At 41.1% G+C, this 117,517-nt stretch overlaps 10 protein-coding genes across 16 annotated transcripts; 6 read left to right on the top strand and 4 right to left on the bottom strand.

The window, feature by feature from the left end:
* Positions 1 to 291: 291 nt before the first annotated feature.
* neff2 (neuronal intermediate filament family member 2) lies at positions 292 to 3,994 on the bottom strand. The gene is made up of 3 exons (XM_027023547.3): positions 2,865 to 3,994; positions 1,759 to 1,883; positions 292 to 1,548 (listed from the first exon to the last, which is right to left on the bottom strand). The coding sequence occupies exons 1-3, from the start codon at positions 3,828 to 3,830 to the stop codon at positions 1,488 to 1,490; spliced, it is 1,152 nt and encodes a 383-aa protein (XP_026879348.2). The 5' UTR covers positions 3,831 to 3,994; the 3' UTR covers positions 292 to 1,487.
* Positions 3,995 to 6,439: 2,445 nt separating this feature from the next.
* si:dkey-33c12.4 (uncharacterized) lies at positions 6,440 to 18,285 on the bottom strand. Its single transcript, XM_035531434.2, has 18 exons — positions 18,111 to 18,285; positions 17,630 to 17,673; positions 13,662 to 13,731; positions 12,090 to 12,268; positions 11,919 to 12,002; positions 11,735 to 11,803; positions 11,413 to 11,553; positions 11,136 to 11,291; positions 10,585 to 10,654; positions 10,417 to 10,507; positions 9,767 to 9,908; positions 9,550 to 9,654; positions 9,148 to 9,238; positions 8,899 to 9,049; positions 8,724 to 8,798; positions 8,250 to 8,352; positions 7,410 to 7,513; positions 6,440 to 7,286 (listed from the first exon to the last, which is right to left on the bottom strand). Exons 1-18 carry the CDS (start codon positions 18,142 to 18,144, stop codon positions 7,172 to 7,174), a joined length of 1,824 nt encoding a protein of 607 aa, XP_035387327.1. The 5' UTR covers positions 18,145 to 18,285; the 3' UTR covers positions 6,440 to 7,171.
* Positions 17,584 to 30,957, top strand: alms1 (ALMS1 centrosome and basal body associated protein). Of its 3 annotated transcripts, none has more exons than XM_081724426.1 (18): positions 17,584 to 17,706; positions 19,956 to 20,127; positions 20,225 to 20,339; positions 20,438 to 22,484; positions 22,606 to 22,765; positions 23,843 to 24,826; positions 24,919 to 25,037; positions 25,481 to 26,423; positions 26,550 to 26,669; positions 27,271 to 27,396; positions 27,493 to 28,406; positions 28,676 to 28,796; positions 29,070 to 29,288; positions 29,384 to 29,640; positions 29,813 to 29,972; positions 30,103 to 30,166; positions 30,492 to 30,591; positions 30,698 to 30,957. In XM_081724426.1, the coding sequence occupies exons 2-18, from the start codon at positions 20,055 to 20,057 to the stop codon at positions 30,740 to 30,742; spliced, it is 6,567 nt and encodes a 2,188-aa protein (XP_081580552.1). In that variant the 5' UTR covers positions 17,584 to 17,706; positions 19,956 to 20,054; the 3' UTR covers positions 30,743 to 30,957. The 3 variants fall into 3 exon arrangements, with proteins under 3 accessions (XP_081580552.1, XP_026879311.3, XP_081580551.1); XM_027023510.3 differs by lacking the exon at positions 17,584 to 17,706 and adding an exon at positions 18,483 to 19,195; XM_081724425.1 differs by lacking the exons at positions 17,584 to 17,706; positions 30,492 to 30,591; positions 30,698 to 30,957 and adding exons at positions 18,483 to 19,195; positions 30,277 to 30,485.
* Positions 30,958 to 31,736: 779 nt separating this feature from the next.
* zgc:123321 (Protein YIPF5-like) lies at positions 31,737 to 34,401 on the top strand. The gene is made up of 6 exons (XM_027023543.2): positions 31,737 to 31,824; positions 31,958 to 32,066; positions 32,253 to 32,389; positions 32,536 to 32,681; positions 32,800 to 32,981; positions 33,285 to 34,401. Exons 2-6 carry the CDS (start codon positions 31,960 to 31,962, stop codon positions 33,445 to 33,447), a joined length of 735 nt encoding a protein of 244 aa, XP_026879344.2. The 5' UTR covers positions 31,737 to 31,824; positions 31,958 to 31,959; the 3' UTR covers positions 33,448 to 34,401.
* Positions 34,402 to 34,822: 421 nt separating this feature from the next.
* Positions 34,823 to 38,055, bottom strand: grxcr1b (glutaredoxin and cysteine rich domain containing 1 b). Its single transcript, XM_027023545.3, has 2 exons — positions 37,225 to 38,055; positions 34,823 to 36,316 (listed from the first exon to the last, which is right to left on the bottom strand). Exons 1-2 carry the CDS (start codon positions 37,627 to 37,629, stop codon positions 36,242 to 36,244), a joined length of 480 nt encoding a protein of 159 aa, XP_026879346.1. The 5' UTR covers positions 37,630 to 38,055; the 3' UTR covers positions 34,823 to 36,241.
* An 82-nt stretch (positions 38,056 to 38,137) lies between these two features.
* On the top strand, positions 38,138 to 40,359 carry pomk (protein O-mannose kinase). The gene is made up of 4 exons (XM_027023522.3): positions 38,138 to 38,314; positions 38,601 to 38,681; positions 38,825 to 39,111; positions 39,236 to 40,359. The coding sequence occupies exons 3-4, from the start codon at positions 38,839 to 38,841 to the stop codon at positions 40,001 to 40,003; spliced, it is 1,041 nt and encodes a 346-aa protein (XP_026879323.2). The 5' UTR covers positions 38,138 to 38,314; positions 38,601 to 38,681; positions 38,825 to 38,838; the 3' UTR covers positions 40,004 to 40,359.
* A 1,192-nt stretch (positions 40,360 to 41,551) lies between these two features.
* Positions 41,552 to 46,553, top strand: wdr32 (WD repeat domain 32). 2 transcript variants are annotated; one of them, XM_027023529.3, is made up of 7 exons: positions 41,552 to 42,176; positions 42,338 to 42,451; positions 42,948 to 43,145; positions 43,237 to 43,439; positions 44,379 to 44,453; positions 44,622 to 44,767; positions 44,909 to 46,553. In XM_027023529.3, the coding sequence occupies exons 1-7, from the start codon at positions 41,767 to 41,769 to the stop codon at positions 45,278 to 45,280; spliced, it is 1,518 nt and encodes a 505-aa protein (XP_026879330.1). In that variant the 5' UTR covers positions 41,552 to 41,766; the 3' UTR covers positions 45,281 to 46,553. The 2 variants fall into 2 exon arrangements, with proteins under 2 accessions (XP_026879330.1, XP_026879331.2); XM_027023530.3 differs by having other exon boundaries at positions 41,793 to 41,925.
* Positions 46,554 to 47,314: 761 nt separating this feature from the next.
* On the bottom strand, positions 47,315 to 54,302 carry cpxm1a (carboxypeptidase X (M14 family), member 1a). 2 transcript variants are annotated; one of them, XM_027023527.3, is made up of 11 exons: positions 54,168 to 54,302; positions 53,917 to 54,001; positions 53,631 to 53,781; positions 53,313 to 53,401; positions 53,095 to 53,218; positions 52,206 to 52,402; positions 51,785 to 51,964; positions 48,809 to 49,103; positions 48,540 to 48,679; positions 48,363 to 48,465; positions 47,315 to 48,225 (listed from the first exon to the last, which is right to left on the bottom strand). In XM_027023527.3, the coding sequence occupies exons 2-11, from the start codon at positions 53,935 to 53,937 to the stop codon at positions 47,915 to 47,917; spliced, it is 1,611 nt and encodes a 536-aa protein (XP_026879328.2). In that variant the 5' UTR covers positions 53,938 to 54,001; positions 54,168 to 54,302; the 3' UTR covers positions 47,315 to 47,914. The 2 variants fall into 2 exon arrangements, with proteins under 2 accessions (XP_026879328.2, XP_081580443.1); XM_081724317.1 differs by having other exon boundaries at positions 53,917 to 54,288.
* Positions 54,303 to 56,466: 2,164 nt separating this feature from the next.
* slf2 (SMC5/6 complex localization factor 2) lies at positions 56,467 to 70,423 on the top strand. Of its 3 annotated transcripts, none has more exons than XM_035531845.2 (21): positions 56,479 to 56,621; positions 58,025 to 58,115; positions 58,538 to 58,956; positions 59,268 to 59,498; positions 60,167 to 60,200; positions 60,454 to 61,286; positions 61,708 to 61,787; positions 61,892 to 61,996; positions 62,087 to 62,254; positions 62,470 to 62,572; positions 62,789 to 62,876; positions 62,960 to 63,101; positions 63,217 to 63,304; positions 63,505 to 63,681; positions 64,413 to 64,507; positions 64,597 to 64,684; positions 66,912 to 67,031; positions 67,218 to 67,295; positions 67,949 to 68,035; positions 68,130 to 68,198; positions 68,736 to 70,423. In XM_035531845.2, the coding sequence occupies exons 2-21, from the start codon at positions 58,079 to 58,081 to the stop codon at positions 69,231 to 69,233; spliced, it is 3,540 nt and encodes a 1,179-aa protein (XP_035387738.1). In that variant the 5' UTR covers positions 56,479 to 56,621; positions 58,025 to 58,078; the 3' UTR covers positions 69,234 to 70,423. The 3 variants fall into 3 exon arrangements, with proteins under 3 accessions (XP_035387739.1, XP_035387738.1, XP_035387737.1); XM_035531844.2 differs by having other exon boundaries at positions 60,451 to 61,286; XM_035531846.2 differs by lacking the exon at positions 58,025 to 58,115 and having other exon boundaries at positions 56,467 to 56,621; positions 60,451 to 61,286.
* Positions 70,424 to 71,637: 1,214 nt separating this feature from the next.
* On the top strand, positions 71,638 to 93,836 carry sema4ga (sema domain, immunoglobulin domain (Ig), transmembrane domain (TM) and short cytoplasmic domain, (semaphorin) 4Ga). The gene is made up of 15 exons (XM_035531865.2): positions 71,638 to 71,738; positions 76,509 to 76,822; positions 83,282 to 83,427; positions 83,692 to 83,754; positions 83,840 to 83,938; positions 84,067 to 84,160; positions 84,270 to 84,383; positions 84,673 to 84,827; positions 87,836 to 88,011; positions 89,740 to 89,887; positions 90,570 to 90,792; positions 90,944 to 91,059; positions 91,204 to 91,358; positions 91,503 to 91,564; positions 92,054 to 93,836. Exons 2-15 carry the CDS (start codon positions 76,690 to 76,692, stop codon positions 92,932 to 92,934), a joined length of 2,565 nt encoding a protein of 854 aa, XP_035387758.1. The 5' UTR covers positions 71,638 to 71,738; positions 76,509 to 76,689; the 3' UTR covers positions 92,935 to 93,836.
* Positions 93,837 to 117,517: the final 23,681 nt, after the last annotated feature.

The raw sequence follows: 117,517 nt of genomic DNA, 5'->3' as shown, positions 1-117,517 counted from the left end.
ACTGATTTGCAATACTTAGTACATAGAATAAAGAATAAACTTAAATAACATAAAACAAAATAGATATTCTAAATTATAAATGTAATTAATACACAAGTGTTATATATATATATATATATATATATATATATATATATATATATATATATATATATATATATATATATACACACATATATATATATATATATATATATATATATATATATATATATATATATATATATATATATATATATATATAATTTTAACAAATATATAGCACATAATCACAGGCAAACTACACACGTGGAGTTTTTAAAATAGTTTTATTCAGTCGGTATTTTTTTTATAGGTGCAGAGGTACAGCATTGGGCTTCTCTGCTTGGTTTTATCCCACTAGTCATTATATCCATTTCATTTGAATGGGTAGAGAACAGAAGCAGATGAGAGCACACAGATATTCACAACTGTGGCGTTTTGTCAGAAGATCTTAGCCCTTCCCTGATTCTTCTTGCCAGTGATTCTATACTTGCAATATTTCTCTTGATCAGGCAAACAATTTTACCTTAACATGACATTTTTACTTTAATTTCTTTATATCTTTAATTTCACATACTCACATGAAATGAATTACATTTCAAGAGTTCTATGAAAGCTCACAATATTAGAATGTAGGAAATTAAAGAGGAATATAAATGATATGCATTTGAAATGCTCCAGCTCTCAATGGAAATTAAGTAACAGGTGACTCGTTTACTTGCTACAAATACAGGGCCAGGTGTGCAGAACATCATCCTGTTGGCAGATTCCAGGTCAAAAGTTAGCATAAGTACACCTCAGTGTAATTCAAGGGCTTCAAACATGATGGGTTTAGAACAGAATCCACCTTTACAAACAGTTGGCTAAGAGTTTGCACAGAAGGGGCTCGATCAGTCATGATTGGCACTTGTAATAAAACTGAGGAGTGAGAACTTGCCAACAGGATATTGACATCTGGCTGGGCAAGTGCTGTTCTTAGTTATCTCTCCATGGCGGCCATCTTACTTCATTTAGAGTGTGAAGAAGAAGGGGGACGATCGTGGTGTACCTCTTGTATAACACAAGGGCTCGTCTGTCTTTATAGCATTATGCAGTTAGGGTGAGCATTAAGGGTATGGTTAGATGTCAGAACGTCAGGTTTTGAAGTTAGGGGTTAAGAATAATTTTAGGACGTAAAGGGATTAGGAAAAGGGGGATTGTGTTAGGTTCAATAGGATTAGGTTCAATTTAGGGTGAGCTTGTGCTGAGGAATTATGTGTAATCTTTAGGGTTAGTTAAGGAAAAAAGATATGAGAAGGATAACCTATATAGACCAGTTGCTGTCAGGAACATGAGGGTTCATTTCAAGGGACAGGGATTAGATCTTAAAGGGTCTTGTATGGCAGGGTTGATGGTATAAAGAAATGATCAAGTGCGAGGGTGAGGGGTTAATGCGGGTTATAAGGGTTAAAGGTTAAGGATAGGGTTTAGGCCAAAGCCTGCAAGGAACAATAGGTCAGCCGAAACTCCTCTCCCTCCAACAGTTTCCTGTTGAAACAAACATGAATATCATCATGCAACCAAAACCAGAAAGAGGATATAACTTTAGGAGGCTAAAAGAGCAAGTATGCCATTCAGCACTGCATTTTTTGTATGTCCAATTTCACAGTTTTGAAACATACCACAAATAAAACAACCATGGTTGGTTTATTTGTGGTATTAGGTGCATTGTAGAGGCTGAGGCTGTGAGAAGGTTACTTGTAAGCTGCTATCTCGATGTCCAGAGCCATCTTCACGTTCAGGAGGTCCTGATATTCCTTCAAGTAACGTGTCATCTCCTCTTTGGCTTCAGTAATTTCTCTTTCCAGATCACCAATCCTCCCCTACAACAAAAAAGGTTCACCAAAAGCAGTTATTACAAAAACTGAATGATGAAAAGTGCCACTCAGTGATGATCTCAAACATAATATAACACAAATATGTCTGGATAAGTATTCATATAAGCACACTCATGGCATCCATCATAAAACGACCAAATAATAAACGAAACTAAACACAAACAGTGACCAACCCTATATCTGGTGTAATATGTACAGTGAATATACAAAACTGACAGAAAAGGCTAAACACAGAATGATACAAAGATATAAAGCTATAAACATAGGCAAATGTACAAAAACTAAACTCAGAATCAAAAGACTAGCAATATTAAATATTAAATATTTAAATATTAAAGTACGAAATAATGTGTAAAAACATCTGGTCATGCAGCAGCATTGTTAGAATGACTCGGGATTCTACCCCAGAATTTAGTTTACTGTAGCTGTATCATTTCTGCCACTATATCAGCACAATTCAAATGGAATACTGTACCACTGTGTATACGACAGTGAGCAGTAGAGTGTATTACAATATAAATCATGTCATACTACCTTTCAGATGTAGGGCATAACAGCATATATTGTTACATTACAGATTATTACATTGTGGTGTAGCCACTCAGAGATTAAGAAATAGAAAACAGCAGTACTTTGGTTACACATTTTCACAGAATTAAGGAACTTGGGTTATTACATATTTATCCCATTTATAACTATGTACTACATAGTTCCCATTAATATGTAGCCTGCAGAAGCATTGCAGTATTTCCTATACTGCACTGTTATTTTCTTGTGCAGGTGCATGGAATAGCAATCACTTCATCATGCACTTCCATTCCCTGCGCTCCCAGAATGTTGTATGTCACTGAGATGCCATGGTCATAGTACTGACTGGCTAACATCATGCTGAAACAGTAACAGTATGGTTGTGTTTCATTTAGCGTCTTCGGAATTATTTTATCCAGCATATGGTTTGTGTAATACCTGATACTTGGCAACCTCCTTGCTCTGTGTCTCCTCAAGCTCTGCCAGCTGTGCATTCAGAGAGTTGATAACATTTCTCAGCGTCTCCACCTTGGCAGAACAAGACTGTAGCAGGCGCCGGTACTCTGCTGTCTCCTCCCGCACCAAGCGCACGGCCTCCTCCTGTTTGCCAGTTATCTGTGCCACGCTGGCCACCTTGCCGTGGTACCAGGCCTCAGCCACCTGCATGTTGCGCTTGGCCAGGGTCTCATACTGGGCACGGATCTCACCAAGGGCGGCCGATAGGTCCGGCCGGTCCACGTCCAGCTTCACGCTGAGGCTAGCCACCTTCAGCTGTGCCCGCAGCCGCTCCTGCTCCTCTGCAAATACCCTCTTGAGGAAATCCAGCTCCTGCGCCAGTGAGGCAGCGCTCGCCTCAGCATCAGAGCTCCATAGTGCTGCCCTGCCCGCCTCCTCTCTCAGGTGCCTCAGCTCCTCCTCTGCCTCCTTGCGCCGCTGGGCCTCCTGCTGCCAGCGGCCCAACAACTGCACCTGTGCCTCACGCAGCTCGCTCCTCCGGGCCTCCATGCGTGCCTTCTCCTGGGCCTCCTGGTGCAACTGCTCATGGAGGTCACGTGCCTCCTGCTGGTAGAGCTGCTGCAGGCGAGACGGCTGACTCCACCTGCACCGCAGAGCCTCCAACTGCAGCATCAACACCCGGTTCTGCTGTTCCAGGTGCCGCACCTTCTCGATGTAGGAGGCAAAGCGGTTGTTCAGCCCCACCAGCTGCTCCCGCTCCTGGGCCCTGAGACCCAGCAGCTCCCCACACGCCACAACCAGGTTGTTCTCCCCCCAGCAGCCCATGGACTCCGACTTCAGCAACCGCCGCGATGAGGAGAGGGGGGTGTGGGAGAGACGGTGGGCACTGGAGTGGTCGTCCCAGCGCCAAAACAGAGAGGGGGAGGATATGAAAGGATTGTAGCTCATGATGCAGGATTTTTTTTTTTTTTTTTTTTGCTTTTTTGGTTGGTTTTTAAATTATGTTAATGTAGTGGGTTTTTTTTATTAAGAAGATTTTCTTCTAAGTCCCCCTTGTTCTGCACGCCATCGGTGGAGATGAACCAGCACTGCACCAGTTCAGAAATACTGCAGCGCAGCATGCTTTATAGTGGACACACAAACAGGATTTCACACTCTCTCTCTCACACACACACAGCCCCTTCTCATTCTCAGCCAATAAGGTGAACAGCAGTGCAGTAAAGCTGGAGGTTGGTCTTGTGTTTCTTTCTTTATCAGAAAAGCATTTGAGGAAGAAGGGCAGGATATGGCCATAGATGGACATAGAAAGACAAAGAACACTAAAAATAAAATATGCAATATACATTATGTGATGAGTATGTGATGAGTCAGTCTGAAAAGAACAAACACGGGTGGAAGATGCGATGGGGGGCATGAAGGTGATCAGTTTGTGGAACTGTGAGAAAGAGAGAAAAAGAAGGTGCTCAAACCACCAAAATTATATATTTTCCATAATATTCAATTCAGATAATTATTTAAAACAGAATTGTATATGGCATGTGTTGTACAGAAACCTACTTACAGGAAACAGAAAGGGGCCATTCAGAGCTCAGAGTAGACAACACTGTGTTACGAGAAAATTGTTAGTTCAACTCCGCCAGTCATGTTCTGTTTTAATTTAACACATTTGTACAAATCTTACACTATACAAAACATGCTATAAAGTATTTTTAAATGAGTTGCCCACCACCTACTAAATGTTTAATTAAAGTATTTAGTGACATTATTTATGTAGTAAGCAATACAGATAAAGTACTCTACCACCACACCAATATGAAAATCTGGCACCTATGAATATCATCACAGCACAAGTAGCCAAATAAGATTACACAGCTCATAGAGGACACTTAACCATCCATTAATCTACTGCTACTCAGGAGAGGAATTGATTCTGGTGAAAGCTTTTTGTTTAAAATCATTCTCAGCCTGTACTGAATGTAATCTGATTCCACCTTTATATAATATTCACTCAAATGCCCATTCATTATAAACACAACCTCGTACCTACACTCACCTGGCAGTTTATTGTAAAACACATTCCTTGTGCATACATTCACTGGCTATTATTTTATTTTTATCTTATAGAACTGACTGACCTATGTTCAACATGGAACTACAGACTTTAGTAATCTGCTGACATGCTCAGTTTGGGCAGGGAACAATTCTCAACACAGCGTTAAATCTGGCAGGGTAGTAGCATGGTTGTCGGCGTTAAGCTAATGGATGTTTATTAGTCGCATCAGTGTTGCGGGTTTTTTACACAACAGTGCACTGTTGGGTTGTTCCACAACCCCCAAAATAAGCCGCCATTAGTAGGCCTGTGATCAGAAACTGACCACTGATGAAGGCAAGAGGATGGCTTGCACTTGTGTATGGAACTGGTGGCTTACAGATTCTAAGGTGTTTCTAAGATTTGTTAAGTGTTCCATTGTACTAGAGTACTGCGTTGTTGGAAAATGGCTTATCATTCTGTATATCAGTACACCTGAGACAACTCAAAAGAGATATGTAAAAGATGTAAGCTTTTTAGATTACAACAGGGTGTCTCCAAAACAGGCAGAGCTACACTGGACAGTTAAGAGTTCAAATTCACCTATAAATACACGTTGTAGCAGTATGTGCACTTTAACGCTGAATCAATGCCAGAATTCAACATTCAACTGGACAACGGTGAGTCAACGTTGATTCAACGTTTCTTTGCTATCTGTGCGATCTCGTGCGAGCAATTGGTTGTCGGTTCCGAGACTGTCATGCATATTATTTTTTTTCACCTCTCGGCTTTCGCGCTGACGTGAAATACATTTCAAATTGCACCGAAATGTTGTATAAATACCAAGCATACTAGCTAGCTAGGCTGTGGCTAGTATTTTAAAAAGGTATTCTAGACCAATAGCTAATGAATACATCATATAGTGAGCTTCAGATCATATTAAGCCGCTTTTAGCTGTTCCATTATACAAGCCTTTTTCTTGTTAGCTATCGTTATTTTGCAGACCAGCGTAAATGTAACATTTGGTTTTCATGTACTGTTGCACGTTCGCAAGCTCATAAATGAGACAAAATATTTTTCCTAAAGAGCACCTGAGATTTGACCTGTGCTCACAGTGACTCGAGTCTTGACTCGGACTTGCACCCCAGGGACTCGACGTAACAGTAATACGCACCTCCATGTTAGAACTGTTCCATCTATACCATTTCCATCCTAGCTATTAGAAACTACAATCAAGTCTAATCCATCAGATCCACATACTTTCAACAGACCACAAGCTCCATGCAATGAACAAAGCTGGGGCAAAATACATGTAAACCAAGTATAAGCATTGGCATTTTCCTTGTGCTTTGGCATTACGATATATTACAGTACAATAAACAATACAATTGCAGTGCAATATATTACAAAAATTACAATAGAATATGAACAAGACATTAGGTGTTTTGTGTAACCATAGGTCAATATTCTAACAGGTGTGTATGGTACACAGGTCATTAAATCTGAGGGAAAAACCACACACACAACCAATAGTTAATATGTTTATTAGACTTTCTAAAAAACATTTGTCCATAATGAGACTGTTGTTCCTCACCCTACAAAAACATTATTATTATTATTATTATTATTATTATTATTATTATTATAAATCTGTAAATAAATTAGCATAATAGACATGTTTGTGCTGGGATAAAAACAGTTGCAACAGAACCTAATTTGGACCAAGTCAAAATGCAATTTAAAAACATCTCTTTATAGAAAGACAACCAACAACACAAAACTTGTTAAAAAACAAAAACAAAAACAACACCCCCCCCACAAACATTTGCAGTGAGCCTGCCTTTAATGCAGCTTTTAAATGTAAAGGACAAACAGACCAAATAAGTTTGAGTTTTGAATTCTGCCATTATGCCGCACTTTTCTCAATGCAATTAGTTTACAGTGAACCTGAAATTAAGAACATTCAGCTCTAACCACAGACAACGCATCTGATTAATTTTCAAATATAGTGATTGTAAGTACAGTAAGCTTGTAAGATTATAAATAATTGCAGAGTTACAGAAAAAATATACTAAAAGACTTCTGAATATCCCAGCAACTAGTCATCCCCGCCTCTTAGTTTTATGTATGACATTGGTTTTGTATTCACTCATTAATTTTTTTTGCTCTGTGCGAGTTGGAGATTATAATTAATTTTTTTTTTGTACTGTGAAATATGAATTAACATCCATCTCTCAGCAAGCACTTGGAAGACCTACTATCATTTAGCCTTTGGTTGGTCAATGCCCTTGTGTTCTGGTACATGTCTGTAGGAGCAACGATTATTCTTAATACAGCCTGCTGTCCTCCAGAATTGGCACTCCTCAGGCAGTTTACTGCACAACAAAGTACATTTTTAAAGATATTTTACATTTTAATAGCACATTCATTCAACAAAGCCTACTTACACAAGATTCACTGAATTCTAGACCATGCACAACTGATCACAATATACTCACCTAACCTTCCCTGTATTAGTTGATGCAGTTGTAGATACTCCAAGATGTGGGTGGATTCTGTCAGGGTAACGCACCACAAGACAAGTCCCTGCAAAAGTGTAACCCTACAATCCACAAGCATATGTACAGTCACTTGAAGCACACAGAAATATACCCTGTACACTCACATCATGATCCTCTGCACCATACTAGGGACAAGCATCTGTCAGTAGTTGAAATCTTGTCAATATAAAATGACCTGCAGGATGCAGAGTTTAACAAGATACACTCACAGTACATATGGTTAAGCATCATTATTGTGGGGGAGATGTGCTCTTCACTTGCAACAAAATGATATCTTTTGGATCAAAAGTATAAAACAATCAAAACATTTAATGAAATATCACTAATTGGAATATCAATGCATGAAACAAAATTAAAATTGCTTAAAATATAGCTTTAAATTTTTCTTTACTATTCTAACTTTTTTCTCTGCATAAAATTTCCTCCTGATCAATAAAGTTCTATTTGTAAAATGCTTACTGCATATATGTGTACTATAAACAGCTATATGTATATGTAAACTGTATTCTGTTTCCATTCTATTTCTCTTGCACTTATACTTTTTTCCCCACCAAGGAATTCTCATTATTGCTTAAACAGAACGTTTTTCATTGAGTAGTATTGTATAAAAAATTAATAAATAATTTTAAAAAGCTAAGGCTTTTAAAGACATTTTGTAAACCCATTATGTCTGCACCATAAAACTTTCCTCATCGCCATGTCTGCCAGATGTCATATATTATATAGTAGTGCTTCATAATCAAATATGATCAAGCAAACACACAACTACACACTTACATGCATGTCTCGGATTGCTTTAGCAGAGTCTTCTTTGTTTGTGTAGTTGACAAAAGCACAGTGTTTTTCTGACAGTACTTTTACATGGCAGACTGGTCCAATTCTGTGTTTAATTACAAAATGCACACACACTCAAATATTTTAAACATCATTTGACAGACTATCTTACAGAATCATAAGGATGTTTCACATACATCTTTTACCATTCTCAGACTCTTTTATAATGTTTTGTAGATTATTCAGATAGTTAAGTGCACTAAAATAACTGCACTTTTAGAGGGACCACAAAAGCAGAAACAGACCTCTCTTTTATGTGAATTTAGAAAATACAAATTGTATAGACTGATGATTTATCAGGTTCAGAATTTAAAACCACTTCATCTTTTAAAACATTTGTAATGCCAAGTTATTATCAATCAATAAAACTAGTTGCTTAAGAAAGCACAGAAACAAAGACTGAGAAAGCTAACGCACCTTCTAAAGAGCTCAGTGATCATTGAATTTGTTATGCCAGGTACTAGATTCCCAACCCAGATGGGAAACAACCCTCTAGTAGGAGAACACAGACATATGCATCTTAGAGCCCATGTACATACAGAAAGGATAATTTTATACATGCATGAACATATTAGATTGAGCAAATTCTTACGAAGATGATGGCGTGACCACAGAGCTGGATCTAGGCTGGTTCTGAGGGACTGCTCTGAGTGGGACTTTATGAGATTGAGGATTTTTCTCTAGCTTTACCCATTCCTCTTCATCATGCTCTTCACAGTGCATAGGGGCAGCTGCTATACTACCTATAGAAAAAGACAGGACATAAAAAGTGAAGGCACGGCTGAAGTATGAGCCAGGCTGATTCAGGAAGACCTCTGAGTGTAAGCAGGCGTTGCTTTACCCTCCATCCCTGAGAGTGCTTCTAAAGCTTTTTCTACAGTTCCATGTATGATCAAAGCATTTGAACTCTGCTCTCGAGAGAAGCCCATGTCCTGTAGATAACACAGAATAACAAGCATTTTAAAGACATGCAAAACAGTGATCCTGGGAATGTGTATGTGTGTATGTGTGTGTATGTGTGTGTGTATATATATATATATATATATATATATATATAATTTTAAAAAGAGACATTCAATAGGCCTGCACAGAGGTGTGGACCATCTGTGTACCACGGAAGCACCTTTTTAAAAATCTTGATGTTTTTTTAGATGTATATGCACTTTATTTAAGTTAGATGTCTTCTATAATGTGAAGACCCATCATACTGTGCACTACCTAATTACAAAAAACACAGTCTTACCATTAACCACATTATTTGTGCCAACATCAGTTCCTGAGCTGCCTCTGTACAAGAGCTGTTCAACTTTAAAATTTCCTTATAGGTCAGACAAGCCTCATTATACCTCTAAGAGAGGAAAAGAGAAACATTTGTGATGTCTGCAGAAAAATCAAAATGTATGTTTTTATGTACAAATTTTCTTCAGTGACAGAGGTTACAACTGGCACATTAACAGTACCTTAAGTCCAACCAATGCTTTGCCTTTCCTAAAGAGTCCTTTAATAAATGTAGAGTTCAACTGAACAGCAACAACAGCATCTGTTAAAGCCTTCTCATACTGTTGCATCCTCTCATAACAGAAGGAGCGATTCCCAAAAAACCTGTCAAGAACACACCCCAAAGCACAGTTTATGTGAACTAGTTTGTGGAGATGACACTGAACAGCTCTTTCGTCATAAACTGTCCCTAACAGATAATGTAAAAAATGTAAGTGTAAGGCATATAATGTATATTGTATACAGTATAGATTGGTTGTACTGTGCTGCACTCAATAATGTTAAAACTGCTGCAGATTAGCATATAATAAAGTGCATTTTTTTGTAGTCTTCCTTTTGCTGTAGTGAGTGACCTTCTACTTTGCACATCTGATCATCGCGTTCATCTCCATGAGTGTAGGTCAGGATAAACAAAGACACTTTAGGTCATGTGGTTCAAAATGTACCAGGCAAAAGACGAGAGCATTAAAATGTGTGTTTCAGCATGCCCCTGTGATGCCTAAGGTACATGGAAGACACCTGAGCCTTTACTGTAATAAACTTTTGCGATAACCAAAAGCTCAGGGCCACAGCGACTCAAGACCCAATGGAATAGAATCCAAAAAACACTTACTTATGCTCTTTAGGATTGTGTTTTATAGCCTCAGTAAAATACTTCACAGCCATATTAAAATTTCCACTGTCAGCATATGCATTACCCATCACTGCAAGAAAAAAGATGATTACCAGTAATTATTGCACATCTAGCCCCTAATCCAGAACATTAAGGTGAAATACACACCTGCCAGCTCCATGCTCTTTGTTACAAAATCATTTCCTGCCTCCTCAGACCCCTCCTCCTCCACCTCCTTCTGTGGTTTGAGAAATAATACAGACACTAATTCAGTTTTCCTAGTCTTTTAACGAGGACGATATCTATTATCAATTCCAGCAAGGAATTTTAATATGTTGTTTTACAAATTTTAAGCATTTCACCAAATTACAATTCATATAAAGGATGTTTTCCACTGAAAAAGAAAAGAAGGTAAGACTCCTGCAATGTTTGGCCTGATCTGATGAAATCAGGTGACAATTCATTCACTACAAAAACTAGGAGGGAAGCCTCTGACCACTTGAAAAGTCCAAAATAAGTCCAAAACAGTTGCCCTGACAACAGCACATATTGACCTTTATCGGCCACATTCAGACTAAGATTAGTCTCATATTTTTAATAGGACCTCCAATGATGAATCACCAATGGAATTACATATACTCCAAGACTATGCCTAAATCAGTGTCCAGGAATCCAGGCCTACATGGTCATTGTACACCTCCCTGGTTTATTTTGCAGACCTTATTATGAGGCTGCACTGCACTTTTCTGTTGTCCTGTTTGTTGTTTGGCGTTCTCAGCTTTTTTGTCCTTCCTCTCAAATGTGGGTTTCTGCTTGAGTTTGCGTTTGGCAATGGCAGCTGCATTTGTCACAAAGCAACTGTTTAGATCCAGCTCCTGAAACACACATGTTGCATTGTTCTCATCATAAGCTTCACAAGTATATACAAAACAGAAAAAGCAAATAAACAAAAATGGATTTACACCTAATGATTCAATACTTAGAACAAAAGCAAACCTCTCGTTCATCAGCTACATTCTCTTGATCATCTTCATCTTCATCATTGCTGTCGCTGCTCACAACTGTACTGTTATTTGACTTAATCTCATTTTCACACTCTCTTTCTGCAGGTTTAGATTTCACAGGAGTAGGATTAACCTATTAAAAAAACATGAGACAAACATCTAAAAGCTATATTTTGTAATGGCTCCCACAGTTGCAGTATTAACTCATTGTCATGCTTTTAAAACCAAATACCTTGTAGTGCTTAAATAAAACGGGTGTTAAATAGAAGTTGTGTTGTTTATTAGATTGTTATGGACCATACACATTAAGTTACCTGTTTGTTTCCAGTTTTATCTGCATTTTCCTTTTCTAACTTCTCCCTCTGACGTCTCTCCCGTTGCCTCTGAGTGCCAAAACAAAAAAACAAAAAAACAAAACCCAACAACAAAAAACCACTTCAGTTCTGGAATTCAGGGGTTCATTGTATATGCAGTGTCATGTATAAAACTTGACACTACCATCTTCTTCTGTTTTTTCTTCTCTGATTTTTTCTTCAGTTTTTCCTCTTCATCTATCAGTTCTTTAGCATTTTTGGCAGCCTCCTAAAAGTATGCAAAACATTTAATATGTAACTGCCTTTTAAGGGCTACACAGTTATGATAAGGGAATTGCACCAATGCCAAACTAACCTCTGGTGTTATGCGTTTGGTTGTTTTAAAGCAAGGCAGTCCAGGCAGCGGTTTTGGAAACCCACTATTCAGGAAGTGTGGAGCAAAACCACAGTATCTATTGTTTTGTCTTGGATATTCGTCATCATCATCAGACCAATCCACATATTCTACGAATTCAGTTGGGTAGTTATCTAGACCTAAAACACAAACATTTAATTTTGAAGAATGAAAACCTTCAGACCAATATGCAATAAAATGCTATCCTTGGTTTAGAAATAAAAATCTCCTACTCAGTGTGAATTTTCACCCTTCTGGATAACAGTTGCAAAACTTATGACAGGAGCATATTGCCAATTACAGGTTGTAAAATGTAAAAGTGATTGCAACCCTTCAAACTGCCCTGTGCTCCTACTTCTAAAGTTTTACACTTTTGCTACCCTCTACCAAAAAAGCACAAATTAAAGCCAATATACTAATATCTGTCCAATGTAGGGGTCTATCCTCCATCCTCCAAGGTACAATACAGGTACTCATGATCATTATAACAAACACTTGAGGTTATAAAAAGTGTGTTTACAGGGAAAATATGCCTAACATTGCATTAGACATATTAATAAGATAAAACATAAAAGGAGTATAGAGATTCTGTGTTCTTTCAGAATTATTTGCGTACAGGGCAGAGGCCTCTGTAGAGGCCTATGCAGGCTTCAGCAAAGGATCCTGGGAAGGCTTTTGTGGACCTCGGGGTAAGATATATCACCTCTCCACCATGCTTAGGACTGTATAGAAAAACAATCTTCTTTAAGACAAGGTTAAGAGAAGTCTTTTCTTGGAATGCGGTGGTAACGTGTTCCAACTGGTGTGGGTGTTGAATATCAGTTTGCATATGTTGACTAATGTATGGTTTGGATGTAATGGTGGCGAATGCAAACACTAGTATGTAAAAAAGGTGGGGTGAATACATGATCACTTTTGACAAATGTATAAAAATGTGGGTTCTTTGTTTGATTGTTAGACATTCCCCAGAGGGTGCCTCAATAATGTTTGTTACTGTTAACCTGCAATAAAGGACAGGACCAGCTATTCTCTTTAACTAATTATGAAGTCTACGTCTTCATTTTATATTTGAATGTTTAACCTTAAGACTAGCTGACGGGGATTTAGGAACGACACACTCCCTACCAGTAACCCTGCAATGACCATGCAGCCAGTTTCCACAAGCAAGTGCATTTCAAAACCGGTGCCAGAATACAATCACTTTGTTTTTCACATATTCACCTAGAAATGTTCTGCAATATTGGAGTGGTATAACCCATTAGAAGCACAACATCTTAACTGCTAGTATCTGAGAGTCCCATTGCCTTTCTAAACATCAACACCTCTAGAGATATAAATAACCCCACACCCATTCAATACTCCAGAATTTTCATATCAGTAAACCTGTTCAAGACACATATCAGAACAACTCTACAAATATGTACAAAGATAAGATTCAGAACTCTCTTTTAGTATATGACGACATCAATGGGTTAAAATGCATGAAAATTACAAATTGTGGTAATAAAAGAGAAAAAGAAAGGAAAATCTTACTGCTCAGGGCATCCAATAGCCCTAGATTGCATCCTGTCATTCGCCCACTGATGAAGTCAACCATTGCATCCTATAAAAGAGTGCATTATTAAAGACAAAACTTACATGAAGATTACATTAGTGGGCTAAATCTGACGTACAAATCAGGTTAACATTAAGAAAACAAAACAGTATCAGTGAGGAAAAAGCATTGTATAATTATATATTACAACAAAAACTTAATTTGATTTTAATTACCATAAATTTGGGAGTTGTAAGGTAATAGAGTGTTTACAGGAAAAAAAATTAACAACATAAAACAAAGGATCATAGAGAATCTGTATCCTTATAAAATGATCTGTGTACAAAGCAGAAGCCTCTGTAGAGGTCTCTGCAAAGGATTCTGGGAAAGCCTCTGCAGACCATTGTAAGGCACATTACCTCTCCACCAGGTACAGAATAGTAAAGAAATACAACCCTATCTTGCAGATGTATGATGAAGTCATTTTTTACAAAAGAGAAGTCTTCTCTTGGAATGTAAGCTCCAACTGGTGTAGGTATTGAATATCAGTATGAGTCGGATATAATGGTGGAGATTTGAAACACTAGTATGTAAAAGAAGGTGGGGCTATTACATTATTACTCCTGAAAACTGTATAAAAATGTGTTTTTTTTGTGTGTGTGATTGTCAGACAATAATGCTTGTTAACACGATCTGCAATAAAGAATGGGACCAGCTATTTTCTTCAACTAATTGAGACAATAAACTGTTTTGGGGTAAGCCAAATATTATTCTATATTTTCATAAGGCAGTCTGTGATCTTATTATAGTGGGCTTTGAGGGTCACTGTAACAGGTACAGAGTGGTGCAAGACTGTGTTTGAAAGCATGGAGATTTATAAATGTTTCTGTGGGTATCTTAAGGTCATGGTATAGAGAGCTTCAAGCCCACTGAGCAGGAGCAAAACAGATTATTCTGGTTTGACCTAGCAACGGATACCAGGTTGTACAAGAAATATTGTTATCAATAGTAGAAGGCCATATGAGATCATACTTTAAAAAAAAGAAGAGAGAATGCCCTAGTTTGGATTTAATGGTACCAAACTCTAACTGGCATAAGTATTGAATATCGTTCTGCATAATGGTAATAACGCATGATTTGGACATAATGGTGGAAACTTCAAAGGTCAATATGTAAAAAGATGCGCAAATTATGTAATCGCTTGTAATCATCAACTTGCAATAAACAACTGGATCTACTGTTCTCTTTAACTAATTCTTGAGTCTGCATCTTTGACATCTGAAATTATAACTTTGAAATCAGCTAACTGGGGATATACGTACAACATAATTCTCAAGTCTACATTTTTAATCTTGAATGAAATAGAAATTATTAAAACAGCATATAGACAAATTTATGAACGACAGTTGTCGTGGAAAAACAATACTCAAAACTGGTTTCCTGTAAACAAACAAGTGAGCCAAGGCAAATACGTTCACTGAGTAGTCATTCTGTATGGCCACTTCATACGAATACACAGTGAATGCCCTAAGCACCAAGTATCTTCGAGGTTACAACCAGAATTCAACTACTTATACATAACCGTGTTACCATAAACTATATAACTGGTTAATAAGTGAGTACAATAATTGGATTAATATGTCTTCTTAGCTTTCTTTGTTAATTCAGATATCATCATCTTTCATATGGGTATGAGCATAAAAGTAGGTACAATGATAGGGCTGTACCCCAATACAAACTTAAACATGTCTTGGGACTTTCTGGTATGTATATTTATACTTATATTGAATGAGTTCTATCTAGATGATCCAGATAAATTCTAACCCTAACCCTTCTAGGTTCACATGTAGCATTCTTCATAAAACCCCTCTCTTTGCCCTCACAAACCAATCATAAATCCGTCCACCACCAGTCCTTTTTTGTTCTTCCTTTTATTTATTGATTTATTTAGCTATTTATTTATTTATTTATTTAAAACTGTCTCCTAATGCAATAACCCCCTTCATCATATGTACTGAACAAAGGCATGTGATCAAAGTAGAGAGATTGAGGTAATAAAATGATATTGTAAGCAGAAAATTAAGGATGGTCTGGAATAAACCAGTTTCATGCAGGAAAGGCCTCTGTAGGCTTCAGCGTAAATCCTCAGTAGGCCTCTTTGACTGGCCTCTAGGGGCTTGGGTTGAGGGGGGAGCCTGGGTTCAAGGACGGGACATCCTGGCCAAGTACCGGAAGAAACAATATGGACATCACCGGAAGAACCAATATGGGCATAGAATATGGAACCGGATTGCCTTTTTAAAAATAGAAGTAGTTCAGGTTGAACATAATGGTACCAAGAACTGGTTGGAAAAGGATTGTCTATCAATTTGCATACACTGAATAATGTATGGTTTGGACACAATAGTGGAACCTGGACAAGTATTATGAAAAAATAAAAATGGTTATGTAAGTGTCCTTGAAGAAAATGTATAAAAAGTGTGCCCACCTGAGACTGTTAGACATTCTCCAGACAATGCCTCATTTGTAACATTAAGCTCAGAATTAAGACAGGACCAGCTATGCTCTTAAATTAATTCCAGAGTCTGCATCTTTATTTCTGTTTAGTGTGTATTGAGTAAACAGTCTTGAACTTAGGAAGATCTAGGAACAAGATACAGAATGAGTACTCCAAATGTTTCTAACAAACATTATAAACCAATGTATTACACCCATTTGTTAACTAAAGGGGGGGGGGGGGGGGGGGGGATTTCATACTTCATATTTCAATATATATAATGGAGTTGCTAAATTCCCCAGTTTGCCATCTTAAAAGTTAGAAAAACTAAAAAAAAAAAGAGATGCAGGCACAATAATTAGCTGGAGAGAAAAGCAGGTCATGTTCTTTATTTCAAGTTAAAGATCACATGCATTAGAGGCACCCTCTGGACAATGTCTGAGTCACACAAAGGCACTCCAATTTTTATGGTTTTTAGGTGCATTCCAATCTTTGAAGTTAACAGCATTATGTCCAAAATTTTCATTATGTCAACTGAAGTTTGACACTATTATATTCCAATGAAAGCTATACCCTTTTTGCCCTACTACAATTGATAAAGATTGTTTCCTGTACCACCTGGCACCTGATACAGGAATAAACCAGAATAAATCGCTTTACTCCTGCTCAATGGCCTTGAAGCTCTCTGCACTGTGCCCTCATATACCCACAGATGCATTATTAAAGATTCCATTTAAATGGATAAATCTTTATGCCTTCAAATACTCTTCTGTATCACTCTGCACCTGGTTCCCTATAGAGACCTTCAAAGACCACTACACTTGGGTCACAGGTCACTTTATGAGAATACAGGCTAATATTTAACTCAGTACTTTAACTCTCTTGCTTAAAAACATTTTATTACCTCAATAGGATAGTAAATAAATTAATATGAGCACATTTCCCACAGAGTCCATTTTGAAACCCCATAGCATGAAGCATATTATAATATTTCAGAGATGCTTACTATTTGGGTATGACATGCACTGAGCACTTTCCCCAAAGCGCTCAGTGCATGTCATACCCAAACAGTAAGCACCTCTGAAATTACAGTCAAACTTGACCTTATACTGTTATTTGGTAAGACTGTTATGCAAGATAGACTGACTCATTCTTAAACATGTATTGGGGCTTTCCTATGTATATTTACCTCAATCAAGATTTTTCCTTTCAGGGCTTACATGTAGTTTTTTTCCGTAGTAAACAAGCTCTTCTCTACTCATGACCTGGTCATGAAGCCATATACAACTATCCCCCATAGACATAAAATAAGTATTTAGATAATTTCTAACACACACACACACCTTATATGTATTTTGTTTAACTAAATTGCTAAATATTTCGTGTGTAAATGAGTATGATATTAACAGATGTTTCCCTCGCACAGAATAGACAACGTGATCAAATCTGCTTTAATCAAGGCATACTTACGTGTTTCTGGATGAGTCGTTGGTTTTCACGCATACGGAAGTAATCTGAGGACAAACAGGAAATATTTTTTCAAACATGTAAGAAACCCTATAGTTAACAAAAATAAGTTTTTGTGTCGTTGATGTCTAACGTTAGCCTTCAAAACTTGATAACGTTATTAGTTAGCTGGCGTCTAGCTAGACGTTTAGCTTCACATATCGCTAACCCTATCTTTAGTTAGCTAGCTAGCTATCAAATGTAGCTAGCCTATTGATCACGCGTAAATCGCAAGGGAAAGGAAAAACCTAGTTCCGATTATCATGACAGTTTAATACTGCATTTAGATTTATACCGCGGCCAGTCTTGAAATAATTCCAAAATTCTAGCTAGCTAGCGTTAACCTAATTAACTACGTATTTAGTACGCTAATAGCTAGCTAACCTAGCTAAAGTTTGGAAAAACTCATATAACGTAATCTGTCGACGAAAACACAGATACGTACCCGGTTCGAATACATGTCTTTTAGACATTCTCATTAATATTTTTTATGTGTGTATATATATAATATATATTAGTATTAGCTAGCTAGAGTCTAACTCAATCCTTCCTAACGTTTACATTATCTGAGTCCAGCGCACGTTTCCTCTTCATATTTGAACAGAAAACCGTACGCATGCGCCTTCATCTAAAAGACGCTGTACATATTTTCACTGCATCGAAACCAAGATACACAATCCACGCGATCATTTTCCCGTTATCGTGTTACTACCCAGTACTCTTCTGGACTGCTCGGGAAACACACCACTATTTCTTTACATTTCTTACTGACTCAACACCTCTGCACACATCATGCTCTTCAAGCCAAGGCATGTTAAAAACAGGCTCACAATTGAACCCAGGTTTTTGCCTTGTTCCCTTTAATATAACAGCATTTTCCTGGCATATACGTATTTATATATTTTAATATTTAATTTCAACATGATGCCAGCTAAGTCGTGTGTTCAAACATTAGTTTATGAGGATAGAAAAGTCAACATAAATACGCAATAATAGTTAACGGTTACTAGACTAATCGCCAGTTTAAATATATTAACTAGTTTTCAGCCATTGTTAGTTTTAACAAGACCGCTTTATAAATCACACCAAACTGTATTCTCGCACTGTCCACAAACAAATCCTTTGATTATTTATTTATTTTGACTTGTACTACTGTGAAGGTATTGCCCTCGTCATTCTTTCTACGTTTGAATTTACCGCGTGAAGTCGCGGGAAAATATGCAGCTATCTGACTGGACAAACAGACTTATTTTTGTTCCGCTATTCCCTCGACACCCAGATCCATTATGAGACGGTAAACTTTAATATAACCTTATGTAGATCGTTGTATTAAATATTTCAGTATCACGGATTCTACACCGATCTCCGTGAAACCGGGACTTTTTCTCCAGCAACATTTGCGCAAGCGTGGAAAAATATTATTCTCATAGAAACCATGACTAGCTAGTAGCTAGTGCTGCTAGCTAGCTAGCAAGAGAAATAACAATGGAGCTCCCAGTGCAAGGTGAAGATGCAGCCAGTGTTAACCGAGTGAGTGCGTCTTAATACAATACAATACAATACGTCATTATTTATTGAGTAGTTTAGAGAAGTTGTGTTGCCCTGACACCTGGATAACTAGCTAACTAACCAGCAACAGATGGTTATTTAAATAACTAGAATGGATATCTAGCGTTATGTAACCTAGCAGCAAGTGCGACCCCAAGATGAGAACTTAGCTACGATAGCTAGTAAACAAGTGTTTGCTAGATAATATAGATAGTAAAAACGTGTCAGAGAGCTGTTATTGGCCAGTGTTTACTAGCTGATTTTGCAACTAAATTCGTTTTTGGAAAATGTTACTTGCTAGCGTTAGCTAGCTACATAAGCGGCAGAAGCGATGATGGTGTATTGCAAATTAATCAGTCCGGTCCTAAAGGTTAATTGATTAGCCAGATAGGTTAGCTATGGTAACTAGCAGGCTCTATAACTGTAAAGTTAAACTACTTTTCATTAGTATGGGCATTGGATTAAAAATGGTAAAATCTCTGTAACGTTTTACAGCAGTTTTTAAATCAGCCTAAGTCATAGTTAGCCATTTCCTTTGTATACTCAGATCAAATTGACTAGTCACTGTTGTTCATGGTGAGCGTTCTGATTAATCACCAGCAAGCATGAACTGTATAACGGATCACTATGGTCTATATAGCTAGCTACCTAGGTATGCTAGCTATTGTTGATCAGCTACATACCAGCCTGTCTTTAATGATGGAAGATGGATTTTTTTTTTTTTGGATGTTTTTGGTTGTAGGTGGTGGAGTCATGGGACCAGCTACCTGAGCAGTCTTCTAGTTACTTTCTAGGGTCACTGGGACACCTGCCAACCTTGTCTGAGGCTGCTTGTCCACATATGGGGGCACATAGCCCTGAAAGACACTCAAGCACTCAGCTGGTAGCTGATGGATTTGAATCTTTACAGCTAGGTAAACACATATCTAACCATTATCAATAACAAAAATTACATTATCATCAAAAGCTTCTAAATAATTATTTTGAGGTATTTGTTCTTCATCTTGGCAGAGTTTCAGGACAGCCGTTTATCACCGACACTGACGCTGTTTCCCCAGGGGAAGCCCTTCATATTTTCTGAGTCCTCTCTCCTTCATCAGACAGATTCAGAATTTGTTCCCCTGAGGTACTATAGTCAGTGGAATAACTAAAATTCATATATAGTTTTTGTTCTTTTGAGTATATTAGAATATAATGTATACTTTTTGTTGTGTTTGTGCTAAGGGGGTCTCCTGATCTGTCCATCGCTTCTGAGAGGTGTCCTCAATTGTCACACATGCATGTAGATGGAGAGTCTGGCTTACCAAACACATCCCATGAACAGGCCTCGCTATCCCAGCATCCTTTAGGAGAGACTGCTGTCATTTCAAAGGATTATGATAGCTGCTGCTCACTTTCACAGCACAGCCTGTCACCTGAAAGCCATTACCAGGTAGCACAGGTTCATGATGAACCGGGGAGTGGACTGGAAAACAAGAGTGAGAGGCAGATGGAGCGAGAGGAGCACATGGATGCTGATTTGGATAGAGGAGAGACTGCTGTGTGCACTTTAAGTGGTGGTGCTCCTGCTTGCTCCTTGCTGGAGCTTGCTGGAGAAAAGGATGTTGGTATAGCCGGCAGTACTACAGTCTCTTCTGCCTCTGAAACTGCTCTTAGTCAGACTGGAGCTGTATTAAACCAACTAATTTCCCCCCAATGTCAGTCTGAAAATTATGTCCTTACCAATAAACAAGCTTCTAACAATGCCTGGGTGGAAGAACAGCAGTCCAGACCGGCTGGGAGTAGAGTGCAGCCACAAGGTCAGTCGTCTCAGATAAACACTGTAGGGAGAGTTACCATGTCATCTTCCCCTCATACATCTGTCATGTCAAACATTACTGTACACTCCTCAAGCATGCATCCAGATCACATTTTTGACCCTACTCAAAGAGTGCTCCAGTCTTACAGCCACAGTGATGGTACTGTCTCTACAATGGGCAATAGAAACCAAACTGGGAAAACAGACATTCCAAATGCACTGTGCGATACTCCAGCCAGTGGAGGTGTTGTGTGTGCAGCAGGGCTTCAGAGACCACGGTGGAGCCCTGGTAGTCAGACAGCAGCAGATGGCTCCTTTTTAACTTCTCAACCTGTATCTCAGTCCACACCTGCGGTGTTCACTGCAAGATCAACACCAGCCCTGACCCCACTCTCTCCTGTATATTCCTATCAGGACACTATGGCTAGTGCAGCCATGTCAGCACTTAGTTCAAACGGTAGCGCCAAACCGAGCCAGATGCTAGTACTGAACCTGAGCACCACAGACCGTAAAACTCTTCCTGGAGGTTCCTTGGACGCATTGCAGGCCCACACAAAGTCTCACATCCTCCCCTTTAATCGTGAGGTGCCATGTGACCAAGAAGCCCCTTCCACTGAACTAGATGAACCCTCCTCTTCCTGTGAGCGAATACCTCCTTATCCACACACCTTAGACACTCTCCCACCAGCCTCTGACGGGGAGCTTAAAAATCAGATGTCTATGCAGTCTGTAGGAAGAGTGTGTTCTCTTCCCAGCCTCAGCTACGTTCAGAAAGTTGATGCTTGGAAGGCTGGTCATGATCATTATGATCATGTGGCCTCGCAGGGGTTTGACGGTATACGTCCTCAGAAGAAAGTGCAGAACGCTGTGTCTGAAGCACAAAGCTGTATTTTGGCACAACAAAGTGCCCAGTATCAGAGTGAGACAGTGTCAGCATCCAACATCAGTACTGAGGACTCTCAGACAGGTGTCGGCTCATCTAGGTGTGGAGATGTGGTGGAGGCAGGAGGAGGTGCGGGACCTGCTTCAGCTTCTCCACTTGTCTTCTCCCACTCTTCTCTGAGCACAGTTGTCACTTCCATCCAGCAGGATGGAGCTCAGCACAATCTACCATTTCAGCTGGCACACTCCAACGACATCTCTCCAGGTTTGGGCTCAGCTGGGGCAGAACTGGCACGGCTCACAGGCGGAGCAAGTGAACTGAGCCTGTCTTACGGGTCGGCAGCAGGCCCTGTAAAGCCCTCTCCTTTTTTCGGTCCAGATACATTCAGCAACTTGTCCCCAAACCCTAACATGAGCAGCACACTTTCTAGCTCTCGGGGCAGTTACCATTGTGAGCAGAATTTGGGGGCGTCAGTGGATGCAGCTTCTTCTGTCATCAGTCTAGAAGTGGACAACTATGCCCCCTATTGGACTTCCAGACCTAGCTCCCCACCACAAGCATTTGAGCTGAACATCGACGACAGGATTCCTGTAAGTTTAAAAACCGAGATTGCAAAGCCTTGACCTTTAACTTTTTTTAAAGGATGTATTTGACTTTAAAAAAATTTAGATTTTATGAGTTTCAATTTGATGACAGTTTATTATTCTGTAGCTATACCTTCATAACTTGGGGATTGATCAGTCTCCTTCAACAATCCTAAATCCATTTGCTCTTCGTGGACCCATCAGAGAACCTGAGTTTTCTCCTACTGATTTGTGTACAATCAAAGGCTCAGTAGGAACATCCACCAAGAGCGCACAACCATCTGAAGGTAAACAATCCATTATGACGTGTCCTTACATAGCTATAAGTTGCCTTTAATCAAAATGTTTTTTCTTAGGAGACCCATGAGTTTAGTGATTTAGTTCAATTTTGTGGGCTGTGAGCTGCTCTGTCCTAAGTGTAATTTTTTATCCTGGTGTAGGGGTCAATGTTGGTTTTTTTGTTTGTTTGTTTTTTCCCAGGGCTGCTGATGATTATTAGTAATCAAGGACTCCCAATAATCCATATTTGGGCCTGATGTTCAGTTACCATAAATTTCATATTTGTATTGTGAATATTTACAACAAAGCAATTCTTACTCATGTCTCACCTTAAATGAACACAATGTTTAATATTAGAACATAAAGAAGTGCTTTGAGCTGTATACAATATAAAGATTGTAAAAATTGTAAATTAAAAACTTTTTAAATTAATCTTTGAATAGATAATACTAAATAACTTGAAATGGAAAAGTCCAGTAAAATGAGAAATGGAACAAATTCCAATCTCCAGTATCTTTTCAATAGTCCCACTTGAGCAACACTCACACATGCAAAAACAAGTAGTTAGATGTGTTGAATGTATTAGACTGATTGCTTCTTGAACATGTGCTGCATGATTCAATGGAAATGGGCTGTTTAGCCTAAGGCAAGTGGTTAAATCTTTGGATGCAGCATGTTAGTAGCCGTGTGTACTTTTAACGAAGAAAAATCAAAATGAAAATGATGAGACATTTTGTATAAATGAGTTATTAAATGTAAAACATTCAGTTATGGTTTTACAAATAATTATTTTACAAACAACTCATTCAGGTGTAATTAAATAATTCCCAGCACTGTGGTAAGTGGTGTCCTCTCCCTTTTTTTCAAATGTTTTTTGTTGTCAAAATGTATTATCATGTGCAGCCATTATTTAACATCATAGGCAGGAAAATGTAGTCTTGAATACATGGTGACTGCCTTTGTGCTTTAGTTGTATGACTTTGTAAAATACAGTGTGGGCAGTGTGTTTATGGTTAAAGTATTTTCTCATGTGTTCTGATGTCTTTTTCTATAATTACTTCTTGTTCTGCTGCTGTTCTATACAGGTGACAGTCCTCAGAAGGAGACTTTCTCTAGTTCTAGTATGCTCTCTACAGATTCCAGTGGTTCTTTAACACAGAGGCTTGCGGTTCAGAAACCAGACCGACCTGCTAGTCAGGGGAGTGTCAGGATGGTTCGTTCTCAGGCACACACTCCACCTGAACATCAAACTCCAACATGTCCATTCAGTGTTTCTCATGAATCTGACACACCCCAGCGGGAAGGCAGTTATGGCCAGCTAAGCTCAGTGAGTGTACTGCCTCATGAGGCCTTGTTGGAAGTCAAAGAAAGCAACTCATCTTTGGTAGGTTCTAGGACCCTACAGGAGATTAGGCATTTGCTTAGGCATGCAGGGAACCTGGTGTCTGGTCACTCTTCACTGGCTTCCTCACCTGGATCACACAGTTTCTCAGAGAGTGATGCCTCCTTCCTGTCACTTAGGCAGAATACACAGTTGTTCTATGATGACTCCTCTTTGTCAGTTGGTGGAAAGGTCTCCTTGCTGCTGGCTCGCTCTTCCTCAGACTCTGCTTTGAAGGAAAGCTCCTCATCCTCCTTTGGACTTCTTCAGCTGTCCAGTCAGACTGATCATATAACCACAGAGCCTTCCATGCCCTCTCAGAACACACAGGAAAATCATAAGTCACGTGACCTTCGTGTGGCCCCAAGAAGGGCAGAGCCTGAGGGCTGCAGTGCGGCAGACCCAGACAAGATGGGCCCATTGACCCTGACACTCGTGCAGGGGAATTCCCCTGCAGCATCAGAGGATCACCTGCATAGTCAGGAGAGTGCACAGAGTTCTGGGGTTAACTCACCTGAGAATAGCCCCACCCACAGCCCAACAGAGGTGGAGCTTGGTGTTTTGAGTGATGGCAGCAGTGAAGGTTCAATGGCTGCCAAGGTGGCTAAGCTTCTACAGAGTGAGTCACCGGTGTCTGTGATTACCAGCCGGCCAAGTACCTCTGACCCAGAGGAAAGCCGTGCTAGAGGTAACACTTTTGATCATTACAATGAGCAATACACAGCCAAGCCATTCTGTGAAAAAAATGAATGAAATTAGTAAATAACAATTTTTTTACAGAGTGGATCTTCATGAAGGCGTCTGGTCAAAAGTGTGAAGCCATAAAGCTTAATGCAGAAGATAGAAAGAGAATTGATGAGATCAAAAGAGAACTTCTGCTCTACACTAAGCACACCAAGGTACAATATGATCTTCAGACAAGGAAAAAACCAATGATAGAAGAAAAAAGTATTTTTCTTCAACTGAGAAGAAATTCCGGAAGTAGTTTGTTTCTTTAGCATTTGCATAAATAGGTAATCAGAGAGATTTTTTTTTTCCTCTTGGATGCTGGCAGACTGCTTTGTGGACAGTCCTGATAGTCAAAGGTAAAACTGTGTATGCAATGATTGTGTGTCAGAGTGATATTCTCTTGTACAGAAGAGCAGTTAACTGCAGTGTTCCTACCTCTTTGTCTGCATTCCCACTGACGTCCTTCTGTCTGAAACAAACTTACACAATCCTCTCTCTCTCTCTCTCTCTCTCTCTCTCTCTCTCTCTCTCTCTCTCTCTCTCTCTCTCTCTCTCTCTCTCTCTCTCTCTCTCTCTCTCTCTCTCTCTCTCTCTCTCTCTCTCTCTCTCTCAGTGGAGCTCAGACTCTGAAGGCAGTTCCCAGTCCAGCGTTCTCCCTCAGCCTGTGGTGGGCTCTGCAGCAATGCGCAGTGTGGAGACACAACTCTCTGAGCAGCTATGGAGAGCTAATCGGATCCCGCTGGACTCCACTGTTGAGCCACCCATAGCCTTGCAGGACGGCCTGGAAGCCAGGGTCCGTCAGATCGCCCTCAGGGAGGGCATCACTGGCCCCGCGCCACACACTTCCATCACTATAGCAACTATTCGACAAACACCCTCCCCCCAACATGAAACCCATTGTCTGCATGTGCACGATGACCTCGCAGGCACTGTCTCAGAGCAGGAGCGCAGCTGCAGCCCCACGCACACAGCCCTGAGATCAGCTGCCAATGAGGGTAGAGAGCAGGGCCTTGTTGGTAACGGAGGAACAGAGATGGAAAGGAAGGGGATAATGGTTGAGGACAAGAAGAGGAATAGTGAAGACAAACATCATGAGACTAAGAGGACTGATCCATCAGCAATTCAAGAGGTGGCTCTTAAAGATGTCCCCAGCAGGCAAGAGATGCCACCAAGTTTGGTGTTCAGTTCAGTTCCTTCTGATCCACCTCACATTTCCCACATCCACCTGACCATTTCACCTAAACCACAGCAAAGCACCAGCCAAAGACCTCAGTTACATGCTGTGGATGCATGCAATGAGCTGCAGACTGACACACGCATAAATCAGACAGACAGAATGTGCAGTCAGGACACCTTGAGAAGCTCTGGAACCTGTGCAGAAGAGTATGCCTCAGTGCCTAGTGAGATCAGCTCAAATAAAGGATCAAATACAGGCCAGGGCACGACCACAGGAACTGTTAGCAGCTATTCCCAGATCAGCTCCAGATACCGACAGACCTTTACTCCCCACACAAGACTGGCTGGGCCAGAGAGACTTCTGTCTGTTCACGCAGCACGTAAGCAGCAACATTTTAAGAACTCACATCATTGCTGTAGTTCTTTTCTATCTGTTTCTGTATTTCCTGTCAGTTGCTCAGGTGAATTTTTGTAGTAATGCCCTGCTTTTTGTGTACTTCCTGTAGCAGTTCCAACCCTGTTACCATATAAACCTCAAGGAAGTTCGGAGCTTTTCTACATGCCACAGACCGACGCAGAGCTCTCTCATTTTCGCTCTGATACCAGCATTGAGAGTTCCCACCCAGGTACAACAAAGAGCAATACCTCCTCATTGTTTAAACAGAATATTCTGAGGAACTTTGAGTTTGTGTTCTGGTTGCCAAGTCAGAGAGTTGGCTTTTTGGGCTGGTGTTCAAAGCACATCTTTGCCACTTAGAAGTCAAAGGTTTGAAGCCAGGCACAGACCATTGTTGTAACCTACCACAATGGCCAGGCTTGTGCTGTGTGCATTCCATGTACAAACCAGCTACGTGTGCTTTTTAAAATGTTTAATTTTAGTACTGCAGAGTGACACTTCAATTTTTACAACTAATGCTCCGGTAATTGTGGTAGTATTCTATGCTTTGGATAGCATGAGGAAAATAGTACACAAATCCTTACTTATTCGGTTTTGTCTTTTGTTCTTTGTTCTCTTGCATTCTCTGGCTTTCATTCTCACTCACACACTCTTTGACCCCTCCCCTTGCACTCCTGCATTATTCATAGTTGCATTTGTCTGAGAAAGATGAACCCAAGAATACATTACAGTCTAAACCGTATGGGGATGTACTGTCACTGGCATGTGTTGTTTTGGGCTCTGCTTTCCGTTTAGTGTTGCTCTCTCCTCCTAACTGTTTTTTTCTATAGGGTCCGATGACGCTGTGCCTCCTCGCTTCACCGCCGAGGTACTTGGCTCAAGAGAGATCGAGGACAGGAACATTACACCAAAGCATAAAGAAGGAATTTACAGCAAGAGGGTCAAAATGAAAAGAGGTGAGAAGGTGGTCTGTTTGTGGAATTATACATTTGAGTTAGCATGTATCTTTAATGAAATGAATGAACGGATTTTAACCCCCCTCTCTTGGACAGAATCCACTAGCCCTGGAAGAGGCCTTTGTATCTCTAAGACTTCAGCTTGTAATGAAAGCAACACTGTTACTGTTCATACTACCTCTGTTGGTTTTGACATGAACCAAGGGGCCATGGTTTGTGCAGAGGAGGAAGAGTTTGTTCCCTTGCACATGGAGGCTGACTACAGCACAGATGACCTTCACCACCGTAGCCTTATGGGACAAATGCAGAACTTGGCAGCAGATACACTCCCTATGTCTGTCAGGGAGGAGGAGCAGGGAGTGAAGACTCAAGACTGTGTAGTGGAGATTGGCAGCTCTCTTGACCAGTTGTGGCATCGTTTCAGTTTGCGGTCGAGCCTGCAGGAGGATTGGCCTGCTAATAAGGGAGAAGTGTCGCTACTGGAGAGACTGGAGCGCTTGTCCCGCCTCCTGCACAGCTCCTCCCCATTACGCATGACGGTCAAAGAGGCTTGTGGCCAGGAGGAGAGAAGCAAGAGCAGTAGGAGGGTACAGGAGCTGAGGCAGACAAAAGGACAAGAGGCTACCAGGAGAGGGGAAGAGGAAGAGAGAAGTAAAGGGAGAGTACTTCCAAAAACGTCATGTGAGGATGAGCCTTCCAGGACCAATCACACAATAGAGGAGGACGGGCAAGAGAATGCTTATCGGTGTCCTGCAGAGAGAGACGAGTCTACCAGTGTGTCTGCGGAGACAACCAGCAGCCAATCCACCATCAACACACAGCGTTTGCTCAGAGCTTTCGGACCGCACAGGGTTAGCAGTGGAGCATCAGAGGTCACTAGAGGTCAGACCAGTAGCAGCCTGCTCAGACTTTACAACACCATCAATAAGCAGAAACGAGAGCTCGGCTCTGGCATCTCGGAACATCCCCTCTCTGCCGCCACAGAGATCATCAGCACAGATGATTCCACGGTAAAGCAGCATACTAGAAATGTACATGTCAGGCCAGAAAGTTTCTTGAAAGTCCAAGCTATTTTGGCAACTGAGACCTGTCTTTCCTGTGGTATTAGTTTTTCACTACAACTTCATTTAGAGACCTGTTAGGAATGTAGTGCTTTTGTGGAAGGAATGTCTGATTTAAATATTGTATGATTAAGTTGCCTCCAAACATGACAGTTTTCTTCTTTGCTCTAGGCCGCTGTTGTGTACGTGTTCAATTGTGTGCTTGTCATTTCCCTCAGGCCTCATCTGGTCCTTTATCATCTTCAAAAACTCGTATACTCCACTCTCAAAGAGGCACCACACGCAGCTTTAGTGCCAAGAGGTCAAAGGTCAAACTGGTCAGCAAAGGAATACAAGCAGGTCAGTTAAAGAATTTCTCCTAAAGGAATATTGCAGTGTTTCTCAAGACTTGGGATGAGAGGGCTGAGATGAGACAGGCATAAGATGGATACAATAGAATGTTTTACCAAAGCTGTTATGTGGTTTTATTACATTTTTAAACACTGGACACACACAGTTGCAATCAGTCCCATTTACTTAAATGTTTCCTCAGCAAAGTTCTGGCACTTGATGTGTTATTTAATATAAAAAGCTTTTTCTTTGTATTAAGGAGCTGTACTTTCTGTTTCTCAGGCGACCTGGAAATTGTGGTAAATGGCACCCGCAGACACACACGGGATGTGGGCACTACCTTCCCCTCCCCAGGCAGTGGCAGAGAGACCAGGGTTCCTCTTCCAGAGCAGCAGGCCAGTATCCCTGGACCCGCAGTATCTAACACCGTCCCAATTCAGCCACACACCATGCTGAAGAGAGAGGGCCACAACAAGAGCAACCAGATCCGCTATCCAAACGGTTAGTTTGTGCAGGTGAGTTAAATATTGGATTCCTGCATCATGGTTCTCACTCCTGCTGACACCCTACTGCTGTTTTTCCTCTGTGTTTGTCAGGGGTCTCGTGGTTTGTATCTGCTAGCGAGCTGAAGCGGGCATCGCAGAAGGAGAATGAGCCCCAGGCCAAGGTTTTGTGGCCTGCAGGCCCTGCCTGGTTCGAGCCCTACAGCAGGACCCATCCCTGGAAAGATCCACTGAGGGACCCACTCAGAGAGAGGCACATTCAAGTGGAGCAAGAGAAGCCCCCTGAGCCCAAAGCCCTTGCAGAAACCAACAGTAGCAAGCCTTCTGCCCTGGTCCCTCTCTCTCTGCAGGTGGGCGCAGGTTTGCTTATATGTGAATATGTACATTGGCTTGTGGTGTTTTTTCTGGTGGTTCATGAGTGGATGTACCATATTCTACAGCATGTGTTTTGTGGCAAATGTTATGTGGCAAAAGTCTTTTAATTTTTTCTTGCCACGTAATAAAAGTAGCCTTTATGTGCAGGAAGCACTGGAGTTGCATCGGCCGGAGTTTGTTTCCCGTTCTCGAGAGCGGATGAAGAGGTTGTGCCTAGTGGTGGAGGAGAGGAAGATGCAGGCTGTCTTCAACCAAGAGAGAGATGAGCTCTTCAATCACCCTGCTCCCACCCAGCTCCCCACAGCAGGTTGGTGTGGACTCCTTCCCTTAACAGAGGGGATCTCGCACATCACTCTGCCATTTGTCACATGTTCACCTGGTTAATGCTTTTCTGCATGTGAGTAATCATCTCAGGAGATTCTTGCTTCCCTCTTCAGTTCCAGCTACTCTTCCCAGTAAGCGAGTCATTCCAGTGAGGGAGATGGTGCAGAGATCCAAGCGGTAAGCTCAGAATTGTTACTACTCCTTTAGCTTTGGTTATTTTCCACACTGTGTGAACATGATGCATTGTTTACTGTACCTGCTGTCCTGTGGCTTATCCTTGTGCTCAGTGGGGTAGAGGAGAAGGCACACACTTGGAGAAAAGATAGAATCAGGAGGTAGGTGTGGGGGGGGATACAGACACAGAGAGAGAAGTGTTCTGAGGGAAACGTGTCTATGTGGTGTGCATTCTGTTAGGTCAGATATAGTTAACTGGAGTAAAAGTGGACAAAGAAAGAAGGGGGAAAATGAGGGCAAACTCTTATCTGAGTATGTTACCCTTCAGGATTTATGCCCAACTCCCAGAAGTTCGAAAGAGGAGAGAGGAAGAGAGCAGGAAAGCAGAATATCGCACATACCGCCTCAATGCCCAGCTCTTTAACAAGGTGTTTATTTATTTTTTAAATACACACACTCACAATACTTATACATTTCACACATTTTTGTGATGTTACTCATAAAGCTCATGCTTTATTATGTTTTCTCCTACAGAAAGTTACCAACCATGTGCTGGGAAGAAGAGCACCTTGGCAGTAACCTCAGAATATATCAACCTGTGTCTTAAATGGCAAAGTTGCTTTTAATCTCTACAGCCTTATTATGATATAATGAATTAATTTGATCAATGTGAGCACTGATACCACTCTGGAGATGTGATGTTACATGTAAGGACAAAATTAATTTATAATAGTTTTACAATAGTTTTTTTTTCTTGTAATGTTTGTTTCTTTTAAATAAAACAATCTTTGGCAGCTGTTGGGTTTTGTTGTTTTTTGTCCCTATCAAAAGAAGTGGTAAGTTTGTTGATTTGATTGTGCATTATACAGTGTGCAGTGTATCTTGGGATTTTTGAAAGAGTATTCCACATTTAAATCTAGAGTCTTGCCATATCCCTGATATACCTAAATATTGATTACTCTTCTCAGGCATTTGTCTGCACTCGGTAGCTCTCTCAGGCAAATATTAAAAGTTACAGGAAGTCCCCTGGGTAACATTTTGTCTCTTTACCTCTAGTGTTTGCTATTGAGAGAATCTGCTAGAAATTATTGTCTGATAATTTTATTAATATAAATGTAAAGGAACACTCAAGTATTGAAAACATGAACATTTTATTTAGCAATCGGAGCAATATAAAATGGTTTATTTTGGAGTAATATGTGGTGCCAAAAACTGACCTTGCATAGACTACCTTAGGACATAATTCCAGGGCATAATTTTTACATTTTGGTCCCAAGCATTGGAAGAGAAGCCCCCTAAACTACTCTGAATGATGACTATAATATTCTTTGATGTTAAACTGCAGTATTCCTTTAATTACTCTACTGAAGTTGTCATGAGGCTAAGGGAGTTGTAGGAGCTGATGGTATGTACCAGACTCTTACGTTCTGCTCAAACAATATTTGAGAATAATTATAAGAAACCACACTTGTACATAATTCCTGGCATCAACCACTTCTCTTGCAGCTGCCCATGTTCTCTGTGTAAATATAGTTTACTATAAATAACACCCCCCCTCCCCCCAGACCTGTTCCACACAGCTAACAGTTAGCCAGTGACCAGGCAGACTCGCCACAGTACTTCATTTTTTACACCGGGCCTATTCCACTGGATTTGTTAAGGTATTCAAACCTTTTATATATTTACTGTAGACTATATATGGTCAGGTGTGTTATGTAGCAAAGTACAGGAGACTCGGTGATTTAAGTGCTATTTTTCATGCTCTTACCATTTTTACTCTCATGTTGCTTTTAGGAATGGCAGACTTACAGCAAGTGGATCAAGATTTCTACCAGTCTAACTATTACATTGATAATCAAGAGGCCTATGACCCAGCATATATCAGCCCAAATTACCAAGATGTGTAAGAATGTTTCTATTATTGATGGCATTCACTACCCTGAACATGCACAGGAACACAAATTGATATGCCTATATAATTTACTGTATGTTTGCAAAAAAGATCAATTCCATGTTAAGATTCTTCTGAGTATTTAATACATGCGAAGTAGCTGTGTTTTTGTGCAGTTGTTTAACATGTAATTGGCAGAGATGGTGTAGCTCCCCTAGCGGATGCCTATGCACCCTCAGTGGATCCACCTTACACTGGGCAGGTGTTCCAGCCCGCCACACCACCTGTGCTGGAAGACCATGACTCCTATGAGGAGGAGCCCCCACTGTTCGCGGGTACACAGCACAGATGATAATAGTGAAAACCAAAGAGTAACAACTCAGAGATCTATGGGAGAGTGAGGTAGTCACTAGCTGTTTATAACTACTGAGCAACTGAATCCATGAAAGGGAGACACTGCTCTGTGTGTGTATCTCATCAGAGCTGGGTATTAACTTTGATCACATATGGCAGAAGACTCTGACGGTGCTGAACCCACTGAAGCCAGCAGATGGCAGCATCATGAATGAGACAGACTTCACTGGTCCTGTGCTTTTCTGCCTTGCTTTAGGAGCCACTCTTTTAATGGTATAAACTAAACTTAATGCCATCCAGAGATTGATTAATTTTGCCACATGATGCATTAACTTTATCCATGCATTTCTAATATGTGCTTTTAAAAATAGGTTTGCTTATCTCTTTGCAGGCAGGGAAGGCCCACTTTGGATATGTGTATGGTATCAGTGCAGTGGGCTGTGTGGGAATGTGCACTTTACTGAATCTAATGAGTGCATCCACTGTATCCTATGGATGCGTGGCCAGTGTTTTAGGATACTGCCTGCTGCCCATGGTGGCGCTCTCTGCCTTTGCTATTGTTTACTCCCTACAGTGAGTATCTACATTCAGGGTTGGAAAGTAAATTTCCGGTGTCCAAAGTAATAGCATCAGAAGATATATTTATGTTCTTATATCAGAATTTTTTTTTTCTGTTTCTCAATTGCTAGCAGCATTTCAGTATTTGGGATTATTTAGACATTAGATATTTAGTGTAGTTCTGGATTTTCTGAATGGAATACATAGAATTTATGGTAAAGCATCTGTACTCAAGCAAAAGAAATCAACCACATTAAGTATTTTTCCAGATTCTTGGCAGGTATCTTACGAAGTGTTTTTTCTGCTTTGTGTGCACAGAGGACTGCTGGGTATGTTGCTGGCCTTGTTTGTGATTGGCTGGTGCAGCCTCTCAGCCTCTAAGATATTCATCTGTACTCTTGATATGGGAGGACAGCAGCTGCTGGTGGCCTACCCCTGCGCTCTGCTCTATGGTGTCTTTGCACTGCTCACTGTCTTCTGACTACTCCTGAGTGCAACTATTCAGTTAAACAGCCTAATTATTATTGCAGCCCAATTCTAGTCCATTTCTAGAGCTAAATTACATTACAACTTCCATCTGATATGATTAGAGAACATTTAAACGTAGACAATATGAAGCTCTACTCAATGAAACTTATTCAGAAATTATCTTCAAAGGAGTGAATAAAAAGTAGTACTGCTTCCACCACCCAGTATACCAATGCTAGCCATATCATTCTTATGACAAGACTCGCAACACATCCTTACTGGGATGCTAAGCATATTCATATTAAAGCAAAGTAAAATTGTTTTCAAATAAGCCTAAATGTCTAAATATATGATTCAAGTATGTTATTTAAGTAACCTGTATTTCTAAATTTTAGCTGTGCTATTACCACGTTTCAGGAGCATTCTTTCCTATTGCTAAAAGGCATTAGTAAGTAGTGTCTTCTTTTACCAAGGTTTTAATGTCTAGCACTCAGCTCACTGCTACCATGTGCACTACTATCCACAGGACTGTTTTTGCCTGTAATATTTTTATAACCTGTAATAACTTTCAGATTTGGCTACTGTAACATTTTGTACTTTTTTTTGTAAAGAGCATGTATGATTATATAATAGATAGACTAATGTTTATGTATTTCCTGTTCTGATTGTTTGCTTACTGGGGAACCTTTGGCAAGTATCAATTTCATTGTCTAAGCTTAGATTGTTACATGCAGCAAATAAACTTAAAAGCTTGAAGAGTACCGTTCAACCACAAAGACCCCAAACTGCCAATGTACATTTTAATTCTAAATCAGAATTGTATAGTAAGAAAATATGTAACATTTTGTTAGAACCTCTTCCATGTGTTTGTACTTGCTTTATGGTATGTACAACTGCACTGGCACAATAAAAATTGAGTATAAATATGGAGAAAATTCTCAATAACAATTAAAAACCTTATCCTTAACATATGCCTTGCTACAATTTGACTGTGGAGATCCACATTTCATTGGACATCACAGCTTGATTTCTTAAGTTTGTCATTCCATACGATGTCCCATCGGTTCAAGTTGTATCTGAATTCACACCCTACTTACTGTTTATTTTCTATTTAAAGTGTCAGCCATTTTATAGTGCTGTCCAAATTCTCAATATAATTCCCCTATATACTTAATTACATTGTTCCGCATAGTGCACTGGGAATGTAGTGAACAACTGATGTTCACTACTTACGCAAAGGTACCATAATGAGCAGCAGTTTCCTAAAGCAGGTGTTAGTGCTGTATTTAGTAGGACTGTAAGCATAACAGACATGTTGACAGATTCTATTTCAGGTGAGCCACAGAATGTTAATCTTAATGCAAACCAGAATAAATTAAGCTTGTGCTCAAGAAATAAGCATTATAGTACTTTACACACTAGTTTTTATTGATAAAATAGGAATATGGGTGTAGCTATAGAGCTGGGTATTATTAGTCACAACATAAAGCTGTAAAACTGCCTTACTTCCGTGTGTTGTGATTGTACCGCTAGGGTACACGTTGTTGATGTTACAGATAGTATACACGACAAAAGGTTACAATGATATGTTTCTGGTGCAAGCTAGTGTCCGAATTCTGTCTGCTGTTTCCCTTATGGGTACCTTATATACTGTTCTATATAAAACTGTGGTGATTAGTGAAAGACTAAATGAATAGACCATTTGAGACACAGCTTGAAACACGTATCAAGGATAATTAAAGTAAACAGGATGCACCTGACCACAATTTGGTGCTTATTTTATTTTTGAAACTCCCCAAAAAAGTTTTCTCTTCATCATTATGGATATAAGTGACAATTATATCCATTCAACATCAAATCCTCAACACAGTAATGTGTGCAATAAGTAAAAGGCTCTAAATACTTTCTGAATCCACTGTACTTGAATCTCTCATTCCTTCACCTTACCTCTGTGCGACTTGGGCACTGTCACCTGGGACCTCCTAAACATAACCTGATTATATGTGAGATAACCAACTCCTTATTCTATTATATATCTCTCTCACTTTAGCTCTCCCTCACTCTCTGGAAATAAACACTGAATAATGCAGAGGAAAATGAGCTGTATGACCTTCTGTTATTATTCATTATTTAACTTGCACAGCTGGAGAATGTGGACACCAATATACATTTGCATCACTCCTTGTGAATTTATTACAAACGTTTTTGTGCTCTCACAAAATAAATATGATAAAGTTTATATTTTGACAATAGTCTATAGTTTTTTAGATACTTTAGACATGTATGTCTCCTGTCTATAAAAAGTAACAAGACAGAAATTCTATTAAAGAACATGGAAATGTAACAAAAAAAATACAGTTTTCATGTTACTAAAGATACAACAAGATTTAGAACAAAATAAACATTAATATGCAAAGCTGAACAGAGGGTTGCTTTCAAACATTGTAGTCATTCTTGTTATTTAATCAAAACATTGCAATGCAAAAGAAACATTTTTAATACAACGGGCATATTTACAATTTAAATCCATAAACAAATAATCAGTATGTGTATGTAATTTAAAAATATAACTCAGCTGCAGTGAGCCCTGATGATTCTGCAGCTGTTGGCTGCACGGTTTAATATGCAGCTGAAGAACAACTGAACATTTTAGAGATGGAACAACACCAGGAACTCAGTGTTTATGCTCTGACATAAGCTTCCACTGGTCCTAGTTCATACCAACTGACCAAATGAATCCTTGGGCTTGGCTTATATTGAGGCCACTTACCCTTTTGTCCTCATGTGACCCTATATTCTGCTACACACTACTTTAAGCTACTGAAGTTTCCTTTGCAGATGGAAGCTCGTGGTCTCTTTTGCCTGTTTCCATGCAGAGAACCCTTATGAGACAAAAGGTAAAATAAACATTATATGTAAAATGTTATTTACTATTGTAAATGAACACAGTGCCAATACAAGGGTACAATGGATGTTAATGTGCACTGTACCAATTAACCCTTCACTGCTACTGCTTATTTACTACTGAATTGTCAGTTGTTTATTTGTACTCTACTGCAAATAAATCCAATCCAGCCCTCCAAGTAATACGTGTTCTTTTGTTTCAGTTCTTCCCTTTAGAAGGAAATCAGCAGAACCCCTGATTATGACACTGTGAGAAAGCAGGGAAAGAAGCATTGTTCAGACTGGCTGGCAGTCTTCAAGAAATGGATTGGGTGTCTCTAATTTATAAAAAGCTCATTTATCTCACAGTTATGCCAAGTTGAAGTAATATGGAGCCATGGACATGACATGTTAGGATGCACCTTGTCTTTTCACATTCTCCCTTCAAGTGGTTAGCTTCTGATCACAAGACATCTGCTGGTTAGATCACTCTTAACCCAACACTGACAGATGGAAAAACTCCTACTAGTGCAACATCCACTATCAAGCCACTACCATGTTGATGTCAAAGCTGGTGAAAGTCCACTGCACAAATAACATCCAGTCAGAATCTGACACGATAAACATAGTAGAGGTTGGCCGACAGAATCTATGCACAAGGTAATTGTTTCAAGTAAAAGTGAGTGTACAGTGTTTTTAATATTTTAATCCCAATGTTGTGTCAAAGTAATGTTCATTAAACCTTATGATAGCATAGCCAAGGTGTATGTATATATTCATGGATTTGGTGAGGTTTTGAATCACTGACTCAAACTAAAGCTAAGTACATCATTTTGTTCATTGTCATGAACTAAACCAGTCACAAATTTTTTGTCACAAGTCCTACTTCTATTTTTCATGTACTCACCCCATACAGCACGGACAGATTGTTGAAGAGCACCTGTCCCGCGCTCACTTTATCCCTTACGCCGCGAACACTGCCATTCTTACTGAAAATATTCACACGTTTGCTGCTGAAGAGTTGCTGCTTCGCGGTGCTTGCATACATAAGCAAGTCATCTTGCTCGCTCCCGCAGTCGTCCGGCTCTGTTCCTGTAAGGCCACTCAGGTGGCTGTTGGCCTCACTGATGACAGGCGAGGTGGCGCGTTCGGGCTCTGAGCTGCTGGCGGTGTCCGAATCCGCCGAGTCTTCAGACGCTTGCACTCTGAACACCTCCCTCAGCACGCGGCCGCTGCTCGCGGATGCCACGCGGAATCGCACTCTCCTCTCCGATCCGCCCTCCTCGCTTCTCAGTGTCTCTCGCTCCATCATAAAATTGGGAGCGGCTACATGATTCGACTATTTACATGTGAATTATAAACATGAAAGGCCGCTTCTAAATAATAGCCAGCACCATCGCGTCAAAGCTCTGCCCCGATGCTAAGATAACAGCGTGTAACAGGGTGTCGCATTGACACCGTATGTGTTAATATTGAATGAAGCAGATCCATGGAAACAGGGGAAACAAGTCTTTGTGAAGCCATTGCCCTCAACAGATAATTAAAAAAAAAAAATCACTCTAAAGGTAATTTTTAAAAACACATTCTATAGATATTTTGAGTGTCGACAGTAAAGACAGTTTTTTTTAAATAATGTGTATTAGGTATTGTTAAAAAAACTACTATTACCCTTAGATAACGTTAGGAGAGGATGTTGAATCCTTCGATTATAAATGGAGCTTTGCGAATAATATCATCAATGAGATATTACTATACCTACGTGACGCTAGATGGCAGTAATTCTCAGGTCATATTCAAATTCGTAGCTAATTAAATTTCGTAGAAAAAGACAAACCGGAACAATAACACTAAAGTAGCCGCAAGCACAAAAGTTGAGCAATTACAGCATCCATTAGTTACATGTCATACTACTTCAGCATCATCTTTGTCATACTTCATGCTGAAAAAGATTGACATGGGATACTTGGTCATGAATGCAATGTAGCTAGCATAGTACGGTAAGCATGTCTGATAAAATATTGCTTCATGTGATGTTTAGCAGATTACACTCAAAATTCGTTTATTCAAGATCACTGGTTTAAACGTTTTCTAGATAGCCTGGGTAGCTTTGGGGTTTGACGGCACGTTTAGCAAGTAGGTCCGGGTATAACTTCGCAATGATGCGTGTTCGTTTTGATAAAGCACAAAACGCAGGGGCTTTAATTACGGAAGTTTTGCTGTTTTGATTACTTGTCAAAATGTTGCTGTGATGACCTAAATCTTTCTTGATCTTTTTGCGTGCAGTGGTGTTCGTGTTCAGAAAATACCGGTCCTCCCCATGATTGTTTCAACGGCCTGGATTTGCCAGTTAACTGAAGCCAGCAGGTAGAATTGATTAGTGAAATCAACTGGATAATACAAAATCATAGCAGAGGTTTTGCTTTTTGAACTTGAACCTATATGCCTCTATTTTTGGGTGTCCATGCCTGTGGAGGGAATTTATGTAAGGTTTCTTTTCTGACACACAGGTTAAGATGCCATTATGGGTCATAGTGGTGGAAGTAGGGTGAAGTGCGGAGTGCCTGCAGTAGTTCTGTGTCTGGCAGCCCTGCTCTGTGCAAACTTGCTTCTCTATGTCTATCTGGATGCTCTATACCCAGACACCTCTGTTCCCTCAACACATATGAACTGCAGGCAGCGACCAGGCTACTTTATGGTGGGCACTATGAGCACCTGCACTCGCTGGCTCCGGTGTCCTGAAATTCGTGCCAGTGTTCGGCGCCTTAGGTTGATTGGACAGGGAGCTGTGAAGCAGGTAGATTCTGTGTAAATAACCGTAGTTTAGTTACAACTTGCATAGCTTGCTGGAAGGGGTGATATTTCAATATTGTATGATAAATATTGTATGCAGATAATAAGCCTCATTTTTTGTATTCCAGGTTTATCTGTCAGAGTGGCAGGGACAAAAAGTTGCTCTGTCTGTTTTAACATCAGGGGAGTATCAAGCAGATTTCCAACATGGAATATCCATGCTGCGTTCTCTTCAGAGTGTCCGTGTCGTATCCCTAGTGGGGGTGTGTGAAGAAGATGGAGTATTTGTAACTGAGTATCACCCACTGGGGTCAGCACTCACCCTTGATGCCACTCTTGCTCAGGACCGTTACCGTGCTCAGGACTCCTGGCAAACGCGACTGCGCTTGGCACTGGACTATGTTGCCTTCCTAGTGTTCTTGCACAACAGCCCGGTGGGTACCCGCGTCATGTGCGATTCTAACGACCTGCACAAGACGCTCAGTCAGTTCCTACTGACCTCTGAACTGCGGCTCTTGGCAAATGACCTGGATGCACTGCCACAGGTGGAGCACGGGCTTCAGGGTGTGAAATGTGGACATCATCAGCTGACAGGAGAATTCATTGCACCAGAGCAGCTGTGGCCTTATGGAAACGAAGTGCCTTTCTCAGATGACCTTATGCCTAGCTACGATGAAAAGTCAGACATCTGGAAGATTCCAGATGTGACACATTTTCTGTTAGGCCATGTCTCAGGGAGTGATGTTATCCACTTTCACCTCTTTCAGATCCACGCACAGTGTAAGAAGCAGGATCCCAAGCAGCGACCATCGGCACATGAGGTCTTGATTGTGTATCGCAGTGTTTATGACAACATGAAGGAAGGTCATGCAGAGACCATCAAAGACATGCTGTAAAACTTTAGCTTGTGACATTTTATGATTCATTTTTTTAAACTTTAGGTGAATCATGGGGAATCCAGAAGAGGCACTCCAGGGCCAGTTGAGATAATCTGGTGATGTAGGTTCATTATCTAAGTTTGTTGCTCCTCTCCATATAGTAGAAGTTGTTAAAAATAATGGGCAATAACAGATCCTGAAGTGTTTTGGAGTTTTCTCTACATTTGATGCATTGCTGGACCATTGATAATTGTTTTAGAACAAATGGATGCATTTAATAAAGATGTAAATCTGTACTTTTGGTCAGTGACATGTTGCTGTTTTTATCTGAGAAGAATTGTATAATACATTATTAAATAGCAATAGTTCTTTGATGGTCTAGTTCACCGTTTTCCATCTCAGTTCCTTATTTGGTCAACATTTTTGCTCTATCCCAGCCCAACTGAACAAAGACTCACTGTTCTAGATTTCTGGATCATGTTTTGTTAGTTAGGATTAGGAAATAACATGGATTGTCTGGAGGTCTGTTATATTTAACACTATTACTTATGATTGAGTTTCTCTAATAACACATGCTCACCAAACTGGCCATCCATACAGTTAGAATCAATATTACATGAAAGGTTAAAACTTTCATTTAATCTTCTTAAATGATATGTGCTAGCCTGCAGAGTTGAGGTGTGAAAATTACACCTTGACTATAGACGTAAGGGAGACGTTTTAACAATGTGTTTTGATCATTTGAATATTTTCATGATTTCAGGAAAAGGGTCTTATTGTTTATAAAGCAATATACAGTAAATGCACTGTCACAAGCAGTTACCCACCAACTTGGAAACATACCTTTTATTTTCTTGAAAATCCAGAGCATTCTGGTCCTCAGGATGCATTCAGCTGAAAATGTTCAATCTTAAAGGATAAATTAACTACCTTGCTGCACAGTTTGCCAGTAGCTTCACAGAGGCATTGCTATCGTATATTAATATCACTATTACTCTCTTGTTACAGAGCACAGCTGTTGGATAATTGTGCATGTCCACTTCAAATTTTGGGTGTAACAAGTCACAGGCAATGTGAAATATTTGGTACTCTTTAAGTAAATCAACAGAAAGTAACGTTTTAACTCCATCATGTTCAGAAAACAGACCAGGTTTACTAAATCCCTGTAAATGGCCTGAATGGAGCTGCCCTCTGGAGGCAAGAAAAAAGTCAATAAGTATATAGCTAATTTTAGAGATTTTGTATATGCGTGTTTATATTCCCTTTGCAAATTGTGGAATCAAAAGTACTAGCTAGCTAGCTACCATTGTAACGCTGGTAGAATCAGAGATTCAGTATTCATGGAGGTTATACAAGGCCTACTTTAAACATCATGAACAAAAATCTTTTTACAAATCCCCAAGTCGTGCTACGTACTTATTATATGCAGCAATGACGATGCACTTTTCTAACGGGGTAACTTTCTCCTGACTCTTTCAAAGGGACTTCTAAACGTGCGCGCCTGCCTATAACGTCCGAGTTGCACCTTTAACAATCTCGGGCTGCAAAAGGAACCGGAAACACGCAATTTGTTGTATACGCATATTCGCATTGGTGTGGCGTTTGCATGATGGGGTTTATGCTACGTTTGAAGCTTTAGCTCGACTGTTTGGCCCGTCCCGGGTTCAGGTCCAGTGCTATCCGCACTATTGCCGTAGGGCGGACAGTGAAGCGGAGTTGCCTCAGGCTTCGAGTCTGCCCGTTCTTTTGTTCAAAACGGAGCCGCCAACTGCAACACCACAATGAGCTCGGGACAACCGAGCGACAACAACGACCCTGAGGAATCTCGAGCCAGTGGCGTCCGGGAGTTGGATGATTTGTTCCAAGAGGAAGAAAGCGATGATGAGGGTTGCTCGAGGCCGTCCTCTCCGGAGACCAGGCGTGAGAATTCCCGAACCCAGGTTAGCTCGAGGCCTGAGTCCGCGGGAGACGGCGCGTCGAGCTCGGTCTTAAGGGGCTCGAGTGTATGTGATTCCCTCTTCTCTTGGTTATGGAACCGGACTGTCCGCAGAGGGCCGTTCGTAGATCCAGCACGGGATAACTTTCGTACTATGACTCGTCTTTATTCGTCCATGAGCCCCGCCGCAGACTCGGTAAACCTTAGTACACAAACCCACGGTGCCGTGTTTAATCTGGAGTACTCTCCGGACGGGTAAGACAGCCCTCCCGTCATCTATGGACAGCCGCTCTCTCTCTCTCTCTTTCTCTCTCTCTCTCTCTCTCTCTCTCTCCTCCCCCCCCCGCCCCCAATCCCCGTAATCCCTGTAAATCTACGATGTCTAACCTACGAGAACGCATGTATGTGTCTTTTAGGTCGGTGCTGACTGTAGCCTGTGAGCAGACAGAGGTGCTGCTGTTTGATCCCGTTTCATCTAGACACATCAAAACATTAGTGGAAGCGCATGAGGATTGTGTGAACAACATCAGGTAAATACGTCCACACGAACATCGGTATAGTTTTTGCTAACGGGCAGCAGATTTAAGGAAAAGTGTTCACCCGCAGTAGTAGTTGTGCACCAGACACGTCCCGCAGTCCAAGGTGCTGTCTTTTATAAAACACTTCTGTCACTCAGGGATTCTCAACGTCAGATACAGGAGTTGTGAAGAACATAAACACAAACGTTACACTATTGAATCTTGTAAAATCGAAAGCAATTCTGTTACATGACAAATGCACATAAAACCTTTATTTGTCATGGTGAAGAAGGGCATTAGTCACTGAAACATGTCATTTATTTACCGTGGTTTTCTATATCCAAATGTGTTGCATGCTACTGCACTACTGAAAATGAAGGGGAAGGGTCATCCATTATTATTTTGAAATTACACAGTGCCCTCGTCACCTTTCAGGAATTTGATAACTGCTGGAGTATTGGTGTCTTGTGTGAGGTCTAATTAGCTGACCCTGTGACTGTGCTGGTAGGTTTCTAGATAACCGGTTGTTTGCCACCTGCTCTGATGACACCACTATCGCACTGTGGGATTTGAGAAAACTGAACTCGAAGGTGTGCTCACTGCATGGACACGCTAGCTGGGTGAAAAATATTGAATATGACACACACACTCGCCTGCTTGTTACATCTGGCTTCGATGGAAACGTCATCACCTGGGATACTAACAGGTTTGCTAAATGTGATATTACACTCATGCGCAATTGTATGCAGTTTGTGTGCTGCGCTCTAACTGGATTGTTTGTGCGTGTGCATGTATAGGTTCACGGAGGACGGTTGTCCCCATAAGAAGTTCTTTCACACACGGTATTTGATGCGAATGCGTCTCACTCCAGACTGCAGCAAGATGCTCATCTCCACCTCCTCCGGTTACCTGCTCATTTTACATGACCTCGATCTCACTCAGAGCCTAGAGGTCGGCAGCTACCGCATCCTGCGGGCCAGACGGCCCCCCCTTAGCACAGGTATTCATAAGCAAAGTACACACATAATGAACAATTTACATGGGCTGTTTTTGCAAAAGGAAAGCTCTGGAAGGAGGAGTGGGGCTACTGGTAGGTGTGCACTATCGCACTACACAGTCATTGTAGTGAAGCAAGCAGTGGCACGCAGTGCAAGAAGCTGCCCCCCCCCCCCCCCAAATAATTAACTCTCAATCTTAAAGTATTTGGATTGTAAATACAGTGCAGGGGTCCTCAAAATGAAGTACAGATAAAAATGCAGCTGACAAATATAACATGTACGTGTTTTACTAAGAATGCTGTAACAGCTTCTCCAGAATGTCATGAAGGGCCAGGCTGCTTTAGGCTAGTCCCAGTAAATCATAAATGTCGTTAGTCAGACTTTGTCATTTTCCTGATATACTTGCATTATATAACCCTTCAAAATATCACCAGAAGGGGCATGTAAACACCTACACAGCAGCAAGTGTGCAGCCATAATAATGAGCCATTTTGATTAGTACCACTCTTGCATAGTAATGCATCTTAAAATAACCAAGAATATGTAAAGTAGCCTATATAAGTAGGTTGAGGTATTTATTTTGCTTTATTTATTAAATATGTTTATTATTATTTTCTGTCCACTTTTTGGTTACCCTTTCTCTGAAGGGTAAACTGGGCCTGACCACACACAACTGGTATCAAGGAATTGTAGCATATTTAAAAAAGTAATTGGGTTTAAGTAACTCGCATGTTGTATTTGGACTTCTAGAATCTGCAAGACTATGCTGAAGAAGCATACTGGCATTTGTGTGTGTGTGTTTAATGCAGATAAATATTTGACAATGTAGGCATAGCAAGCTGGTTGTGTTGGTTGTAACCATTCCATTGTTCCATTGTTGGTGTAGTGATAATTAGGTTTTTGCATAAATAAATGAAAGACGATGGCTTTATCTCTTACAGAAGGTTCCTCAACAGGATCCAGGACAGCAGGTTCTCGCCATGGCAATGATAGCAAAGCCCATCCACATAGAGAGGGTGAGTTACATTTTTATGTTTGTGCTGATGCATATGACTGTTTTCTGTCAAATACTTATTTCAAATGTGTTGTTGTCATGGTTTTGTTTTGGTTGCGATGAGGGTATTTTTGTTTGTTTGTTTGTTTTTGTTTTTGTTTTTAAAGCTACATGTTCTGTGTTTTCTAAGGTTTGTCTCCCAGGAACAGCCTGGAAGTTCTGACCCCAGAGATCCCAGGTGAGAGGGACCGGGGCAACTGCATCACGTCCCTACAGCTGCACCCCAAAGGCTGGGCCACGTTGCTACGCTGCTCCAGCAACATGGATGACCAGGAGGTCAGTGGCTGCACCTTCTGAGGCCTCTTCAGAGTCAGGACAAGCTGCACGCACCCCTGTGCAGGAACACCCTGCCCCTAATTTGATGAATGCTGCAGGTGTTTATTTCACTAGCTTCTCTGTCTCCCCCTCTCTCCACAGTGGACGTGCGTGTACGAGTTCCAGGAGGGAGCACCGCCCAGGCCGCCTGTCTCCCCGCGCTGCTCATTGCGTCTCACGCACTACATCGAGGAGGCCAACGTGGGCCGCGGCTACATAAAGGAGCTGTGTTTCAGCCCAGATGGGCGACTGATCTGTTCGCCATACGGCTATGGCGTGCGCCTGCTGGCCTTTGACGAGCGCTGCGGTGAGCTGGCGGACTGCATGCCGGCACGCACAGCTCTCCTGCGCGAGGTGCGCTCTGTCTTTTCCCACAGCGACGTGGTGCTCACATCCAAGTTCTCCCCCACCCACTGTCAGCTGGCGTCGGGGTGCCTCAGCGGACGTGTAGCACTCTACCAACCCCACTTTTAGCACTGACACACGCCCTCACACATCCTCTCATGCGCACTCTGACACATGCATGCACACAAACAAATCATGTCTTCTGTCTGACTGTGGGGGAAGAAACAAAGAGCCCTTAAAGGGCATGCTCATTTTCTGTTCACAGTTCACAATATCGAGGTGTGAATGTGGGCTTTGTGTAAATGAGTTGGCTTGTTTTTAGAGAAGTTCATTTTGTTTGTTCTTTAGATTGTGTAATTACTATGACTTAGGAACGTATGCAGTAATGAATGAAATAGACCCTTCTCCTATGGGGAGCTGCTTGTAGTGTGGCAAATCCAGGTGACTTTTGGGATGGCAGAATTAGGTTTTGTAGTCTTCATGCCCTTGCTGAGAATATGACCTCACTCTGAGCCTGTCCCAGAGCCTGGCCTGCATGTCCCATGCTCCTCCCCAAGTCCTGCAGCGGTGTAGATACTGCTGGCCGCTTTAGCCAATCAGTTCCCTTTGTTACCATGTAATGTAGCATGGAACATAAGCAGTACAAGCTGTTAAAGCTGTAATGGATGGAGCTTTCTGCATTTTGCCAAATGTTTTTTAGCAGCACTGTATTCATACTTTAGCTCTAATAAGAGCTACTCTGTGTGTTTCTTACTAACTGTCTTTGTTTGAAAGGCAGCTTGCCTCCTGTGACACTAATGAAGTTATGTTTTTATGGGTTCTGATTTGTAGATGGTCAAAGCAGTAAGGTGAGTGTGTGAGTGAGAGTGATTGGTTCAAAGTATGTCTGTCTGTGTAAGTAGATAAGCTAATTGCTGAAAATGATTCTTGGTTAAATGAGTGTTGGTGAGGACAGTGGGCATCACACATACACCAAAACCCCAAGAATGGACATGGACAATCAACATTGTTGCCTAAACCAGAAATTCAGTTTTTCATATTATCTCAAAAATATGTATGCACGCCCAGTGAAGAAGCATAGCCACCAGGCTCTAAGTACTACAGACAGAGATGTCTGTAGTAACATGTCATGATGTGACTTTTAGGTGAGTGTTTCCTACTGCAGGGTATTTGTTTTTATAGCCTTCAAGAAGAATGAATCTGAGGATATTCAGAGTAATACTAGCATTGTTCAAACCCCTCTAACATTTATTGAATAGCTGAAACATCTGGGTGTGTGGGGTCATTCTGGAGGCGAGACATTCCTCTGTTCAGCTCTGCTTCACTTACAAAATGGTTTATGTTAGTACTAAAAAACTACTAAAGATGCAGCGGTACAAAACAATAAAGATTTTTTTCAGGATTTGGATGGAAGATGTGTTTCTCTGATAATGGGATATCAGACAGTAACCTAATAAGAATTGATGGTTTTATGTTGAACATAACCAAATTATATTCCCATCTATCTGATTAATAATAATGAGGTCAAAACATCTGTTGATTCTAAGGTTGTCAGCAGAACATCTGGAGCTAGGGCACAGCTGGAACATTTTTAAGTGCAGTGGCATAGGTTTCATTTCAACTTTGTGGAGACACCACCCCACATAACATGAGTAGTGTGAGCAGGAATTATTCCAGGACACCCCCCCCCCCAAAAAAAAAAAAATTCCTGTTAAAAACTATTCCTGTTAAGTCTGAGGCTAGTACACACAGCTTTATCTCTTTTACTAATTCTCTGATACTCAAAAGAACAAGTATCTAGTATTCTGCTCAGAACCAATTGTTATTTGCAAATGTTTATTATTCTGAATCAATGAAATATAACTAACATTCTCATCGCACTTAAAAAGTACATCTGTCGTTTAGGTCCTTCTTTGTTTGAGAAGTCTCTTTGTACATCTTAAGGATTTCAAAGATGAAATAACTCCATTTATCCATTCACTTTACAACTGTTTCGCACTTCTAGTACTGGAGTACTTATGCACAGTAGTTTTTTCTGGCTCCACACAGAACTGAATTGCCTCATCAGCTATAAACAGACTTTAAATATCCAGGTGCTTTACAAAGGTCTTTTTAGGTGGCACTTTTAGGCTTACCGCAGTAGGTGGATTTTGTTTTTGTAAGTGATTATTTTCATCAACTTATTTGATTTTGCAATATGATTTATTTCAGATCTAACTATTACAGGCATTAGAGTTTTCTATTCAAATACATAAAGGTGATGGATATAGTAAATCACGACAACGTGTCAGATGAATTTTCTTGGAGTAAATAATATGTTTTGCTATAAGTTGATGCAGAAATGTGTGTAGAAAGCCAGTTACACTCTCAGAGGTTTACTAGTGAATGAGACATTTGCAATATCAGTAAAAACATTCAGTGTTTAAAAGCTGGTCATGCGTAGACCGTATGTGCAGAGCAGGGATGGGCAAACTTAATTGTGACACCAAGACACTTTATAACTCATTTTAAAAATCTGCCTAGCAGAACTCTTTTACCCAGGTAATTTTTAAAGCATGTTGACCCTAGGGGCTACGGTCAGCTACACCAGGGAGCAGTGGTAAGAAATGAGAGTATCTACAGTCCAGTGAGTTGTGCAGTGTGTGTATGGTAAGAATAAGCCAACACTTCTTGGTCACACTCGATCGCATCCATGTGTCTGTCCATTCTGTCCGTGTGAGCAGTGGCTGGCTTCTCTCAACGCTCTGAACACCCCACTACCTGTTACTTCGTCCTGGCCTTGGCATGACGTTGCTGCTCCTCTCTACGGCGGTTTAGAATCTTGGTGCTCACCCGTAGTTTGCGCATGCGCAAGGCACGTATCCGGAGCATCTCATCCCGGGGCATCTTACTGCCCCTGGCCAGGATCTGCTTGATGCGCTCACGTGGGGTTTTGGTGAGGCTGAAGTTGCAGATGGTGGGCTGCGCTTCTGAGCCCACCGAGCAGCGGCGGACAAGGGGCAAATAGCCCTCCGCCCACACAATCACCTTATACTCACCTGGGTTCAGCAGGCGCCAGTAATCGCCATCAGCAGCTGCACAGGCCAAGGGAACAAGTGGGGAAATATGAGTGCTTTTCAGCCCAAGAACCTACTTGCATAATACTTATACCCCAGAATATAGCTTATACAATGCATGGAATTTGTCATATGGGCATATCCAGTGTACATACCCGATCTAATGTCATGATCCAGACCTGCTACTTTAATGATTCCATTAGCAATGCCTTCTTTAGTGTCTTTGTCCCTGATCACACCTTTTATTCCTCTGTGGACCTGTGAGAGGCAGAGGTTGCAGTGGGGTCACAGCATCATGCAAAGGTCAGAGACCAAATGCACAGGGCACTGACCTGCTCCATGTAAAGGATCAGAGACTCCTTGTTATTCTCCCATTCAGTAGGAAGCTCGCTGGCATGAGGGAACTTATCACATGACAACTCTACTGTCACTTCAAAACAATTAGTGTGCAGATAACTGAAGTCATTCATACCTACAGCCATAGAAATATGAAATCATTGCGAGACAAATGCCACAATTACAATACAACTAAATGAATATGCTAGAACAAACTATAAACAATATGAATAATTGCTGGTTTATTTGCAGTGTGTGTTCTCACTTCCTGGTACAGTGTGCCAGTCAGCTCCATTAATAATGTTTTTGTGTTGCTGGAAGTCTTCATAATGGCAGATTCTGCGATCAGGGTTTGCCATTACCAGATTGGCGGAAGCATAGACAGCTGCCAACCATCGAAAGAAGTCATTATCTTCAGTGGGTGTGTCCTGACGTGGGATCCAGTCACGTGTGCAGTCGAAGGGGTATGTAACCACCAACTCCCCTCCATGTAGGTTTGCACTCAGGACAAATGGAATGTCCTGCATCCAGCTTATTACTGCTCGTGTCTCTGAAGCAACCTTAAAACACACACACACAACTTTTAATTCTTTTAATTCTAATAAACATTTAAATAGTTCCATAAAGACAAAGAAAGATGAAACTAAGAAATGTAGGGTTTCAGTAATGTGTAAATAAACAGGAGATACTAAACCATGAACATTTGGCTGATCTTAAATCAAATTTGTCTAATATTAGAGTTCAATTCAGTGCTTTCCCAATAAACACAGCATGCCTCACTGAACCAAAACTATGCTTTAAAAACTTTTACTCTCATATCATAGAGCAAGTAAATGATTTTGAGTGTGCATGTGAGTAAGCAAGCACACTGTGTATTACTTTGCTTGCAGTGTTATTTTTTTTGTGGGGGCCCTGGATCAGGGAGATTCCGCTGACAGGAAATGCTCACATTCTTTAAAGATATGCCTGCCCCTGATTCTCCAGTAGGACTGTAGGATATGGACAAAAAAAATCATAACCTGTAATTTATGATAAATACCTCAGTAACAATCTGAATATGCCTAAATAACTTTACATTTGATATTTTAAGTAATGATTAAATATAGCATAATTACTTTATATCAAATGGATTTGGAAGTGCAGTTGCTTTACAAAAAATTAAGCACAGTGACAGAACATGCACTTAAATTTACAATAACTTTGCTCAATTGAATAAAATTATACATATATATACATACACACACACACACATATATATATATATATATATATATATATATATATATATATATATATATATATATATATATGTGTGTATATATATATATATAAAATATACAGTAACAACATCGGAATGTCATTTGGACTGGATAAGTGTGGTTGGATGGTTACAAGGAGAGGAAAGGTAGTCAGAACTGAGGAAATTTGTACTACCAGAAGGCAACATCTTGGGGACAAGTACAATTACCATGGAATCCCACAGACAAATGGGAACCATGAGGAAGCCACAAGGAAAGCAGCCACAACCAAATATTTACAAAGAGGTAAGTCCTGAGAAGTCATCTGAATGGGAAGAACAGCATGCAGGCTATCAACACCAGTCATCAGACACCCCACTGGCATAATAAGCTGGCCAAAGGAGGAGATAGAAACCAAAACAAGGAAACTCCTCACAGAAGATTTCATCTGAAATCCAGTACTCCTAGACTATACACTAAGAGAAAGGGGGTGGGGTGCAAGGATTAGTGAGCATCAGTGCCACTATCAAGGATTAAAGTTTTGGAAGTTCAGAGGTGAATGTGAGACATGCCCCAAAGGTGGTGGATAATGACCATAGCTATGACTTCCAGATCCAGACTGATGAAATAGTAATGGCTAACCAACCAGACAAAGTAGTGATTGACAAAGAGCATAAGAGGTCCATAGTGATAGTTGTAGCAATCACAAGTGATAGCAACATCAGGACCAAGGAAAACAAAAAAAGCTTGAAAAATACCAAGGGCTGAGAGAAGAGCTAGAAAAGATATGGAAGTGAAGGCAACCATGGTTCCTATGATAACTACAGTCTGTGACCCCCAAACTGGGAGAATGGCTCCAGTAGATCCCAGGAAAAAACATTAGAGATCTCCATCTAGAAGACTGCAGTCCTGGAAACAGCTACGATTCTACACGTTATCTCAAGCTCCCAGGCCTCTGGTAGAGGACCCAAGCTTGAAATAAAAAGAGACTGCCTTGAGCAGGGTGAGTGGGAAATTTATATAAATAAATAAATATAAATATAATTTAGAGTAGCTGTGTTGTAAGTAGCTGAAAGGGCTAGCCAGTGATGGTTGATAAGGAGAACACAGGCTGGTTGGAGTAATGCCCCATAAAGGCAGAGTGACTAAGGTTTTCATGTCATGGTGTAAAGTGGTAGATCCAGATGGAACCAGTGGCATGGAGCAGGCACTGATGGTGCCAGCTTTAGTCAGTAGGGAGGCCAGGATGGATTTATGTTGGAGAATGCTTGTAGGTAAAATCTATGTGGAACTGGTGGCACTGAGCATGCAGTAAAGGTTCCGGTGGAGCTGGGTACAGCCTTATTCATTGGTAAGGCCATCATCATTATCCTCAGTAGAACAGAGGTACAGAATACCACTGCTGACTGCCACAGCATAAACAGGTGTGGGCTAGGATACTGCCAGGCAGCCCAACCCAGACAGTAGCAACTACGGGTTAAGGGCCTTGAGTCCAACAGTTGCAACTCGGCAGCAGCAGCGCTCAAACCAGCAACCACCCAATCGCAAGCCAAGCACCCTAACCACTGAGCCACCACTGCTGTGGGGCTGTGTTTGCTTGTGACATAATGCTTAAGGGGTGTGGGTGTGTTTACTAGTGGCAGTGAGGTAGTGCTGGGATGCCAGACCTCACTGTTGAGCCTCCTGGAGTTGTCGTGGGCTTAATTCAGTGAAACACTGATAAAGGTAGGTACCTCCCTGATTACCCCTGGGCAGCGCTTGTGATGATGTGGTTGGCTGGTGTGAAGAGCATAAGCAGGGCACTGTGTGAAGCTCTAATGGTGTTCTAATTGCACAGTATATTCAACATCTTATCCTGTGTATATGTACACTTACTTTTATTTTCCACATTGAAAAGCCATCTGGTCCCTTAAATTTGAATTATTCTTCTTAGAGATTACTATTACTATCAGGTATCAAATGCATTATGTTACCAAGAAATGGCACGAGTGTGTCCTACGTACAGTAGCATTAGTAGTGGTGTAGTACTCCGGCATAGGGATATAGTGGTTGCTGACACTCTTCTTGTTTGTCGCCAGCTCCTGAGCATCCCACATGATGTTGTTGAGGTCGGGGAAGTTATGGTTCAAGTCAATGCCTTCAAAGCTGTAGCGACCTAGACTCCAGCCAGAAAGCTCAGAACCCTAAGACACACCCACCCACCATTATCATAAACCATCATTTTTTAGAGAGTATAAGACCTTTGTCTCATTTTCACAGATACATACTGAACTTAGAGGACTTTACAAAAATATGTTGGCCTGTTTGGTGCACAGCAGTTCCAAATCTGTAACAGTTTGAACCCTTCAATAAGTATTTCATTTCAGCATCTTTTAAAACTTTCAGTTTCATTATGTAAGTCTCGATATTTTCATTTGATTTTACCTTCTCATATGCTACTTCATATCCGTCAGGGTTCATGGATGGTAAGAGGTGAATGCGCGTGTCCTTCACCAGCTGCATTATTCGCTGATTGTCTCGCTTGTACTCATGGCAGATGTACTGCATGAGGTTAAGCATTAGTTCCCGACCAAGAGCCTCGTTGCCATGCATCCCAGCAACGTAACGAAACTCTGGCTCACCTATGCAAGGGAAACATAGCAGAACTCTGGCACACCCGTGCACAAGAAACATAACAGAATTCTGGCCACCAGATGGATGGCTCTGAAAATGTTTCAAACTTTTATTTGTGCTGTTCATATTTTTGCCTTTCATAGAAAGCATAAAAAGCTTCTCTTGTTTGTAAACAAAACTTAAAAGTTTTTTCCCTCTCTTTTGGGCTAATCTGATACTCTGGCTGTGGTGGTAATAAAAAACAGATGATGACAAAAACACTATGCATGAGGCATGATTGAAATCTTTTGAATCAAAGAATATATATCTTTCATAATATCTGTATCAAATGAGTGTCCACAGGAGGACCCAGGACTGGGCCTCTCTAACAGAAACACCATAAAATTGGTCTCTGGATACCAGGGGAAGCATGTGTAGTTTGTTTAGAGTTTGCATAGTTGCCACCTGGGCCCAGTGCAATGCAGCATCTCAGAATCAATTTGGACCAAACCACACAGCACAGCAAGAAGCACACTGCATGCACAACTAATGTACTTCTCCAAAATGTCCTATATATATATGCTTACCACCCAATTTATGAGAAACATTCATTTATTTATTTGAAACTTCTTGAGGTGTACAGTTATAAACTACAGCCCATCTATTTCCTATATATATAAAAATGACCAAAACTGAGCAAATCTCTGTAGAACTCACTTACCCAGTTCATGTTTTCCTGGGTTATCTGAAATCTCCATGACATAGAGTTTAAGTCCAGTGTAACTCTTTCCAATAGTGTAGATACGTGTAATGTCAGGGCACTCATCGTTCACAGCCTTAAGTAACTACACAGGGAACAACAGATCTCATTTCATCTGTGTTCACATTTTCAAGGCTCAATTACATCAGATCAGTAAGACTTAATTAAAGCTCTCTCACCTTTCTCATCTCATTGTAATTATGGTGTCTGAAATCTAATTTGTCTGTAGAACCCCTCTCTGACTTCCAATTGTATTCATGGTCAGGACCTAAGTGTGTTTGTGCACACACACACACACACACACACACACACACACACACACACACACATATATATATATATATATATATATATATACATATATATATATATATATATATATATATATATATATATATATATATATATATATATATATCATTAAAAAATGTTATCATTAAATACTTCTTTGATGATTCATCTGTGACTAACATTTCTGGAGTAGTACAATGTTGTACCTGATAGGGGGCAGCCCAGGATTTCGGCCCTAAGGCAGATAGTCCCATTTTTGAACCAGCTCTGTGGATTGATGCGGATGTACTGGGCCACTGTGGGCTCAGGGAACAGAGCCAACACTGGAGTCTCCTGGTCCTGATTCCCCACAAACACCTACACAGGAAAAGACTATATAAGTCCTACAATACTGTAAGTGCACAGAAGGAAGCCTCACTCAAGCGGGCCATGGTGTTAGTTATATATGCTAGCAGATTGCCAGTGTTTACAACAAATATCCACTTAACTCACCGCCTCTTGTGATCCATTCATACAGGGAATCCAAATCACTGAGTCGTTACTGAACTGCACTTTATAAGTACTGACCCAGTCCAAGCTGCATGCACATGAAAAACACATTCCACACAAATACAAAGCAGAGAAAACAACAAAAATGCCTTTTTCAGACTCTATTTTACAAAAAAAAAACACAAAACAAAACAAAAAGAAAAAACTGGCTTGTGAAAGTATTTTGCAAGAGTGCATTTAGACTGAATGCAAACCGCCAGATGGAGTTTCTGCCCTGAAGAATGACCCCAGTGAAGAGTGTTGCCCTCAGAGCATCCAGCTGCAACCACTGCTCCTGATCTTCCAGGTCAGCACACCACGCACCATCATACTCATCACCGTCTTCTAAACCTGACTACAGCCCCCCCCCCCCCCCCCCACACACACACACACACACACACAACAGTGTAAGAGCACATACATCTACATTGCAGTTCCCATCCTCTAGCGCACACACAGCTAATCACATCAGTGGCTATCACACCCCCAGAACATTGACTAGCCTGTATGTTAAGGCGTCCTCGGTGGGGGCCTAGGCCAATGTTCAATGATGAGGAAGCTTGTAGCTGATAATCAGATACCCTCAGAGATTCTAAACCCACTGGAGGACAGTCTGTAGGGGAGAGCGAGAAAGCAAGAGGGACAAAGGAGTAGACAGTGAATAATCAAATAAGAAAGGAGCAAAACACTTAATCATTAACTCGAAGGATGTGGTTACTTACAGTGAAGTAATACACAATTTGGAATTTTGTCTCTCATGTAAAGAATATTGCTGAAGAAGGAACATCACTCATCACTTAGTTTCAAATGGTTTTCTTCTTCAAAATATTTGTTAAGAGGTCAAAATTTTCTAAACTTGGAAGCATTTATGCACCATAAACCTAAATATGTAATTATCTAACTAACCTTACAATAAACTGCAAACACAATGTGGATGCATCCATGTTGCTTCCTGTAGCGTTAATATTTCTGGAAACTTTTTTCGAATCTCACTGCTACATTGTTACTGTACTGTGCGGTGTGCGCACACAGATTATACATGTAGCAGGTAATCATTACAGATCAGTCTCATTATCAGGTAGTTAACTTTTTGTAGTTTAGCGATATTTGCAGAATTTGCAGAAAGTGCATCCGCGACTGAAAGCCTTTTTACGGAATTTCTAAAGAAGCATTTGTCTTGATCTATGCCCAAACTAGTATACAACAATACGCTTTATATCTTAGAAACAGACAAATTATTGAGCTCGATCGATTGGAAACTAAGTTCCTCTGTATCTGTAAACCATCATGATTTAAACATGCAACAAATAAACTGTTCAGTCAACAGATATGTAAACACAAGCTTGCGTTATAACTTGCGAACACTGTACCTTAGATATTTACATTTTGAAACTTTATTCTCGAGTTCATTTACCAGTTCACAATGCCCCCCATCCCTATCCCAAAAAGATTTTAGTTTACCCCGGTTAGTTGCATATTCCACGTTCGTCTTTACACTTTCCACGTCTTGCGTGTCAGAGACATTCCAGGGCGTCTTTATCTTGTCCACAGTGGCCAACTCGGTGCCATCATCTGTAAAATGATTACGAGAAGATATAAAAATTGATTTTGTATCAGCATTAGTCACATTACTTTCGACTGTTTCGTTTTTAAATGGTACGGAGATATCTACAAAGTACACCAGAACTGCCAGACTAATGCCCACAACTTGTCTAAACATTTTGACTCTGCGGCAAATAACCTTCTTTTGTGTTAAACAAGAATTTAAAAGCTTGTCCCTAGAAGAACTCCCCAGTAACATAATACAGCTGTTACCGTAATGTGTATAATAGCCTAGGCAAAATGCTATGTGAGTAGGAAACAAAGGATCAAAAATCAATTTAGAGTTATAGACAATAAATTAATCCAGATCTTTGTGGTTTTTCAGCATTGTTAATCGGTCTGTTCCCCAAGATTACTTTAGCTGCATTTACAATTTAGCGGGACAACAGAATAGGTGCTGCGCCTGAAATACAATGTAGACCTAATGATTTACAAAAATATCTGTAGCGTACCCGAAAAAATATATGTACTCGAGAAAATCCGAGAAAATGATTAGTCTGTTTTATTTATATCTTACTCGATATGAACAAATGTATAGCGTACAGATGAAGAATGACTTCTGCCAATATACATAAACTGAATAATTAACCAAGATATGAATAAAAGGATAAATGACCTCGAAAATAGGCTACCTCATAAACGTTTAAATAAGCTTTCCTAAGAAAGAAGCACTTTGCTTGCACAACTGATGAAGGACATCTGTCCGAAACGTTTCTCTAGAAACTCTGTGTACAATATGTGATCATCGCTTTACTTAACAAATAAATTCAAGAGCAATGCAGTTCTTTCTGAGCTGGCGACGAAATGTTACAGTGCCCTTTAGTACGGTTTCAAAAGCAATATAATATTCTTCATGATTGAAAGAAGAGGCGCAATCTTGAAAAACTCCAGTGACGTTTACAGACCAAAAAAGGTTTTTGTTTTTTTGTTTACTCCTCCCACTCGGAAATGGCGGCTTTTTTTTAATCGAAAAGACAGCGCTGATATTATTTACAACACGTTTGGAAAATAATTGCTGTTGTCTGTAAATGTTTAAGAATGTGGTGAAGGTGAAGGTGAAGGTGAAGGTATGGAACTTTTGTCATTAAATCTTGGTTTCCATTGTTAGTGAATGAAAAGCAGGACGGTAGCTAGCTAGCTAGCAAAAAGAAACCCGGCTAGTGTTACTCTAACCAGAGAAAGACTTTCATCTAGCTAGCGTTAGTTAACTAATTTACAACGTAGGTAGCTGCAGCTGGGTTTTCTGGCATTGCAGGGACCTAGTCCTTTATATAGTATTTTATATAGAAAGCTAACTTGAGCTATGTCGTTACTTGTTATTTGCTGCAATATCTGGTAAATTAGCTAACCTAGCTGCATGGCTAGCTAGTTAACTAGCTAGGTTAGGTTGCTAGCGCCCTTTTACTGTTTTCTGCGGAAGTTAGCTACCTGGCTAACATTAATTCGATTAAGTAGCGTGCAAGCTAGCTAGCTAGACTAAGTTTATAAAATAAAATCTTTAAAACCGATAACCTCTTAAAAGCGGACGTTGTTCCTAAGTGCCAAGTTTCCTAACTTTATGGCTGCCAACGCAACAAATGACAGTTTTACCTAAATGATATCATGTCGTTATGTCGATTACCACGCTCTTTGTTGTTAAAGCAACTGTCCATGGGACCACCGCTGACATGACATTATTTGAGTAGCGACCATTCTCTCATTCTCATAATATGACACTTTCTGTTGATCGGGGCACTGAGCCACAGTTATTGTGATGTGTTCGCGCACTCATTTTGACTGTCAGTAGGCTGTCTTGAATAGGTACCATTTGTACCAGCCTCCTTTTACGCCTTGCATCAGCGAACTTTTTCAACTGCTGGCCCCGTTGGCTGGATTCCTTTTAAATAGTTGTCCACACCAGCCTGCAAAACACGTGTCCCATGGCACATTTAAAGCCACTTCAATCTTTTTCCTTGCTGATTATATACAGTTGATATCTCAACTCACAAACCTTAAATCTGTGTCTCCGTTTTTTATCTTCATTGTTGTAGATGGATTTCTTAGTTGACATGGATTATCTAACATAGAATTTGGAGTATATTTTCAGAAAAGTTAACCTATCCTAATGGGCATCCATAATGTAATTAAAGCAATGAAAGGGTTATGCCCACAGAGAACTTTGCCAAAGTTTACATCTAGAAATCTAGGAAATGGATGCACTGCTGCAATAAAGGAATTACTGTTATTATTTTGATGAAAACTCTTCACATGCTTAACCATTAAATCAAGGGTTAGTTATGCTTAATATAAATTAATTTTAAAATTTCTTCTTTTTTGCACTGGCAAAGCAGGGTAGTATAGTGTATGAAAACCAATGCAAAATATATGGCTAAAATGTGTGTTTTTGTTTCCCTCCATGTCATACTGTAAAATAGTTAATGTATTTTCCCCTTACCTAGCTGTGTGACTACATGCTTCTTATTTTATACAGATGACCTAGAAGACTTCTAAGGACAGCTGTTTTTGCTTTCGTCATTTCAGTAAAATGAAAAGTAACCTCAAACAACAAATCACCTCCATGGGTGAGAAGTTTTGAGAAGTGTTGCAGAGACTTGGAAGGATTAATTTATTCATTAATTTGCTGCCTTTTGCACCTTTACTGCTGAAGGACGTTCAGTATATCTTCGGCCTTTGTTTATCTTGCTTTATAAACTAACTGAAGCAGCTTTGGTATGTTGATTATTGGGACTTTGTGCTGTGTCTTGCTGTGCATCAGATCTCTGCCTCTGACCTTATGGTCACACTTTGCTTAGGCCTGCATGTTTGGTGCTGGAGACATCTCAGAGCTCAGCAACTTAAAGCAAATCAAAGCATTCCAGTCTTGCTGTCTGTCAGACTTTTTTGTTCGGTGCCTTGTATTTGCATGTTGGAAAGAGTGGCATGGTGATTGAATTGGCTTGTGCATATGGAGCACATTTAACTTCCTCTTTTTTTTCTTTTCTAGTGAAAGACATCATTCCACTTGGTGTTTCTCGACGCTACAGTGCTGATGACGCCACTACTACTAACCTGGTGGTGCACTGCTCTTCTCAGGAGACTCACCAGAAGCTTGCATGCACGCTGCATAACATGAACCCACCATCAAAACTTATGCTGCCTATTAAGCGCTCTGTGCCGGAGCAGAGGAGTACATCAGCTGTAGCCACTTCTTCGGGCTCTAAAAAGTGCTCCAAAGGAGGCCAGGATGCACTGTCCAGTCATAATACTCTCAGGAGAAAACCGCAACTCAGCAACAGGAGAAATCAATCCAGTGAGGATGGGTCACTGCACAGTGCTGCTAAAAAAGATGCTCCAGGCAGGTCTTATAGCCATGAAAGAGACTTCTCCCTTGCGCTGTGTAAGCAGCTGAATGAGAATCTGAAGGTAATTAGATGTGTTTACAGAGATTAAGATACTGTTGTCCCTGAGTGTTACACTTTGCCTTTTTGTATTACACAGAAAAATAGCTTTGTTTTGATTTCAGTAAAGACTATTCATTTAGCCAACTCAAGATCACTAAATGTATGTTGTAATAGGACTGTCATTGTTTAAAATGTTTTGTCAGTATAGATAAGCAGTCTTTTTTTTTTTTTTTTTTTTGCTTTTTAATTACATTTATTCATTTATTTCCATCTATTATGAAGATGTATATAATCAATGAAAGTACTGGTGATTGTCTGATCTTTGATTTCTAGGTTGGAAAGGTTATGCTCTCACAGAGTCCTCAGCACCAGAGAGCTTGTGAGTCTAAGACATCTATTTCCAGACCTGTTAATGACAGCCACAGTTCATCAGTCCCCCAGAGTGAAACCAGAATCCCTGGCACCAGTATGGAGAAGTGGGACCTGCAGGCTACTGGGAAGATGGACAAGCAGCTTAATGGCGATCGCAGCACACCTATTTTCAGTCCTGTTTCTTCACACAGGGTGAGAGCTGCTTCTGAGCAAGGCTGTAAAAAAATAAATTATATTTTATGTTTAGATCATTTCTATTTAATACTGTAGTCCCTGAAATACTAACATTTGTATGTGGTAATGACATGTTGAAGGCAAAATCTAATATAGTGCAGTTTTGACTGGGCTGTATTCATATATTTAAGACAATATTATGAATTATGAAATGGTCTTTGCTTACTGTTCAAGATGTAAGGAATTTTTCATAATTATAATTTATTACACTGGGGGAAACCATTATCATATACCTAAAACATCCCTCTTCACAATATGTATTTACACAAGTGATTAAAGCTCAGTGATATTGGTCATTATTTGGAGAAGTGGTTTTCAGTTATTTCTGTTAATAGAGTTCCAGTCTTGCTCTCATTCACCCGATTGAACTCGGCTCATCAAGGACTTGAGTTTGGTCAGGTGTGTGAGTGGAAGACACTAAAATGAGCAGTAAGTGTTTCCCCTAGAATGAAATTGAAAAGCAGCAATTTAGGCAATCACTGATTATTTACTGAAATCTGTTTTTTATTAGCGTTACCTTGACTAATTTGTTTTATTACATTTGATGCTTAAGCACACGTAGTGTACAAGCAAAGTTTGTAATATTTGTAATGATCTGCTAACTTTTTTCACCACTTTTGTTACAGGGAGAAGGCATACCCTGCCAGGCAACTACACCAGGTATAATGGTACTTTCCTTCTGTAGAAAACATACAGTACTTACTGTCTGACCAAGCAATGCTACAGGACTTGCTGTTTATGTATATAAAGTATAGTTTAGTCTATAGGTAATATATGGTGAAATGAAATTTAAAATAAATACATTTAAAAAAGATAATGAGTGCTAGCTACATGTATAGCATCATTAACATCATCTAGATGTTATAAATATTTTAGCTGATCTTGTTTTTGTATTTTTCTTTATTGCCAGTAGGAGGCAGATCTCGGTCCCTGAAGAGACAAAGAGAAGGCAGCACAGAAAGAACTAGTGAGACAGAGAGATTGTGTGAGGAGAATAATCGGCTCATCCTAAATTCTCCTAGTTCCAGCTTGTCCCCACAGTACATAAAACGGGTCTGCCTGAGAACAAGTTCTGCACCTGTTGGGCATAAATACTCTCCAATCCCGGAACGTTTATCCTTTAAAGAGCCGAGCAGAGAGCCAAGGTCTGAGAGTTGTAAACCCCAGACAGTGACAAGGACCACAGAAGTCCTCAGAAAAGATCACTTGAAGAAGGGAATAGAAACATCTATTGAAAGCAGATGCTCCATAAATAACCCACTCACCTCTGACCTTTTCCCCTCAACTTCCAGCAAGACTAGCCAAAATTGCAATAATGAAGGACATTCACCTGCCTCCTCACACACAAGTTCCCTGTCAAGTCTTATGGATGAGGATAAGACCAGCCTCTTTCCCTATAAATTAAAACCAACAGTACCTGGCTTTCCAGAACTCACAGAGTCATCGAGGGGTGATGTGGATGAAGAAAAGAAGACCACCTCCAGAGCTAGCCTGTGCTCCGTGACTGTAAAGCAGGACACAGCAGAGAAGAGAGCCCTGGTGTGGAAGGACCCTCTAGATTTGGAGCTGGTAGATGAGAGAGGTTTAGGGCTGGATACTTGTTCTCTGAGCCTTAGTAGCAGCAACAGTAGTGAGGAGGAGAAGCTGCTCTCCCTGCAAGAGATCCTGGAACGCAGCGCCCATGTCCCTGCCACACCTGAGAAGGGGGCGTTCTCTGAGCCCAGCACGCCACTTCCTAAAGCCCCTGTAAGAGCAATTCAGTCTCTGAACTATACACTAGGGATTACATAGCAGTCAAAACTGCTTTTAACATAAATATTTACATGTTTACATGAATGTTTGAATCTTTGGCACTCCCTGTAGTCACACACAAATGGCTTAAAAAGTCAAATTCAAACAATTTTTGTATGCAGTTTAGAATTATTTACCTGTACTAGTGGAGAAAATTGTTAATGAAAAAAACTGATGCACATTTCTGATTTGAGTACATTTAAGCATATTAAACTAAAACAGCAAGCATTAATAAAGATTTCCATATTCCTTTACTCTTATCACAATGTAACTAGCCAATCAGCATAGTACAGAAATATCCTGTATACTATACTCCCATGAGTAAAAACATGATAGTTGTTTGATCTACATCTATTTCTTATTCCTTTTCTATTAGGCAGAGGATGTGAAAAAAAAACCTACAAGTTACAAGAACACACTGGAACAGATGCTAATAGAGAAAAAACAGGATCAGAAGTGAGTCAGAAATCAAGTTATTTGTTGGTATTTTTTAATATTCTAACTTTTCTAAAAATGTTATCATAATAGGTAAGTTATAAATTGTTAATTATAATTTATAGGTCAAAAGAGCTTGAAATGCAGTTGCTTGAGGCTTGTAAAGAAGACCTGTTAAAACTGGAGGAAGAGAATGAAAATTTAGAAGATGCACTTTCACATGAGCAAAGGTATTTTAGCTGCCCTTTGCACATTTAAAGGTATCAGAGAGTTTCTGGGAGTTCCAAATGGTCATTTGTCCCTTCTTTGCTTTGCCACAGGCAATTCTTAGATAGATTCTCAGTTCCCTCATGCGCAATCAGAGACCTCCACCCCGGAGAGGACATCTTCACATTAGCCAACTTTGGCCGAATCTTCAACCACCAGAGTCTGGACCTAAGACAGATTGGTGTGACCCCAACCAACCGAGCCCAGCAGACCCTGCTGCAGTAAGTCAGTAACTGGTCACTACAGGCCTACACATGAGGGACATGGACAATTTGTCATGTTTTGTAATAGGACAACCTATTATGTAGCTTCATTTTTGCTCCACATTTTGGCCTGTGGTTATGAGGGGGGGGGGGGGTGCACTTTTGGCCTGTACATGGTAGCTACATGGAAATTGGGTGATGTGGGTGCTCAAGGTTGGTTTGTGCCTGTGCAGGGCACATCCAGAGCAGGTTCTGCTGCTACTCAGTGCAGGCTTGCTGAGGAGAGCCTACTGCTCCTCGCCTTGCCATTCACAGGTCACACGCTGGTTGTTCCAGGTACCTCTGCCGCCTGGCATTCAGACACAGTCACATGAACCTTGCACTGTCAAAAACTCTTATACTCACTCCACAACTTTATGCAAATATCACCGTACTCTTGTCACCTGTTATGAATGGGCTATTATGTTGGCTCGTATGTGTTTTGCTGTTTGTTGAAATTGTGTGGTGGTTCATTCTTTTTAATAACAGTAACTCTTGTGAATTAAATGGCAGATGATGTCAGTCCACCCACACGGCATTGCATGTGCACAGATTCTGCAAGCCATGACGACTATCGCCTTAACTGCTGCTCAGCAAATAGGTATACTGTGATTAGACTCACTAATGCTCTGAGTTGTGTTACTAAAGGGCTTGCTCACAGCCACTGCTGTTCATATGTTGTAGTGGAGAAAAGCAGTAAGATGTTTGAGGTGTGGGTGCCCAGCATACAGGACATTGGGCTGGTCTTCCTCAACATGGGTGTGCCATTTGTCAGTCTGTTTCCTCTGGATGCTCCACAGCCCCCTTTCACTGAGGGAGATCTGCTGTGAGTACTGACTTCATGTCCCCCACAACATATTGAGTAGGATCAGTCTCAACATCTCTAAATAATTGGAAGTAGTTGTATCTGTGTTATTAATTAATTAAATGTGCCTTGCTAGAGAGAGTATACAAATTCATCCAGATGGTGCAAGAACTGAGAATAAACGCGACTCATTTCCGGAGCACAACTTTGAAAACATTATCAAGGTAGCCTTTATTTCAGAAAAGAGCTATAACGCATGTCTTCAGCATGCTGACTAAAGCTTGATAAGTTACTCAAATGCACATATTCTTGTTTTTTTACTTTCTGTTGTTGACTTTTTGTTTGTGTCGTTGTGTCTGTCTGTGCGTGTGCATGTTTGTGTGTGTCTGCATCTGTGTGCATATGTGCGTTTGCGGATGTGTAGTACCTGGCCCTGTGTGCCGCCTTGTGTCCAAGGGCATACACTGATGAGGAGCTCCTGCTGCTGGTGACTGTGGTGTGTAGAGTCAGTTTGGAGACCAGTTTACAGCTGTTCCCCACTGGAGACATAAGCTGCCTGCTGCAACACATACTCAACAACATGACAAACTGGGAAACAATGGTTAGAAATGCACCCACCCATGCACACTAGTAACACTTGAGGCCACTTTCCCAGACCCAGGTTAAGCTTAAACCCCTACTATAAAGAATGGGCATATATTGCTGACACTGCAGTTTTGTCCAAAACTAGGCTTAATCCATATCCAGTAAACTGGGCCTTAAAAGTATCATTTAGAAAAGAGTAAAACTGCAGCAGAGCAGCTTTGAGTATACCTACAGACAGCATTTTCAATGTCATATTGTAGAGGTAGTTACATTGTGAGTGCTCACTATATTGGGCCAGCCTATTCTATAGCTGTACCTAATAGGCTGACATATTTTGTAGTGATTTCCAAGTAACCTGCCATTACTCACAATGCTGTTCCAACTTTAAAGTCAGCTGACTGATTGTCCTGAAGTTCTGGCCCATGTATATGTTGGTATTTCATGAGAGACCTTGTTTTACCAAAAGGCATGTGTCATCTGGATGCTTTAATAAACATTTATAATGTTACATTCCCTTGTTAATACTATTTATGCAAACATGAGTGAATGCTGCATAAACTTGTATATATGCGCTGATTTATATATACAAATTATTCAGAAATCATGTGCCCTTTCTGTAAAAACATATACTAATAGAAGAATGTGACAACTGTCCAGAGAACAAGACAATTGTGCAAAGAACAAGTAAAGAGTCAGTAGTTAAGTTTGTGCATTTCCACTAACTGTTCTCCTGCTGTGGGTTTGCAGTTACCTCAACTTTGCCAGGCCATTACTGATCTGACTGACGATCACCACAACCTCAGAAGGCTGGTGCAGCTCCTGCCACATGAGAGACGGGGAAAGTGAGTGAAGTGTTTGTATGCTGCTTATTATTATATTTATGAAGTGAAAATATTGATTGTGCAATTTTTACCCCTTTGTTACTGGGAAGACAATTGAGGAGACATCTCAGTGTGTCAGTCATCTCTAAACTGTTAAACCACAGATGCACTTACTTACCGTCATCTACAGAATTTGAGGTGAGAGGAAAAATTTTTATCTGGGTGTTATATATTTTGTATTACAGTGATCTTTTTAAAAAAATTAGTGTGTGGGTACAAATTCATAATGTTTTAACACTGTTGGTGTAAAGTTGTAAATGGTAGTCATTCAAAAATACATGTTTCTAAGAAATTTATTTGCAGAATACGTCTTTGTAAAACATTTTTGAATTTTTTGTGCAAACAGAAAAGGAGTTAACCATAGTTTACTTTGGCTACGTTCAAACAGCAGGTAAAAGTGGCCCAAATCCAATCTTTTCCTCCATATGTGACGCAGATTTGTCATTTGGATAACGGTGTAAACAGCAAAACACACACTGAAATCTCATATTTTCAGTTCTGATTTGGATCACTTTCATATGTGGTACTGAAATCCAATACATACCCCATATGTAGCAATGCAACTCTGATCTGCCAGACTGGAATTCATGCAACTTTTACATTAAGCCAACTCAACATTCATGATAATTTTATGCTGCCAGGCAGGAAGGAAAGTTGGATGACAACGAGGAAAAATTTCAGTGACAGGACAGTCAGTTAATGGACCTCATTAATATTTGGGGTGTTGTATGTGTACAAGCAAAATTTGAAGGCACTCATCGCAGCCGCTCCGTCTTCTCATGTAACTTATTTAATAACAATGGGCAATCAGTTTTTCCACTGAATTCAAATCTAAGGCATGTTTTTAAGTGAATTTTACAATAAGTTTACATTACTTATTCATAATAAGGCTTTTACACTTAAAATATGTGAATTTTGAACATCCTTCTTCAGAGTCCATTACCAACACAGGGCCTCCACGTTTGGTACTGATTTCGAATGGCCTACTATACATAATGGTATCTGAGTGTAATTTGTTCTAAATTATTTGTTCTTAGTAGACCGCTAAAAGCAATTTGGTAGATCATGTCTGCTAAATGCTATACAAGTAGATGTAAATATAATGGAACACAAAAACTATGGTTGTTGGAGAAATTCTGAAAACATATTTGGATTCAGTGTACAAAAACACTTAACAGCTGTTTTGTTTGGGTCTTTGTCCTGCTTAGTTCATGTTATGTTTAAGCTACATTAAGTTTTTCATATCAGCTAATATTGTGTATATAACATAAGTCACAAGCATCACATTGGGTTTGGTGATCATTTTATGATTAGTACAATTTCTGGGTATATTCCATGTTCTTGCCCAAGGTCACTTACTGGACATTTTACTTTTTGTTATACTTGCATTACAATTAGGTGACCAATTAGTCAGACCAGCTGGCTAGCTAGATAACTGTGTATGTATGTGGTCGAAAACAAATCAGAATATAAAAACCTTAATTTTTATAAACTTGAAACCTTTCTAATTTTTACAATCTTGATAATATTCCTTAAGATAGGGCATGCATTCCTGCACTCCTGGTTCAGGACTGCATGAGGTCGGTTCAGCTGCTGCATTAGTTTTTCTGCTGCTTGTGGCTTCGTAGCTAGCTAGTCATTTTTTCTTAGCATATCATTGATCTTGGACCAAACTTTACTTTCATATCAATAATGCATGTTAGGATAGAGAACCAATTTCACACACAGATATGTGAGCCTTAAAGAAAAGGATATATTGTGAGCTAATGTCATAAATGTAATCATTTGTACCCCATGTCAGAAAATGTGCCTGTTTTCTATTCATTATGTTGGTCTAGTGTCCAGTTGTCTAACTAAAGCGGTGGCACTTGGTGATCACTAACCCTCCTACACTTGACAGGTTGTGGCAAAATGTACAAAATGTAAAAATAATTTCAAAATTTAATGGAAGGAACGGTGACTAATATAACAGAGTAAAAGTACATTTTTGACTTCGCAAATGTACTCAAGTAAGAGTATAAAGAACCCTTTTTTAAAGAAACTTAAATGTTAAAAATGTTTAAAGAAACTTAAATATCTTAAATGTACAATTTTTCAAAAGGTTACTTAAGTAAATGTAGCGTGTTACTACCAAACCTTTTGGTTCAGACTAATGTCAGATATAGGTCACCTTAAAAGGATATTGTAAACAGCCTAACGTTAAAAATCTGATTTGATCAGAAAATTGGATTTGGCCCAGTTTTGTGACTCCCATACATGGCACTTTGAATCTATAAATCAAGATGTTCAATAGATGTTAAAAAGATGCTAAGCCCTTTTCATCTGTTTGTTAGATGTGACATTCCTTCATATATTTTGCTCTCAGTTGTCTGCTCTGAGATGTTACCTACCTCGTATGCGACCCTCCACCCTACTGAAGGGAATCATGGCAGCAAAAAAAGAACAGCAGGATGTCGAGGACTGCACCACCACTCCAGACCAACAGGTGAACAGAAAGTTCATGGGTCATTATTTGCATTATTTCACCTGCAGATATAATCTGTCCTGGTAATTTGAGTCAACCTATATGTTATACATTTTATATACTTACCTTGAAATGACAAAATTTGGTTTAACTTCATAAAGGTTTTGGTATAGTTTCAATATTCATGAAATGCTTCTATTTCTCTAGGCATATTACCTCTGCTATAGCCTTTTGGCTTTGACCAATGAAGCCTCCAATTTTGAGTTTTTACCATCAGCCCAGAGAGTAAGTGTCACAACATTGTTAAATATTCTTTTTGCATGTGTATAAGTGTGTAAAGAGCCAGAGAATGTTTCTGTCAACATAGACAGCTGTACTCTCTATTTGGTACTGCTATCACACTAACAGCCCAATTTAGAAGAAAAACCCCCTGAAATGGTGCTTGTGTGAACTGCAGTCTTTTATGAGTGATGTATTTATTGGAAGCAAAGATGCATGAGAGATTGGTGGCTAGTGGCTGAAAGAGAACCCATATCATGGGTTTTAAATAGGCCTGCTAAGAATGTCCTCTGGAATATAAAGTCTGTCAGTTTTATGTGCCATAGTGAAATGGCAGCTCTGCTCATATGGACACAAAGACATTACTGATCTGTAAATTCTGAACAGTTAAAGCTTGTCTTCTGACATTGTAAAAGATACAGTAGCCTCCTTCAGTATTAGCCTTTTTGGATGGAGGGCATACCATTGAAGCTTTGTCTTGTTCTCATAAACGTGAATATATTTTTGAGTCAATTTGTTCTCTAACAGAATTTGTGTAGTTAATATAAGTGTGAAGCTACTGTAGTATGAATAATGAGGACTGTCTGGGGCACACAGAGATCCCTTTATAGTCACTTTATTTAAGTATTTATATATTCCTATCTGGCTGTGTTATTCAGAATGAGCTGCAGCTGCTATCTGCAGAACTGGAGAAACACATTAAGTGTGACATCAGGGAAAGTGAAAAAATGCTTTACAGGAGTAAGGTACAGCATATCCCCTTAATTGACCTAATTTTCTTGATGAAAACATCTTTAAACCATTAATAAACAAACACAAATTCCTGTTCACTCATTTCAGGTGAAAGACTTTGTTGCCAGAATATATACCCGATGGCAAGTGCTCCTCCAAAGATCAAGACCCCAAGAGGTATGGATTTCCTTATGGGACTATTAGTGTATTTCATGTCTTATGTCCTTCAAGATATGACACCTGAATTCTTGAATGATGGTTTGTTGTATGTACAGTATATAAGTAACTAGTGTATGCATTCCAGTACACACAATTTGCAGGATACCTCATCATCCCAGGTCTTTTTATGTCTTTTCACTGCTTAACTGTGTAAGCACTACTTCTGAGAGAGAAGAAAGACTGAATTCAATTTTATTTAATTGTATTTAATTGTAATGATCATTATACATATCTGCTCTGGCATGAAAGTGCTGGCTGTCATTGGAGTATGGTTGTCAGTCAGGCTTCTGCCACTTGATTTCAGTAAAATACAAGTTTCTCAGATACAGAAGTTATTTTGGAGATCTTGACAGCAAGAATAACTGTTCTGATAACTGTAGAATACTGAATCTCTTATAAGCTTGAAGGAATAGTTGATACTTTGAAACTTTCGAATAAACATGTCCTCAGGCATTGGGTGTTGATGTACATGTTTGCTTTTCTTTTTTAACTCAGGGGAAGCTGTATGATTACTGGAAACCTCTTCCTGAGGATGAAGTGCCCATTAATCAAGAGAGAGAGCTCACGGAGGGTCTGAAGCAGGAGACCACAGAGGAGTCTCAAAGTGGAGATTCTGAGAATGACGAGTCAGAGGAGCAGTGGGGAGAGGAGGATGAAGTGCTGATGGAGAGTACGGAAGAGCAAGAAGAAAGTGCTGGAGAACTTGACGAGGAGAAAGGAGAAATGGATGAAGTACGGGGAGACATAAAAGAGGATGAATGTATGGTGATGCTGGATGATGAAAATGGAGTGAAAGAGGGGCATAAGACACCTGTAGATGAAGATCTCCTGGGAGGAAGTCTTGACGAGTTAATGGAGGATGTAGATGACGAACTGTTTCAAATAGAAGATGAGCTTCTTAAAGATGAAGAGTCTCTGGAAAGAGATGTAGATTCTGTTGAGGGAGGACCTGAGGAGTCGCAGGAAATGGGGATTTTAGAGGATGCAAATTAGACAAATGCAGCCTTGAGAAGAATGGCTCGTTTACCCACATCAAGGCATTTTTATTCCAATTTAAGGGTCTTTACACACTACATAGTTTTCATTGTTCTTGTTGGTCCAGGGATATTCAGTAGGAATTCAGGAGATCCCTGGGAGAGTCAGTGAATTTCTCACATCTTCCAAATAACCAATGAACCATATTCATTATTTTGAGTAGTGTAATGCATTACATTCATAATTTCCAGTATCAAGACATAACTGTTTGGTTATGAGGAATTCGTAGTGTGGAAGCTGTGACAGTCACAGAACGTTTGTAGATTGTGTAGCGTGAAAGGGCCCTTGTTCCTTAGCACCTTTTGTATAGCAAGCATGATGCACTGCATTGCCTTAACAAGCTTTAGAAGGGCTTCTCCTTCACCCAGTATACTTCATTGGGAGGGATCACTTTTACTAAGCATGGCACTGATTCCTACCATCCAGGTGTATGTGTCTTTTTTCATGAAACCATGCTGGGTTTGTTAAAGGTAGAATGCACACTTGTCTGCCAGGCTCAGGATTCCTTCTCTTTAAGCTGCTATCTAATATCTAAAGCAATGTTCAGTTAAATGTTCACTGATCTGCTCTTTTAGTTTCTTTAGTGGTAAACATACGTATCAGCATGGATTTCTCGGTTGCTGCCATGATTTTACTTACTGTTAGACCTGTTGTTTGAATCCATGCAACACTCCTACTTTGCAAAAGAAAACAGATTGTATACTGTTCATCAAAAAAAAAAACCAACTCAAAATACATATAGACAAATTATCATCATAAAGAACATGATTGACATGAAAGTACATAATGAAGCACTTTTTCCACATTTAGAAATCAATGTTTTGTTAATTGATACTCTTTGTTCATATTTTAGCAAATGTTGACAGAAGTGTATACTTGTTCTGCTTTTTTAAAATTTGTGAAGCCACTGTTTAAGATATGAGGTTTTACAATTTTTTGCATTTTTGTAATGTAATATGTAAGGGTGACTTAATAAGAAGTGCTCTTTTCTGTGATTCTCTTTTAGAATTTGGGATTTTTTCCAGCAATTTTGTATTTGAAAACCGCATCTAGTGTTTTGTTACGGGTAATGTGGGTAATTGTTACTTGTCTGGGGGGTTGTAATCAAATATTCAAACTAAATAAATAAAAATAAACATTAAATTAAATGCTGATTCATGATAAAAGTGTAACAGAATTTTATGCACACAAAATAACCTTTATTAACCTGCGTTCCATGGTCTAAAACATTTTACTCATCAAATGGTCCAGGATGTAATTTTGTTTGTTTTTTGTCGAACTTTTGTTCAGTTAATATATAAACTATTTGTGTGTAGGGCCTAATAGGTAAATTAACATAGAAAGACCTAACGTTTTGTATTAATAATCTTTTTTCCCGTATAAGGTTTAAAGGAATTATGAACAAACTAATAACTCCACATGACATCGTTACCAAACAACTTCAGCATTGATGCACCTTTGACACGCATTGCTGCTCTTGTACTGTCTTCTTCTAACCAAGGGGAGGTGGTAAAGACGCAGTTATTAAAAATCTAGCCAAATGTTTCTATTCATCAAGCCATTTAACCAACTCGTTTGTGATCTTAAGGGTTTTAAATGTTACAAACGCGAGTATTAAAATGAACACGGCTCTTGTGACAAGAACGCTATGCTCTTCTGAGATGCATCCTTTCACAAGGCATTAAATCGTGTTACAGCAAGGCTGAGGTGCTAATACTCTCCACCCTACGTTTTATATCTGTGGTAGTGAATGTGGAAAAATTCGATTTGTACTAATTTATACAGTGCCCAGATCGATTAAGGTCGGAAAGAGATAAAAGACAGCTCTTTTATACTAACGATTAATTCGACCTGAAGCCAGTGATAGAAGCACCAATATTTTTAAGAACTGTTTTAATTAAGCACACATTAATTACGCAAGATTTGAAGCAATCTGAGGAAAATCCCAGGGAGCACCTGCAATGTAGTTAAATGTGTAAAGGTAGTAAAAATCGTAGTGTAGTACACAAGGTTCCCAGAGAAACAGTAGCTTTCGGACAGATCTTCATTACCGGTGCAAGCAAAGTATTTCAAAGTGCTAATAGACATATGTCCGAAACGCAGTTTCTCTTGGAGACTTGTATACTACACTGCGATTTTTACTACCTATGCATATATAAATATATAGCTTATATACGTATTCATACGTCATGGTCGACGAGTTTTACAATCAACCTCACCCTTAACTGTAAACTTCTGAATGAGCATGGAACGCATTAATCAGTAGCGTAAGACAGAACCTGCAGTTGCGCAAGAGGGCGTGTTTAGTTGGGCTACCTGATGGTCACCATGACTTACCAATAGCTCAGTGGAGGGTGAGAGAGAAGAGGTGGATCGCTGGCTGGGGTGCGTTTCGATGTCAATTCTTATTTTGGACTTTTAACTACTGAACTGAACGGAGGTGAAAACTACTAAGACAACAAGGTAAGATCAGCGGTATTAATGCACTGTAAAGTCATAGTTATAGATTATACTTTTACAGCAGGATAGGAGGAATATTTAGTAGCAAGCGTTTAAAAATAGTGATCTCGAGAGAAGTCAAGTTTTGGAAACAATGTCATTTAGCCCATATTTTTCTGTTTCTATTTTTTTGCGTACATTTTTTAAAATCCATGCCCTGTCACATTGTCACCAATTGTGCGGTCTCTCATCCTGGGCAAATGTCTTGTTCCGTGAAGTTATTAAACGACGGAATTAATCTTAAATGTAGGATAAGCTTTTTGATGATGAACGTTAAGCTGCCGATCGCCCTTTAGCCTTTAGTCCTGATACGAAACGGGTTAATTATTAACTTTATGTTAGCCTACACAAGAACCTAGTGGTTCTTGGTTATTATATACATTGGGTATTTTATTCATTTATTTGATGTCAGTTACCCTGAAAGGAAAGACCATTACTAAGGTGTTCGGTGTGCTCTCTGTATGTAATGAAACTAACCAGATTCCCTCACATTGAGAAATACAGAAGTCAGTAAGACAAACAGGAAGCTTCTCTGCTTCAGACCTACGTGGAACTGAACAATTACTATTCCCCTCAAGTACATGTCACGTGTGCTGTATGGCAATGTCAGACAACTATAGCTATGGCATCAAAAGAGACGTATGCCTTCCAGCCAGACGCTGATGTATTATAGAGAAATAGTTCCCTAATCCAATCCCAGGCACCCATTGTCCTTTCCTGATTCATGTTTTCTCTGGCACTCCTAGCTGAACTCACAAACATCTTGGTAACCAGTTGAATGAGCAGGGAAAATATTGAACTTAAAGTACATGCATCCCCAGGTCTGATGATTACATCTAGGTTAAAAAAGGGGGCAAAATAAACTCAAAATTAAACGTTGAGGTAAAGAAAGTGCCCTGTGTTTTGGAGGAGTAAGTATTTTGCCAATAGGAACACTACAAAGGGAAATATAAAGATAGCATTCATGCTTTTCCGCCTGCCAAGGAACTGCTAATGTGACCTCCCCCTCCATTAATTTCATTTATAATTCATCAAAGTCCCTTTTCATCTTTTATTGGAAAAAGACTCCCCCTCTGCCACCCACACATACTGAGTCAGTAAATAAACCCAGTGCCATTTTTTAAAATCAAGATGTGACCCGGTTTATTTTAGGCATTTATATATGCAAGAAAGCAATTCTATATAAGATTGCTTAGTTCTGAGAAGTCTTTACTGAGTGGTGATGCTGTTTTGACATGTCAAAGCCAGCCTTCTTAATATTGTCTGTCATCTCTTAGTGCATCAGAGCCAATGCAAATTTTGTTTTTTCATTTCATTCTTTTTTCCGTTTGAGGTAGAATGAAAATTGAATTAGATTTTAGATTTGAGGAGCTTAAAAAAACTTAAATAAACTTCTGTCTCATTTAAGTTACTTTTCAAGTGTCAATTGTCCTAGTGCAACACAATCTTAGTTGTTCTACTTTAGTTGTTAAAATTAATGAAATTATTGCATGAGTGATTGGTCCACTGCAGTCCACATTTTAATAAGCCTTAAACCTATATTCAGTTTCACTATAACACAACAATTTTCTCCTGATTGTAACATATCACTGTCACCATAGGAGATTCCAGTAGTACTGAATTGAGAGACAGTTGTGGATGCTTTGAGATGAGCTCTTTCTGAATGATTGAGTACTAGAGGACTGACCTTCTAAAGTGATTATGAATATGTGAAGTGTGACTGACAGCTGCTTAAACATGCATGAGAGGCCTGATCCAGCCTGCACCCAGCTGAGCTGTTAGCACATACCCCACTCTCTCTTCACATAATGGCTGGAGCTTTCTTTTTCTTAAAAAATCCCACTTCTTGATTAGACTCTTGGAGAGTCCTTCACCTTGTCCAGTCAGTGTGCTAACCTGTTTTTTAAGTCTCTTTCTAAAATTTGGCTATAACCTTTCACAAGCGTTTGAGAGGTAAAATGGCATGGATCTGGGCTCTCTGGTTTTGACAGATGTATGTTCCACACAAGCCTGTGTCCTGGAGGGCTCTCTGATATGACCAGACTGAGTGAAGTCAGGTGGCAGCGTATGCCCTGCCGATCTGAACGTCAACATCCCATGGGCATGTTGGTGGGTGTTTGAGGAGTTGTGCTTTCCCCAGCTCTCTCCTCTGCTCCGGAGTGGTGAGGGAATTGAATGTGCCCATCTTTAGTCTTTTGTGGAACACACATCTTTTTTCTCTGTTTCATATTACTGTTTTTATATCTCACTCTCATACTCTTTGTGATCATTTGAGATCTGTACAATGCATAAATGTTACCTGATAGTGGCTGCATGTTTACAGTTTATTGACTTGTTCTATAATAAAATCTCTGTTGATGAGCTGATACAAAGTACAAAGTTTACTGAAAGGGATGGTTTAATACCAGAAACTGATATCTATATATGCTTTATGGATAAAGAGTGTAAGTTTTATATGCATACATACATACATGCATACATACATACATACAAATATATATATATATATATATATATATATATATATATATATATATATATATATATATATATATATATATATATATATATATATATACTTTCTGAATGCATTTCAGATATAAATAATCCGATTTTCTTATCAAGGCTTCATCTGTCCCTTTCATTCAGTTTGAAGCTCATTAAAGTGACTATAAGTGACTTTAAGTAAAATTACTGTAGGCAGACTTTGTATGAAATATTACATACTTGTCATTCACAAACTATTACACAATAGTTACAAGAAGCCAGGTTGAATACTACTTGCAATGCATACAGTCTGTCTGTTTTAAAAACAGTCTCTCTATGGGTCTGCAATGAGCCCACAGCTTTCCTGTGCATTAGAGCAGTTACTATGTTTGTTCTTTTCATCGGTATGAAATTTAGAGGCAGTTGTTATCAGACTGAAATTCCTGGGCCCTCAGCATGTTTAGTTTTGCTTGAGCTACAATCTTCTGTTACACCATGGCCACAGTGCACCTGTCCTCTGAGTTCACCGTAAGCTGTGACACCCCCACTGTTGTCATGGTGACAGCACAGCAGCAGAAACCAGTTGTGATCAGTGTAAGAACGATGCTGAGCTATGAAACTCACCAGGCTTGCTTTCCTGCAGCCTAATACTGACAGCAGGTGTGTGTGTGTGTGTGTGTGTGTGGTTGGGGGAGTCAGAAAGAGAAGAACAGAGAATCTTAAAGAGAATAAGTACAGCGTAAATGACACGGCTGTTCATTAGTGTGGGATTCGGAGAGGGGGAGACTGAGAGGTAAGGAGCAGCCGTGGGAGCATAGCCTCTTAGGGAGAGAGAGGGTCTGAAGGAAAGGAAAACACTGCTCATCTAGTGTGCAAGTTTGTTTAATGGAGACAGGCTGAGTGAGTGTGTGTTTATCTTTGCAAAAAAAAAGGGGGTGGTGGTGGGGGGCTACTGTCCCTCTAAATCACGTCACACAAAATGCATTTAGGTGTGTATGTTGCCCATAGCCTGTTTCCTCTGGAGTAGCCATCACCAACAGTCATATCCCTCCCTGGTGAACAAGAGAGATGTGCACAGAGAGACTTGTAGAATGATGGATCTGTACTGAAAGCAAAAATTATCTCTAAAATATGTATAGCTATAAAAGGTTGAATTTCTTCACCTCTCTTCTCTCAACTACAAACACAGCACCATTCTCAATAATGCTAAGAAATTCTGTTACTCTACCAGATCTGTGATTATTTTAATGTAATATTCACTATCTGCTTTATGAATTGATCCTCATTAATGGGTCTTTATATTAGAACTTTGTGCAGTTTAATGTTATAGTACTCACTAATGAATGAATACATTGATTATTCCCAATACAACCTTTTAACATCCTGCTATTTTCAAAAAACCTTAGCTAGTCTGCTCTATAATATACACAGCACATGCTGTTTGTCTTGCTGTTTGTTCCATGTTAGTTAAATCTTAACTGTGGTTTTCCTTAGCTGCTGTCCCATATAGAGCAAGGGGGAGCTCTAGAGCTGCTGTCTTGTGTAGAGCAGGGGGACAGTTGTAGAGCTTTTGTATAGCAGGTGGGAAACATGCGGTAGCAGCTAGTTGTCCGTGCACAGTAGATGAGGTGAAGAGATGAAGTGCAGCTTCTGAAGGATTTGGCTTACAGCTCTCACTTATCACTTATGTCATACATTATCCATCATCTTATATCCTAAAGAAGTTACCTCAGAAGGAGAATGGGATTATTGGCCAAATTGGTCTGTGCCATTGGACACAACACAGAGTCCACCATAAGCCCTTGATCTGTGCATGTGTTATGTGAGTGTTTGTAGAGCTCATGTCAATGTGTTGGCAGGTGTTGTAACTATTTTATAATAACTCTTTGCTTTATAACACACTTTGCGGTATTGATGAACATGTAACTTTCTCTCGTTCTCTTATTTTTCTTTTGTTCACTCATGACAAACATTTTCATTCAGTGTAATTTCTGCCACTTTAAGCAGCATTCCCTGTGGCAGTGCCCTTTTAAGGGCCCCATTGGATGTCATGCAGGAGAGCCTGAGGATCTTGGCTGTCTGCTTTTCTTCACCCTTGCTTTGAGCTGCAGCTCCTGCTGAATGTCTTCATCGCCCAGTGGCCCGGCCTCGTGCACGGGGCAGCCTCAGTGCGTCCCAGGCTGTCTCGGGCCATCCTCCCAACCTGGTTGGTTTCTGTGCTTTACTTTTTTTTTTTTTCTCCCTCAGATTACACATCTAAGAAGGACAATGAGGTAGGACTGCTGGCACCTCGCACTGGAGAAGAGAGAGATCATCAAAGGGTGCACTTCATTTTGTATTCGACTGAGACGAGTGACCGTGCTGTGCTGAAAGACGAGGGGGTGTGGTAAGCTTGAAGTGCTCAGCCCTCCTGGGCAGACTGGCAGTGATGAGGATGACTAGTGATGTGGCCTGGCTGCCCTACCTGCAGCTGCTGTGCAGTATGTCCGCCCTGTGGGCTTATCCCTTCAGACCACCTCTGGACCTGGATGTGATTCCCAGAACCACTGTCCTCTACACTGGTATGAGCCTGTTATTTCCTGGCCCATCTTCCATGCCCTCCCTGTTACAGAGTTACACTCTGTGTGTGTGTGTGTGTGTGTAGTTATATGTTAGATAATCCTACTCTGCTGAAGGTTTCTTATGGCAGTACTGTCAAAGGCAAATGCAGAGGAACATTATGGCAAATTAGTAAGCCTATATTTTTTAAATCTGAAGATGCTCCTGCCCAATAATAACCCCAACAGCATGGTTCAGAGTCAAAGACATTAAGGCATTATGAGGTGACTTGAGACTTCCTTTTATCTCCTGAGTGGAGTTATACAGGCGTGGGGAACGCAAGGTGTCAAACTCTTAAACGTACAGTGCGAGCGAAGGGTTGGCTGTCCCGAGATCTGCACTGACTCGACCATGCAGGGCACTGACGCAGCAGACGATGGCTACGGCAGAGCCTCAGGGTTGAGCAGCACCAGTCGGCTCTTGCTCCACAAACACGGGGAGGGACTGTCTTCTGCTTCTGACCCGCTCCTCTAGCCCCTTCTCACTGAGAATGTGTGCAAAACCTTGAATCTGGCTTAGCAACCAGACTGGCAAAGCTGAAGTGTTTTTGTATCATCCATTGATGTTTGTAACTGATGGAGGATGGGCTTGTGTGTTTTTTCGCCTTCAGCAGTGAGTGATGATAGTGCTGATGTAAGTTGTCTCTGTGTGTGTGTGTGACTGTGTGTCTGTATGCATATGCGTGGGTATTTGTATGCAAATGTGTGCCTGTAATCTTGTCATACTATCGTTCATCTCAGGTCCATCCACACTCGGCGTCCCTTCCGTTTTTCTCTCCCTCATACCACACCTCTCTGCAACACATATTCAATCTTTTTGCGCCTGCCAAGGACATATCTATTCATTGAGATACTTAGCAACACTTCCAGCATTTACCAGCATCACGCAGGGCTAGTGAGGTGTCTGGGCTTTGCTCCACTCCACCTCTCTTTTCATTTATTGGCCCTGTGAGCATTGATAAAAGGAGATGTGTAGGAAAGAGAGACATCAATTAGTCTAATGAGTACTGAACTTCACGAGAGAGATTGCAAGAGCGAGTAGGTGATAGAGACAAATGGGGGTCAATGCATTTCATGAAGCAGCAAATATAAAATGGGATACAACACTATGTAAATCTGAGAAGTCAGTTATGGTTATACATGCATGGACAGGACTGTATAAAACAACAAAGATGAAAAACCCATGAAGGGGATTGGATGTTTACTTTCTTTAAGAGATCATGCCCAATTGATCCATGCTTGACATTTATCAGTATCGCTTTAAAACTACAAATAAAACAGCACTATGAAACAATCAGAACCTGCTAGTCACAATACCCCGAGCCCAACACATCAGCTCACTGTAACCCCTCGTCACCTGTGAGTATTTACACTTGAACACACCAAACATACTACAGCTGATGATCAACATGCAGGTACGCTCCGTGCTTGTGCAAAAAACAAAACAAAAAACAAAAACCTCTCCCAAAGAGGGAGGTGCAGTAGCAGTAGGTAATGTGAAGGTAATGACATGTTCCCTGTTCTCTAAATTTTTAGCACAACAAGCTACTATCCATACAGCAAAATATAATATTTGCCTAGCACACTGTATCAGTAGATAAAGCCACAATGTGTGAAACCCTTATGCAGTTTATCTTGTTTTGTGACTGAACAGCCAATCAGAAAATTCTCCCTCACGGCCGACTGCTGACGGCAGTTCAACATGCACAATTGCCCAAACATCACTGGCGATCACCAACTATAGTTAACTGTGTGGAGTACGAGCAACAGTTGGTCACCAAAGCCCTCCAACGTCCTGACGCCATCCATTGGCCGATAGTCGATAGTTTGTCACTAGACTAAGGCATAAATCAGCACTTAATAACTATGTTTCACTCTTAACTGTGTGATGTGGTAGCATGGAGAGAGGGCCTGTCTCCACATGGGTCTGTGCACTCCACAGTAGGGCCTCTCCCTGCACTGAGCTGGCAAGCTCCAACTTGACAACAATAACAACAACAACACACACACACACACACACACACACACACACACACACACACACACACACACACACACACACACACACACACAACTAATGTCCGGTGTTGCCTAGAACCTATTAATTGTTTTCCTGTGGAGGGCGACTGTGGCACGCGGTGGAGGGGGTGTAACGAGGTTGATTGTTATGTGTTGAGAGGAGTCTAACACGGCCTCTAACGGGTGGAAGGTCAGCGAGAGATATACACAGTAGATACATTATGTAACAGTATGACGTTTATTGCAATATTAGCTATATGTACCTTAGACTGAATATTGTGGTGTCATAAAACTGCTGCATTTTTTGGAATTCACTATACTATATTATTTTACATTCGCCTTAGTTACACAATCGTTATTAATTTCAGCTAATTGTAGTGCTTTGTCAATAAAGCTTCATTGACTTGAACAGGCCAGAAAATTGAGAGAAAGAGATGGTTGAATAAAGGTAGGGTTGTGCAACAGAGGAAAACTGAGTTTGAACACAATGAAGCTGTATTTGGTGGAGAGGAAGAGCTCATTTCAGGTGTAGAGTCAGGAGACTTTGGAGCCTGTCCCCGTGGGTTTCTCCCAGGCCGAGCAATTACTTCAACTCACACAGAAAGCAGAAGGACTGCATAGTATAGAAAAAAATATTGTATTGTGTTATTGTGGTATTGTGGTATATTACAATTGCAGTTTGTCTTCAGATATAATAAAAAAACAACAGCAACACATTTCTGTGGCCTAGATGCGATATGGTTAAAGGCTGGTGTGCATTATTATGAACAAAATGATTCATGTTTGTTGGATCATGTGAATGCTGCAATTCATCAACTCCCACAAAACATTCTGGGACATCTGAGAATGGTCAGAATGTTCATTGAACACAATAAAAAACAGTTATTTGTTAAAGGGTAATTTAGATTTATTGGTATTTCCAAATAGCCAGAGAATGAGTTATTGCTTGAGCTTATTGCTCACAGGTGAGTATGCCTCCGCAGTGTGCCTGTTCCTCTCATGTGGTCGTGTGGGAGGGACCTGGATACTGTCCATACAAATTCAGGGTTTACTTTTTGTCTTCTGGGTTAATGCCCTCATGTACTCTTATGTCATTACAAGGCTTTTCTAAAGATGAGTTAATGCGTAAAGGAACCGCGTGCTGGGTGTAGCTTGTAATAGCCCTGCCCAGACACCCCGAGAAAGCCCCAGCCACTGCTGCTCTAGTTGAGTATGGTGTATGTCTGTGTGGGCAGTGGTTCATGCAACAGTACACTCAGAGGAAGGTTCCATAGCCAGGGAGAGAACAGCACAATGGAATGCAGGGTCCAGCATGAATACAGCAAAAATACATACAAAACGGCTGCATGTGTAAAAGTGCACCCACACACTCGCATGCGTGTGCACAACCCCCATAATTGTGGTTGTTAATTATTAAGGGCCCTGCCCCTGAGTGATTTTGAATAAAATGTTGGGCTGAAATGTCAAAGTGAATACTGCACCATGATTTTGCTGGTCTAGCCTGGATAAAGCATTCATAGATGTGTACTCAGTAAATGATCATCTGTGGCAATACAGACACGCACTCTCTCTCTCTCTCTCTCTCTCTCTCTCTCTCTCTCTCTCTCTCTCTTCTCACTTAGTCTCTCTCATTGTCTTTCATTTTTTCGTTCAAACTCACATTTCAAATCCTTTTAAAAAAAAAATCTAACATGATAAATTTCTTTCTTTTTGTTTTTTATCAAACATTCAGACAAATTTAGAGATATTAATTGGAGATGTTTTTCATGTATCACTGATTATTCTGGAGCTCTTTCTCTCTCTCTCTCTCTCTCTCTCTCTCTCTCTTTCTCTCTCTCTCTCTCTCTCTCTCTCTCTCTCACACACACACACACACACACACACACACACACAAAAACTGAATCATGTCATGACCTCATACTGATTAGCTGATTATCAGTGGGACATTTACACATTAACAAGAAGTGCTGTTAAGCTTTAAAAGCTGTGTATGTGTGTATAGATGGGTGAGGAGTGACTTATTTAAAACAGGCACTAAGCTGCTAAAGAAACTGGAATGTGGAGATTGTAATCAATATGCAGACATTTGAGCTGTGAATGGACACTGTTTTTCTGTATACTTCTGTAGTATATATTGTGAATATTGTGGTCCCATCTGTGTTTACAGAGCAGGTATAATTGGTATTATAGATGGAAATTGGGTTTTCTTGGCTTTTGCCCAGCTGGGTGAGGTATGGTGCGGGGTCTGTACTGTCTCGCCTGATTCTGTGAGCCACGGGTGCTGGATTACACTCCAGCTTGACAACAAAAAAGGTAATTACTCATCATGGAATCTTAGAGCCCAGAAACTGAAGATCTCCCACTGTATAAGCCAGTTCTACGAGCACTTCTAGAGCTGGTAAGGGGGAGGGGTTGGTTGTGTGGGGTTTCTGTCTGTGATGACATCGTCATTACATGCTTGTTTGCTTTGTGACACAGTTAAAGCTATTAACCTGTGTCCATATAATCATAGTCTGGTCAGGTTAACCTTATTTACAATTAATTTAGAATATTTAACCACTGGCTTTGCAATGCTTCTGATCCATCATGTGTGGTACACTAATGAAAGGTAGTGTGTATTATGTGCATGTAAAATACAGGCCAAACGTTTGATAGCAACACTAAGTTTATAAAAAAATAAGAAACAATTTTTTCAAGTGATAACAGGCAGTGAAATGTTTATTAACACAGAACAAAAGGCTCCATTTAATCCCAGCCAGACAGATTCAAGGCATCCTGTCATGAATTCTTAGCAGGTATATTGCTGCTATTGCATTTCAAACCTTTAGACATTCTTTCTTTGTGACCAGTGGGATGTGCTTTATTCGAGCAGTCAGGTTCTTCCCATAGGAGCTCCACTGGAGAGAGAGAAGGCCAGATCATTTGTCTAAGTACACCTGGTAGTTCTTCCTTGTCTAAATAGTTTTCACAAAGTTTAAAGGCATTTCAAGTTACCCAGAGGATCAATGTTTGCTACTTTATTTTGGCCTATATTTTATATTTGTGTCCTGTTGTAGCTCTGTGTGTGTGTGGGTGTGCGCGTGCATGCATGCATGTGTGTGTGTGCATGTGTGTGTGTATGTGTGCGTGTGCGTGTGTGTATGCGCGTGTGTGTGTGTGTGTGTATGTGTGTGTGTGTGTGTGTGTGTGTGTGTGAGCATGGAACACAGAAACATCAGTCACACAGCAAAGACGAGAGAGGTGCTCTATTGCTGCTTACTCCAGGTGGACCACAAGTGGTTCTTTTATACTACTCCTGCAGGATGGAGGTCACAGTAGAATTACTGTAGTCAGGAAAACTCCAGGAAGTGCATGAGCTGTCTGATTACAGGTGTTTTTGAGGGCATAGTCTACACTCATTTTGTTGTCTCCTGCTCAGTTCGTCAGAAAATGGCACTACTTCTGTGTAATTTGTGATTGCAGGTTTTATCACTACTTTATACATCAAATGTGATTTATTGACTCCATGGCTATGACTAAGCATAGTAGTGAACTGTGAGTTCCCTACAACATATTGTACATTGTAATACTGATCTGACTGATCCTTTTCTTCTTCTTCTCATTTGCTTGTGTTATGTGCTGCTTTATCTGTGATCTTTGGTTTGCTTTTCTGCATGTGTGTGGATGTCTGTATGTGAGAAGTTTTGTGGTGTTATGTGTTATCTGTAGAGAGGTTTTTGTGAAATCTTTGAGTGAGTTAAATAGTTTTGCCAGTGTTCTGTAGATAAAGTTAGCCCGACACGTGCGCATACAACACACACCCATAGAGAATAAGTGTATGAACTTAAAGTAAAGCTTGAAGCAAGTTACAAAATATGTGCCTGTGTTTTTTTTTTTATTGAGAGATAGATATTAAGGGAACACTGTATAAGGCATTGTGTTTGTGTGGAGCACTACAGAAGGAAATGAGAGAGCTATGTCAGCAGGGAGTCACAGGGAGGCCCATCATCTCTCTTTCTCTCTCTCTCTCTCTCTCTCTCTGAGACTCCCCTCTGTCACTCTCCAGCTTTGACATGCATCTCCCACCTGCTGATTGAAGGCTGTTAATGAAGATCATGATGCAGAATACAATCTGTCCCTCACCGTATATAGAGGTGTTCTGCCAGAGGCGCCCACACAGGAGAGGAAGGATGTGAAGCGTGCTTGTATGTGTGTGTGTGTTGGTCTGTCCTTGTTGCTATGTGTCACTGCTTTTCCAGTATCAACAGAAAAACACAGTCACATAAACATGTCATCGCCAGCAGAATGGATCTATGTAAAGAGAACTAGGAAACAGGGATACATTAGTGTAACTGCTCTACACATGTTGCTCTGGAAGGGCCCTTCCTACATTTCTGACACTCTGTGTGTGTGTGTGTGTTTCAGGGCTGTGGGGGTGCAGGCGTTTTAGTGACGCAGCTCTGAACTACAGTACCCTGCTGCTGGAGGAGGAGGCTGGTGTGCTGTACGTGGGTGCCAGAGGGTCTCTGTACGCCCTGCACGCGCCCAACATCTCCGGCTCCAGACGCACCGTAAGCGCCACTCGTTCAGCCTGCCCTGCAGGGTTCAGTGTCCTTCACTAATCTTTCTCTTGTGATTACCTGTATGAGTCATGCAAAGCCACTACCCACATTTGCATGCAAAAGTTGTCAGAATAATATAACAAAAAATATGTTTACACACTTGAGATATCAGTACCACTAGGTGTTTCGAAATAGTCACAGGAAATGCATTACCCGGAATGTGACTTGATGAGATTAGGGGTAAAGAAATTTGTTAATTTTTCACTTGTGCAGATTGACTGGGAGGCGCCAGAAGACCAGAAGCAGCTCTGCCTGAACATTGGGAAAGATAACAAGGTGGAGGCCTTTATTTTCACTTTTGTGTCTCGACCTCTGCTCACTTCTCTCTACCTCACTGACACACATTCAATTCCTCTTACAGACAGAGTGTTTCAATCACATCCGATTCCTGCAGAGGTTCAACAGCACCCACTTGTATACTTGTGGAACTCATGCTTTCAGTCCACTATGTGCATATATTGTAAGTAGGACTGCAGATCTTAAATGTCATATATCTAATGTTTATCTAATTTTTAATTATGCTTAAGACTTCACTCCCCCAGAGGTTTTTAGGCTGAATGATATGCTTGTTCCATTGTGCTTTTCCAGAACAGTGGAGAGTTTAAGATTTCTTCTGTGTTTGAGGAGGGTCGGGAGAAGTGCCCATATGACCCTGCAAAAGGCTACACTGGCCTGATTGCTGGTAAGTCACTAATCACCAGCCATTTACACAGTAGCCTTTTTAATGCTATTTTCAATATTCCTGTTTTAATGCCATTCCTGTATAATCTTGGACCCATCCCTCCTGTCAGATGGACAGATGTACACAGCCTCTCAGTACGAGTTCTGGAGCTCTCCAGACATTCGCAGGAACTCGCCAAACCCCACACTAAGGACAGAGGATGCCCCCACTCGCTGGCTTCATGGTCAGTTTATCCCAGCACATGGCAAGCATTTCTGATCCATCACGCTCTTTATAGACAGCCGGCTGCATTGTCGCAGGTGTCCAGCTGAATGAATTCCCATGCCCACTTCCTGCATGATTTATTGTTTACATCACTGCTTGCCTACAGTGCATTTAAGACACCTCTTCCGTTTTAATACAGCACTGTTTTTTCCCCATCACTTCCTGCTGTGGTTCAGAGGGATTGCAGGCTGTCCTGTCTGCTGTGGCGGTACTGTGTGTTAATGACGTGTTTGTGTGCTCCCTTACAGAGGCGGACTTCGTGGGCTCAGCACTGCTGAGGGAGAGTGTGAACAACTCTGTGGGGGATGACGACAAGGTGTACTTCTTCTTCACGGAGAAAAGCGAGGAGCACACCCCATACTTCAGCCACAGCAGGGTGGCGCGCGTGGCCCGCGTGTGTAAGGTACGGCGCAAGGCACTCCTGCTCCCGGCACACATTCCTAACCTCCAGACCCCATCTTATCCTGTGATGGATGTCAGGGAGCTGCGCACTGACAGTTCATTTGCTGAAGTGCCGATGAAGTAGGAGCTAGGCAGCATTTTACCTTTTACGTGTCTTTGCATAACTGAAACGACTTTAGGTTTTGTGAAATAATCTAATACGTTCCTTGTTTTATCACCAGAATTCGATTTGAACAGAGACATCTGTTTTCATTATAGTCTACAGTCTTGTACATGCACTCATAAACACTAAACCCACTAAACCCACTTAAAAGGGAGGACATGTATTTGGGGTGGGGGTGTGTGTGTGCATGTGCTTGAGCACCAGAGTATTTTCTTCTCAGCGGGGAAAGCACTTTGTCCTCAGAATGCTCGTAATTTCAAGTGTAGCTCTCCACAGGGCCCCTAACAGCAGCGCCTGTCTGGTTCACGCTTCTTTTACCCAGGCGTTCCTCTGTGTCCACCCTCTCGACCCTGTGGTTCGGCGTCAATGTCCAATCACTGTGCCAGCCTCGCATGACCACACGCTCTGGGATTTCACCCGGCACTCAACAACTGCAGCATGTCCACGTTTATTTAGCTTTTCTTATTTGCTCGTCGTGTCTCACACTGATGCTCCACCCCCGCAATGCTCGCTGTTTCCTGGGTAACACCTCCTGCTCACTGGAAGCTTATTAGTGAGGGCCCTCCTGTTTCCTCGGGCAGGATGCTCTGGTGTGGCTGGCATTAGGAGTCTGGCACAGCCTTCAAGGTCAGGACGCAGCTGGCTGCTTATTTAATGCCGCATTGACAATGACAGGTTCACACTGAACTACAAGTCCCATCAGCTCAATCCAAACCTCAGCTGCTACTGCTAGCTGAATATTGACCTGGTTGCTCCCTGCCTCCAACGCTAGTGGCAGACAGCGTGCAGGGCTTTTGGAGACTAATCGTCTTTCCTTATGATCCTTCACTTGGTTCTAAGCCCATTTCACACCAGATATGAGAAGCTTGGAATATTTATGAATGCTGCCAACGTGGTACTGGTCGATCTGTGTCAACTGGCTGTGTGGAAAAAGTAACTGGACTTTTTGGAAAATGGCTCTGTCTTTCTGTCATTCATGTAGAAAATTAGGTTGCGTTGGTGTATTTATTTACCAACGCAGGGCAAGATAAAGCCAGGAGGAGGGCAGAAGCTGTACCGTGCCTGAGCTGATCCTGGTGCCGGCAGTGTGCACGTGGTGACCTGAGCAGGCTGCTGGGCACCGCACAGCCTTGCTCTTCCAGCCCACACAGCAGGGTCACTTTAATGAGGAGATTAAGCTTCATTATCTGCATGCCTGCAGTGAAATGCACTATAAACACAAACTTGGTGAGGCTTTGCATAAACTAAAATTACAACCATTGTCCTCCTCAATGTCCTCTGTAAATCAAACAGAATGTACATCAGAATGTACTTTGTTTTTGTTTTATTTCAGTGTTTTTTAAATTTGTTTGTTTGGCCATAGTACCTAAAGAGAAATTGTAGGTTTTTGTTCAGGATGATTACAGAGTTTTATTTTCAATATTTAATCTCACTGCAAACACTTTCACTAACACACCCATTATTCACCAGTGTTCAGTTCAGTCGGTCCTGGGACATTTGTTACACAGCTGTGTCAGTGACATGGAGGAGTCTCAGTAATGGGTGTGATGCTGGTGCAGACACACTGAGACACAGCTATGTTTCTGGAGGTTTTCATCACAGTTGTGTCGCTTGAGAGTTGATAGTCCGCAAACAAGTCTATCCATTCAACAGTGGTCAAAAACCAGTTCTGGTAGAGTCAGAAGATCTGCTGCTAATTCCAGGAGATGATCCATTCTCTTCCATTTCTTTTAAGATGCTGTTGTCACGTGCTTCAGTGCCGTTCATGGTGTTGGGCCTGTTTCAACACAGGGGCCCAAGGGAGACTCCAGACCGGGCGAAAACACATGCTGACATGTTTGGCAGAGAGTTCAATAAAAGCGGTCCTCCTCTAGGGAGGCAGCGTGAAAATTAAATTTGCCCCATCCAACTGACAGGATGTACAATGTCTTCCTTAAGAGAAAAAAGCCCCAATCCAATCCTATCCAATCTGTTCTCATTTCCCACCATGCTCCTGACAGCAGAATAAAGTACTAGTGCCAAGAGCAGCTAACTGTTCCATGAATGAAAAAACAGAGGCAAACTTAAGCGTGCTTCGCATTTGGCCCGAGTCTCAGTTTTCACTAATAGAATTTAAGGTTAAGTTTCCCAGCGCAGCAGGACTGTAAACCTTTACTGACAGGTTTAGATTTCCTGTTGCACTTGCTTGAGGCAGAGTATAGTCTCAAATGCAGGAAATAGTAAATGCCTATTAAATATTGAATGTTTAATCTTTATATATATGGTGTCAATATTAAATGCTATACAGATTACTTAATGGGTGCAACATGCTAATTCCTGTGAAGACCTTTTTCCTGTTGGTGTCCTTTATGCTTGTATTCATTATGTCTGTGTGAAGGCTCTGTCCGAGGTATGTATGTGTTTGTGTATGTGTGTGTGTGTGTATGTGTGTGTGTGTGTTTGTGTGTGTGTGTGTGTGTGTATGTGTGTCTGTGTGAAGTCTCTGTCCATGTTGTGTGAGTGTCTGTATGTGTCTGTGTAAAAGCTCTTTCCGTGGAGTGTGTGTGTGTGTGTGTGTGTGTGTGTGTGAGAAGGCTCTGTCCATGATGTGTGTGTGTGTGTGTGTGTGTGTGTGTGAAGGCTCTGTCCATGATGTGTGTGTGAGTGTGTGTGTGTATGTATGTGTGTGAAGGCTCTGTCCATGGTGTGTGTGTGTGTGTGTGTGTGTATGTGTGTGTGTGTGTGTGAAGGATCTGTCCATGGCATATGTGTGTGTGTATGTGAAGGTTCTGTCCATGGTGTGTATTTCAGTGCTGGGTTGTCTTACTGCAGCTCTTCTTTGCTCACTCTGCTCTGCTTCTCTGCAGCGGGACCGCGGTGGCCTCCTGACCCTGCAGAAGAAATGGACGTCGTTCCTGAAGGCTCGTCTGGTGTGCTCGCTGCCTGCCTATGAGTTCCACTTCAACGTGCTGCGTGGTGTGTTTGTGCTGGACGACACCGGAGCCCAGGATGCTGTTCTCTACGCCATCTTTGGACTGGAGTGGTAAGTGTTTGGGCTCCTTTATGCGAGGCTCTCCCTTTTGTGTGATATGAAGCCTTTTATCGTGGGCTGAGCTCCAGCACCTGCACCTGGCTCGGAAATGCTTTCCTTCTGAAGGTAAGCCTGACTTTTTCAGTCTGTGTCTGGATTGACCTGGCCATGCAGCTGAGATGGAGATGAGCTGCTTGCGTGGAATCTGCTCCAAGAACTGGGTGAGGAAGCTCTAGCTGATGAGGATCGTGCTGGCTGGGAGCAGCAGGGTGGGAGTGTTTGACTGGGCCGAGTGGGCTGGGTGGACTATGTGCCTGGGGCTCAGTGAGGCTCTTGCTGAGCATGCCTGCTCTGCTCAGAAACCCCCACAGAACACCGCTGACAGGTTTTCTGGACTCCTGGAGTGTGTGTTATCTTTTATTCATAAGCTGATCGACCTCGCGGAGGAGATTTGAAGATGCGCAGGTGCAAAACTTTCTTGCCAAAACCTGCGAACGTGTATGTGTGTGTGTGTGTGTGTGTGTGTGTACTTGTAGTCTGTAGCAGGGACCTGTTATCTGCTATTTGCTTCACTGTGTGAACATTGTATCTAATGGTTTTCGGCTTTCTTTTAAAAAACATTATTGAGCCAAGCTATAATGCTAGCAAAGAGGTCAAAAAGTGGAGTTCTGAATGAGGTGAGGGCGTGTTTTGGTGCTTCTGATATCAGGAGATGGATCGTTTTGATGAGTTAGCAGGCTGGTTTGAGCTTTGACACATACAAGCTTATGAGCAATGAGAGATGGACACGTGAACAGAGAAGCGCGTGGTGTCTGCTGACTGAGAGACAACAGGGCAGAGGTGAAAGAAGAGAGGATAGAGTCAGAGAGGGCATTATTAGTATGTATTAGTATGTCATCTGAGCTCTGAGTAGCTGTTTGAGGTGACCTACAAGGTCAGTTTGAACTGTTGTTTTTTTTCCTGTGCTCACATCATAAGCTGTAGCAGAAAGTGTGTGTGTGTGTGTGTGTGTGTGTGTGTGTGTGTGTGTGTGTGTGCGTGCATGCGTGCGTGTGCGTGTGTGTGTGTGCGTGTGTATATTTGCCCGTGTGTGCACATTTTTCATTGACAGTGTTTGTGCACTCCTGCGACTCTGGCAAGAAGAAATCAGGCAGACACTCTTAAACCAAAGTGCTCCCTGGTCCCGATACTTCTCCACTGTTGGTCTCTTCTCTTTGAAGCTCTTGCATCTCTCTTCACTCCATGCAGTTTGCTGTCTCCCTGTTCTGGTGCCACTCTCCCAGTCCCTGTCTCCCTGCCACTCTGTCCACTCGGCAGATGAATGGGTCGGAGCTCTTGATGAGATCCGCCCCTGTCCCGCTCTCCTTCCCCCATCCCGCTTTCATCATATCCCTTGCACACTTTTTGATACATCTGTAGTACATTTTCCAAGTTGCCATGGTTACCCTGAGGGCCTATGAAAGCTCTGTGCCAGCATGCCGAGACCTTGAGAAACAAACACAGGAGGGGAGGCTCAGAGGCGGGGATTGTGAATACTGGCAGGCCTGGAGTGATTCAGTACTTTTTATCAGTGCATGCATCTCTTTCTCTCTCTTGGCCCTTTGCATCCTTCAACACAAACATTCAAAAGAATGGCAGCATTAAGTCTTAAGTTTTGTCTTTGACATATTTGCTGGAGTTTTTGGCTGTGCTTGTGTTGAGGTTGCACTAAGTGCAGTAAATGCCACTATCACTCTTCAGGAAAAGCATCAAAGCCTCAGCCATCTGCCGCTACTCCATGGCGGATGTCCGGCAGGCCTTCGATGGGCCCTATATGGAGAGCACAGAGGATGGCAACCCCAGAAGTGCAGAGTACACAGGGAAGATACCAGAGCCACGGCCCGGATCGGTAAGATTCTCTCTCTCTCTCTCTCTCTCTCTCTCTCTCTCTCTCTCTCACTCACTTACACACACACACACACACATATATACACACACTTACACACACACATTACCATCCTGCTCTGATGCAGCCAACTGGCCGATTCCGTGTGTCCAGCTGTGGCTCGGGTTTCTGGAGTGGCAGCAGCCCTGCGGGGCACACGGATACAGGATCAGACTAAAGAGAGCGGTGCTGGGGGAGCAAACCCCAAATGCTCATATCATCAGAGCTCATTGCTGTGGAGATTAGGAGCAGGCAGAAATGCCTGGCTGATAAAGTGGGGTTGATTTTCAAGCCCTGATGTTTTCTAATGAGCGCCTTCGTGGGCTTGTGACATCTCATATTTCAGTTTCAGTAGCTGTTTAGTGTGTCCCAGAATTTTTGAGAATAAAGACTTATGATTTGTCTCCCAGCTCAAAGAAACTCCCAGGACAGCAATATAGAAGCCGTTGGTGGCAATACATGCTTACATGTACTTCCAGCTTAGAATAGCTTAATGCAGACATGTCTTAGATAGTGAACATCACTTGATGGCAATTTCTGGACAAACTGTCATTCCCACAGTGGTTATGGCAGCCTGGAACAGTAGTGTTGAGCCATATTAGCAAGGTTGTTGCAGTGTGTGTTATCTACTTGTTTTGCTTCTCAGTGCATCACTGACCAACTCAGAGCTAGAGGCATCAACTTCTCCACTGACCTACCGGACGACGTGCTGCACTTTGTCCGTCGCCATCCTCTTATGTCCAGGCAGATCCTCCCTCTGGGACAGCGCCCTCTACTTTTCAAGAGGACAGTGGACTACACTAAGATAGCTGTGCACCAAGTAGCTGCTCTGGATGGCCAGATGTACCACATGCTCTTCATTGGCACAGGTGACCTTTGGTTGCTCTTCATTGGTTCAGATAGATCAGTTAGAAATTCCATAAGAGTGCAAGGATGACACAGGGTGATGGCCCTAATTCGTGTGTAGCTTGTGAGGCTTTGAGACAGTGCTTCGTTTCATTGGCTGTTTACATGCTGCAGATGAGGGCTGGCTACAGAGAGCAGTGGAGGTCAAAGGTGCGCTCCACATTATCGAAGAGCTGCAGTTGTTTGAAGAGCCGCAGCCTGTGGACAGTATCGTCATTTCTCCAAAACAGGTCACTACACCAATGAAACTGTAAAATATTTATATATATGTTGATGACTAAGCTGTGTTACTTATGAATTGATGTGTGTGTGTGTGTGTGTGTGTGTGTGTGTGTGTTTGTTCATGTCAAACTATTTTGATCTTTGACTTGTAGATGAGTGTGTATGTGGGCTCGCCTTCTGCAGTCGTGCAGCTGCCCCTCTCCACATGCGGCAGGTACATGTCCTGCACAGACTGTGTGTTAGCACGTGACCCTTTCTGTGCATGGGACGGGAAGGAATGTGTGGAGATCACCTCACACACAGACAGGTAAAATGGTGTAGAAATACATGTCTTCAATGCTAATTTATTAGTACTAAGTTCTGTAAATCTGCTATTTTGAAAATTCAGTATTGGTTCTCAGGATCAGGTTGATTTCAACCGGGACTAATTGGGTTATTGTTATTTGTACAGATCCAGTCTGACTCAAGACATCCTAAATGGGAATGAGGGCTGTGAGGAGTCAGCAGCAGATGGTATGAATATTAATTTCTTTTTGTATTCATCAGACAGGAGGGCCCAGAGCCATCAAGGCAATAGAACAGTCGCTGGAATCTTTGCTTAAACACTGCATCTGTTATCCATGTGCCATTCTAAATAGCTTAAGCTTTATTATGCAATGTATCTTCTGCACCTAGAATCCCATTATATTGTTTTTTTTTTTAAACTTACTTTTTATGCATAAGTTAAGTGGAGGGATACTCTTTGTGTTAAACGTTTCTTGTGTTAACCGTTTACCAAGAAGCTGCTGCATAGGAAATCTTGTTGTTGTAACATTCTTGGTCTAAATGTGAAGTAGTAGTAGTAGTAGTAGTAGTTCAGGAATGCAAGTTATGGTGTTTATTTTCAAAACCTGTGTCACAGTGAAAAGAGCACTACTGCGTTCCCTTACATTTAATTCAGAATATGCAGGGAACTGTAACACCTTGCTACATTGTGTTGATGAGGTGTGTGTTTATTCTCAGCCCCATCGCTCCACCGCATGCGTTACGTGATGGCTGGGGATGACGTGTTGCTGCAGTGTGAGCTGGCCTCCAACCTGGCCAGCTCACAGTGGACCCTGCAGGGACAGGAGCTGCAGGGCTACGGCCTCGGCTCCGGCTACCGTATCGGCACCGACGGCCTGCTGGTGATCGGGGCTCAGCCAGGGCAGAGCGGAGAATATGCCTGCTTCTCCCTAGAGAACGGTGTCCGCGTCCCCGTTGTCGTTTACGCCCTGACCGTGAAACAAGACCCGCGCGCAGAGCCTCCCGTCAAGGCAACCCTCCTGCCCCCATACACCAGCCCTGCCCCCCAGAGCCCACACCCTGCTCCTATCCCCCTGCCCCCAAACTTGGAGTTCCTGTCCCTGAGGAACATGGAAGCCATGTACCTTTCTCTGATTACTATCCTGGGCGGATTGTGCCTGGTGCTGACTGTTGTCCTGCTCTACGTGGGTTTCTGTGTGCAGGGCAGGCGGGGGAAGTACTCCCTCCGTGCTGCCGCCCGGGCTGACCGGAAGAAGAACACCCACATGGAGCTGAAGACCATTTCCAGCCACTGCAACGGGAAGGTGGACACGCACGATGGCCTGCTGCACATCGTGCCTGGGGAGGCCCAGCTTCCTCCTGCACCTCCCCTCCCGCCGCCTCTCCCCAACTCTGAGACTGAATACACCAACGGTCTCTCAGCCACCCTGCCCAGCGTCTTACGCAAAATGAATGGAAATAGTTATGTGTTACTTAGGCAAAGTGATGGAGACACAATATCTCCTCTGTACTACTCTTTCACTGAAGAGCTCAACCGGATCCTAGAGAAAAGGAAGCACATGCAGCTGTGTAGCAAACCTGACGAGAGCTCAGTATAAAGCTACAGGAACAATATAGCTCCCATTGTTGTGCGGTGATTTAACGACAAGTATGTGCTAAAATGTCAGAGAGCAGTTTGATTCCTTTAAAGCCCTGACTGCACTGTAAGTGAAATGGAAAATAGATTGACTGATGAAGTCGTCTCTTGTCAAACAATATAGCAAACCAGAGCTATTTAGAGCTAAAAGAATAGTCACTGAGCATGAAAACTCAAGAACAGTGAAACACACAATGGATAATCTACCTCTGAAAAACACTGGAGAAATGTTAGCTATGGTGGGATCCACTGGTAAGGGGAAATGGTCAGAGCAAAGCCACAGCAGCAGACACTTTATCAGAGAGCTCGGTCTCTATGGTGACAGCGTCGTGTGACAGCCAAAGGCCTGCACTGCAGCATATGGCCTCGCCGAAGTGAACTTCTCATCATGTAAAGGGACTGCTCTCTGGATAGACACATTTACATGTACATTTGATTTGGACATGACTGCTTTCGAGCAATACTGCTGAAATGCACTAAATGTCGAGTTTCTCTTGTTGTGTAGTTCTATTTTCTTGTTGATGCTGACCACAGTAATCTGAACTAACAAATCTGCACCATTTAATGCAGAATGGAAGCTTTTTATTAGCCTGTTTCATAAAATGTGAGAACAACAGTATTTACTACTTGGATGCACTTTAGGAGCAGTGAGCATGTGTTATGAATGATGCCTGTTCTCAGAGAATGTTAAGGGTGAGAAAGGAAGCTCTGGATCCAGGATGAAATGCTGATCTGTCCCACATTGGGTCAAAGTTTAAAGTGGTTTAATAATCACTAGATGAATTTGATGACACCACATCCTACAGCTGAGAAACTTAAATCCTAGACAAAATGAAACATACCAGTAAATCATGATCCTTCCGCGTTAGTGGTTCAGATCCACTCTGTTTTGAAGAATTGGCTTATGACTGAGTCAGCATTGTCAAAACCAGACAATGTTAATCAGACAATAGTTCCCTGCTGACTTCACTGGATCTCCAGAAACTCTCACCTGCCAATTCACCATGGCAACAAAGGTAAACTGCTCTTGACCTTCTGAGATTATCCTCTTTACTCGCCCAATTACAGCCACCTCTTCCAGGAATCAGATGATAAAAACAACGGTGACAAATTGGGCTTATATGGCCAGGATTTGTGGGTAATAATGGGTAAAGTAGTGAGAGGCATATACTCGTACTATAATATATGATTAAAAGACAGTTTCAGTATTCTCTTGATCATATTTTATAAATGTTTCTGGATGAAGCCCATGTTGGGCTCTGTGAGGTCACACTGATCAGTATCACAGTGTTTTTATGGAGAGAAGGGCTCTGTCTGAATGCAGAGTGCAGTGAAGCTAAGCACAAAACATCAGGGCCACATGTTCACCAAACAAACGAGATGGGCTGTGCTGATAAATAGATCAGCTCTCACTTGCTCTCGCACGCTCTCTCTATCTCTCACCTTCATCCCATCCATTCTCACTCCAGCTTCTCATGAGCTATAGTCACATCTTCCCTTCACTTGCTGCATCTCCAGCTCACTCCTCCCACTTGCCCTCTCACCCCTCCTTTCCACACTAGTCATGTGACTGGTTGTTCTAATGTGTGTGCACACCCTACTCTGATGCTGTAATGAGGGGGGCAGACATTTACATGCCTGTCTGCCCTCTCCTCTCCCCCGAGGGCCGTTGAGACCCCTGATAACAGCCAGCTCAGACAGCACGTGAGATGAACTCAAGTCCCTGCCCGCATGCTCTCGGTCCCTCTGGCCCAGCTCGCTAGGAAGAGTCTGACGTGTGAGATTGCATCTGGCATGCTGAGGCAGGTTTGGGGCAGAGATCCCTCTTGAATGTGGGCTTAATTCAAAGGTGAGGCAGGGGAAACCGCACACGGCATCAGAGAGAATGGAGATCAAAGGAGAGGCTGGCGACTGAATGTAAATGAAACCGAGAAATAATGGTTAGGCCCATTCATCTTTAGTTTGTTGCTAAACACGTTTAGAAGTGGTGCATTTTGTTTAGTTAAAGGCATGAGGGATGAAATCACTGTGCTTGGGAGAGTCAACTAGCTGCATATGTGTGACTGTGGAACATTATCACACAGATCGCATTACAGGGCTTCTTTAAGGGATTGCATTTTTCTCTGCTTATGTGCATAACCATAAGATAATGTTTTACATATGATATTTATGGGCTTATTTGTTTTGTTTTGGTTTTTTTAATGCTTCACCTCATGTGCTGTTTTGAAATAATTTGCCATCAAACCAGGTTTGGCTCTGAGCAGAGGGTTAGCAGTTCCTTTAAAGTAATGATCATAGGGTACTGATTCATCATACAAGCACAATTTAATTTGATTTGTTTTGTTGTTGTTTTTTAAATTGACATTGAGTAAAGAGTTGGGAGATGTACTCCCTGAAGGTTTCAACTCCCATGCCCTGTGTAGTGTACCAGAGAAAAGTCTCTGAAGAGTCTCTGTTTGACATCTATGCATCTCCACATCAGATGTCAGTAGTGCGGCAGTATTTATTTCAGATGATTGTACAGTCTTGATCTTAATATTTATATTATCTGAGTTTTGTTCATGATGCATGCATAAGCATGTTATTTTTTAAATTCTCTAACACAAAATATCAATCTCATAAAATGATCCAGTTACTTTCAGTGCTTGTAGCTTTAATCTATACACCTGCACTAAAACTCTATTTATGAAGAACAAACTGTACATTCTGAAAACCTCCTCAGAGCTTCTGTGCTAAACAGACTGCATTTCCCAGTCACTTGAGAACATGGTTGTCTGCTTCTAAAGTGGTGGGCAGCAGTGTGTAGGCAGCCTCTGGCCTGCATGTAATGAAGCCATTCAGACAGGCCTGTCGCCATGATGAAACAGGCTGAGAGAAATTATTGTCACCCTGTGCTGTGTGTTCCAACATGCCTGGGCTCAACTGCATAGAGTAAATATGTATGTGAATGTGACTCCATTAATCCGCTTAGTATGGAGTGTGGCTTATTGTTTTATTGCTAATAACACTACTAATACTTTTGGGTCATATTGGCATAAAGGATGATGGATAAGGCATGTTTCCTAGGTTTCTCAGTCTGCAGAACACTGTGTCCTGTTGTTAAAGCTCAACCTTTGGGCATGTTTACTTTTCACATCAGTTAATCTCAATCCCAATCAACAATGTTGATGCCTGCACAAGAGCTGCGTTAGGCTCTTGTATGGATATTGCGTCATGCTTGTTTTTTGCTTCAGGAATAACAACAACAAAATGTAAGTATTTTCTAAGCAAGTGAAACCTCACCATGTCCATGGAATTGCCTTTGGGCTCTGAATCACCTGTGCAATGCCTATTGAATTAGCTTACCTCTGATTTAAACAGAAATGCTGTTGGCTTAAAGGGCTGCCCTGTGCAAGACTTTAAGACTTGCCAAGAGTACACAGCACTGAAGCTGAGGGAGTAATATAGGACGTCTAAGGAAATAGAGCTGGAAGAGGTTGGTCTGCTCACTTTTTTGCCAGTGCGTTAAATCGCTTCTGTTTGCTCCCTGCAGAGTTGAACTCTCTCTACATCTGGCGGAACAATCTGCTCTCTCCCCTGCACACTGCTGGGCATGTGTGTCAGTTACATACTGCCCAATGTTTTTGCTTTGTTTTTTCCTCATCTGCCAGCATGTAAAAGTACAACACGTAAAGTTCTTGAATTAACGAAGTCACTCTTTCATAAGCTGGTATTGCTCAGACTCCTACACATGCTATTAAACACAACTTACTGTTGGATCGATGCTCATTTCTGGAGCTTCAGCTGGTGGTGTGATGTAAGAACAGGAGCTAGTAGAGCATTATCACACCATCAAACTTCACCCTGCTCTCTCTCTCGGTGTCCCACAGGGCCAGGAGTGACTGAGCCTGGCACTGGTGAAAACCTCTCTGAGAACTTAAGGCACTAAAACTATAGTGAAGTTGATTCTAATTAGTAAGTAGTCATGGGTTATCTTTGTGTAAAGCTGTAATCAGCTGGGCTCATGAAAGCTCACAGAGAGAAGCACAGCCTTCACTCATGAGTGAGAAATCTAGTTTCAGTAGTACCTTTGTAGGGTGAGGCACTGAGATTCAGGCTTGTAGTTCCATGTCCATATTTAACAAGGTGATCTCTGTGAAAAAATCATGGGCTGTCACAGCTGTCAGTCAAATTATTATTACCTATTAACTGGATGTGAGGGCATGTGCTGTCTGTTCCCGAGGGAGTTCTGGATAAACAAATCCGCCACAGAATTTATGCCATCACAGGGATGTTTGAGCTCAGTAAAGTCTGCTCCGCGCAGGACTCAGGAAGTCAGTGCTGACGTGAGCTCTGCCACGTCTCTCTCTTTTTCTGTCTTTTTTTCAAAGCTTTCCAGGCTCCCGAATGTGAGTCACACTAGCAACCTCCACTCATTTCCATGTAGTGGCCTCTATGTCCACAGGGCTTTGTGAAGTTCTCTTGGGACTGTTTAAGGTCACGGTCCAGTGGTGAGTGGCAGAGGGCTCGAGTCCTCCCACACCATGCTGAAATGTCACAGACGCATCACCTCCTCGACTATCAGCTGCTAATTTGGTTGTGAGGGGTCCTGCTGTGCAGTGCAAGAGGATTCAGGGCTACCTTGCTGTGACAGGCAAAACACACACGGAAGGGAACCGCAGAGACTTATATAGTACATACTTGTTGCTAAGCAACCTCCCTCCAAAAAAAAAAAAAAAACCCCTCAAACTCTCCTCATTTAGATTTGTACTGTAGATGTCCAGACCCTGCTGGGCCCTGTAGGACTGGGGTGACTGAAGGGCAGTCTGGAGCAGACCTTTACGTCCACTGCTCTAGGACCAGATCTAGGACACTCCGGAGCTGTAAAACATAGTGGGCACTGTGCTTCTTCTAATCCCACACTGATATTTTCTGTACCTTTTTCATTGTCCGTAAACCCTCCTTTGTTACCATGGGCAATAAAGAAACAAAGTGTGACATTTTCCATTGCAACCAGCCAAACAGATGGAGCTTGCATGCGAAAGGCTGCTCACTCTTGTCACTTCTGTTTGACAGTTGAAATCTTTTACCTGCCAGAGGGGTTTTTGTTTTGTTTTCATGAGGCTTTTTTTTTTGAGTACATGTGTAATTCCTTCTTACTGTCAACACAGAAACACAGACACCACAACTCAACCAGAAAAACCAGAATACATCCACACTGCTGTCATTTTCCCGCCTTCATTTAGCACACCTGCGTCATGGCAGCACAATCCATTCTTTCTTATGTAAATTTAGACAAGTGCTATCTATCTCCATAGGCTGTGGTTATTATGTATTTTTTTTATACATTCCCATAGTGTATACACTCTAAACTGTGCAAAAATATTTCACTGAAAAATAGCTTTATTTGATTCTTTCAGTTATGATGCAACTGCAGAACATTACACTGCAATCTGAAAACACAAAAAGTCAGCGAAGCACACATTCATCTTCTACCTCTTAAAGGGTGTACTGCTTTTGCTTCACAATTAGGCCATCTATGGGGCAAATATCTTATCACTTTTAACACAGCTTCACCTATTTTGGTTACAAAGAATTGTTGGTATATTCTTGTGGCGCCATCTATTGAAATATAACCGTAAGTACAAGTTCAAAAAGCCAGCGAGGCGCGCAAGAAAGAGCAGTCAAAATTTCAACAATCTTACAAATCTGTCTACACCAGGGACGTCACTAGCAAATATTATGAATAGAGGGGCTAAGCCCAAGGAGAATTTCAGAAATGAAAAAGAACCATCTATTAACCTCTGCCCTAAATGCTGCATTGTTTAATATAAAAGTCGTTTTTAATTTGCTTTTAAAGTAACGTTACATTAGCATTTGTCCATCAGTCATCGGAATTCCTCAGATAGCTAATGGAATTTCGGACAACTGTAACAGATACGTTTATGTTGAAGTTAAACAGCGACATTCTCTGACACAGAGATCCTTTGTTTCACATATAGCGCGACACAAACTGACTGAGATTTCAGCAAAGCAGCGCAGAATGACCGTTAACGGTGTCACATTGCCCAAACATGAAACCTTTCACACTCAAACTGTGATTTAGGTTTCAGGGTTGTTGTACGGGAGCAGTACCTCTCCCAGGTCATAGTGCCCTTTTTCTCAGTGTAACGTACATTTGGAGACATGATGACAGGGTTGAATATGATAGAATAAATGAGAGCTGTTGACGAATTAAACTAATAATGTATGCTTAATCTCTGTAAGGTAGCCTAGGCTGATGTACAACAGTCCTCCATTATTTCAGATACTTAACAAAGTACAGATTCGAATGCAATTTTAAATGCAGAATACTGAAAGTCATTCTTTATTTTACAAGTGTTTTCTGGCCAAGTTGTTTTCAGTCAGACACTTTCAATAAGAATGTGGGATGTGTATAAAATACATATTTCCTTTACAGTTTCTTGTGAATTCATGGACAGTGTAGTTCTCTAATAACGAGAAACTGTACGTCCTGGACACTAGACACATAGCACTGTAGTCCATACTTGCTCTAGCACACTAAAGGACACTAGAGCACAAGATGGAAGTTCTACGTGTGAAAGGCGCCATGTAATAGTCACCATTATTCGAACATGTAGTGAAATTGGACATCATTCTCATACGGAATATTTAATTAGAAACAGCGTTGCTAGTTAACTCGGGATTTTAGAATCCATTTGTTGCATTTGCATTTTTTCCCCACCAGGTGTCAGGAGTAAATAATTCAACGCCACGGAAGTCTCACCCTAAAAGCGATGTGCACCTTTAGTAATGATCAAACAAGCAAACACAATAAGAGTTGATTTCCGAATGTAAAATGCACTGTAAAGGGTGGATCTGAATAGAATCTGGACTTGAATTAAACTTGTGATTGGCCAACTGGGACATTGTCTGCAGCTGCTGAGCAGAGTGGATGCTGGGGGTTATGACCTGTGTTTACACAGAGAGATGTGACCTCAGATCACTCCAAAGCTGGACATGTGAACTGTTTTTCTGGGAAATGTCTTGGCTGATTGCCGGAAAAAAACAACACATGGTATGAAAATTCAATCATGCATCTCAGATTGCATTCAAAGCACAATCAGAGCTAAGGACTGTAGGCAATTTCAAGCCTCAGCAGATGTTGTATGCTTCTGTTGTTTAAGTGTTGCTCATATTAACTATAATAAACCAGTAATAAACTAGTATGAGTGTCAGAACAGCTCACAGTGAAATGTGTTATGTATCTGATACAGACTGTCTATGAGACTGATTGGAAAATGAAGAGTAACAGTGTGATGACAACAGCTGTAAGTATTTTTTTCTCTTTCTTGTTCTCATGGTCTTGATCTCTCTTTTTCTTTCTTTCTCTTGCGCTCTCTCTCTCTCTCTCTCTCTCTCTCTCTCTCTCTCTCTCTCTCTCTCACACACACACACACACACACACACACACACACACACACACACACAGCACAAACAGTTACAAGTCTTTGGTCCATAAAACCTCACCTCCAGCAACTCCTGAAATGATGATGGTAGGCCTTTCAGTAATGTTCATGGCACTGCTGAGCCCCTAATGCACAATGACAGAAAATGACTCAGAATTTTCCTGCAAATTAAGTAAACTTTAACATCAATGATCCCACAATAAATGAATAAATAAAATCCTGGGATCAGGATTTGTCACACAGGGTGTTGACCTCTGAGAGGATGTACCATATACGTTAAACCCAGTTAACACCACATGCACCCACACATGTGAACACACATGCCAGGGTATACAGATTTAACCTACACATTCAGCCTTCTTGACCTTAGCTCCTGGGAGCTGATACGGGATTATTCTGGAGACGTTTAAAGGGAAGTATCCTTGACTCCTCTTATCAAGTTGCAGTTTCTGCTTACCTCTGAGGTTCTCCCTCTTTTAGGAAGGTATCTGAGTAAGAGGATTACATATATATTCGGATTTGAACTCCAAGGGGAACCCATTTGGAGGAGATGTATAATCACCCCCACCACCATGCTCTCTCTCTCTCTCTCTCTCTCTCATTCACACACATGTACACACAACATCATTAACACATACTAGAGGCTGCACACAACCCAGCGCATTTGCTTAAAAGTTTCTTCCTTATCAGAGACCAATCACACATTAACATTTCTTATCTAGCAAGAGGGCTGTTTGCTCCAATATGGAAGCAACTGCAATTATTTTAAAACAATCACACAGACAACCAGGCCATTCAATGCTATTTTACCATTATATTTATCTACAACTTATTACAGGCCAAACATGCACTCATCGTGGAATGGTCATACACATGAATAGACAAAGATAAATTCAGAAGATGAAGATTAATAATTCTCAATTAATAAACTCAAACCATTAATTCTAAAATAATAAGTGGCTCTTCCGCATTTATCGTAGTCAAATGACACACTGTTAACTGAGATATTGTTACACATAAACCACTCATGTTACAGACTCTAATGCTCGCATTGCTTATTGATTTTGCAGGCTAATGCTAATCAGAGATCCCTTCATTTTAATTGGCACTGTCAGCATTTGCAGTATCGTTGATTTATTTTCCTACATCAAAGAAATTATTGACCCTTTTCCAAAACCTCTGATTGGCTTTCTCTCATTATCTCTTGACACCACAGGTTTCAACAGTCAAATACCTTAAGATTAAAATTATTTCAGTGGCATTTTTGTATTTCTCCTTAGAAAGGCTCTTTTATAACGTCTAAAGTAGTTTTGTCAAATGCGGAACCCCAAAGATCTTTAGCATGGTCTGGATTTATTTATCTAGATCTATGTAGGATTGTAATGTTTGTTGTTTTTGTTTGTTTGTTTGTTTGTTTGTTTGTTTTTCCAGGGTGCTGATCAGAGTGGACCCTGGGCCCCACTAATGAGCACACTGAGCAATCTTACTTGTGGACTCTCTGAACTCTTTGCAGATGGGTAGGGACAATGTGACTATGCTGGGGATAAAGAACGCTCATGAGCTTGTATTTGCCCATTGTCTCTGGTTCCTAAGTAACGCGGTCATAGAGTTTGCACACTTATCATTAATAGCCAGCTACCTGCATGTGGATTGTGTAGAAGTATCACATTCCTTTGTATGCATTGTTTTTTAGGGCGGTCATGGAGTTTTGTCTCTACACTTGCACTACCTGATTAAGCCTCTATTCATCTAACCTGATTCAGAGTTGGAGACTCCATGGCATTTGTGCAAAGAGCCTTGCAGAGAATAGGCTTAGCTGTAGGGAGTTCTAGGCAGCATAAAAAGTGTTCACGGTGGGGCCTTCAAATTCTAGCCTTTTAACTGTAGAATAAATCTCTGTGGTCTTGGATTCTAGAAGGGGTTTAGATTGAACATCACAGAGAGCTATGGTGAATATGAGCCACTGTGAAAGTAGGGGAAAGTGACAGCTCAGTGTCACATGGCCCAAAAGTACCTCTCACCCAAAGCAGGGTAGAGAGGAGAACTATCCTGCACTGGGCATGGTGACTGATGAATGCCTACCAGATTTGATTGTGAAAGATGAAGAAAGCGAGAAGGTTCAGCTCAGAGAGAAAGAGGGAACAGCAGCACTAGAATGGTTCCTGCTGCTGTCCTTTTATTTCCTGTTATTTTCACCATATGAATGTGAGACAACATACATGGAAACATGCTCAAACACACATGTGCACACACACAGGTAAACATGCGGTTGTTGAAGGGTCAGCTTTAACCGTGCTGACTCATTATACATACAACATATGTGGCAGCCCACACTGCACAAGTGCTGAATATGAGTGGAATCTGAGTGTGGTCAAACATATGTAAAGTCACGTATGCATTAACTGTTAATTATAACCACTGGAGTTCCACTGGAACTCCATTTTTCTATGCATATTTTGGCCAAACCAGTTTCATCTTTGCTTCTTTTTATTGACAAATGCAATGTGGGCCAAATCCACGGCCTCAGACAATACTACTGAGGTAAGATCCAAATAGGAAAGTTATTTAAATGAACTTCACTCAGTTCTGTGAGTAGGCATTTATTTTCCTTCAAGGATTCCTCTCTTTGGTTACATAAGTTGGTCCAAGGTTGTCAAAAATCATTGAGAGCAGCGTGGGAATGGATGTGGGCAGCAGAAACAATGTTTCCATTACTGTTTCTCAGACTTCTCTACGCTGATCATTTACCTCCGTAAAGGTTCAGTGTTCTTAGAATCACAGTGAAGGGCTGGTGAAGCTATCAGATACTATGGAGTTTAGTGAGACAGTGTCTTGTCCATGGAATTTGGCCCCTTGAACTCTTCTCATGGGGGCACACCATAAGTACATACAGAAGTCCTCATCACACGCAAACATGCATTCAGGCAAACCTTAATCCCCTCCAGACTGGGGGGGTGGGGGGGAGCTCACTATCTGCATTAGAGATTTTCCTCCCAATAACCTATACCAGAGAGCTGCTTGTGTTACATGCAACTGGTCTACAGAGAGAGCAAAATGCAGCATCTAAAAAAGCCAAGGCCTGCCATTTGTATTTGGGACAAAATGAGAGCTTATCTCATTGTGTCCAAGTAGAGATTAATTTGGCCTGTTAACGTCAGGACAACAAGCTACCAATTTAACATGTCTAATGTCCTGTAAAAAAAGGTTTTGTTCACTTTTCTCTCCCTTTATCTTGTATAAATCCTAAAATACTATTCCCCAGTCCATTTCAGATCATGTTGCTTTACCCTCAATACTCCTTTTAGAAATGTAGTGAGATTTATGGGCCTGCAGCTCTGCAGCTTTCTGTGCTTAGCCATCTGGATTCACTGAGCTTTACATATTTGATTTCTTCTAGAGCCTAAATGCCTGAATACACCAGATATTATGGAAGCCCTTATTTGAAGATCAAAGTCAGTCCAATGTGTGTGTGGTTCTCATCTAGATTTCATGCTACATTTTGTTTACTCTTAGTGCTGACCCATGTGACCTGCCATTGCACATCACTGAAGATTTGCCAGTCTCCAAACCAAGGGTTTCAAATCCCAGTGCTTAAGGGTCCATGCACACAATTATTAAACACATTGCATGTTTGCTGTCACTGTTAGGAAGAACTCCTGTGCAATCACCAACACTACTCATAACATAACTGTGTTTCTGTGCTTTAAAACACATACATGTTCTTTGTTTCAAAGTCTCCTCTGCCTTTGTGTTTTTTTCAGGCTGGATGCTATTTTAGAACACAGTACTGTTGCTGCAGGCCACACTCTGTTGTATTATGCCTCTTTGGTTAATTATTATTCATTAATCCTTTTAAAACTAGGGCGTCTATAATTTGCTATAATGAGGGAAGGGCCTTTTGAGAGAATGACCCAGAGTCAAATACAACAAACTACCTGACTGGCTTTTTTCAACAAGAAAAGAAATTTCCTAACACCAAGTCTACTGTGTGAAAATTACTCACAACTACTTTGAATGTTGTGAATTCAAAGTAGTTGTGAACAGACTTTGCATAAGAAATTAGTTTGCCTAACTAGAATTAAATAAGAAATTTTTTTTTAGAGATGTAGTCCATAGTGCTCTCCTTTACAATAAGTAAAGATCTTCCAGTCTTCTGAACTATGTGCCACCTAAAATAGCCTCCCCTCTTTGTAGTTGTTATAGAATAAACTTGTGGCTTTTCCTTCTGAGTTCAGCCTTCAGCCTTTCCTCTGTTAATAATAGCCCTTTCTCCTTTACTCCTCTGATTATAGCTCATTCTGCAAACTTTTCAAACAAGGCCAGATTAATGCTTTATTAATTCACCCCAGTATCCTTTTAGCTACACATGATCAGTTTAGCTGTTATTTTTGCTTTCATACTTGTGCATAACTTTCTCTCTTCTCTCTTTCTGTTTCTTTCTCTCTTTCTGTCTCTCTCTATCACTCCCTCTCAGTCTGCAGGATATGTGTGTACATCAATCAGTGACAGTCTCACCTGTTAACTGCCATGTTTTCTAACCCCTCCCTGGACTATCAAAAACATTCCATTAGCCACACTTGATTTAGCACGCACGCACTCTCAGAGAGAGAGAGAGAGAGAGAGAGAGAGAGAGAGAGAGAGAGCTTCAAAATTGTAGTAAAGTATACAGTTTCCAGAGAAGCAGAACAATTCTGACAGAGGCTAGCAAAGTATATACATATATACATACACAATTATGTGCAAAATAATAGCAGTGTGTTTTAAAACAACTGAGTAAAAGATCAATCCTCATAATAGCATTTATTTCCATGTACACAAAGGCACTGGGAGCACTGCACATTCAATTCCAAATCAAAACATGAATGAAATATCAATTTTTAAACTGAAAATGAAGAAAAAAGAATAATGGGCTGTTCAAAAAAAAAAATAGTAGCATCTTCATTTTCATTTACAAACTTGAATATTTACAGTATAAACTGAAAGTTGTTTACAGATTTAGCTTTTCTGTTGATCACTGAACTAATATTTAGTTGTATAACCTTTATTTCGGATAACTGCTTTACATCTGTGTGGCATGGAGTCAACTGACATCTGTCACCTGCGAACAGATATTCCAGCCAAAGCTGACTGGACTACATTCCACAGTTCTTTGGTATTCTTGAGTTTTGCATCAAAAACAGCATTTTTGATGTCACTTCACAAATTGACGTCTGGGGATAGTGCTGGCCACTTCATAACATCAATCTTGTTGGTCTGGAACCAGGATGTTGCCCGCTTGCTAGTGTGTTTGGGGTCATTGTCCTGCTAAAACACCCATTTCAAGGGCATTTCTTCTTCAGCATAAGGCAACATAACCTCTTCCAGTATTTTGATATATTCAAACTGGTCCATGGTGCCTGGCATGCGATAAATGGGTCTGACTCCAAAGTATGAGAAACATCCCCAAACCATTATGCTTGCACCTCTATGTTTTACAGTCTTCACAGTGTACTGTGGCTTGAATTCAGTGTTTATGGGTCGTCTCACAATCTGTCTGTGGCCTTTAGACCCAATAAGAACAATCTTGCTCTCATCTGTCCATAGAATGTTGTGCCACTTCTCTTTAGGCCAGTCAGCGTGTTCTTTGGAAAACTGTAACCTTTTCACAACATCTTTTTTCAGTAATGGTACTTTACGATGCTTTTTTGCAAATAGTTTGGCTTCACGTAGGCATCTTCTGATTGTTGCAGTACTCACAGGTAACTGAAGATCTTCTTTGATTTCCCTGGAGCTGATCATTGGATGCTTTTTTGTCATTCTTGTTATTCTATGATCTACACAGATGGTAGTATTTCTTTTCCTATTACGTGTTTTGGGTTTTGCTTGACATTTTAAAGCATTTGAGATCATTTTAGCTGAGCAGCCAATTATTTTCTACACTTCTTTATATGTTTTCCCCTCTTCAATCAACTTCTTGATCAAAGTTCTTTCTCCTTCGGAACAATGTCTGGAACGACCCATTTTACTCACTGAGCAAGGGCTAAAACCAGCAGGTACAACATTTGCTGCCCTTCCTCTTTAAATAAGGGCCATAATTGACACTTGTTTCTTCATAGAATGAATGACCTCACTAATTGAACTCCACACTGCTATAATTTGAACACACCCCTTTTATTAAATGAGTCAATTACACCCAATTAGCAGTGAGCATGTCATGACTGTTGATTCTGTTGGTTGCCCATTACTCGGCTACACCTAGTCATGAATTTTTTCCCATGTTGTATTATCTTTTCTGCCAAAATCAGTAATTAAATACATTAGTGATGTTAGACTGCTATATATATATATATATATATATTGTCCCTGACTTCATGTATATATAGTCACACATCAGTCATACATGTATGTAGCTCATCCTGCAGTCCTCCTGCTGACCTGATGCTGGGAGGCCTGGGAGCTTGAGGGTCCTGGGTAGTATCTTAGCTCTTCCCAGGACTCCACTCTTCTGGACGGAGATCTTGAATGTTGATCCCAGGATCTGCTGGAGCCATTCTGCCAGTTTGGGGGTCACAGCCCCTACTGCTATGACCGTTATGGGAACGACTGTTGCCTTCACTATTGCTTTCACTTTCACCTTTAACTTTTCTAGCTCTTCTCTCAGGCCTGGGTATTTCTCAAGCTTTTTGTGTTCCTTGTTCCTGATGTCGCTATTGCTTGGGATTGCTACATCTATCACTACAGCCCTCTTCTGCTGTTTATCCATCACTACTATGTTTGGTTGGATAGTCATTGCCATTTTTTCCCACAGTATCTTAGCTCATTCATTCTCCACCACCTTTTGGGGTATATCCCACTTTGACCTTGAAATTTCCAGCCCATTCTCAGATGTTTCACAGATGTTTCTGTATACTATGCCAGACCCTTGGTTATGTTGTTCCATGAACAATCTGCCTGCTAACATCTTGCATCCCACTGATATATCCTGGATTGTCTCAGGGTCATCTTTGCACAGCCTGCCTTTGGAGCCCTGCCTAGTATGGTAGATCCCAGCCTTTACTGATCTTGTTTTCGGTGCTTGTTCCTGTGCTGCCATGATCAGAGCCTCCATACTGTCTTTTAATCTAGCCTTTTCCAGCCATTGGTTTGATTTTTCCATATCAGCCACTTCCTCTATTTGCTAGTGGTACACACCAGGCAGGGGTTTATCCTCCAATTATATTTTCTGCTCCTCCTCATTCCCATCCTCCTCATGTTTCTGCTGTCTAAAGTATTCACTAAGAACTTCGTCACTTGGTGCCACTCCTGGTGTACTCCTGGATCTTGGTTGTTTCATTCTGGATAGTGGTTCTGGTGCTACTAGTCCTTGGCCTTCCTAGTTCTCCTTCCACTTAATGTTCAGTCTCAGAGTGAATTAGGGATGAAACCCTCTGTGCATCATGAGGAGTTTCCTTGTCTTGATATCAGTGGCTTCTATCTCCTCCTTTCACCAGATAATTATGCCAGTGGTGTGTCTGATAACAGGTAGAGTGAAGGTGTTGACAGCTGAACTTTGTTCTTCCCATTCACCTGACTTCTCAGGACTTGCCTCACTCTTTGTAGATATTTGGCTCTCCCTTTAAGGCCTCTTTATGATTCTCATTTGCCTGTGATATTCCAAGGTACTTATAGCTACCTTCAACATCTACTATGTTACCTTCTGGTAGTACAATCCACTCAGTTCTAGCTACCTTCCCTCTACTTGCAAACCATCTGATCACAATTATCTAGTCCGAATGACATTTCAGTGTTGTTGTTGTATATCCTGATGAAATGGATTACTGAGTTGTCTTGTTCACTTATGGCATACAGCTTGATGTCATCAATTAATAGAAGGTGGCCGATGGTTGCTCCATTCTGTAAACAGTATCCGTAGCCAGCCTTGGTGATGATTTTGCTCAGAGGATTCAGGACTATGGAGAACAGCAGAGGGGACAAGGCATCTCTTTGGTAATTCCCACACTTGATGGTGACTTGTGCCATTGGCCTGAGCTTGGCCTCTGGGATTATCTTCCACAGCTCCTTTGAACTCCTTATGAAGACTCTTAGAGTCCTGTTGATGTTATATATCTTCAAGCATTCCAGGATCCATGTGTGGATCATTGAGTCATAGGCTTTCTTGTAGTCAATCCAGGCAGTGCGCAGGTTGATCTGTCTGGTCTTACAGTCTTGAGTGACTGTTTTATTCACCAGTAGCTGGTGCTTACCTGCTCTGGTGTTCTTGCCAATGCCTTTTTGGGACCACTCATGTATTGAGTCACATGCCTCATCCTAGCCACAGTGATGCCTGGAGCTTCATTTTGTGCAGAGCCGGCTGGTAGTTTAATTGAACTGCCCCTTTCTTGGGGACCTTCATCATGATGTCTTCTTCTCACATATGCTTTAACAGTATTGATCAGTCTCCATCTTTGGTGGGTCTATTCTCTCGCTGCTACCCTCTGACCTAGAGTATACTTTGGATGGCTTGTGGGAGAACATCCCATCTATTCTGCTAGTTTTTACTTCTCTTGTGTATTGTGCATCTCTTCAGACAGGCAGCCAGAGCTTTTAATCTTTGCTTGGCAGTCTCCGTGCCTCAGGTATGGACAGCTTATTATACTATATGCTCATTAAGATAACAAAATTGTGGACTGCATAAAGAAAATGTAATGGCCCGAGTGCTGCAGGGCATGGAGCAGGATGCACAAACTCCCTCGACGTAGACAGACATTTATTGAAAAACACAGAAGTCAATGGCACTCACATGTAACGTAAATGGTAAACATGAATACACATACAACTAACATTGACAAAGGCAGCGTGAACACGAACACTAACAAGATCAATAACCGAAAACCCTGCACACACCAGCAGGGGTTTAAATACATACAGGCAAACAACACTAAACCATGTGCAGTTGTATGCTAACAAGGAGGGCGTGGCTACAAACAAGGCAACAACACAGACTTTCCACTGCACATGGCAGGCCAAACCACATGAAAGTTTGACCACATTAATCTTGTTCTTTCCTCTCTGCAGTGGCTCCCGATTTTTTTGGGATTGAATTTTGATTGAAATTTTGAATTCACTTTAAAATGCTCTTTGTTTATGTATAAAGCATTCAATTGTCTTGGCCCACAGTATATGAGTTAATTTGATGACTACTATACTCCTCCATGCGTACTGTCTTCTCAAAATGCAGGGTTTCTCTTACTTGTTTGCTCAAGCTTTTGGGTAACATCCTGTATATAAAGGTATAGCGGCAGGGGACCCCAGTCATAGAGTTTTCTGGTAATCATTACTTATTACGGACCTGCACCCATACATTTGTAGAGCTTCTTGTGACATCTTTTGTTTTAAAAAAAGCATTATATAAATAAATTACTTGACTTGACCTGATTTGACTCTTTCTGCATATGATGTTCAGAAGAGGAGCACCCTCCTAATGGTGACATTTTCAAGAGCAGTAAGGAGAAACATCGGGTTGTCCTCACATGCTCTGGACCCCACCATGATGGTGAAATACAGCATTTGAACTTTCATCAGTGTCCCCCTGAGACCCTGAAAATTCCCACTGACGCAAATTCATCTAGCACTCATCAGCCAGCTTGCGTGCAAAGCCTCCAAGGAATGTGACACGTTTTCCCTCACTGTGATGCTAAGCGCCAAGTTAAAACATTACTGAGTCTCACTAATTCTATATTGAGTGTGGTTCCCACTCACAGAGTTAATGAGGTCTGTTCTCTAAAACAGAAAGACTAAAAGCTCCAGTGGTTACTTGATGGTCAATGTATGAGTGAAGCAGCCATTAGTTGTGCTGCCTGTCTTTGTGCCCACAGCTGCAGAGGGTCCATGGGAGCCTTTCACTGCTGCTACTTCACCAGCCAAGCATAATGTTTCCACAGCTGTTGGGCTAGCCCTACACTTGCTCTCCATGACCAACATCATGGCCCAGGTGAGAGCACCACATTAGGGAAAGCTCGAGCATGCAGTCCAGCATTAAGTCATCCAATCCTCACTCCTTCCACATCATCTCAGCCACTCTCTTTAACCATGTTGTAAGCACAGGAGAGGACACATCCCCCCACCGACACCTTACCTCCTTCCTCATTGCTTTGTATTGGGTTGTATCTTGGGGGAGGGGGGTATTCATGAAGTGTAGAATGCATGCTGTGGAAATGATTTATGGTTATCATGTGTCTTTGTCCTATTGGGACCACAAAGGAAATGTGTTGCAGGGCAGAAGCCCAGATGACTTCACTGGGCTTGACCTTCATCTGCAAGTTGTTATGTGCACACACATTTTTGTGTGTGTGTGTGCGTGTGCGTGTGCGGTGTGTGTGTGTGTGTGTGTGTGTGTGTGTGTCTATATATATATATATATATATATATATATATATATATATATATATATATATATATATATATATTTTTTTTTTTTTTTTTTTGTTTTTTTTGTATGTATGAATTGATTATCAAGTATGTACCTACAAGCAGTGCTTGAAGCGCCTCTTACTGGTGTCTATCAGCAAATCATGAAATGTTACATTCTGAATTCCTACAGTGAACAAAAAATGCTAGTAGATATCACTGATGTGAATTAATTTACTCAAACTGACATTTGCCAAACAATTAATTTTATCATACACAATAATTTAATAATGTTATTTGTATCTACTTGTATGATAGTATATATTATATATGTGTGTACTGTTATGTGTGTGCACATAATAATAATAATAATAATAATAATATGATGATGATGATGATGATGATTATTATTATTATTTCATTGTACATAGCATTTCTCATACCCAAGGGGGGAAACATTCTGTGAACAGGAGAATGAATGTACTAGGAAAAGAGGTGGGAAAGTGGGGGATTATGGTAGAGATTGTGGTAATGTGTTCCATAATTTGGGGGCCATGATGCTAAAAGATCTGCCATAGACAATCTGAATAGACAAAGGACCTGTACCAGAAAAATACATAATTTAATCCTTTGGCCATTCATTGTTAACGTTGTAGTTGGCTTTGATAGCGGTAACTTCAGGTATCTTTGCTGATGCTATATGAACAGCTCCTTGCTACTAGAAATTGCTCCTCCCGGCCTGGATTTAGTACTGGCTCTGGCTGAAGTTCTATTGTGTCATTGTCTGACTCAGGCGTTCTCTCTGTGCCCCTTTGGAACATTTAGCATTATTATTACTTAGACTAGACTAGCACTAATGTTACTTGTTATTTTCTAGATTCGTAGACAGAACAGGAACCGGTGAGCGTCATGCTCCCTGGGAAGGGAAGATTATATATGGACATTATGACTCGCTCAGAACCTGATATGGAGAGGGCAATAAAGAGTACGGTGAGCTTATGAGAAGGGCAAGAAAAACACACAGTACACCAAAGAGTAAAATGTACTCCCTACCGGTGAGTACCGACCCACTTCGAGCACTACAGTCCGTAAGTTACTCCATAACTTTGAGTAAGAACTCTCATATCTACCTGACTAAAGAGTGGCAGCCCAGTCGGTATGTTGTGTTTTGTTTAGTTTATTTATTGTATGTTTTTGCGAAGTGTGAGGTATGTACTGTGTTGTGTAGTGGTACTGTTGTGTAAGGTTATCTTGTTTATGGTCATCTCTCTCACTCTCTCTCAGTTACTCTGTGCTAAATGGGATCATGGATCATGGTGGGAAGGTGCTGTGTCCCATTTGCTCAATTTAGATCCTATCTTCAACCTCTCCAACCCCCACAGCATGTTGTTATCTCTTCACATCCACCATCGCTATCTTCCTGGCCTCTGTGTCCTTGCTGTAAAAGCTTTTGACCATCCACTTTTATCAGCATCCTCTCTTGGGACACTGGAAGAGAATCTGTCCATCATTTATTCTATTAAGGCAAGCCTCGATTTCCCCTCTCCCTCTGGGAGGTGAGGCTTTTCTTGCCCAAGGGACGTTATTTTGATGTTAATCTTGCTTTCAGGCGACTGTTATTCACATGGAGGTTTCCAGGGTTTTTTGATGTGCTAACTTGTGTGTGAACCCCTAACAGAAGGAAGCGTGTGAGTGAGTGAGTATGCTTGTGTGTGCTACCTTGACCAGATTGCTCACAGGTTGGAAGTTCACATGAAGAGTTGCCATCTACTAAAGTGCCTGGAGATATAGAGCATGTGTGTGTAGAGCTGAGCTAGCCTTGACTGTTGGTGAGAGTTTGTGAGAGACAATTTTGTGGCATGTGCTTCTGTGTGCGATTTTGTGTGTGTGTGTGTGTGTGTGTGTGTGTTTACAAATGACTGTTGGTAAGAGTTTGTGAGAGACAATTTTGTGGCATGTGCTTCTGTGTGCGATTTTGTGTGTGTGTGTGTGTGTGTGTGTGTGTGTGTTTACAAATGACTGTTGGTGAGAGTTCGTGAGAGACAATTTTGTGGCATGTGCTTCTGTGTGCGATTTTGTGTGTGTGTGTGTGTGTGTGTGTGTGTGTGTGTTTACAAATGACTGTTGGTGAGAGTTCGTGAGAGACAATTTTGTGGCATGTGCTTCTGTGTGCGATTTTGTGTGTGTGTGTGTGTGTGTGTGTGTGTGTGTGTTTACAAATGACTGTCTCAGATCCTCTGTGCAAGCCTTCACCTATCAGTCATTTTAAACAGTGAGCAGTCCCCCTGCCTTTTTTTGCCCCTATGCACTGAAGGGTGGGTTTACACAATAGAACACACCCACCCACACACACACACACACACACACACACACACACACACGCACACACATACACAAACATGTTGCTTCATTCAAAAACAGCACTCCTGCTGTGTTGCACAGATTCACTCCTTAACTCTTTCAAAAAGACACACAAGAGAGAATTTTGGGAGAGAATTTGTCATTTGCCATTATAACTTTTCATCAGTGTTTGAAACCATTCACCTTCCCAAACATTTAACACAACGTATCAAAGGTAAACATTATATTTGTGCGGCAAAATACCCTACCAGTATGGCCCACCTAGACAGTTGGTCAATATTTTAGATGTTTTGTGTATCACAAGACATTCCTAATACTTTTACAACAAATCGATAGCACTGTTTGTCAAATGAGCTTTCTGTCTGAGACATAATGCAAAGAAAACATTTGGAGAGGAAGGGAGTGAAAGACTAGAGAGTCTAATGGAGTTTAGTGGATGATTGTTCCAGTGCAATGGCATAATCAAGTTCATTTTGGCATGAAAGTTACTCAGGCCAGACATTCTTAGATGTGTGCATGCACGTGCACACACACACACACACACACACACACACACACACACACACACACAAAAGACGCTTTTGCGGTAGTGCTTAGTTGGATGGGAGGCCTAGTCAGGCTACCCCTGTGAATTGAAAGGCTGCTTAAATTAGCCACACAATGGGCCTACTTCACAGTGAGTTTCTCTGAGCTTATCTGCCGTTGCTAGCTCCTCCACTGTCCTCTGGCTCCACTGAAGCAGGGTCACACAGGAAAACCATCACTTTGAGTAAGTAGGTGATCCTGTTTTAGTACCATGTGTAGCCCTGGCAGTGACCAGAGTGTAGAAGACCACTAAGAATTCTCAAGATTAGTTTTGATTAGTTTGAATAATTACAAACTAGTTCTCACTGAAAGATGGGATATTTGCAATTCCTGTGAAGTCAGTGGATGGAATAATTATGTTCCTGTGCACGAGTATGACGTCACACTGAGTTCCTGAGGAGTTTAGATACGAGTTGTGCTCACTTTAACTTTCTTTCACATTAACAGCTTTATTACTTTTGGATTTTGAATCTCTTTTGTATGTGAAACAGGAAGATTAGTCATATTGCTCTGCACATTCTCCCACCCTATCTGGAAGATTTGTTTTTATTATCTTAGGAATCTTCATTATAAGCAGGACTTTTATTTATGTTTTTATAATGACATTTATGATAGCTGGGAAGACTGTGATAATTAACTTTGGGCAATATTTGGGTTTTTTGTAGCTATTTCAGTCCTGCTTTCTATGATCATGGATAAAACATTGACTTCTTTAAATCTGTCTGCCTGTCCCACCTAATTCAAGAACAACTTGCAAATGTCTGTAAAGCTCCAAGACTATTGCATGTCCTGGACCACTGCTGTCTCTCTCCTTTGCTTACACCAGTTTCCTGTCTCCCATTGCTTTTGGCAACCGCATTCTCTTAGCAGAAACCATGCTCTTCTGAGAGGGGTAAACAAATCAGAAATGAAGCAGGGTAGTCTTCTGAATGTGTTTTAGTTTTACATTCACATGCGTCACAGTTATTATAAAGCTACTGAGATGAAGAGAAAATTAAGCACTTGGTGATGATGTACATATTTAAGAATTCTTGCTTGTAAGATGTTTGGTATTCACTTGGTCTGTACGTCTGTACCCCATGGCTGTTATGTCTGCTGTTAATCTTTTTCATTATTCGGACAAAATATCCCCAATTTTTCTGTTGCTATCAATGGATGCAAGACATCAATATGAAGTGTTGTTGTATAGAAACTGTGTGTGTGAGAGCACTTTTCTGTATACACACATTATAATGCATGTGACAAAATGTCCTTTTCATAACGGCAACTTGTGCTATTTATGAAGTGTACTGTTTGTTCTTGCTCTCTCTCCCCCTCCCTCCCTCTCTCCCTCTGTCTCTCTCTCCCTCTCTCTCCCCCTCCCTCCCTCTCTCCCTCTGTCTCTCTCTCCCTCTCTCTCCCCCTCTCTCCCTCTCTCTCCCCCTCCCTCCCTCTCTCCCTCTGTCTCTCTCTCCCTCTCTCTCCCCCTCCCTCCCTCTCTCCCTCTGTCTCTCTCTCCCTCTCTCTGCCCCTCCCTCCCTCTCTCCCTCTGTCTCTCTCTCCCTCTGTCTCTCTCTCCCTCTCTCTCCCCCTCCCTCCCTCTCTCCCTCTGTCTCTCTCTCCCTCTCTCTCCCCCTCCCTCCCTCTCTCCCTCTGTCTCTCTCTCCCTCTCTCTCCCCCTCCCTCCCTCTCTCCCTCTGTCTCTCTCTCCCTCTGTCTCTCTCTCCCTCTCTCTCCCCCTCCCTCCCTCTCTCCCTCTGTCTCTCTCTCCCTCTCTCTCCCCCTCCCTCCCTCTCTCCCTCTGTCTCTCTCTCCCTCTCTCTCCCCCTCCCTCCCTCTCTCCCTCTGTCTCTCTCTCCCTCTCTCTCCCCTTCCCTCCCTCTCTCTCATCACCTTTCTCAGATGTACTCTGCTGACTATGCTTACCAGAATAAGGTGGCTTAGGTTTCCTTTCCCATTTGAAGGAAGTCTGTAAATCCCACTACTCTCTCTTGAGAGACAGGTTTGCTTTCAGAGACTAAAACTGATAAGTGAGGCTGTGGGATGACACTAGAAGGAGAGATAAAGAGATTAGATGAAGAGATTACAAAAAGAGACCATCCCTTACATTTTGCACCTTGTCTCTTCAGCATTAATGTTTATCGGAACAGTGTTGGTCTGTGTAGGTAGGTGTCCATTCTGTAGCTGGCTATTATGTGAATTATTCAAAGTATCTCTTTGCATATTTATACTAAAAGGTTTTGATTAGATGATTCATTATTAATATTTATTTCAAACATTTAAAGCTTATAGATGCAAAAGGACAAACGGTTTTCTACTGCATAACAACTTTCTATTTCTTGAGAACCAGTAAATGCTCTAACGAGTCCACAGTAATTCCCAGTACTGATAGACCTTTTACAACAGTGCAGCTCCAGTATTTCCCACCTAGAAAAGGTGACAGTGGCACGCTGCTTTAGACTGATACGGCTTAATCAGGCCTCACGTCAAACATTGTATATATAAAACCAACTTAACAGCTCTGCTCCTGTTAACCTCTAGCTGACCAGAATTTAACTGGGTTCTTGACATCTATCAGAGACCGGATAGTACTGCTAGATTTCAGTACATATATTTACTAAGTACAAAAGCCATAAAGGAATGATTGCCATTTTCACAGGGAGTAGGCCAGAATAGGATGCTTCATTGTTGCATCTTCTTTTTCAATGCACACTTCAAAAGGCAGTCAGAGGAAAAAGGATGTTTACTTGTCATACTGTACACTACAGTACTTCTGACAGTTTTTACGGTGTGGTTCACATCATTGATTTTAATGATTTTTAAAATATGCAAATAAAGCCCTCACCTGCCTACCATGTTGCCCTGAAGCCAAGCAGTCCCATGATGTCAGTTTAATAAATGAACTCGTTTGAACTGTGGGACATTCTTTATTGACTGTGAGTTGATTTTGGTTCTGCCGTGTTATTATGTGAGGCTCTTGTTTCTGGGTAGAATGTTCAGGTACAACTTCAATGCATGATGACTTTTTTAAAATTCATCATGGACATAAAATATGAATTGTGTGTGAGGGTACATGTTAAGGGTGTGAAACTTAACTGAAATTTCAGTAATCAATAAACTCAACCACATTTAGTACTTAGGAATATATTCTGTTTTAAATGATTCAAAATCTAGATAGGCCTACATTTAAAATGGTTGTTAATTGATTTCAAATGTTATGCTTAATTCATATCTGGAAAAATAGCCCTTTGAATTGAGCCTAATGATAATGTTTAGCATTATCCATGCCTATAAATATTACAGGTAGTTCTGAAATTAAGGGACATTTTTGTTGTCCTTTTGTGTGCCCCTGCTGAGCCCCCTGTAGCTTTTCTCATGCTATTACTCGTCACAGAGCAGCCATGTGGCACCATCAAACATTAATTTTACAGATAAGGTCCTTCTTCACATATATACATTTACCCAACATAAATTTGAGTCAACCATGCTACCGCAATTTTATTAAATATCTACTTAGGAGATGATGATTCCTTGGATGATCCCATTCCCCTCCGCATGATTTTGGTAAAGCAGAGCTATGCCCTAGTGCTTGGCTTCAAGATCCCAGCTGTGCTGTTTGCCATCTGTGGCAGGGGGCTTCCAAGGACACAAGTAACTGTGTTCTAACTAGCGGAGAGGAGAGCCCCAGGGTTTCTGGCCGGGGACATTGAGGCACTTGAGAATGCTGTGTGACAGCTCGACTATGCTCTGTGAAGGAGACGTATGCTGGTCTCTACTCATCCTGCTGCCATAGTACAAGGCCCAGGT

The sequence above is a fragment of the Electrophorus electricus genome, chromosome 12 (assembly GCF_041902795.1).
Source record: "Electrophorus electricus isolate QZ-2024a chromosome 12, ASM4190279v1, whole genome shotgun sequence".
In the NCBI taxonomy this organism is placed as follows: domain Eukaryota; kingdom Metazoa; phylum Chordata; class Actinopteri; order Gymnotiformes; family Gymnotidae; genus Electrophorus; species Electrophorus electricus.
The sequence above is the reverse complement of the archived record's forward strand: the minus strand, read 5'-3'. Positions and strand labels throughout refer to the sequence as shown.

Excerpts from the sequence above, each read along its gene's own strand:
- wdr32 (XM_027023529.3), top strand. The coding sequence starts at position 41,767 with ATGAGCTCGGGACAACCGAGCGACAACAACGACCCTGAGGAATCTCGA. Across the intron at positions 44,454-44,621 it reads AGCCCATCCACATAGAGAGG|GTTTGTCTCCCAGGAACAGC; the intron begins GTGAGTTACATT and ends GTGTTTTCTAAG. Across the intron at positions 44,768-44,908 it reads GCAACATGGATGACCAGGAG|TGGACGTGCGTGTACGAGTT; the intron begins GTCAGTGGCTGC and ends CTCTCTCCACAG.
- slf2 (XM_035531844.2), top strand. The coding sequence starts at position 58,079 with ATGAAAAGTAACCTCAAACAACAAATCACCTCCATGG. Across the intron at positions 62,573-62,788 it reads TCACACGCTGGTTGTTCCAG|ATGATGTCAGTCCACCCACA; the intron begins GTACCTCTGCCG and ends ATTAAATGGCAG. Across the intron at positions 62,877-62,959 it reads AACTGCTGCTCAGCAAATAG|TGGAGAAAAGCAGTAAGATG; the intron begins GTATACTGTGAT and ends CATATGTTGTAG.
- alms1 (XM_027023510.3), top strand. The coding sequence starts at position 19,151 with ATGGAGCTCCCAGTGCAAGGTGAAGATGCAGCCAGTGTTAACCGA. Across the intron at positions 20,340-20,437 it reads TCAGAATTTGTTCCCCTGAG|GGGGTCTCCTGATCTGTCCA; the intron begins GTACTATAGTCA and ends GTTTGTGCTAAG. Across the intron at positions 28,407-28,675 it reads TCAGCACAGATGATTCCACG|GCCTCATCTGGTCCTTTATC; the intron begins GTAAAGCAGCAT and ends CATTTCCCTCAG.
- si:dkey-33c12.4 (XM_035531434.2), bottom strand. The coding sequence starts at position 18,144 with ATGAGAATGTCTAAAAGACATGTATTCGAACCGG. Across the intron at positions 9,050-9,147 it reads AGCACTCTCAGGGATGGAGG|GTAGTATAGCAGCTGCCCCT; the intron begins GTAAAGCAACGC and ends CTTTTTCTATAG. Across the intron at positions 8,799-8,898 it reads GTGGTCACGCCATCATCTTC|AGGGTTGTTTCCCATCTGGG; the intron begins GTAAGAATTTGC and ends TTCTCCTACTAG.
- sema4ga (XM_035531865.2), top strand. The coding sequence starts at position 76,690 with ATGAGGATGACTAGTGATGTGGCCTGGCTGCCCTACCTGCAGCTGCTG. Across the intron at positions 83,755-83,839 it reads ACATTGGGAAAGATAACAAG|ACAGAGTGTTTCAATCACAT; the intron begins GTGGAGGCCTTT and ends TTCCTCTTACAG. Across the intron at positions 90,793-90,943 it reads CATGCTCTTCATTGGCACAG|ATGAGGGCTGGCTACAGAGA; the intron begins GTGACCTTTGGT and ends TACATGCTGCAG.
- neff2 (XM_027023547.3), bottom strand. The coding sequence starts at position 3,830 with ATGAGCTACAATCCTTTCATATCCTCCCCCTCTCTGTTTTGGCGCTGG. Across the intron at positions 1,884-2,864 it reads AGGAGGTTGCCAAGTATCAG|GGGAGGATTGGTGATCTGGA; the intron begins GTATTACACAAA and ends TTTTTGTTGTAG. Across the intron at positions 1,549-1,758 it reads ATCGAGATAGCAGCTTACAA|GAAACTGTTGGAGGGAGAGG; the intron begins GTAACCTTCTCA and ends TTGTTTCAACAG.
- grxcr1b (XM_027023545.3), bottom strand. The coding sequence starts at position 37,629 with ATGATGGAGCGAGAGACACTGAGAAGCGAGGAGGGCGGATCGGAGAGG. Across the intron at positions 36,317-37,224 it reads ATCTGTCCGTGCTGTATGGG|GGTTCTCTGCATGGAAACAG; the intron begins GTGAGTACATGA and ends TTGTCTCATAAG.
- zgc:123321 (XM_027023543.2), top strand. The coding sequence starts at position 31,960 with ATGGCAGACTTACAGCAAGTGGATCAAGATTTCTACCAGTCTAACTAT. Across the intron at positions 32,682-32,799 it reads TAGGAGCCACTCTTTTAATG|GCAGGGAAGGCCCACTTTGG; the intron begins GTATAAACTAAA and ends ATCTCTTTGCAG. Across the intron at positions 32,982-33,284 it reads GCTATTGTTTACTCCCTACA|AGGACTGCTGGGTATGTTGC; the intron begins GTGAGTATCTAC and ends TTGTGTGCACAG.
- cpxm1a (XM_081724317.1), bottom strand. The coding sequence starts at position 54,150 with ATGCACTCTTGCAAAATACTTTCACAAGCCAGTTTTTTCTTTTTGTTT. Across the intron at positions 49,104-51,784 it reads ACACCACTACTAATGCTACT|GTTGCTTCAGAGACACGAGC; the intron begins GTACGTAGGACA and ends GTGTGTTTTAAG. Across the intron at positions 48,226-48,362 it reads GGATCATGACATTAGATCGG|CTGCTGATGGCGATTACTGG; the intron begins GTATGTACACTG and ends TGGCCTGTGCAG.
- pomk (XM_027023522.3), top strand. The coding sequence starts at position 38,839 with ATGGGTCATAGTGGTGGAAGTAGGGTGAAGTGCGGAGTGCCTGCAGTA. Across the intron at positions 39,112-39,235 it reads GACAGGGAGCTGTGAAGCAG|GTTTATCTGTCAGAGTGGCA; the intron begins GTAGATTCTGTG and ends TTTGTATTCCAG.